A 121,896-nucleotide genomic window follows, 5' to 3' on the forward strand; every position below is an offset into this window, starting at 1 on the left:
TAACAAATATTCCATATTTAAATTAATGTGTTGTATATGTATATATGAAAAATGAAAATGAATTATAATATAAATTAAAATCAAGAAGAAAGAGGCATATTTTAAATAACTGGATAGACTTGTTTTCAATAACCTAACAGATTAGCAGTAAGCAAGAGTCAGAATTATACCTTACTTTGTTGTTCTTCATGTTCTGCTTCTGTAGTAAAGATCTATCCTAAAATTCTTCCCAGCTGCATCGGTTTCATCTGATCAAGTGATGTACACTTTATATAATGAGCTAGTTTTCCTTCTCCCATTTTTCAACTCAGATTACTAAAAACAGATTACTATAAACAACTCAGATCACTAAAAACTTATTGAGGCTAAACTATGTAATTTTATATATTTGGGCCCTCAAAGTAGAGTGGTTAAATGAATTGCTTAGGGGTGCCTGGGTGGCTCAGTCGGTTAGGCATCTGTCTTCTGCTCCGGTCATGATCCCAGGGTCCTGGGATCGAGTGCCATGTCAGGCTCCCTGCTTGGTGGGGAGTCTGTTTCTCCCTCTACCCCTCCCCCCTGCTTGTGCTTTCTCTCCCTTTCTCTCTCAAATAAATAAAGTCTTTTAAGGAAAAAAAAAATGAATTGCTTAGGTTTTTTGTTGTTGTTTTTCTTCCTCTTTTTTTTTTTTTACCTAGTGAATTAGTCATAAAATCATCAATAAAACCCAAATCTTCTGAATCACAGTTTATTATACACTGATGCCTTGCAACATAAATGGTGAATTTCCTGGCTTTTGAAAGGTATGCTTCATTAATGACAAAGATATCCTATATAGTATGCAAAAAAAAAGCTTGTAACATCATAAAAATGGCAAAACACAAATTTTGCTATATGAATAGTTTAGCTCAAGTATCAACTCTGCTTATCTACAAATCAAAGTTAAACACCATTTAAAATTAACACATACTTCAATAAATAAGTATACTATTGACTTGTTCTATTTTAGCTCTATATATGTTTTCCATATTGTTTCATGTTACATTATACATTGCTACTTTATATAATCAATTCATTGCAAAGACAGAATTCTATATTTTTCCAAAATCTGGATAATCATATTTTTTAAAAAAAATTGCATCATTATGGTATATTTAGCTTATTATATCCCTTTAAGTCATCTAACATTTGCTTCAGTGAAGCCATCTATGTTTTGTCTATATCCTCTATTTATTAAAGATAAAATTTCTGTTGCTGAAACTCTCTGAAAGATCTCTATGAATTTCTGTATTAAAATATAACTAAACTTTATTCTTGAATATTAATTTTTCTCAGGGTTAGAATTCCTTCTGCCTTCCATCAGGAAGCGATACAAATTACAAGAACATGATTTATACTTAAAATGTATTAATTAGTTTTTTATCATGTGAACTGTTCAGATGATAATACCAGTGACACCTTATAAGACAAATTATTAAATTGTAGGTCTGTAGAAGTCCAGTAAGGAATATGTCTTTATATGTGACCCCTAAGTTAACAATAATGTTTTATCCTAATGCATTTATTTGATACATTTTCATTTGCTCTTATCTAAACAAGTTGTTAAAATTTGTTATTTATGCTTTCAACAAAGCCTCATTTTGGAAAATATTGATTAAATATATTATATTTGTAATATAAATTTATGTTATAAATATAATAGGAATGATTAATTTAAGCCAGATTTTGTCTATGAATCATGCCACATTTGTGTATGAAGTAGGGAGATCAAAATGGGCCCTATCAAGAAGCAATTTGCTTCTTAATCATGAATAAACTTAATTTTAATAAAAATCATGAATAAACTTAATCATGAATCATGGTAAACTGAATTCAGACATTAGATGTGAATTTGAGATCAATGACTGGCAAGCATCTTAATCCAGAATGATATGGTTATTAAGATTCTGAAGGACAACTGTATAACTTACAATGTATTAGTAATGAATTACCTTCAGGAAAGTTAGAAATGAGAAACAAAGCCAGATTTATGATGCAGTTATTATGAGTAATTCCATCATTGTTTTTTCTAATATAAGAGGCATTTGTCAAAATTATTTAAGGTATTTTATTAGCTTAAGAATAGATTGCCAGTTAAAATAGGATGTTTGGAAATAATATGCATTCACAAGAAGGGAAAAATTTAAAAAATCTTAAAATGTTATCTCTAAATATTCCAAAGTTTGCCATCAGGCAACAAACAACTGAATCACTATTTGACACTCCCATTGTTACTTCTGGATAGATTGCTAGAATATTGAATTGAATTAGTTGTGCCTTTTTTCCTTTCCTTTTATTTAATTTTTTAAAGTAGGCTCCATGCCCAGTGTGGAGCCCAACACAGGGCTTCAGCTCACGACCCTGAGATCATAACCTGAGCTGAGATCAAAAGTTGGATGCTTAACTGACTGAGTTGCCAGCTGCCCTTGAATTGATTTAGTTCTTGTTATTAATAGTAGAATAAGAAAGAGGCCAAAATATGTACATTGAGGAGAGGCAAGGCCAAGTTATATAACTTTTGCCCATAATACTAAAGTTTAGAGACAAAAAATAGATCAAGTTTTCCTTTTAGGAATACACCAGCTCCAGCTTTTTCCTTGAAACTATTGCTGGATCACTGGAAAAAGAGCAGAACCTAAAGCTTAAGACATAAAATGATTCCCAAGTGTTCAAGTAAATGGTTTATAGTGCCCAGCACAGTTCTACCCACATCTGATAGAATTCTCCTTATCCAAGAATGAGTAAGAAAAAAAAATATTGAACTAATGGTGAAGTCAAGGAATATGCCATAGGATATGAACAAAAGAAAAAACAAAAAATATGAGCATCAAATACAAAAAGTAAATAGATATCTATGAATTTTGGAAAAGTATTACTGCATAAATCAAAGTAAATCTTGTCTTTGAGAATATTTGTGTCAGTGTTACTTTGAAAAATGGAAGCAATTGGGGTGCTTGGGTGGCTCAGTCGTTAAGCGTCTGCCTTTGGCTCAGGGTGTGATCCCAGCGTTCTGGGATCGAGCCCCACATCAGGCTCCTCCGCTGGGAGCCTGCTTCTTCCTCTCCCACTCCCCCTGCCTGTGTTCCCTCTCTCGCTGGCTGTCTCTCTCTCTGTCAAACAAATAAATAAAATCTTCAAAAAAATAAAAAATAAAAATGGAAGCAATTAAGATGCCCCCAAATACAGAAATATTAAATAAACTTAGATGTTCCTACAGTGAAATACAATAGAACATTTAAAATTGATGGGGGAAATGACCACAAGTGGTGTTTAAAAAGATAGCGTGTATAAAATATTCATTTAGTGTACATATAAACATATCTATTGAAAGATAAAACAAGATGATAACAGCTATTCTCCCTGGATGAGCATTTGTGAGTAATTTTTTACATACTTTTCATAGACTTTCTGTATTTTTTTTAAAGATTTATTTATTTATTTGAGAGAAAGCGAGTGAGCATGAGTGGGAGGGGCAGAGGGAGAGAGATTCTTAAGCAGAGTCCATGCTAAGCGCAGAACCTGACGCGGGACTCATTCTCATGGGCCTGAGATCACGACCTGAGCTGAAACAAAGAGTTGGAAGCTTAAGCAACTGTGCCACCCAGGTGCCCCTGACTTTCTGTATTTTTAAGCTTCCTTTACAATGACTAAATTTTGTAATAAAAAATAAATATTTTAAAAAATATTTTAATGGAAATAATGGAGCAAAAAAGCATAAAAAAGTAGCCCATGGTGGGAATAATAATTCACTATTAAAAGTTAACAATAAAGAAGTCTCCTTAACTCATTTCTACAAATAGGACAGAAGAAAATGAGTATTACGTTACTCAGCAAATTGAGAGAACAAGAGTCCTAGGGCACCATTATAAAACAATATAAAACAATCTTTGTTTTTTTTCTTAAGACTGCCCCTGAAAACTCACTACATGAGACCTTTTCATCTCTGTCCAGAATTAAATCTGGGCAGCCCCATTGCTAGTCACTCTTTGTTAACAAAACCACCCTGACTGTTTTAGTGCTGAAACAGCCTCAGTCTATAATTAATGTACACAAACAGGTGTAATAAAACTCTCAAATTCAAAGCTAAAAATCTTCCATATCCTAAGCAGACCAGCTTCTCCTACCCCATCTGACAACTCCAGGGTTGGAGAGATATGTGGGAGAAGATGTAAATGATAATGGGGTCTTTCTTAAATGAAATTCTCTAATCTATTAGTTCCACTGTAAAGGAAATTTAAGACCTACCTGTATACTTATGACTTCCCCTGTCAGCTTCTGGTCCAAATAAACTCTCTTAATTGGGCCCCTCTCGTTCTTATTTTCTCTCTTTCTCTAATAGTCCATGATAGACCCAGCCATTTGACCAGTCATTAGTGGGATTTCTTTTCCCAAATTACCCCAGACTGCTACTTTGCTGTCACAAACTCTTGTTTTTCCTAGGAAGGAAATAGGAGTTCATTTGTCCCCTAAACTTCTAAACTTCAGCAATCTATCAAATTCTCCAAGTAGTCTTATTTAAGTCTTTATTATGTCTGAGGTAAAGGGAAAGCATGATCTCCTCATAACAAATTTACAACTTTACCTTGAAAATCCTTTCAACTTTGCTTTTATAACCTCAAGTGGCCAAGGGACCAAGGGCTGCAAACACAATTTTTGAAACTCTTGCAAATCCTGATACGTAGACAAGTACTTCATTTTACTATTTCTGCCTGAACAAGGAGATGGAATGATTGATTGGTCCTTTGACTTCGGTAGAAATTCCCTCCCCCTCCTGCCAAAAACATATCTTGTATACGGACCTGGTTTATGCCTACTACAGAATAGCTCAGCACCACCTGCCTTTAGGGCTTCTTCTCATTGACCTATTTCCCAGCCAGTAGCCTCACATGGCAGTTCTCATAGTTCACACAGTCATAAAGATACAGTCTTATTAACACATAACATTGGCTCAGCCTGTGCTGGGGTGAGAAACAGTTTCCCAGGACCTCCGTTAAAAGCATCACTGAGCGAGTCCAGAAACTCCATCAAGGAAACAAAACCAATGGAGGCTTGTCTTCCTCCAGATGCTGTCAAGGAGATAGAAAGCACAACTCAGAAGTGTGGAGCACATAACACTAGAGGATGACTTTATCTCAGGGGAGACAGGAAATAGTGCTAGTCAGTGAACAGTGGTTTTAGAGTGCCTCTCTGGAGGTATTCTTCATGACTGAGCCAACATCTGAGTTTTCTTGGGAGTTGGAAATGCTTGTGCTTATTTTCCTCCTTCTCTACCTCATTTCCTTTTCTCCTAAATTTTCTTCATTTGAATAACATTCACCAATAAAACATTAGCATGAAAGTTTGCTCAGGCCCTGTTTTCTAGGTAGCTTAGGCTAATGTACCCTAAGAGAAAAGTAATTTACTGAAAAGAATTTAAGAACTTATTGTGAAAGGAACATGATTTGCAGATGGTCAAGAAATTACAAATGCCTATGACATCATGTAACAGCTATTTACATCCTCTAGAAGTACCATTTGAGAAACACTTCACTTAACTTTGGACCAATTTATTTCAAATCTAAAGACTTAGGATTCCTCACTTTTATAGTAGATCTATTACATCCAGAGATACCGTAAATCCACTCATTTGACTTTTGAAAATTCCAAGAGGTCATGATTCTGACTCTGAAGATATTAAGTGGCAATAAAATGAACAGCTCTTTGCATGAAGATATGTGTGCAGCAAGAATTGACCACGATGACTTCCATTTATTATGACCTCATATCATGAGAGCACTGAGCCAGTAACAGCTCAGTCAGAAAGAAGAGCTGACCCAGAGGAAGCAAGGCACTAACCCTGGCATCCAAATTGTTTTGTACCGAAACACCATCTCAGCTGTAGCTGGCACATTGACTCTACTTGCTGACACAAACCGAAAACTGCCACTTGGCATTATCTATCAAAGTCTAGAAGGATAAAGGTTCAACATAGAATGCAATATAATCAGGGTCAGCCTGTAGTTATGAAGACAATTTTCAGAATTCTCATTGGTGCTGAAATTACAGTCCCTATAGTCATGCAACAACCACACTCTGAGAACTTACAGTAAATATTAAAATAATTTCTCTGCATTAACATCAGTTTAATGAACTTAAAATTTGGGAGCAACATCTAACTACTAATTATCCTTCAATTGGTGTAAAAAGAAAGTCATAATTATAAATATGTCATAAGCACAATAATAATACCCCAAATGTAAGGGCATCTGGGTGGCTCAGTTGGTTAAGCACCTGACTCTCGATCTCAGCTCAGGTCATGATCTCAGGGTCCTGGGAACGAGCCAGTCAGACTCCCAGCTCAGTGGGGAGTCTGCTTGAAAATCTCTCCCCCTTGTTCTGCCCCTCTCCCACACTTGCGTACACATTCTCTCTCAAATAAATAAATAAATCTTATTAAAAAATAATACCCTAAAGGTAATGTTCTATTTTTGTCACTAAATAATCAAAATAATTTGTAGTCGCCGTAGGAAAAGGTAATGTTTGTTTAGTGCTTCTGCTGTGTCAGGCCCTATTCTGAGTGCTTTATGTATTAAATTTCCTTTATTCCCATGTGGTAGCAGCCTTCAAGATGGTCATCAGTGATGCCCATATCCCTGGTATTCATACCTTTGTTCAGTGCCCTCCCACATTGCACTGGGTTTGTTCTATTTCACCAATAGCATGCAGAGAAAATGATGGTATGCCATTTATATGATTAGATTATTAAAAGGCAAAGTTTCCATTCTGGGTGCTCTCTCTTTCTCTCTCTTACCACTCCCTATGAGTAAGCAAGTTTCAGTGTTGTGAGTGCTCCTATGGAAAGGCTTTATGGAAAAGAACTAAGACCTCCAGTCAAAGCCAGAGAGGCGGGGACCTGTCAACAATCATGTGAGTTATATTGGAAGTGGTCCTCCAGCCCTGCTCGATCCATGAGATCATTGTAACCCTGACTGTAGCTTTTGGAGTGACCCTGAGCTAGGGGACCCAGCTAAGCCTCTCCTGAACCCCTAACCCTTAGCAGCTGTGCAAGATAATATGTTTTTGTATAAAAGCTGCTGGATTTTAGAGTAATTTGTTAAGCAATAATAGATAATACATCCACAACAACTCTGAAAGGCAGGTGCTATTATATCTTCACATCACTTGTTGAAAGGAGTTTTCTTTTTTCCATTAAACTTTCTTAGCACCTTCATTGTTTATCCACTGATAATATACATATGTGTCTGTTTCTAGAGTCTCTATTCTCTTCCTTTCATTTATCCTTGCCAGTACCTAGCAGTCTTGATTACTGTAACTTTTAGTAAGTCTTATATGTTGTAGAGTAAGATCTCCAGCCTTGTTATTTTTCAAAGCTGTTTTGGCTATTCTAGGTTCTTCGCTTTTCCATAAAAATCTTAAAATTCGTTTATAAATCTGTATACAGAAGCCTGATGGAATTTTTCGTGGAATTGCATTGAGTCTATACATCAATTTGGGAAGAATTAAGATCTTAATAATATTGAGACTTCTTCTAATCCATGAACTCGAAGTATCTGTCCATTTACTTAGGTCTTTAAAATTTCTCTCAGCATCATTTTGTTGTTTCCAGTTGCACATCTTCTATTAGGTTTATTCTATGTAATTTTTGTTTTTGAGCATGTTCCTCACTAAGGTACTCAGTCTTCATTACTGTTCTTACATGCTATGTCTTCCACTGCCTCCCTATTTATCATATTGTTAACCATTATCTAAAAGTAACATTTTTTAAATGATTTATTTATTTATTTGAGAGAGAGAGAGCGTGTGCATGCAAGTGAGCAGGGGAGGGGCAGAGGGAGAGGGAGACAAGCTGAGTAGGGAGCCCAGCATGGGGCTGCCTCCCAGCCTCCTGAGATCATGACCTGAGCCAAAATTCAGAGTCAAATGTTTAACAGACTGAGCCACCCAGGAGCACTTTAAAAGCAACAGTTTTAAGAGAAATTTATAATGTTCATAGTCACCAAGTATCACTAATGAACTACATAGCTCCTCATATTTTAGTCAGTAGAACTAGAGAGCCATAAAACTAAACCATACCACACAATCTCTTAAAAACTGATGTCTTAATTTTCTCTAACATTTCTTTAGGCTGTTTCTAGGAATACTTTTGATTATGATGCATCTAAAAATATAATATATTCCATAATCCTACTTCTTTAAAAATATTGTGATATGTTATTTAAGAAGTATTTACTTACTCATCATGCATAAATTTAGAATGCTTTCCAGATCCAGATATTCCTGTTGGTCATTAATTAGGAGATGTAGAACTCATTAATTTGTGGAAAGATATTTTCAAATACATTCTTCTATCAGATGAATGCTAAAGGACACAAAAAGAATGACCATCAAGACGAAAAGTAGGAAATGGCAAAATGGCCAATGGTTACAGACCAATAGCCAACACACTGATGGACGGACAATTCAGACTAGTGCACAGCATTGCCACAGCCAGGATCGCTGCGCCAGCAGCAGCCGACAAGGAAATGAAACAGTTTCAGATATAAAGGCTCAATGATCAAAATCAATGTTTCTCTTTGATCTGTGAAAGTCCTAATAACTACCTTCTAAAGGACATGTGAAAAGAGTTTATCTTTTTTTCATTATGCTTATACTCAACAGCTCCCAGGTTCTTCTTTCAAAATCCATATGAATAGTCAACCCACAACACAGATAGGTCTTATGGACCCCAGGTATCTGCGTACTTTAACAAAGGCCTTCAAATTCCAGACACTAGCAAAAGGATATTACATTTGTTATTTCATTTTGTTTAACCCGCACAGAACCCTGTATTGGGACCTCCATTCTGAAAGAGGGAAAATGAGAGTCAGAAAAGTAATTAATAAGGAAACCCATCTAGCTATTGTGCTTATAACCACCATGCTCAACTGAGTCCTTTAGTCAATAGTGGTTTATGTAAAGTCAACTAATGATCTCCATCACTGTCATTTCCGAATCGGAAAAACAGTGCCATTGGGAGGCCTTGCAGCATGAATGACAGAATTCCCACAGGAAGCAGACTATCACGCCTCAATGGCAGAAGTCTCTCAGGAAGTGGGCCACTCACTATACCTATTCTAACATGTTCATGCTATGTTCATATCGCTTGCTCTTCCAAACCTGCCTTCCTGGAACCATGAGTGTTTAACTCCAATATAACTAAGCACAGAGGGACAGGTGCCCACTCTTCTCCCTCCCTGCCTTGGAGATTCTGTGGCAACTTTGTGAGAGTCTATTTTGCTTTAAAATGGGGAAACTATAGTTTACTTTATATTGTAAAACCTCTGCTCTGTATATTTGCTCCAGGAAGAGATGCAAAAATATCACAGTTGAGGGAGGCGGGGGGTGCCTGGGTGGCTCAGTCTGTTAAGTGTCTGTCTTTGGCTCAGGTCATGATCTCAGGGTCGTGGGATTGAGCCCCATGCCAGGCTCCCTGCTCAGCGGGGATCCTGCTTCTCCCTCTCCCTCTGCCTACCGCTCCCCCTGCTTGTGTGCTCTCTCTCTATGTCAAATAAATATATAAAATCTTAAAAAAATATATCACATTTGTACCATCAGGTTTTAAGGAGAGAGTCAAATACATCACCAGCAGTATGCAAAAGTGTGTATTGTTAGCAAACAGATGGCCTTAATTGGGTTTACTCTGATTTAAAAAGAAGTCCATTTCTGCCCATTTTACTCCTCAGTTTAACTTTTAATTTCACACTTTATTGCTTTTATTTTTGGTGTTCTTATCACTTGGACTGTTCCATTATCTTTGTTATGCTTGGTTAACAGCTATTTACTTTGGCAAGGCAGTCTTTGCTTCAAGCAGCTATCCTTTCTGATTTAGTCAACATAGTCTACTTCACTTAATATTCCAATAAAGAGTAATATGGGGACCTAGAAAGAAAAGAATCCATACATCAAAAATTGGCCCTTATAATAAATGATTATGATCTTGAACACAGAACAGTGTAGGCCTCCTCAAACATTTTTAATGGCAAAGTGAACTCTTCATTAGATAACAGAATATATCAATATATGATGGAATATTAGTCATTGATTAAGCAATAATCAATAAATACCTAAACTAAAAAAAGAAAAAAGAAAAATTGTGTAGCCAATTACTTCTTCAACTTGTTAAAGTTTTGCTTTTATTAAATTTCCATGTGTTGTAGTCCCCTGACCACATCATAAATTTTTTAGCAGGGGCTCCCAAATCACAAATATTACAATATAGAAATTTTAATTTTGTCTCAGCAATTTTTGTACAATATGGCATTCCCAGAGGTTGTCACTATAGAAATACATTATTCGATAGTATGTGTTTTCAACTGAACTTCAAAGACAATAATTTCACTGTTCGGACAAAAAAAGACTCTCTCCCTCAAACAATACATTTTTCTTTTTATTCTGGTGCATACAGTCAGAGTTGTGAGGCCATATTTCCGAGTATCCTGAAAACCTGTCCCTAGGTTACAAATTCAGGCTAGCTTTGGTCATTTTGGAGATTGTCTGCTGAGAATAACAACTCATATTCCTTGAGTTTGCCCAGCAATTCAAGGAAAAAGTAAATTAAATGGGAAATATAAAAATAACTTATCGTCTTCTTTGGTGTTTCTAAGAGCATCCAAAAGTTCTAGAGGTTGAAGAGGGATAAAATATTACCATATAAAAGTAATTAGAAAGTTATGTAATTGTTTATGATTTTTATATTTGTGGGGAATAATGACAAAACAACAAACTAAATGCTCACTGTGTGCCATACTGCGTGCTGGGTGATTATGTAAAATGCTGAGGAAGCAATTAGGAGAGAAAACAGTCTCTAGACTCCATGACATCACATCCTTACAAATCCCTAAAAGTAGTCTCATCAGATGAACTCAGGTATAAAAAGTCACAGAGCAACCAAATAATTCATCAACTTATCTACATAGTCTTAAAGTTCACTTTTTCCCGAGTAAGATGTGTTGTTAGCTGTTTCAAAACACCTGCTAATACTGAAAATCAAGATTTTTGCCATTTTAAAGTAAAGATAATTCCCAAAGAGACATGGAAGTAATTTCCTAAATTACACTTTTATGTGTTTGGAAAGAAAGAAAAAATGTCCTAAATTAGGAATACCCGACAAAGAAGAAGAAAAATGGAAGTAATAAACATTTGGTATTAACATAAGAGGTACTCTTGACTCTTTCATTCTGACAAATACTTCATTGACCGGTATTATTACCCTCCTAACAGTCATTATTCTTACTGATATGATACTGCATTTGTGTTTACCACAATTCAAAACCAGGAGATAATTCACCTAATCTGGGAATTTGCATCAAGAAGCTACAGAGTTCTGACTGATAAAAGAGTTCTTACTCTCAGATTAAATGCTGCGGATATTACATGAAACCTTTCAGCTTCTGACTGCTGTCGCTAATAACATTCAGAAACTTCAGCTCTCACTTTGGTATAACAATTACTCATAAAATACACCTAGTCGTTTTTTTAAATCCTTTTTTTGAGATATCGATAGCTTACTAGCTAGCAAGATATAAATATACCAGGTTTCTTTCAGACAGTTAAAGTATTAAATTGGTCGTCTGTCTGTGTAAATAGCCTTTGTTTTATTTAACCTTTTTTGTCACCCTAAAGTTGTCTGTACTATTAAAGAATTAAACCCTGAGTCATATAACTTGCAGGGACCATTTGGCCAGAATTTACTGACTAGATGAAAAAAAAAAATCTCTAACACAATTTATAATTTAGTCCTCTCAGTTCCTACCTGTGATTTCCAGAAAACAACTTAATCTTCTCTTTTATAATGTTCCATTCAGGCTATATTTAGCCTCTGAGAGTTACAAGATTTTCTTTATTTTCTTTCTACTACACCATTTATGTACTGAGAATGCTTAATTCTGACACAAGTTCCATAGAAGAAAGAGTTCTTCGAGGATCTGTGACAAACAGAGGTATAGAGTTCATCCATAAATCTAAGTGCTGTCGTCCATGCAGGACACCAGAGCAACTGGGGAGACCGGGAATATAATATAGACAAAAAGATGTGTCTTGAAGTAGTACATACTATGGCTCACAAATCCTTATCTAAGAAATTACTAAAAACAAAATATTATTTTCAAATTGCAAACACTGATTCTTTTTTGTTATAATGTTTTTAGAGAAATATTAATACAATATTGATCATCATATAGATATTGATATTAATACATCTATTTGATAGAGAAATCCATAGTGTTTCTTTAGGGAATTCATATTTTCATATCAGTTATGATCATGTCATGTTCAAAAATATACTAACATGGATAATCTGCAAATTGGATCCATTAATTTATTACACAAATCAAAATTAATTATATGCCCATTTAGGTACATGACTCATATACTCATATATTACAGAGAAAAGGCACAAATAAGGTGAACAAATATAAATATAACAAATTACAGCTTATTTTAGACAAATTTTAAAATAAAACCTTTTTAATGCTCTCTGATTTTGCACTTGATTTTCATCTTGCCTGTTGTGCCTCATACCCCAATACTGTTTCTAAAATGCCATTTACTGGAGAGTAATCTCTCGAGTCCCAGGAAATGTTTAAGGCTACACATGAGATAGATTTTATTCTTCCCCTTAAGAGCCATTGTTAAGAGATTACCACTTGCCTGTTAGATCTATTCCATCAGGCATATTGGCCATTGGTGTGACTACCAAAAGCAGTTTGCTTGGCAGTCCCTTCTGAGCATTCTTCAGGTCATTAAAAGCCAGTAGAACATGGTGTAGTGGAGCATTCTGGTTGTTGAACATGAACAAAAAAATAATAAATTTTCTCTGCTTCAGACTCTGCAGATAATTATTGCATAAATTCATATTGTGGAAGGCTAAAAAAAGGGTGAAAAGTGCTGTCTTTCCACAAGTCAATACTGTATGCTACCAAATAAAATACCCTTCATTAAAAGAAATTCTGTCTACATTTTTTATACAACGTGCTGTAAGCTAACTCACGAGTGGTTATAGGATGCCACACAGCTGAATGTTCCCTGCAGATCTGCTGAAGCATGCCTCCTTTAATCAAGAGTATTTGGATCTCCCTTTAGAAGCCTTGCTGTAATTTAAAGAATTTGGCCACAGCAATTACCAAGCTCACACATCATACAGTTTCATTAAAGTTCCTTTCACTGCTCATTAACAGCCTCCAGACATGACACAGGAATTCTCTATGATTGTTCAGAGGAATTTTAATTTTTATTCTAAATGTATCCAATGGATTATGCAATCTGTCAGAGTATTACATAGTTTGGGGATTGTGTACTATATTGACAATATGAGGACATAAAGGAACTTAGATATTCCTAAACACGGCGATGGTTAGGAATGATGTAATGAACTATGTGGCATCATAGAAGACAGCCTTCACTTCAGTATGAGATGGCTTTTCCCTTCTGGTTAGAAATTATTCTAGAGTCTCAGTTTTATAATTTTTTTTACTGTAACGGAAAGCCATGATATTTTTCATTCATCCAAGAAAGAGTATACTTTTTTGTTTGATTATTACTTTTTAAAGCAATAATATTTTAACAGAAATAGTTGTCATATGAGTCTCACTTTGCACTACCTTTACCACCATGGATAATTTAGGTTTACAGCTTGTCTTTTATAATTATTATTATTCACCCACATTGAAAGCTGTTATAAAGACTTGCTTTTTGATTGTCAAATATCCAATCAGTCCTGGGTTTGAAAATACAGCAAAGCTGCTCACTAGAAGCTAAAGAACAGGGTTTAGACTCAATCAGATACAGAGTCCTTCCCATGAGAAAGTTCCTTCTGCCTTCCTAGGTACTAACATGGATCCTAGAAGAGAACAAAACACATTGATCGACATTCCACTAAGACAGTCCAAAGTGAGAATGAAGTAACACCTGAAAAGGAAATTAGAGTCACCAAGGAAGGGGGAAATGACTGCTGAACAGCCACATTAGCAAAAAATGGACATTCCATAATTAAAGTAAATCAATGCTTCTGTCTGACATGGTTATACTTTTAGGTTCTCCATAAATATGAAGTGCCATTATACATTAGTATTTTAATAATATAATCCCTAGAGTCAGGCAGATGTGCCTCACATCCTAGCTCTACCATTTCAAGTTGTAAAACTTTGGCACATCTCATAATTTATTTGTGCCTTATTGCACTCTGTCACTAATTCCATAGAAGTCATCATGAAGATTAAAAAACTATATAATTCCAAATGTAGTCAACTAATTAGTCAGGACTAATTACTATTACTGTATTATCTACCATTGTTATAGGTTACACTTACAGAGTACTTGGCACCAAGCAAGCATTCAGTAAGTGCTAGTTAAATTTAATGACAGTAAAAATAACCATTATTATTTAATTAACAAAATATACACAAATGGATATTTTTGCAAATGATAATTAACTGGACTAGGAACTTCCTTTAGTTAAACAATTTAAGTATTATAAATTACACATGCAAATATTGTACAATCAAGGTGAATGAGATCACTTTGCCTTTTTAGAATAACAATGATAATGCTGCTAATATTATTATTAAACCTATGTCTACATGAACACCTATTTTGATCCAAACACAATCCATAATGCCATCTAATCCTGGGAAATGATGATGATTATGAAAAAAAATAATATCAAAACTTCCCAAGGAAGTGGGCAGAAGAGGATACAGATTTTCTGGGGCCAGAAGATTTCAATATGAGAGGTTACAAATAATATAAAATTATGAATATATAATTAGGTACAGGATTTTGGAAGGATTCTTTATTAGCCATTTGGTTAGTCTGTCTCTGGAAGGAGTTACTATTATTATAATAATTTTTCAGATAAGAAACATGAGCCACGAAATGTTGAGATAGTGCAACCAAAGTCACGCAGCTGGTGAATGTTAGAGATAGACATCAAAGCTGGTATTGTGCTTTCATTTCACAGATGAGAAATCTCAATCTCAATGAGTTTATGTAACTTGCCAGAGGTCCCAGAATTACTGAGTGGCAGAGGCAAGATTAAAACCCAGATCTGTCAAATTCTAAAGTTCATACTTTCTACGCTAAGCTTTTGATGCCAACTCATGAAGAATTCCAGCACAGGATATTGAATTTTTTTTTCAGATTTTCATTGCTTTTGATCAAAGAATCAAAAGAATAAGAGTTAGCCTAGACCCTGAAGGAAATAAGGCTAATTTCAAAGATGAATGGCTATCTTCTGAGGGCACATAAGCAGAGGTTACTTTGATATGTTTTATATTAGGTATCACTATATTTCTTATTTGCAACACAGTTTCACATATACCAGACATCTATTATGCCATAGAGCATTTGAAATTTCTAAACAAAAAAATTCCATATTTTTATCCTAAGGCTTTCCAAGTTCTAAATAAAAAATCCACCATAGGGTGCCTGGGTAGCGCAGTCGTTAAGCGTCTGCCTTTGGCTCAGGGCGTAACCCCGGCATTCCGGGATCAAGTCCCACAAAGGGCTCCTCCTCTGGGAGCCTGCTTCTTCCTCTCCCACTCCCCCTGCTGTGTTCCCTCTCTCGCTGGCTATCTCTCTGTCACATAAATAATAAAATTTTTAAAAAATCTTAAAAAAAATAAAAAATAAATAAAAAATCCACCATAATATAAATATTCTATTCTTCAGAGATATAGATAAGCTTTGTTCTAACTTTAAATTTAAGAAATTGCTTCATTACTGTAACTCTCCATAGAACCATCTTTCCCCTTGCATAGTATTACATATGTAAATTAAGTAAATTGATGGCTCTCTCCTTAAGAACGTAAATGAAAAAGTGAATTTTTGCCTGATGTATCTTGATATAATGTTGAGACCAGAATAAAGTTGGTGGGAAATATGAATATGTCCACTAAACTTATTTCTCATAGTGTGTACAGGCATTTAAAATTTTATGTAAATTGACAGGCTAGAGGAAGGCATGATAGCAGTCTGGTGTTGCTTTATATTCTTATACCATCAGGGTGTACATCAGATAAATGGAGATTTTAGAATTTATCAATTATCCAACAATTAGATTGATATGAAACAGTAGCTATAACACTTGAGATTCTTTAAGAGGTTTAGTAACCCTTTAAATCTTTTTTCTCTCACATCACTCAATACGAATATCAGCTATATGTACAGGCATAATGTTAATCAGTAACAGCCTTGAACTGTTAGTTCCCAAGAAGTCACTCTGATGAGAAAGGAAGTATAGCAATGAACTCATGCCCATGGAATTCACTGGTTTTACCTTATGCCATGCTGGAGTTGTGATGGGATGTTAGGACAACATAATGATCTTAAATACTGTTACAGATTAGTGGTTCTAATATCTCAGTCAGGTATTGGTCTGTGATTTTTAAAAATCATCACAGAAAAATAAGAAAACTAAGTTTTTCATTATTTCTTTCAAATAATCACCTTTTACTCCAATATTATGTTTTTCCTTCTTTTTAGATGTTAAAATATTCCTTCTTTCCTATGGGTAAAGTAAGTGGAAGAGTTATCTATCAGTTGCCTTAGAAAAATTAAAAATTAGTATTCTCTGTAAAGCACCTATTTTCTGAATAAAATGTTACTTGATGATAAAAATCTAAAAATACAAGAACCAGTATTACAAAGAAATTAGTATGACATATATTTTTGGTTAAAGGACTATGTATGTATCTTAAAACTCTTCTCAAAGTAACTAATGCCAGATATCTTCTGTTTTCTCTTTTTTGTATCTTCCTATGGATTGACACCTACGTGGGTATGGATTTGCCTTTGTGAACACCAGTGCTTCTGCAAGCCCCACCCCTTGGTTGATTTATAGAATTCTTTGTTGACGATTATGTTATGCTACACAAAATCTTCACAGACCAGGGGCATATTTTTTGACAAAGGAGGTGTAGCAATGAGCTCATACCCATAAAATTCACTGGGCTTGCCATATGTCACATATCCCAGGAGCAACATGCTTGATACAGAATGGTAAGCCGAAAACTCAATTAAAATGATTCCTGAGTGATTAAACCCTGTGTTGCCAGGATCTATCCTACAGATTGCTAAATATGCCATAACCAAGTGGCCAACTAATTGTGCCAAATTCTCCATTGGCAGTATGCACAGCTCTGTGATTCCAAAGCAATGACCTTCTCTGATACACTACTATAATTTATACATCTTCCATCGACAGGACCTCTGGTTCCATAGATTTAGAGGTACCATTTCCCAACGAAAGAGTATTTCCCTGGTCTTGGTCATGGTTCCTAAAAACAGAAATTGAGACTACCCCTGGCCATTTTGATCTTCTATGCCATTGAACCAATCAGAAGAGAAAAGGTCACTATACTGTGCATGCTGCTTGATGCTGATGACGAGGGGGAAACTGGGTTGCTCCTACTCAATGGGGCCAATGAGGACTATGTTTGTGAGATGCCCTTGGCTTACGTGCCTTTTAGTGTTTCCCTGCCCAGTAGTGTTCCTTCTTAGGAAACTCTAAGAACACAGTAGATATAAGACCAGTTAGGACTCAGTTTCAGCAGAAATGAAAGTTTGGCTTATCCACTGGTAAATGGTCTCATTTGGTAGAGGCAAGGGGTAAGAGAATCATTGAAGAGTGGCAGAAATCAGCTGTAACTGTCAACTTTAGCCTCATTGATGATGACAGAGAAAGGGACTATAGTAGCTATATTTTTATGTTACGTAATAAGTTATTTTCTACAACATCCCTTTTTTTTCTCTACCACTTTATGTGGAGAACACAAGAGTACTAGTTTTAGATTTTAGGTGAGAATAAGAACTCATTAATGGCACCCTTTGATGATAAGGTAGCTGATCAGACTTCATGCTTTCTAATGGAGAGAAAAACTTCAGAAAGAAAACAAGAGTGGACACTGAAGGGCAAAAAGAGTAGACTGGCATAAGTATATTTGCTCTTTCAGATTCAATTCACCTCCTTTCTCTACTATGCCCTGTTTCTTCAGGAGGCTGATCCCTATAGAACACATCAATAAGATCACCATTTACACTAGTTTGCGGTTCAAGTCAGTCTTTGGGGAGTCCTGGCGAGAAGTGAAAAGGAGACAGAGAGAGACAGAAATATAGAGAGAGACTAAGAGAGAGACAAGGAGAGAGAGGAGAGGAGAGACATATCAAAGTATGTATCCCCATGGTTCTCTCTTTGCGAAATTCCCTTGAACTGTCAATGTCCTTCACATAAAGGTCCCATCAACAAAGTGGCTCCTCTCAAGGTGGTCCGCTGTATCATGACTTTTTTTTCTTCTTCTGGATTCTAGTTTCCTCCCTCCTTTTGCCACTTTAGGCATAGGGGTACTGATAGTAAGTTGCTGTTAGGCCTAGATCCCACATTATTCTTGTGTTCCCCCCCCAAAATTTGTAATTAGTACTTTTGGGAATAAACTCTTTGAATTATCTAAATGTATGTGAGCTATTTGTTTCCTGTAGGAACTCTGACTATCTATTTTCATTTCACCCTAAGAGTAGAACATGCTGAAGATAGAGGAGATTCAGGTCACCAAAAAATCAGCAAGCAGAATGTAAATGCAGGAACAGGGAAACCAGGGCAGAGAGACAAACCCACAAAGTGCAGTACTTCACCAGTAGAAACACAATTTGTTTTACATATATTTATGTTATATATATATATATATATATATATATATATATATAGTATAACATATAATTTGTAGTAGACACTTTATACAATATATTGAAACAATAGACTAACCAACATTCTTTTTAAAAATAGAGAGATATCACATAAACTTATGGTAAGAACTTTCTGCTGAAAACAATGATTCATGTAAAAGAGGCATTGCAACTCAAATCAGCATGTGTAAAGAACAACATACGACAAAAAGGAACCAGCAACAACTTGAGTAATACCACAAACAAAGGACATCCCATCAGGACAGTACAAGACTACTCATGTTTATACCTGTCTGAGGGGATTTCAGTCTCTTAATGTGGACAAAACTGTAAATGAATAATATTATATTCTTTTGTATAACATGAATTTTCAATTAAACATTATTGACTGTATTGTGATTTACATCTGATTTACAGTGTAAATTACACTGTGATTTACAGCGTACACAATACACTGTATTGTGATTTACAAAACTTTTAAGTGTATTCATAAGGTTCTAAATATTTTTTAAAAACTTAGAAAAATACGAGATATTATGGCAGGTAGAGTAAGTAGATGCAAATAGTGTAAATAGGGTATAGGTCAATAGGTTTATCATCTGAGCTGTGTGTTCCTGACCATATTGTGTTTTACTCTTAAGATACTGCGTCTTAGAATTAATTTGGAGAGGGAAATGATAGCACCATTATGAAGAATATATTTTCTTAAGAATTGTTACAGATATCTATGTATGCTGCAAGTTATTCATAAATGAAAAACATTTATGGAAAAAACAAACAAGCTAACTTTACTCCATTAAATGATGAGAGTTTGCCTCTAATATTGAAAGCTTACACTTCTCTAAGAGTTCCTGGTCATATTAATTTCCCATTGCACTTCATTTTTTATCTGAAACAAGATTATATATGAAACAAGATTAAACAAGTTATATAATTTTACTTATTAGTGTGATGTTCTGTAGTTTTTAGACAAAGCATATTTACATTCCTTTTAATATACCCCCATGAAAATAGTGCTTGTGAATTTTTTATCTTGAACCAAATGTTTTCTCTCTATCATATCTCTGAAATAGTTACTGAGTCAGTTATATTATGTGACAGATTTATTTTTTAAAAACTGAACAAACTCTCTAAAAAATGGTTAAGCTGGGGCGCCTGGGTGGCACAGCGGTTAAGCGTCTGCCTTCGGCTCGGGGCGTGATCCCGGTGTTACGGGATCGAGCCCCACATCAGGCTCCTCTGCTATGAGCCTGCTTCTTCCTCTCCCACTCCCCCTGCTTGTGCTCCCTCTCTCGCTGACTGTCTCTATCTCTGTCGAATAAATAAAAAATAAAAAATAAAAATAAAAAATGGCTAAGCTGTACAATAGGTCCATCTATTATGCTATGTTCTGGGTGAACTTCATAATTTATAATAATAATTATGGCATTAAAAATGCCAAGTATGGTGTAAACTGAAGTTATTAGTGAAACTGGTGATAGAAAAATATATATGGACATGGACATAGATACAGATTTGATGGAGATAAAGATACAGGAAGAGAATTTTAATTTCAGTCACTACTTGATATAAAATAAAAGTACAACTTTATGCTATGCTTATGTTCTAAACTTCTAAAAATAAATAATGCTGACTTCTTCAAAAGTCAAACTAAAATAGACAATATCAATTTTATCCACAGGCTAATAAAAGAAATATCTCACTTTTTATCCAAAAAATTTTTAAAAGATTTATTTATTTATTTTAGAGAGAAAGAGAGAGCTGGGGGAGGGGTGGAGGAAGGGCACAGGGAGAGGGAGAGAAAAACCCTAAGCATACTCCACGCTGAGCACTCAGCCCCACCCAGGGCTTGAACCCATGACCCTGACATCACGGCCTAAGCAAAAACCAAGTCAGAGGCTTAACCAGCTGTGCCACCTAGACGCCCCTCAGTCAATAATTTTTACAGATGCATTGATAAATTATCATTATTAAGTAAAACATACAATTCAAGTTTCCAAGTCAAAATTATATTATAGTTTAAGATTTGAATTGAAATTACTTTGGGAGAATACTAGAGGGAGCAAACAATTGAGTTAGAGGCAGCAAACTTCAGAGGGCTCTCTCAGAAAGAGTCCGAGAGGGAGATAAGGCATTTATCTTGGGGGGTTTTGACTACTAGGAAACAGTGTGGTAGCCAATACCTAAAATTGCTTTCTAAAATCTCATCATCAATATTTTTAAATCTAAGTAATTTATTCATAACTACTGTGATTTGTTGCAGCTTATTAAGAACCTGGGGTGTTACAGATCTTGCCTGGTTTAGACAGTAGGAGGTTACATTATCAGCTTCATATGAATCATCTACATATGAAGAACAGAATTGTTTGTAATTTTTGATGCCTTATAACTTCACCCCTCTCTTAGAAAACTGGTGGTTTGCGTTGAAGTTTTCTCCCATTGAAAATAATTCTTTGTGACAATTACTATAACTAGAATCTATGTTTAAATTGCAAAGCATTGATTAAATATACAGCCTTGACAACTGACTTAACTCGTCCATGTCTGATTTCTGCATCAGCTTACTCAGCATACAGTTCAAACTGTCTAATGTCCTGTCTATCTAGGCAGGAAACTAAAAAGTTACATTTCCCAGATTCCTTGCAACTATGGCTCTGGTTGTGATTTAGATGTTTCTAAAGAGATGCATTTGTTTGAGACTTAAGAAGAAAATCACCAGAGAAGAGAGGCTAAGCCTAAGGTTTCTCTTTTCTTTAAATGGATCAAGGAGAAGCCAACCATTGCACAGCAGTTTTCTGATCCCTAGTCTCTAGCCAAGGCGGTGGGTTCCTAGAGCCATGAATTCTGCTGGTTGTTGCCTTGCTCCAAGACTGACAAGAGTAGTGTGATTCTAGAACCAGTGATCAGATTCCTCAGATTGTGTTTGTCATAGATAGAACCTTCAGTGGGCTGGTTCTGTGGTGTTCTGCTGGAAGTGATTCTTAGGAGTCCAGCTTATTGACCGATCCTCCAGCCTTTTCCATAATTGTGTAAGTACCATTCTCTATATTAAATCTCTCTTTGCTTAAATTAGATAGGAGGATCACCATTAACCTTACTTGAACCCATACTAAACATTAATGCAATGGGCTATTAAGCAGATAAAATGTGGGTGATGACTATAAAGCAATTCAGAGTTCAGTGCTTGGCTATCAGTAAATGTTAGAAAAATTCATAGAGACATCTCTTAGTGAATATATTTTACTTGTATAACCATATATCTTTTATTATGGAAGCAAAATCAAAGATTCTCTATATATTTTGCCAGAATTTTGAGTTAATTTTCCAGTGTCAATAAGTTATTTTTACTTTTGACTTGTGTGATTTTACTTCTCTTTATTATGCTCTTCGTTTCCACAAAAGCCTAATGCAAACATGGCCAAGCCAATTGAAATTTGAAGAATCAGTCTAGATGGGTCATTGCTGGTGGTGTCAGTAATTGATTTAGATTGTCAAAAGGTAAATTGAAAAGTGGTTTATTCTTGTAACTGATCAATGTTGTTACACTGTAATTCATTGATTTCACTGTGTTATACACATACTAATATTTATCTTTAAAATCTGGAATTGTTTCAAACACATATTTAAAGTAATTTTGTTTGGCTTTTCCTTGCATCCAATGAAGAATTATAGGCTATGAAAATACTTCCAATAAATGAAGGAAAATAGATGGCTTTTTATGTAGTCTTATTTGTCAGACATAAAGGCTCAAGAAAATGAAAAATAAAAGCCATTTGCTAAGTTATGCAGAAAGTAAATAAATGCATAACAAATTATTTTATATAATGTAATACTGAACAGTATAAACATGCACACACACATATATGAATGCCACCTGCATATACATATGTGCACTAGTATACATGAGTTATGATCATGTAAAAGGCAGAATTAACTGTATCCTCATCCAATGCAAAAATATTATCAGCTATACAAGGACTCTTCCTCAATTTTTAAAAAAGATTTTATTTATTTATGTAGAGAGAGCAGAGGGAAGGGGAGAGGGAGAGGGAGAGAGAGAGAATCCCAAGCAGACTCTGCCCAACACCAGCCTCTATCTCACGACCCTGAGATCATGATCTGAACTGAAATCAAGAGTCAGATGCTTAACTGACTGAGCCACCCAGGTGCCCCTCTTCTGCAATTTCCATTTCATGCTTTTTCCTTCACCATTGGTTTTTGTCCCCCTTGCTGTCCACTCTAATGTACATGCCATAGGTCTTTCATATGTATGTACCCTTATTGCTTTTAATGATGTTATCTGAAGTATGTGTTTTAATTTGGACAAATGATATTTACCTACAATATAATTTCTCCAATTTTTTTTCATTCAACATTATAGTTGAAGATCTTTGCTTTGTGTTCATCTAGTTCCAAATCCTCATTTCTACACAGTATTCCATTTCCAATCATTTTCAATTTTTCTGTTCATGGACACATAAGTGTCCCCAATTTCCTGCTACCCCAGTCATGCAATAATGGATAATGGCAGTGGCATTTGGGCAAACCCTCAGCAGTGGGACTGCAGTGTCAGAGGAAACACACAGTTACAATTCCACTAAGGCTTGGTAGTTAGCCTTCCATGGCCGCTCTTTCAGTTTACACGCTCGTCAGCAAGATAAACCTGCTCTCAATTTTCTGTATTCATTTCAACACTTGGTATTATCTGACTTGTTATTTATTTCATTCCCAATGCTTATAACCTGATAGCTAGTAAGAAAATATATAATTGTATCTATCTAAACCAAGAGCATTTTTAATAGTTAACTGCAAAGAAAAAAATTATGGTTACTATTATAGTTACTATGTAACTATTATAAAAATAGTTAAGATAACTGCAAAGTTAACTGCAAAGACATAAATCATGAACAGGTTATGCTAGGCAAGACAGGACACTCACCCTGCAACGCTGATGTTTTAAATATTTGTATTTAATTATTTGATTATTTGTAAAGTTGAACATCGTCTCATAGACACATTAGCCAGCAGATTAATTCTTCTAATAAATATCTGTCTCCTCTGTTTTTCTCCTAGTTTCCTTTTTCTTATTAGTTTCCTTTTTCTCATTACTCTATATTTGAGGTTCCGTTCCCTTGGTATCAGTTATCTTCTCCCACTCTGTAATTCACCTTCTTCCCTTCTCTATTGTTTCCTTCACTGGAGAAATGTTAAGTAAATCTATTTCCATTCTTTGGGGACTTCAACAATACTTCATTACATCATAGTAACAAAAAGTCTCTCTTATTTTTAGTATGAGCACTATATTTTACCTTTCACATTGAGGTTTTTGATCCACCTAATGCATACTTTTATGTTGATTTGATTTCCAGGTAAGCTTTATTTTTCTATAGGTGTGATAAGCCAGTTTCTCAGTCCCACCTCCTATACAATCTGTCCTTGCCCCACAAATTTGTTAAACCACAACAGCCATATAGGGAGTTCCCTTGTATTCATGGAACATTGGTTTCTGGACTGTTTTATTACATTGTTCTAGTGTTTGTTTTTTTTGTTTTGTCACATGCACATATATGAGGTTTTGGTTGTTATATCTTTACATGGTGTCTTAATATCTGATAAAGGAGATATCCTTGTGTTTAGAACTCTCTTTGCTATTTGTGGCCAATAACTCTTACATGAAAAATTTTAAATCAAGTAATCAAATTCAACAAACATTCTTCTGGAATGTTCATTTTAATTGTATTGAATTCATACATAAGTTTGAATGCCAGAAGCTTTATAGGGGGTATCTACAAATACCATCACCATGGTATTCAGAAGATAAGTTAATATCCTCACACATGATTCATGCTTATTTTTTTCCTTCTAAATCTGATGGTAGAACAACTGGAAGGTAGAATCTAGGTCATATCTAGCTTAGGAGAGTCGGAGAAATTGTGTTTATGTTTTATAGAAGATAAGCTGGGAAGCTGGTATCTATGCTGAGGGTCCCAGTTCAGAGCATCTGTCCCAAGGATAGTAAGCATTAAAAAAATTTACTCCTACCTATATCTCATGTTTCCCACCCACACACACTCTAATTTCCTCCTTACAGGGCAAATTTTAGGAAAAAATTCTGTCTTCCATGGTGTTTCTAGAGAAAAAAAAATAATATATATATATATATATTGGCGGGCACAAGCATTCTGGACTTCTTGTCAGTCAAAGCCTATTGCAAATTAATAAATTGGTATTCTATGTTAGTTTGTCACATGACTTTCTAGAAAAATGAACGTTTATCATTAGACATTATAAAAACATCAAGTTTCTAGATCTTAAAATAATGAGCTATAGAGCTTGTAAAGATAGCTGCCATAAATACTTCCGTCAATGTATGCATGCACCTTTAATGTGGTTTTACACTCTCCCATTCCCAGGTGATGTTTATTTCCCATTCCTTTGAATCAGGGCTGGCCTTCTAACTTGCAGTTTCCAGTATGATCTTAGAAACCTCAGGTAATTATTTGAAGAAGTGGGGGCCAGACTCCTGAAGGATGAGAGAGATGACAACATGGCTTACAATCAGCACCAAACTCAGAAGTGTGAATTGGACTGTCTTAGGCCATATAGCTCCGGCTGAGCTCTTAGCTGACCAAAGCCATGGTCCTGGTGAGACCAGAAAAAGACCATCTAGCAAAACCCATCCAAATTTCTGATCCACAGATTAGAGTAAATAAAATGGTAGTTGTTAAACCAGGCTTGGAAAACCACAACCTGCAGGCCAAATCCAGCTTTCGAGTTATTTGTGTATGGTACTTCAACCTAAGAATCATTTTGATATTTTTAAGAGACAATAATAATAACATGCAAAAGCAACTAACTGCATGCGGTCCACACAGTGTAAAATCTTTACTATCTCGCCTTTACACCTGTTTTAAGCCACTATGTTTAGGTTGTTTTTATGCAGAAATATATAAAATCCATGTCAAAACTTGAAACTTGCTTGTCAAATGAAGCAAAATGATTCTTTGTTAGAACTAAATTTAAAAGAAAATCTGCATACATCGAAGGGAATTTTACTCCTTCTCACTCAAACTGCATGCATAAATACTCATATATATCACTTATAATGAAATTATCAAGAGCATGTATGGATATAAAAGCATTTGATTAATGATAAGATACTAAAGTATAAGGTGTGATGATTGATTTTGAGAATAGAGAGGCAATGATGACTAGCTTCTGGATCATAGAGGACTGTACAGCAAAGGTAGTTTCCAAAGTAACCTAGCATTAGAAAGCATGAGAAAATTGGGGCACCTGGGTGGCTCAGTCGGTTAAGTATCTGCCTTTAGCTTGGGTCACGATCCCAGGGTCTTGGGATTGAGCCTCTCCTCGGGCTCCGTGCTCAGCGAGGAGTCTCCCTCTCTCTCTCTGCCTCCTTCTCCCCTACGTGTGTTCTCTCTCTCTCTATGTCAATTAAATAAATTAATTTTTTAAAAAACCCAAAACAAAACACAAGAAAATAAATCTGCCAAGAAAAACATAAGCTTCATTTCAAGACACATTTTAATGTTTTACAGATTTTCCATTGATTTCCTACTTTTAAATACATGGTCAAGAATTAATTAAAGCAATAATTGCTTATTTCAGCTACACAGACATACATGTTGAATCATATTAACTTTGTTTAATTTAGCGTAGCTAATGTAGGGTGAGTATGTAACTTTTCTATTAACAGCATTTTAGCCTTACGTGCTATTTTTAAAGATAGATAGATGATGATGGATAGATAGATAGATAAATTTAGTTGTTCTTTGGTTACCATCATTTTCATAACACTAATATACTCCTTAAGTTATTATTAACTGCTTGGATTCCCAGGCATAAGCTTTCTAATTATGTTCCCCGAGTTGTGACCTAAAGACCTTAATCACCATTTATCTGAAGAAATGCATATTATATAAATATTTCCAATATGATGAAGTGCACATTTTTACTATGCATTCTTTGCTATACAAATTCTGTTATGCACATTAATATGTGCTAGTGTCTTGGTTCCATAAAAATCAGGAATAGTAGGTATGAGATCATGTCATGGTATAAGGTTCCTTCCGACTTCTGCCATGCTTAGCTGATGCCCTTATTTACATGCTGTAAGGTGGTTCATCATCAGTGGCATTCCCAAAAGTAGCTTCAAGGGAGGTTAGAAAAAATGACCTTTATTTGAGAAGCCATAAGTTTACTTTTAAAAATGTTATTACTGGGGCACCTGGGTGGCTCAGTTATTAAGCGTCTGCCTTTGGCTCAGGGCGTGATCCCACAGTCCTGGGATCGAGCCCTGCATCAGGCTCCTTTGCTGGGAGCCTGCTTCTTCCTCTCCCACTCCCCCTGCTTGTGTTCCTTCTCTCGCTGGCTGTCTCTATCTCTGTCAAATAAATAAATAAAATCTTTAAACAAAAATAAAATAAATAAAAATGTTATTATTATAAGAGAAGTAGAGAATGGATCTTCAGTAGACTGAGCACGTACCCCAGTTTGCTATGTACGTTCAGGTAAAAATATACCTGTTCTTCTGGAATCCATTCAGATTTAAGCCCCTTCACTGTCAGAACACTTCCAAGTTGGAAAATAAACGTTATGGTTATCCTAATATTGGAGGGAAAGTAGCAATCTCCCCTACAGACAGTATTATATTTAAAAATGCTCTCCTTAGTACCAGTATCAATAAATCTTAGATTTATACCTACTTACCATGGTAAGTAGTTTCAATTGCCAATTGTCTTTCTTCATTACCTATATTTTTATATCCCTATTTCTCAGATAAAGTCAACTTCTTTTCTTTATCTACTATTATAATTCAAATTTGATCCTATTTGTTCCACACGACTATCAGATAATTTATACTGATGGAAATATTCTTTCCATTGATAATAAACTAATTATAGATAGTTGCAGGACAAAAACTCTCATTACCATTTCTCTTATTAACATCACTGAAATGTATTCATTCCCATTTCACCATGGCAAATGAGGTTCTGGTATGCAAAGCTTTAGAAATCAACGGAATACCATGGTGGATGGTTGCATGAGTCACTCTGTATCTATATTAAACACAACCTATCCCTTAAAAAAGCCATAGATTTTATTAGACTGTAAAAAAGATTTATATTTGCAGGTTTTACTGCAAAAAGAAATTTCATAACTGTTTTTGAATATGTATTACTTAAGTGTCTTCCTCTCCCACTCCCCCTGCTTGTGTTCCCTCTCTCGCTGGGTGTCTCTCTCTGTCAAAATAAAAATAAAAATAAAAATCTTTGAATATGTATTACTTAAGTGACCAACACTGTCATTCACATGATTTTTATTTTCTTTTTTTGTTCCTTCCAAAATATTTATTCTTTGAAGTGAACCCCAATTTTTCATACACCTTTATCATGTAAAGTTGATCACGTACTGTGAGTTTCAAGTATTTGCTAGCAAACAACTGTCTCAGCAAAACATCATGGGTCGTTAAGATTTCTGATTCATTGTGCATAAGTATACTACTTCATATGTTTTCCTGCCTGTGACTTAAGACTACCATTTTTGTCAGTCTATATTTTTGAAGATTTTTGTTCAAAATCATCTTCCAAGGACCAATAATGAATGCTACTGATGGATATTGCTTTGCATAGATAGGACAATGTCTCTTCTATCTATGTACTCTCTGTAGAACACTCAACAAACCAGGTTCATAGCTAGATAATTGCTTGTTATATAAAGTATCTTTTAAATTAGAAAGGATCATACATAAGAAAGCATTTGTGGTACATTAAGAGAATGTACTGAATCTTAGTTGTTTTATTTTGTCTGTCTGCTTTATTTGATTCTGTGCTCTTTTCATTATGTTACGTTTAGGTGTTTAGAAATCCTGTATCCTAATTCTGAGCTGGAAATCCCAGAATGTTTTTGTCCTGTTGCATTTCCATTTAATACAGAATTCTAAAGTTGTGTTCCAGTTCCAAAATGAAAATGCGAATACCTAGAACAATTTTGTTTCCCTTGGAAAGTTCCATGCAACCCCAGAATTACTTGTATTCTGAGAGTCTTGTAGTCTCCCCAGCAAGCTGTTTTTTTGTGCCTATAAAACCCATGACGCTGAGAAAAGCTAGCATGGAGAAAATGGGGGATTCATTGTTATATAAATCCAATCAGGTGCATAGCAAAATAACTTGCATAAACAATTAACAAGACTCAGAAATATTATGTTATGTGACTAATATAAACACACTGGAAGTGCCATCCATTTAAGACTTAGGGATAGATATTTAACAGAGTAATTAGTTATGTCCTTCAGTCCAGAGAATAATTAAGTAAATTATTTATCAATTATAATTTATTTTAGAGTTTTATCCCTATCTCTCCAAATGAATTTTTAATAATATTCCTTATGATTATAATGACTTTTCATATTAAACATTTTACAGTGTCAGTCATTGCCTAACCAAAGTTTCATCATTAAATACATTTTTATGAATAATTTTATATATGTTATTGGACATTAGCAATCAATAAAGCTGATACTGTGCTGCTTTCAGAAAGTTTATAGCCCCATAGAGCGATCTAAGATAATGTAAAATAAGAGGTTCTAACTGAGCATAGGAGTCCTTAAGGAAAGTATGCTTAAGGTGGAATAGTTTAGCCAGACAATGGGGTGGTGGGTGGGACGTGTTCAAAGCATGGAAGGACAGCTATAGAAACTGTTTCAGCATAAGGCACATTTGCAAGAGAAACTGATCTGTATAGGCAGTTTTAGCTGCTGGTTATAGTATCTGGTGATTATATGGAGGTTGGAATAAACTGCTTTCTTTCAAACATCTTTTTCCTAAGGGAAAAAAATTTAAAAGGAAAATTTGGGGTATATATATCAGATTGCAATGGAAAGGTGTCTATAGGATGAATTTATTCCATATTAAGCACATAGATTTTTAGTACTTGAGTATATATAAATATATATTTATATGCATATATGATTTAAAATGTTTTGTAAGTAATAGAATACTTTCAAATTTTTAAACGTTCTACTTATTAGCCATGTACCACACATAGACTAAATCCTCTATCTTGAAAAAAATTATTGTTCAAAAAACTTTTTTAGTTCTGTATAGTCTTCCTAATTATTTGTACTCTTTGAAATATGTCTGTAAGCTTAGGAAGAAACTTATATCTTACAAATTAAACAAATGTTTTCCTAATTATTGATATCCTATGTAGCTTGGACCTAAACCTAAACCTAATTGACAGTTTCTTAACAATGTGGATTTTCTTCTTTTAATAAAGTGCTTATTTATAAAATGTTCTAAATCATTGTCTTTATGAACAAAACAGTCATTTTGGTAAAGCAACAGTGACATCCAGTGACAACTGAGATTTATTCAAGGAATACTGTTTAGATTTGCCATACAAACAAAAGAAAAAGTGTTATTAAACTGCACACTTTTTTCTATTTGTTTTAAATGTCCAAAGAATGTATCCATATGCAGTACATATTAATAATCAATCAATCAATCATTTGGTGAAAATAAAAACCAGATGATCATTTAGAGAATGAAAAAACAAGCCATGTACTGAGAGAAAATATTTGCAAAGCATGGCTGATAAATGACTTGCACCCAAAATGTACAAAGAACTCTTAAAATGCAATGTCCTGTGTCACAAGGGAATTGCAAATTAAAACAATGTATCACTACACACCAATTAGAATGGCTAATATACAAGACATCTTATACCAGCTGCTGGTAAGTATACAGCGCAACAGGAATTCTCATCTTTGCTGGTGGGAATACAAAATGTCCAGCTACCTGCTGCCAAAGCTAAGCTAAAAACAGTCTTATCATTCGATCCAGCAATTATGCTCCTTGGTATTTACTAATATACACTGAAAACTTATGTCCACACAAAAACCTACACACAAATATTTATAGCAGCTCTATTCATAATCACCCCAAACTGGAAGCAACTAAAATATCTTTCGGTAGGTGAGTGGATAAACAGTTGTGGTACACCCACACAACAGAGTGTTATTTAACCATAAAAGGAAATGAGCTATCAAGCCACAAAAAGGCATGGAGCAAAGTTAAATGCATATTTCCAAGAAAAGGAAGCTAGTCTAAAAAGACTATGTACTGCATGATTCTAATTATATGACATTTTGAAAAAGATAAAACCATAGAGAGATTAAGATGTTTAGTGGTCATCAGAAGAGAGGGAAGAACGGATGAAGCACAGACGATTTTTTAGGGCAGTGAAACTGTTCTGTATGGCACTATAAAGGTTGAATACATGACATTATGCATTTATTAAAACCCATAGAGCTGTACAATACAGTTGTCAGCCTCAATATAAATTACAGACTTTAGTTAATAATAATGTATCGATATTGATTCTTCAATTGTAACAAATATACCACAATAATGCATGAAGTCAATAATGATGGAAACTGTTTGTGTGGGGTAATATGGAACTCTATACTTCTTTTCATTTTTAGTGTAAATCTAAACTCTCCTAAAAAGTAGTCTATTAATTAAAAACCAGTTAATCAAACAACAATCATTTACAATATTAATCTCTTTCACTGAATTAATGTCTTTCACTGAGTGGTCGATCATCACCAAGATGTTTTGTGGCATTATTCATAATTCTGATTGAATATATGGAGCAATGAATATTGAGTGAAACGGTGAATGTGTAGGTATATTGCAAAATTGCAAAAATTAAATCAGGTGTTGTGTGTATTTGGGATGTGAAGGACTTTGCAATCATGCTACTTTGTTCTGTCTGTGTCCTTGAGTAGCTCAATATTTTTGTTGTAATTTATCATTTCTAAAAAGCATCGTGGGAAAAGTTAATACAATGGGTTTTTTAAACAACTCACAATTTAATGCAATCATGATGGGATTAAAAAAATAGAATGTCCGTCCCACTATGAAACTAACAGGAGTACATACAAAATGTCACATCAATTGCAAAAATAATATTATAAGGGAAAAATAATTTGATAATAATTCACACTGAAAAGTAAATGTTAAGAGATTCTTAGCTAACCACAGGTTTAATACAGCCTATTCATACAAGGGTTTTTATTTAATCTGCCTTAATTTTTTTAATTTCTATTTTTCTTTTGTTTTGTGTGTGTGTGTGTGTTGTTTTGTTGTTTTTTGTTTTTGTGTTTTTTTTCCAAAAACAAAGGGAGGAAATAAGCCAACTGTGAACTCCAGCTGGTAAGACTGCACCTGGAGTACTGTGTTCAGCTCCTGCTGCCTCATTTTAAGAGAGCCATTGACAAGTTAAAGCATCTTGAGAAGAGGTAAGGTGTTGAAATTTGTAAATGAAAGCTGACAAAGCAGGTGTTTAAGCCAAGAAAGAAAAGCATAAATAATCAGTAATAGTTACCTTTAAATACTTGAAGTCTCCCTGTGAAATAACATTTTTTTTAGCCTTACAGGAGAACTATGAGCAATAGGTGAAAATTACAGGGAAACACATTTTATTTCAATGATTTTCACTTAAGATAACATAAGTTGTTCACACAGAATTGACTTTATTAACATAACATTAAGACACTTATTGATATATTTTTTCTTTTTTTTTTTTAAGATTTTATTTATTTATTTATTTGACAGAGATAGAGACAGCCAGCGAGAGAGGGGGGAGAGGAAGAAGCAGGCTCATAGCGGAGGAGCCTGATGTGGGGCCTGATCCCACAACGTCGGGATCACACCCTGAGCCGAAGGCAGACGCTTAACCGCTGTGCCACCCAGGCGCCCCTGATGTATTTTATTTTCAATGTAATTAGAACCCATCTATTTTTATGGAACATATGTAAAATAGAATGATAGCAATCTTGAGAGAAAAATATACAGTTTTTGCTGGTAATTACCTATTACGAAATTATAAACAAATTATATCAATGGCTCTCCACATGAAAGGCTCAGAAGTGCATAAAATTCTCTTGTAATATTTAAAAATGATTTCTTTCTTGTTTCACTATGAAATTAGTATGTACATATTGTATCAAGTGAAAAAGGCAAAGATGTAGAGAAAACTTTAATCATCTCCACTCATACATTTCCTTTCCCACATTGCTGACTTAATTTCAAGTCTTTTGTATATTCTTCCATACTTTCTCTATATTCATATGAACATATTAAATATGTGCAGATGTTCTTTACTAAAATAGTAAAAAGGTACACTTTAACTTTGAAAAAATTCTCTTGACAAACATACTAACCATTCCTCAGACCATAAGCCTTATTCAATCTTTCTTCTGTTGATGGATGGTCTCATCGCTCCAGTTTTTTAGTTTTATATTGAAATCATGCTACCTGCAACAAACATCTCTGTATGTGTATTTAATTACTATTTATTTTATTTTTACACGATGTTCTGCAGGAACATTTTTTAAAATGGAAATGTTAGATTTAAGACTATTTTTTGCTTGTTTAATAGATATTACAAATTACTTTTCAAAAAATTGCAACAAATCATGCAAGAAAATGAAAGAGATTCCATTTTCCCTATGGTGTCATAGCACTGGATACTATCAAGTTTGGTAAATCTGAAGACAAAAGTATTATTTAATTATTGGTTTAACTTGCATACTTGTGAGGTTGAAAATATTCCCAGAGATTTTGTTATTGTTTTATTTCTTCTATGACTTGCCTACTAAGTTAGGGTAATCTAGGATATGCTCTGGTAACATATTAACCCAGGAACTTTGATGGCTTAATGCAGGAGAATTTGATTTCTCAATCATGTTACATGCCCAAAGTGGATTAGCAGTAAACCTAGACCCACAGTCACTCAGGGACTCAGACTGAAAAAGGCTCTACGGTGTTGTATCTGAACCGCCTATAGTATTTGTTCCAAGAGAGTTTCCAAAAACTCAAAGAATTGCAGAGGAGACATTTCAGCTCTTTCCAGCCTTGATTTTCAAATAGTATCTATGACTTCTTACACTAACTAGTTTTATGGTACCAATCTGTTAGTAAGTCTCGGAAATACAAATGAGCTATATTTGGTGATTATTTGATGCTACTAATGATGTCTGCAACAACTGCCATTTTTCTAGCTTGATATTTGCCTTTTCTTAAATCAATTTATCAGACATATTTGTAGGAAATATTAATTTTGTATAATTTATATTACAAAGATATATTTGTTTAGCCATTATTATTATGATTTGTCATCAGCTATTCTGTGGTATATTTTGCTATACAATAAAAATGGGTACTTAAATATATCCCTTTTATACTTTTATTCCTTTTATATTTCCTGAATACCTCCTGTGTTCAGTTAGACTTATAGCACTTCATTTTTCTATTATTTTTGTAGAATATTTTTTCATTTTCTTTACATTTACATATTTACTTCACTGACATTGATTTTTAAACAATGAAGTAAGAATCTGGCTTTCCTTCCGCCAGATGATTAATCAACTCATGGCAACTTTTTAGATAGGCAATATCCCACTGAATTAAAATATTTCCTTTATAACACTATATTAGATTCCTTTATAGGCTTTTTAGATATTCCACTAGTTACTGTGCACCTTAATGAGACAATACACTTCCTTTTGCACACTATGTCTTCATACTCAATTTTAATATCTAGTAAGGCAAGAACAGAACCTCCTCTTTCAGTTCTTCATAATTTTACTAGATATAATCTTCTGAATTACAAAATCCTATTTAAAATCTAAGGTAAATTCAAATTACTGTGGAATTGCTTGAAATTATTCATTAATTTTGCAATCACTTCTATTTAGCTACATGGTTTCTTCATTTTGTGTAGGTCTTATTTAATGTCCATCAATAATACACCTTAAACAAATTATACAGATTTTCCATTTTTGCCACTAGATTTATTCATTGGTATTCTGTCATTTATTATTTATGTGTTTATTATTTACTACCATGACAGGGTATTTTTATTTCCATTTCTCAACGGTAACTGTTAATAAATGCTACACTGATTTTTTTTGTGTATTAACCTAAACAATCAACAAATCTCCTTATTGATGAACTTGCAGTTTCTTCAGTTTTCTAGGTATGCACTCCAGTTATCTACATCTATGAGTAAGTTTCTGTCTCTATTTTAATGCATATATAAATTGGTGTGGGTTTTTTTTTTCTCTTGTTGCATTATCTAGAAGAACATCACTCTCCAACAGAACTTTCTGTGCTAATGGAAATGTTTTAAATCTTCACTAACCAATAGGGTAGGTACTAGGCGTACATGGCTAGTGCAACTGTGGAATTGACTTTTAAGTTTCATTTCATTGTAAATCATTTAAATTAAATTTTCACATATGAACAATGGCTACTGTGTTGGACAGTGCAGATCTAAAGTACCAAAAAGAATATTGAAAAATATCATGATAATGGACATCCCTGTTTTTTTTTTTATTATTTTTAATTATCTCAGCATTTCACTATTTTTTTTAAAGATTTTATTTATTTGTTTGACAGAGAGAGACAGCCAGCGAGAGAGGGAACACAAGCAGGGGGAGTGGGAGAGGAAGAAGCAGGCTCCTAGCGGAGGAGCCTGATGTGGGACTCGATCCCAGAACGCTGGGATCACGCCCTGAGCCGAAGGCAGACGCTTAACGACTGCGCCACCCAGGCGCCCCAGCATTTCACTATTTTATGTGCTGTTTGCTGGTTTATCTGTGTATGTGTATGTGTATGAATATTCTTCGTTGTTTTTAAGTAGTTTCCATACATTCCTCCTTCCTTACTAATGTCTAGAAATTTAATTCAGATTGGGTGTAGAATTTAAGCAAGTATTTTTTGACATATGTTTTTTTCTTTTTTAATGTGTATGTGTAATTGCTTAAGATTGGTGCCCTAATTCTGAACAAAACTTATATTCTGTCTAAATCCTTTCTGTTTCTGGTGTTATTCTTTCCACACTACGGGAAATTACATTTCTAATCAATGTATTTAGAAAAATAATAGTGCTAAGTGAATTATCCTAGAGCTTCCTAATGTGTTACAATATTAAGGTTATGATAAATGTGTAAAATGACATAAGAAACATTCCATTTTTCTATGACCTAGAATATTTCATATACATAAAGCTTTAAGGCTTTCTTTCATAAAGCTTTAATGTTTAAACAGGGCTCAGTTAGTAAACAATAAGAGGTTTGCTTTTGCATGTGTGATTAAAAATTAAAACACTGAAATAGAGTATGAACTGGGAAGAATAATATTTTTTAGTGAGTGAAAATTTTATTCCATGCATTAAAGTTTTTTCTAAATTTAAGTAATGAGGGGCCTGGGTGGTGCAGTTAAAGGTCTGACTCTTGGTTTTGGCTCAGGTTGTGATCTCAGGGTTTGGGGATCCAGCACTGTGTCAGGCACCATGCTAAGTGCAGAGTCTGTTTGAGATTCTCTTTCCCTCTCCCTCTGCCCCTCCTGCTCATGCTCTCTCTCTCTCTAAAATAAATAAGTCCTAAAAAAAATAAAAATAAATTCAAATAATAACTTTAAAATGAAAATAGATTTCTCTTTTTGACTTTCAATTATTGGGAATTTAAAGAATCGATCAAGAAAATAAAACATTAAATCAGAGTTACAGTGTAGTAGTTACTTAAATTCTTTTGCAGACCTTCTAGTCATATTAAAACTCACTTATTGGACACCTGTTTACATAAAACTTATCTAATAAGACTGTCACAGTGTAAGAAAGGATGACAGAACAAACCAGTAAATATAAAAACTATTGTAAAAAGTATTGTTTTTTATTCTTCTATAGAAATCTGGAGAAACCTGTAATCATTTGCAATATTTTTGTGTGACAAGCAACTGGTTCATAATTACTCTAAATTTCAGAAAGAAAATTGAATGTGACACTCATACCAACATGAAAGAGTTAAAATGGGCTTTTACTTGAAATGTTTCATTTCTAAGCACTGTCTTAACAGAAAGAAGTGGGAAAGCTCTTCTTGTAGGTAAAATAAACATTAGAAAGTCAGTGAGCTGAAAGTTCCTTTTTTGTTGTTCTCTATAGATTAAGTTTAAGACTCTAAATCCTCCTTTTCTAGTTCTCTAATCCCTGGGAGAGGTTGAGTCCACTCTAGCCTCCTCACAGTTAATTCTGTCACTTCCCCACCAAGCCTCTATCCTCTCAGCAATCCAGTAGAGCTCAACAAGTAAACATTAAAACAAAAACAAAAAGCCCACACTGGGAAGCAATTGTGGCAATGTCTGAATCTGTTTTTGAATATCCAGTGTCTCTAATGCTATGTATAATTTAGCTTCATGGTCATTTAAAAAAATAATTTTGCCATATTTTGCTGTGAACCTAAACTGCTCTAGAAAAAATTAAGGTTATTAATGGAAAAAAATGTTTGTCCTACAGAAAGGGAGATGTTAAAAAATAATCTACTCCGGGTGTCACATACTAGGTAGACCATTGGAATGATTATTTTAGATTATGAAATCTTGCACTGTACTTAGAACATAGTAAGTGTTTAATAGACATTTGTAAAGTTACTGCACCAAATATTTACAGAGGGACTGACATGATCAGAGTTTTGTTTGTAAAGGATCACACTGATATCAATCTGGAAACTAACTTACTGGACTCTAACCCTGTAGTCACTGAGACTAACAGGGCAATAGTTGAGTAGGAATTGAGGAACCAAGGTGGTAGCTCTGGGGATGGAAGAGATGGAAAAGATCAAAATACTGCTTAGGAGCTACCATCCACAGGACCAAGAGAGGAGGAAGAGTTAAGAAAAACTCCTAGGGTATCAAGAAGGCTAGATTTAGGAAATCAATGATACAGTCCAGCTTTATACATGTTCCTCTTTCTCTGATCATCCACTGATTGCTGATTCTTCTCTAGTTTTTATACATGTCTTTCTTCTAATCTAAAGACTGCACCTCAGTTACCACTCTTACATCTTGCTAACAGATACACATGTATGTATGAATCCCAAATATTTTTGTTTCTAATACTGCTCATCTAAACATGAATGTTATATATACAATTACCTACTGGATATATTCCCTTGGGTATTCCAGGGACATTTCTCTAACAATTTGCCAGCAACAATAGTAAATTATGTTGTCCTAATAAAGTCAGTGCATTATGACAATTTTATGAAATAAAGTGCCTTTATAAAGTAAAAGCGTGACAGAAAGCTTTCAGGTAGGAGAATAACTGCCGTTCGGGAAACGTGGCAAATGCAATTGTACACCCTCTAAGAAGATACGTAACCCAAGACAGGATCCTCAGAAATAATCTCACTGTGAAGCCGAAAACATTTCCAAAATTATTAGCATCATGAGCAACCCCTAGCATACATAGCCAACAGCATGATTAGAGTTCCCCAAACTTAAAAAATAGAAAAAAAAATACAAAAGAAATAAAAAGGCCAGAAAACAAGTATGTGTAAAATCATTAAATAAAAAAACAAGAAACTGAAAGCATAAAACAAAAAACAGCAAATCATAAGAAAAGGCAGAGTTGAAAGAAAATCAAATAGAACTTTTTTTTTTTTTGAAGATTTTATTTATTTATTTGACAGAGAGAGAGACAGCCAGAGAGAGAGGGAACACAGGCAGGGGGAGTGGGAGAGGAAGAAGCAGGCTCCCAGCGGAGGAGCCTGATGTGGGGCTCGATCCCAGGACTCTGGGATCACGCCCTGAGCCAAAGGCAGACGCTTAACGACTGAGCCACCCAGGCACCCCTTAAATAGAACTTCTAAGATTAAAATATAAGCACTGCCATTAAAAATTTACTGAATCAGCCAAACAGCAGATTAGGCACAGAAAAGAATTAATGAATTGAATGTGAGATCTTAAGATATATTCAAGAATACAGCACAGGGAGATAAATAACCTTTACTTCCTCTTTAATTGAGAAAATAAAAGCCAACAGACAAGAACTTCCAAAGACACCCACCACCCTATCTGCCCATGTTTTGCCCCTGTACCCATATACTCTCCAGCATGAGCTACATAATTTGGGGGGCCCAGTGCAAAATGAAAACGTGGACCACTTGATCAAAACTTGAGGTGGTGATAACAGAGTATTAAGCTAAGCATAGGACCCTTCTCAGTGCGGTGCCCTGCAGGATTGCAACAGTCAGGTCCTTTTCACTTGGCCATTACTTCTATTTTTATGGATAAGCTACTTGTTTCTGGGCTAAGGTCAGTACATTCTCAGGTCACCAAATTCCAGCTCCTCTTTGTTATTCAAGCTTATTCGTCCCTAATTAATTTATTAATTGAATGCACTACCAGACAGTATTTATTTTTTTTTTAAGAGATTCGTACACCAATATTAAACTTCATACGGAAGATGGAAGGGGCAAAAATAGAGCTAAAAGAAATTTGGAATGTTTGAAACAGAAGATGACAATGAAGATTTCGAAGCTAAAGGTTTTAAAGTAAAATTTAGAAGAAAATGTAGAATAATATATTTTTCATGTTGTGGTAGGTAGAATTTTTTTTAAAACAAGATTTTAAAAGCATAAACCATTAAGGAAAAAATTGATCTCATTACCTGCTTCCATATAAATCCTTATATGACAAAAAGAAAAAACAAAACCAAAAAAGCAACCCACTCTAAACAAACTCAAAAGACAAGATACCTATTTGGAGAAGGTCTCTCTAACTCATAGAACCAAGAGAAAATTTTTCTCCAAATATGTAAGATACATCTATTACTTAAATAAGAACACGAGAGAACAGAAAGCCAAGTATTTTAAAGGGTCAAAGGATATGAACAGACGTTTTTCAGATGATTAAACCAATAAACACAAACACTCCCTTACAAGAAGTCTAAGAAAAATAAAATTAACAATAAGATAACATTTCTTAAATATTAGTATATCAGAAATTTAAAATTCTGACAACACTTTTTGCAAATATGTGGAGAAATAAGTAGTCTTATATAGCACTGTGATGAGATTATTATGATAGATCAATTTAGCAAGACCTTGCATAACTGAAAAACTGCTTATCCTACAATGTAGCAAGGCCACTCTTACATATCTATCCGGAACACACACTTAGATTTGTACAAGGTGTCATGTGTAAGAATGTTCACTGAAGCAAAACCAAGAGCAAGCAAGCTAATCAAACTACCCTTAAGTATAAGAAAGGAAAAAGTTAATTGCATTTTTAAATAAATAGACTACTATACCATTGCAAAGTGAAAGAAGTAGAGCCACACATGTAAATATGTATACATTTCAGAAATGTCACGATGTGTGAAAAAGGAAAGTTGCAAAAGAGTAAGTAGAGTGCAATACTATTTATGAATTTTTTCAAAAAAGAGTTGGCTGGGGGTAGGCGCTTGGCAGGCTCAGTCCAAAGAGCATGAGACTCTTGATCTTGGGGTCATGAGTTGGAACTTCATGTCGGATGTAGAGATTACTTAAAAATAAAATCTTAAATAAAATAAAATCAAATAAAAAACAACAGGATAAATTATTTGTGTAAAAATCATATATAGCATTGTACATCATAAATGGAGGGGCGCCTGGGTGGCTCAGTCAGTTAAGCATCTACCTTCCGCTCAGGTCATGAACCCAGGGTCTTGGGATCAAGCCCCACATCTGGCCCCCTGCTTGGCAGGAGTCTGCTTCTCCCTCTCCCTTTGCCCATGCCCTTGCTTGTGCTCTCTCTCTCTCATATAAATAAATAAAATCTTTTAAAAATAGATAGATAAATAAATAAATAAGAGAAATTCATCCTAACTTCAGGCTATTGACTACTTCTAAAGAGGAAGAGAGACAGTGGAATGGACTGGAGTTAAGGTTATTTCAGACAGTAAAATGAATTTGGGTCCTTATTGATTATGAATGATAAACACTGTCTACAAAGCATGAATAAAACAAGCATCAGGGGAAATGTTTCAAGATGGAAAACAGCCCCCTAATGCACACGGCATAAAGGAATGTTAAAACTCACTGAAGATTATTTCCATGCTTGGTGACATGTAGGTAATGAAGCCTGAAATACCACTCAAAGTAAATGCATATCAGCTGTCATCCATTTTCGTGAAAGGAAAGGTACACTCCCTGACTTTAAGATAAACATGAAAAATCTAGATTGCTCTTGTCATTTATGCATTTCATTACTTAAATTTTTGTGAAAGAAAGAAAACCACGTATTGTTATGTTTTCATTGTTTAGTCTGACTTTGGTTTTAATGAATGTCACCTGGATTCTGAATGACTTCCACATCAAAAGAGAGAAAAATGACTGTTGTCAAAAAAGTGGAAATACTCTTCTCAGTCCAGGTGAGTTTTTGGCAGGCAGCCCGCTTTCTAAGCTCTCTAATGAATCATTACTATATGGATCTGACACAATCCTAAGGAACTCGGAAAAAAAAATCATGCCATGAAAATACCCTCTTCTGAATTGGTTTTGCTGTTAAGGGAATTGAATTTGCAAGTACAGTACTTCTAGTTAGCCTTGCTCTTCTGTGTGTGCAAAATGGACAACACCTGTTTATCACTATGTTTCCATGGGGATATAAAAGATGTGGTTTTGTGATTGCTTATTACATGCTCAGGTACCAATTAATCAACCTTATTCTGCTTACTTTCGAGAATGCCTGTCTAGCCTGAAACAAAACTCAATTTAAATTTGTATTTTTCTGTTTCTTCTTTTAATTCTACTCATTAAATTTTGGGAATACTGTTGACCACATTGACATTTTCCTATTATTCTTCTCCTTCCTTTTGCCCCCTAAACATTTTCCCCAAGGGCAGACCTTTTCTTCAAGTCTTCTGATAAATCTCTCTGCAATTATGACTTCGTCCCACCAAAACCACATGTTAACTCAGCCAAAATTTGTCATGTCAATGAAGAAAATTGAGTTTGTGTGTGCTATCACATGGCCAAAAGATGTGTCATATGCCTGAATATGTGCCCTGAACCCTCTGATGAAAAATGTACTAAAATGTTAAGTTCCAAGAAAACAGGAATGTTTATCTGGTTTGTTTATTGCTATAGTCCCTATATTGCTATATAGGCATATAGTAGGTGGTCAATAAATCCTTGGTAAATGGATTATTCAGAAAACATCTCTGTTTGTATTTTGGTGAAGTGGAAGGGATTAATGATGACTGTGTGCTGTTAATCAAGTCAGTGAATTATTGCATAAAATATTTTCTATCTTCTTAGATAAATACACTTCATAAAGATGAAATTGTAAAATATGTTGTAAAGCTATAATTTTTATATGGCTGAACATAAAAATAACAAAATACCAAGAATCTCAATTGAACTTTTATTCTGCATATTTGCATATTTGGTTAATTGGCCAGTGATGCTTTGGATGAATAACAAACTAAATACACAAGTAATTCATAAGCATTTATATATTTATTCCATACCATTGATCTTTCTTGCCTTCATTTCAGCAAAATCAATAATTATGTTATAGTCAAGCTATTGATATAATTTTGTTCTACTTTAAGTGTATGTGGTTTGAAACATTTTGTCAAATGCAAATAATTAAATCTGAACATTTAAAAATTTCATGTTTTCAAGAAGTTATTCCTTCTAGAGCATTGAAAATTATATATTAAAATATATGGGCAAAGTGAAAAATTTTAATGAATATCAAAATTTAAAATAACGATATACGTAACAAATTTTGATATGATTTTTAAAAATATGAGAGTCTTACTAAATGTTTTAAGAAAAAACTGTCAGCGCTTCTGGTTCATCTAGTTGCCAATGAAAGTATTATTATTATGCTTCAAGTGTTACATATAGACCTACTTACTAACACATTTCAGACTTATCTAAATTATTCAATATACCAAACCATTCCTCACAGTGCATGTGCAACTGTGCCAATACCCCACTAATCTGCATGTCCCTCCAGAAATGGGAGCTGGAATCAAATGAGACACCAGGAAACCAATACTCAGTGCTGCTGTGAAAATAACACTTACATCCTGAGAGCTATTCCATTCCCTCTGTGTGAGAGAAAGGATTTGACAAAGTAATTATTTTGATTTTATATCTTAGCTGAGCACTTCTGCCACTCCAATCCTCTCTGTGCACAAAGCAGAAATATGGGGTAGCTTAGAATGGAGAGGTCTGCAGGCAATACCTCGATTAAATGATCAAAGTGACTATCCATCATCAGTAATGAGGCAAACCAAAATCACATGCCCCCTGATGAATCCAGAACAGAACAGCCTCACTTATGTAATAGTCCCAGAAGAAATGCACAACTTAAATTAATTAAGAGGAACTATCAGCAAACCTAATTAAGGACATTCTAAACTTGCCTGTAATTCTCAAAGTGTAGGCCACGGTATTAGAAAAATACCTTATCTCTTTATGTGATAATATGAAATTAGCTCTAAGATATAGGTTTTAAATTTTTTTAAAAAAAGTTGGAGAACAGTATTCAATTTTGAAAAAAAATTATATGCACATATAAATAATTTCCAGAATGACAAAGAAACAGTTAATAGTAACCACCTCTGAAAGTGGAATCAGGTGGAGAGTGAGAGAAAGATGTTTATTTTCTACTTCTCACTTTTCTGTACCGTACGATTTATTTTTCACCTGAACATTTTATTTTTAAAAGATTTTTAATAACTTTAAAAATTTCTTTGACTATGGTAAATTTTGTTTTTTAGTCTCAGAAAATGGAAAATATCATCAGGGAAAAAATATTGTTTTAAATTTAGTCAACACAAGACTGATCAAAATACTGATCATGATACCTGAGGTGTCTTTCTGTTCTTAATCATTAACCAGCTATGGCTGTTAGGCAAAACACTTCAATTCTTTTAGATTTAATTACTCATATTTGTAGATGAGATTTATAGGTGAAATTTCTTTTAATTCTGACCTTAAATACTCTTAAACATAAATTAAGACATTTAACATGTTGTCAACAGAGGGCAGTAATTAACCACGAATAGCCCCATGGTCTCCATGAGCCAGAAATAAATCATTTTCATAGAATCTGAAGGAAGATAGTATTCAGAGTATCACAGTTTTCCTCACTATTTTTGAAAATTTTGATTCTATTCCAATTTTCTCCCATTCAAATAAATACTCCAACCAAACACTGCTTTTTCCCCAAACTTTTTTGGTCTTTGCATTAGGAAGATGAGACATAAAAGAGGCAATAATGTAAAGTGAGTTTTTTAATGATGAGACAAAGCCTTCTTGATGGAAATCAGAATGTCATTTACTCTGCCTTCTAATCACTTGCATGGTGGATGTCAATACAGAAGTGCCCACTGGAAGGATCACAGATGAGGGATTACTACAGATTTGGTTTTTTAAACTTTACTTGGTTACTTATTGCCTGTAAGTGCTAAACTCTGGTCAGTTGAATTAAGCTTTCCAATGCTCATATTCCTTCAAATTTAAAATAGTAACAATGGCTACTTTAGAGGATTAAGGATTAAAATAATTATTTGTAAAAGGTATAGCAGAATACTAGGTGTATATATATAGGTGCTCAATAATTTTTATTAATACCATCATCGTCACTATTATTACTGTTGTTATTATATTAATCATACAAATTTCCTTGTTTTAGTACACCTTGGTATAATAATAGAGGAAATATTGCATTTTATCCTTAAACATGTATATGTATGTATATATAAATGTGTACATGTATGTATACACATGCACATAATGGGCATATATTCATTTAACAAATAATAACTAACATTTTGTTTTCTTGGGCCAAATTTTGGAAATTTGGAACATGTTTTAATAATTAAAAATAAACATCAGCTTACCTTTTACCTCAACTTTAAGCTTTTTAAAAGGGAAAATCTAGGATACTAAATGAGAACTCTTATAAATAAAAAAATATGCACAACAAAAATGTAAAAAATGAACAAAGAATATAAATAACACTTCACAAAAGAAAAAATGAAAATGTTTAATAAGAATGAACATTCAACTTCATTGTTACTCAATGGACTGCAAATTAAATTTTTGTATGTTTTGCCTGTAAAACTGAGGAAAAAACTTTTAAAAGTATCTTTGAGGGAGTTAGCACATGGGTATTATCATAAGCAGTAAAATTTAATTGGTTAAACACTGATATTAAAATATAATTTTAATCATAAAATTCCATTCTAAAAGTTTTAAGAAATTAATCAAGATGTGAAATGAATAAAAATTTGCTTTTACATTTCAGATATTGAAATTAGTGAAAACCTCCACAAGATAAACTAACAATTTGCATAAATTAAAGAAATAGAATTTTACATGAAGCTCTTGGAATAACTTTTTTCTGAGCAGCTTTAAAAGGAGATATTTTATAAGGTGAGACTTTCTTTTGCTCCGTATAATCATCATTGCATCATAGTAACATTCAGTTTATTGCTCTAAAATGAAGCTTTCAAGAAGACAAGGGTTTTACCTGTCTTGTTCTTTAGTGTTTCCTTAGATCCTAGAACAGAGTTTGTCATATGGTTAATACTCAGTAAATATGTCCATGTTGTGTATTTACATGCTGTTTTATTTTACACTTTGAAAGTTTCCTGAGAAACTTGTAAGTAGAGATCTTTTAATAAAAATATATAAACTTTAAGGAGGGCATGTGATGTGATGAGCACTGGGTATTATACGTAGCTAATGAATCACTGAACACTACATCAAAAACTAATGATGTACTATATGTTGGCTAATTGAATTTAAATAAAAAAAGATATATACACTTACGAGAAATAACTTTTTAAATTTCTCAAAGTTTATCTGTTAGCAATATTTTTATGATTCTTACAAAAAATCTAGTCAAATTCTGCCTGCCAACAATTTCTTGGCTTTTGTAGCTATGTCTTATATCATTAGACAAAGGGAGATACATAATCATAAATCCACATTAGTGAGCCATTTTTCTTCAGAATTCCAAATGACACTGAGCAGTATGGTATTTTTTGTTTCTTTTAGAAACGATTAGTGAAAACACAAATATATACTTAACAAAGAGATAAAAATAAAAATATTTTTATTTTAAATAAGATAAATATTTTGAATGAAAAATTATTACCCATATAGTTATTTCATATAAGATACTTAGCAATTTAAGTGATCAGGATAAAATAAAAATAACAAAGTATACTCAATTTCTTTTTAACCCATTACCTGGTACCACTTAAAACTTTCTGATGATACATTGTCATAAACATAATTTTTAGACTCTAATACAATACAGATACATTCTAATGCACCTGTGTACACATTACATATAGCAGTTAGACTAACTTTTATTCAGATGAACTTGGACTCTGGTCTGAGTCTTATTTTTAAATAGATTTACCAAACTTTTGTATATTTTCTTCTCTACCTAAAACTCAACAACCCTGTTCTGCCTTTGTAACTTTTTCTGATACTATAATAACTAGAAAAAATATTATCAGATAAGCATCTCCATAGTTTTAAATTCCATCCTGTCACATTCCAAGAGACGAATCTTAGTTCCTGATAGATAAATCTCCTAGTGTCATAGTACTACTGAAAGATGTAGCCATTTGCCTAATAAAATATAGAGGTCCATGGATCTGTGGCAACAACCTGGCTGACTTCATGGGGAAAACAGTCCTAATTCCTTTGACATAAAATACATAATTGATATCAATATGGTGTCAGGGACTACAGGCTTTCCACATTTCCTGTGGAATTCTGATCTTTTACATTCACTTAAAAGTTGAAGCTTTCTAACGACAGGATGTTGGTTTACTAAATAATGAAATATTTGTAATTAAGTGGCATGGAACTATTAAAATAATGTAGACTATATACCGTGAAAAAAGATGTTAAATGATTAAAAACAGACTACATATGGATAGACACAATGTAATCTCATTTTGAAAACAGAAACATATAATGTCCATGCATGTGTATAGAGCTATCTAAGACTGAGAATATATAGAATAATTTTTGTAATGCCTATAGTTGGGCAATATATATGAGTAATGTTTTATTTGAGTTTGGTCTTTTCTATATTTTTCCTACTTTTTATAATTAATAGATACTTTTATTTAATTGGTTATTTTATTTTACTGATAGTTTATTTGAAATGAAAATCAATTGAAAGAATACCTCTTTCTATATCTAAAGGAACTTTGCAGAGAAGCCATCTAGCAGGCCCAAACCTCAGAGAGTAGAATTTCAGAGGAAGAATGTGGGACATGCCATTAGTCAGTGTAGGACCAGGCAGCTAGGTAGAACACCAAAATGTGATTAGGAATTGGGGTCATGGTAGAACAATGGTTCTAATTTGAAGTAGATCTTGCCCTCTAGGGGATATTAGATATGTCTGGAGGGGCACCTGGGTGGCTCAGTGGGTTCAGCATCCAACTCGTGATTGCAGCTCAGGTCAGGAGATCAAGCCCTGTGTTGGGCTCTACATTGGGCATGCACACTACTTAAGATTCTCTGTCTCCCTCTCCCCCGCCCTCCTGCCTCACTGTCTTAAGAAAATGCCTGGAGATATTTTTAGTTGTCACCGTTAAGGGGGACTTTGCTACTGGCATCTGATATATAAAGGCCAGCGATGCTGCTACAATGCATAGGAAAGCCCTCTGCAACAAAGAATTATCTGTCCCCAAATGCAATTGTGGAAAGGTTGAGAAATCTGGGATAAATATACAATTTAACTGGCGAGAAGTCCAATAAATCGGAGAAAGTTGTAATAGGTTAAGTCAGCTATGCTATTATCTGCTTTGCAGAAACCCAAACCTTCTCAAAACGAAATTCTGTTCTTATCTGAAAGAAGGAGTGAAGAGTCTAAGTCTAAGGACCTGGGTCTTCCTCAAGTTACCTGATCTTTGTGTGGAGAGCTGAGGTTACAATCAAAGAATGAGGATGGTTGGCTATTCTCTTGTGCTCTGATATTCAGGGCAAGATCACATTATCTCATCAGCCAGGCTCTCTGAGGACAGGGTCTATCAAGAGATTATGTGCTTTTTCTTGTGCTGCATTATATTTGTTGCAAGATTTATACTTGATGTTGCAAGACTTAAAGTGGTATCAAGATTACATATCAAGAATGCTATTTCAGCTTTCAATTTATTAGTCACACAGTTCACATTCAACTAAGTTGATGCTTCTGTCTATAAAGAGTAAAGTAGCTGTACCCCAAAAGAACTTTATTCATTTTCCTCACGATAAAAGCAAAATGGAGGCAAAAAAGAAACCCCCTCTGAGAGTAAAATTCTAAAGGCATTTGTTGCCCTGTGTGCATGGGACAGACAGCCAAAGAGAGTGCTCTGCTCAAATTCACACATCCTGCCAAGGCTTGTCACCTCCTTTGTGAGAAAGGCTATTAAAAAGAAGAATCAGTACATTTAGAAGAGGAGTGCTTTTATTAGTTCTATGTAGTTATTACATTAGCACTTACCAGGTATCAATTCTATGAAACTGGTAGTGAAGTTAGCCAGGAAACATTTTTGCCTTTCATGTACATTGACTTTGAAAATTATAAAAGAGAACAGCCTCATTTTATAAAAACTAAAGGACTCCCTACTCTTTTAGTCACATTGTGATAAAAATGGCCAAATAGAAGAATGTTTCAAGAACTTATTCTTTTTTTAATGTTGCCTTGATGCCATACTTTTTGCTTTCATTTAGGCAGATTTTAGAATTTCAAAAATTAAACATTTTGAAGACAATGAATAGTGGAAATGTTCTCTCTCCAGTCTTCTGTTGTTAAATGTTCTAACTGATTTTTAACTTAAATATTCACAATCAAGGAAAACCACAAGAAATAAAATATCAAAAATCCAAATAAGGATCCTCTACAATTAATAAATGCTAACATTTTCATATTTTCTCTGTATTTTATATATAAGTATTTACATTTTGCTGCACAGTATGTTATATAAAATATGGCATTATGCAGTATTTTTATATAAAAGATATAAAATATTACAAAAACTGAAGGCTGCACTATTTTTTATAGCCTTTCCCAGTTGTATTTTTCTTCTTTCCTTTCCAGAACAACTGACTAACATAAATGCATGTCCTTTACTTAATATACAGTATTACTTTGTGTGTTTCCAAAGTTAGGTAAATGATGTTCTTGATTTTGCATTTTTTACGATTTTATTTTTAAGTAATCTCTACACCCAATGTGGAATTTGAACGTACAAGACCAAGACCAAGAGTCACATGCTCTACTGACTGAGCCAGCTGGGCACCCCACGTTTTTTACTTACTGATTTATTTTTGAGTTCTGGACATGTTCACAAATATTCATGAATACCTACTTTTACAACTAATATTCTATCAAATGATTACCACAATGTATTCATCTATGTTGATTGATTTTTTTAATTGTTTTTAATTTTACATTTTTATAAAAATATTGCATTTGGTATCATTGTAAATATCTACTGATGCACAAAGCATTGTGTATTTATTTTTTGCATAATAGAGGTAGAATTTCTCTATTTCCAGATTATATATAGTTTAGAAATTGCTAGATATGGCTTTAAGAAAATTTTTTTCTATTTTACTAAGAAGGACAATAAGTAGTTACTATTATGGCTATGGAAACATATAAGAAAGGTAACATAATGTCTAAAACAGAGAGGTAGTGTGACCTAACAGTTAAGACTGTATGCTCAGAATCCAAACTATCTGGATTCAAATCCCACTTTCATTTATTAGCTCTTTGAATTTGCACAAGTAAATGACCCATTTATCTTTATCTCCAAATGGGAAAATAATATTACCCATTTCATGATGGTTTCTTAAATATGACACATGGAGAATAATGTCTGGCACCAAGTAAGCCTTAAGTAAACACTAATTATTGCTGTTATGCTTGTTATTTATATTATTGTTTTTATATGTGTAGCTACATTGTCCTTACTATTAATCAGGGAGTAAGAAGGACAAGGGTTTTAATACTGGAGGCAACTCTCCAGGTCTTTTAGTCCCGTTCTCTCATCCGACGTCAGGATGTCTTTAGAACAGCTTCCACATATTACTTTCCCTCCTCTATTACTTCCAGGATTGGGCACACTCCTTATCACAGAATGGCTCATCCTATCTTTTTAAACTGCAACTAGCAGAAAAGTTATCCTAATTTTAAGCTAAAAATATGTGTCCTCAAGATCTTCATCCACCTAATTATTCTCTCTGGAACAATATAGATGAAATTTACTGTCATTTCTACACAATCATCTCCTTAATACTTTAAGATAATAGGTACTAAGACTCTCCACACTTTGAGTTTCTCCTCTGAAAAGTAAATATCCTAGGTTGCATCAATATTTTTTAGACATATGTATTTTTAAGATATATAAATGTGTATGCCTTAAAAACTAAGTTTTATCTCACTACTCTGAACACACTCTGCTTTGACAATTGCTCTCTAAAATTTCGTCCAGATATGAGAGCAAAATATGGCAAAGTAAAGTGGGCATGTTACTTTCCTTATGCTCGATGATACAGATAAATTATTGTGACCTAAGATTGTATGATACTTTTTAAACAGACGTGTCACTTCCATGGGACTTATTTCACAGAGGTAGATGTATAACAAATCCTATACTCATCAACGAAAAGCAAAAGAATTGACCTCTTTATTTATGATTTAGAGATTCCGGATTCTCACAGGAGTTAGACAAACTAAATAAGATTAGGGAAAAAACACATTAATGAAAGTGAAGGTTCTAAGTAATCTCACCATGCCATCTAATAGAATATCTGATTCTAGATATCTAGAAAGAAAAAGCTAGGAATTCAACTTGTTTTATTTTTCTTCTGAGACATTACATTTTAAAAATATCAATAAGTAGCAATAATTACAAAAAGCAATGCCTAAGCACAGATGACAGAAAAATGTAGCTTTCCCTATTTTCTTAGTCAATATATTTTGTCTGATAAGGAAAATCATTTGCTCAAGATGTCTGTCTGTTAATAATGCAAGCTATGACTAAGAGTCCTGTGAAGATCTTCCGGGAATGTCAAATAACCCTCAGCCGTGACCTGACCTTCAAGGTCCCACTGTTACCACTACTTCCCAATAATTATTCTCATAAAAAAAGAAAGAATTACACTATTAATAAAAGTAACAACTAGATGGGGCGCCTGGATGGCTCAGTCGGTTAAGTATCTGCCTTCAGCTCAGGTCATGATCTCAGGGTCCAGGGATCGAACCCCACATCGGGCTCCCTGTTCAGCAGGGAGTCTGCTTCTCCCTCTCCCTCTGCTTGCTGCTCTGTCTGCTTGTGCTCTCTCTCTCAAAAAAATAAATAAAATCTTAAAACAATATATGAACTAGATAAAACAAAAGTAACATAATGATTTCAGTTCTAAAGTTTGTATGTAAGTGCTCATTTTAATTTCCGTGTGAAAATTCAACCTAGTTAGAGAAGAACTTGTTTTTCTCTAACTGTAGTCAGTTTGTGACAATAAATTCCTAAAAATCCTTTTGTTATTACTATATTGCCAAACAAGAATTTACTTCAAGCTGTAACATATTTCAAATTGATTGGTATTTAATTTTGTTTATGCTGCTGCTTACCATCAGTAAATTTCCAGAAAGCATCCCCCCAAATTACTTCATATCCTGCAATGAAGTGCATAGGAAAAAAAGAAAAAAAGAATAGAGCTCCAGAGAGACAGAAGGAATGCAGTTCAAGGGTCCAAGTGTTATATAATGTAATAATATGGATGCAGTGAAGATAATATATCTTTGAGGGAAGAAGGTATATAAGTAGAGAGTGTATTATTTATTTCTGCCTAAGTTATGTTTGAGAGCAAACTACCCCCAAACTCTTCAGGGTTTTTATCAAGAAAGGGTTTATTTTCAGTCACCTTTGTGGGTCATCTCTGTTGGTGCTCCATTTCTTCTTTATTGTGAATCCACAATAAAGGGTTCAAAAGAATAACCCTCATGTGGGACATGAGAGTCATCTCTTAGAGAAAATGAAAAAAAAAAAGCATAGAACCATAAAATTCATAAACTTCCCATAAAGCTCATAAAAATCTGTTTAGCTGTTGCTTATTTGTTTTTTATCAGCTCATTCTATTAGCCGAAGCTAGCAATATAGCAAAACTTGATGTCAATGTGGAGGGAAAATAGACTCTTGTCCCTGGGTATCAAAGAGGGACCCCAAGGGAGGTGCAGCAAATATATTTGAACAAATAATATAATCTACCACAGAGAAAAGTAGAAAAAGAGGTTAAGGATTCCCTTTCTCCCTGGTGTATATCTAATTCCCTGCTTCCCTATGAGAAGAATTGCTTTTGGAGTTGCTTTTTTGGAAATCTCTTTTTGGAAATTAAGAAAATTGAGATATGTATGGTTAAAACAAAACAAATTTTTCACATTAGTAAAAATAGGGGATTCATAGCTAAATTTGTTTTGTTCAAAATGAAATAAATAGAGGCAATTTTGCACCATGCTGGTACATGTCATACCTATTACAGAGTTTCTATGAATACAATTTAATAAAATTTAGATACCATTCTTTTTTACATCTGAAATCTGAAAACGTACGTGGTTGCCATTTGTTGATCAGTTTTCAGAAATCCACTTTCAGGAAAGTGAACTACAAGCAGTACATATTTTAGATTCTGAATAAAAGATGAAGGCTGAGATGAAGAATGAAGCTCAAGCACTCATCCCTCAGCTAATTCAATCTGCGTAGTCACACTTTGTGTGATTAGTAATTGGATGAAATATAAAGCAATAGAATATCTAATCTTTCACATATGTTAGAATAGACAGGAATGCATGAAATGAGTGTTCTATGTGATAAAAATTTAATTTTAAGACGTTTGTAAAAACTTCTGTATAATTTGGTTTGTAATGTCCTGTCTATTTTTGTGGTTCTCTATGTTGCAACGATGTGTACTCTTTTCACAATTCCTTTAAGGAACTAACTTCTTTCCAGATTTGTCTCACTCATATAGAGTTACCTGAACTTGTTGAAACATTCAGCATATTTAAATGGACAAGATTCTTAATGAATAATATTAGGAAATGTTTCGTGACACATAGGACAAATAAAGAAAAAAAAAAGACTGTTTTATAGCTTGGATAAGAAATAAATGAACTCATAGTAAGAGCCTGGAATGTTATTTGAATTGTGGGAGAGTTAGAAGGAAAAAATTAACAGAGAATGGTAAGGAATGAAAAGGAAAGTACAAAGTGTTAGGTGGGTACTTGAAACTTCCAGATACTGATAGATACAAAGAGCTTTAAGATACAACAGCAAATAGTCGAGTTGTTGCTGAGAAAATTTTTTTTTTAACCAACTAATTTAGACTTAAACTTGTACACAGTGGAATGTATACTGGTGGTAAGCCTGCAAGAAGGAGCCCAGGCAAAGCTCAGGGAAGAGAAAAGCTAAGTCCACAGAGCCGGTGGTGACAGACTGTCTTATCTTAACAATAATTTTCCATCATGTCCCCAGGCTCTCTTCAGGACAAGAATATGCTAGTTTGTGTAAGCTATATGGAAACAAAATGGTGAAAAGTTTTCACTGATGCGCTAAGTGCAACATAAATATGAAATTGATGATCTCTGGGAAATTCAGGTCAGCTCAGCTGTCGCTCTTTCAAATAGAGTTCTTTACATAATAAAAACCAAATTTCTTAAGTGACTTTAGCGTGTCAAAGAACAAAAATTCAACCAACTACTTGGTTGGTTGATTATGAAGATCTAATGGGCTTTATTAAGCAATTCATGAATTTGGCAGCATCGCATCTAGAAATTAGAAGAGGGCTCCAAGGAATTGTACAAAATGGAAGGTTTTTCTAGGAAGGAGGATGGAACAAGAAAGTTGTTAGCAAATGAAAAGAAAGGATTATTCCAGGTAAGGTCACCTTTCCTTAGGGTTAAGGGCAGGAGGTTTTACTAGGTGAATAATCTGTCTTTGGGGAATGTGGAGGGCCCAGGTGACAGACCACCTCACCCGTGCTTATTAGGAAGTTCTTGACTAACCAGTTAAGATTTACATTTCTGGGGGAGATTGAAATTGCAATTAGTTAGGTAGTAAGCCCCAGTATAGTGACTTGGCCTAAGTGATGCCCTTTGGGGCCTGTGGTTTTCTTTTTAACAAGGGAATAAGGGACTGATACAAGGATATGTGTTTCTGAGTACTTAGAACTTGAACCAGACCTGGAAAGGACTTTGCTGTAGAGCTCAGGCATCCTCTCTCACCTCTCCTGCTCCCAGTCTTGCTCTTGCTTTCATTCTTTCCCTGTCTCCTGGAGGCTGCACATTCTTTTTCATTTATTCTTTTCACTATTCTCTCTCACGTGGCTTTCTCCACATAATCATCTTGCATACACCATTAGAGCTGCCAGCCCTTTCTCTAACTTGGCTTTTTAGTTAAGAGTTTGGCACTTCCTGCATACTTTTTCTATAGCTCTCAGTTCAAGTTCCAAAAAAGGAATCTGAATGGCTGAGTTTACCTCCACCTGAGCAGAGCCTGTAGATTAGCCAAAAATCAGTGTTCATTCCAATGAAAAAACAGGCAACTTTCCTCAACAATCAGAGCAAGAAAGGAACATTGAATGTGCTTGAGTGGCAGGATATGACGTAATAAGGGACAATAATTATGCAGCAACGTTTCATTGTTAAAACTGAGGTTTTAACACACAGCAAAGCTTTTTTTGGTGTGAAATACAGAATATGTGTGAGAAAAGAGCTCAAAAGAATATTAAACATCTATGCTTTGAAGTCAGACCACATGATTTGAATCAGAGCTCCACAAACCATACTCACCTTTCCTAAACCTGTGAAATGGCCATTGAAAGGGAGTGGAATTTGTCACCCCAAAAATATGCTTCTTCGGCATAAGGATTATTTTAGGCTTTTATTTTTCCCGTTTGTTTGTTTTGTTTTTTGAGTGTTTTTTTTTCCAAGTTAGAAAGATAGATCATATTTAATATTTCATTGGCTTGATTTAGAACTTTTATTTATTTATTTATTTATTTATTTATTTATTTATTTATTTATTTAAATTTCTTTAACTGACATGTAGCTATAATGCTATCTTAGTTTCAGGTGTATAATACAGTGATTGATCATTATGCTTACCACTGTGTGCTACATACCATTTGTCACCATACAACACCATTACAACATCATTAACTATATTCCCTATGCTGTACCTTTTGTCCCCCTGACTTATTTATTCCTGTATCTCCTAAATACAGCAGAAAGTGTGTATATCCTACTTAGGATGATTATTTTTTTAAAAATGACAGACACAGGAAAAGCTTTGAAAATGGAGAAATTACCCTTTCTTAAGGAACATTTATGTTTATAAGAGAAATATCCATCTATCCAGGTTTTTCCTTCTCTGTAGCAGGAAGAGGAGGATAACTAAATCTCTAGAAATTTACCAATGGAGAAAGCAAAGACTTAAATTTGCATAGCAACCCAATCTTTGTTTACGGTCTTTTCCCAATAGCCTCCCATAAGTGGCTTACCCACCCCCCAACATTATCTTTTGTCTTTAGAGATGTTTAAGGTGGTGGCTTGGGCCACTTAAAGGAGTTATTCAGGTTTCCTAGGTATCTCTTATGTATACAGAAGGTATACATGTGATTAAACTTCTGTTTGTTTTTTTCCTATTAATCTTTTCATTACAGAGTAGTCTCAGCCAAGAACCTAGAAGGGTAGAGGGAAAATTATTTTTTCTCTCCTACACCATTGTCAGGAAGGAAGAATTTTATTGGTCCTTTAAGGTCCTTCTAGCTGGAATAAGAATTAAATTGACGTGAGACAGATTAATGGGAGTAATTTAAATTAATTTTGTACATATGGGTAATCCACAGGCATGGAAATTCCAAAGACAGTCAGGCAAAATGAGGTATATGTGTTATTCTGAACTAAGGAGAAGGCAGTAGGGTTCTGGGACTACAAAAGAAAGGAATGTAATTCACTGGCAGATAAAAAAGAGCAAATGTTTGGTAAACAAGTGTTCACAGAACTATCAGAAACAATGAGACCTAGTAGACTTTGATCAAACAGGTCTTGCTAGGTTCTTCTCTGTCTACCATGACTATTCATGTCATAATGTAGTTATCTCTAACAATAGCTCTATTCCTGGAGCAGGTCTTCTGTGTAACTTCTTTTAGGAGATTGGGGGGGATGTAATGAATCTGCTGGGTTTTGATTGCTTTTAACTAAAAAGTAATCTTCATGTCAAAGTGGGCCATCTTGGGGTGGCCTGCTCTGGGCACCTACATCATAAAGAGAGGACCTTCTTCATAACCTAGTTGTGAGAATTAGATGAGGTAATTTATGTGCTAGACATTAATAGTCATTCAATAAATATTTAAAACACAGAAGAAAAGTTACCCCTTACCCAGAGATCAAAGAAATGAAGCAAAAAAAGTCAAAGGCACAAGAAACTGATGGCTTTTCTGATCAAATGACTTCAGCCTTCATGGCATAGTAGATTCTGACATCTTAGGAAAGCTCTAGTGATCTTAGTCTGATATGACCATAATTCCATTATGAAAATACTAAAGGTTAACCTCAATGACAGCAGCCGACAGCAGAGCAAATGGACATAATTTAAGTATTTACAAATCATGTAAAATGTTAATATCATCATCATCATCCAATAAGTAATAACAAACACAATAGTTAACGTTTCTTGAAGGCTTGCTATGTGTGGGAGCCTGTCTCAAGTGCTTTACATATATTATATGTATATATATATTTATATGTATTAATCCATTTATTACTAACTTATATCAAACCTAGAAACTTTGATTATCATTATTTTAGGGAAAAAGAAAGAGGCACAAGAGAGTTTAAATAATTGACCAAAGTTGCAAAACTAGCAACTAGCTGAGTTGCAGGGTTCACAGCCAGACATGCTGCAACAGAAAATGCAGCATATTGCCTCTCTAATCATAGGAAACTTCAGTAGCCCCCAGATTTTTTTCATAAGTATACTGATAATGTGGATAAAATAATTTGAAGAAAAAACAAACGGGAGAAAAAGTTAATTTTATTAAGTAATAATTAATAATAAATATATATTGCTTTAAAAATATATACTCTTGAGGGAAAAAGTGTTGTTGTTTTTTTTTAACTGATTACAAAAGGAATCCTAGAAAGTAAAAGAAAGAGTTATTCAAGAACAGTAATTGTGAATTCTTAGTGTAAGCTGTTTCCTTTGTTTCGTCCATAAAAGAAAAGCCTTTCAAAGAGTTTGGCAAAATTAGCCTAAATACTGTTGGAGTGACCTAAACAGGAAGCCTGGCTATTCCCAACTGCCAGTGATCTCTGAAACCAGCTCTGAGGCTCCCTCTGCTCCAATAGACAGGAGCGACTTTGGGCTGTATAACCGTCAAATTCTTACCTCGCCCTTTCATTGCTAGCAGGATCAGATTACATTTCTTTCACTATTCTCCACTCCCCAGTTTCTTGATCTGTTTAAAAGAAGAAGTAGAAAAGATAAATCCTCTCTTCAATGCCTGGAAGGGAAAACAACATAAACTCAACTCCACTTTGAAAAAATCTTTCCAAGAACTTTCTCCAGAGATTTTACTCGTGAGTATTTGGCAATATACTTTCTAGCCCATGAGAAATAATCTTTATTTCTTTTTTCTTGGGAGGAAAGCAGAGTACTGAGAGGCAAAGCCTGGTAGGGGAGGACCATTGTCGTTTAACCTACAATGAAAATTGACCCTTCTCTGTAAACGAAGTAAACTCGTATTGCAATGCACAATTAAGTTCTCAGCACTTTGTCTTCTCAAGCAAATACAGATGCAGTATATACTTATGCTTTTTTTGTCAGAAGTTGGTGAGACGTAGCCATCCTTACAATTTTCAGCTTGTAGTGGGAATTCTTTACTAATTGTGTCTGTTTAATTGGAATTTTCTGAAGCTTTGGTTTACTTCTAAATTTTATTTATTAACATATAAAGACTCTCTGGCATGTTTAAAGAAATTTTTTTCATTGCTTTTAATTGTTGATAGTTAAAATGAAGTATAAACATCAGAATTCTTGTAATCTAAATTAAATATTTTATGCCTACAGTACCTAATCTCTCTAAGGAAATGCTTTACAAGTCTTTAAAGACCAAAGCTCATATTCTAAGATACTTAAATAAGAATATACAAGAATAAGAATAGAACTACAGATAGTGCAATTATGTTAATTAAAGCAATAGATCACATTCCTACATGATGTACTGTTGTGTTCATGTTGGTTATGAAATGACATTAAAATTTGCTCTGGTAGCAAATAAAAGCACATAATATAGAAGTACACAACCACAGAAGTATAATGAGCCAAAGTTATTTAATTATGGAGAAAGCTCATTGGTGTAAGTATTACCAAGAAATGAAGGCCAACAGCAGTGCCATGTAGGAAAAAAAGAAAAGATAAGCAACAGCCACACTGAGTCACAGTGCTCTGGAAATTAGTCACAAAATGACTTTGTAAATTGTGTGATAAACACAAAGGGCAGAACCCAAGCAGGAAACATACAGCCCAGAGAGTCATATTTTATGTGTAAAGGCATAATATTTACGTCAGAAGGGAAATGTGTCAATTTTGAGCTATTGCAAAGTTTTTAAACCTACCAAAATCCTTTCCTAAACATTTTTAGATTTTTTATAATTCATCATTCTAGTGATGATTATTTCAAGACATTTTATCTGTATCTCATCTAATCTTTAAACTGAAAACTGAATAATGTCTTTGAAAATGTGTTGGAGTATGCAATTTAATTCAGAGACTCTGGGTTAATAAAATGATATAAAATATTCATAGGGATCAACAGAGATTAAAAACATTAATGTAAATACAGATAATTAATGTTATAGACATAAAACCAAAACTTTAAAATACTTTTAACAATTTGAATAGTTGTACTGGGAAACAAATTTGTCTTTAGGTGACTGACCACAGAATCTTGTTGAACTTTAATGACATACCCATTACTATTTGGTTCCTCTTTCTATTAGGTGTGCTGAATGGCACAAATTTTGTTTTGTTTTTGTTTTTTTAAAGGTATAGTCTGATATCTTTAAGAATTTGTTTTACCTCCAATGACTAGATCAAAATCCCTGTGGGAAATGTGGCTCCTGTCCAAATGAATTATGCCCTCAGTCAGTGCTTGCTAGTCTGATTGATTGTCTCTAACTCTAGGCTTCACTTGCATGTTGGTCATACAACTATTTTGACTAGAATCTTCTATTATAAACATTTTTGCTAAATTAAGAGATAAAATAATCTATGAAGTGGAAAATTGTTTTTTGTATTATAGTTTTCATAACATTAATTTACTCTTTTCTTCAGAATTAATTTCCTGATCTTTGTTATCTGTATTATTCAAATTCAAAAGATAATTGAACAAGATGACTAACTACTGGAAGAAAAGACCAAGTTCAAAGGCTTTACTTATTCCCAGAACACATAGCAACTAATCAAATAGTAAATGTGCTACATATTCTTTAGAAATGGTTGGTTTAAATTCAATGTCACAAACTTTTAAGACAGATTTCACCACATATCACTACCTAATTAGCAGGAAAAAAATGCAAAGTGAAATAGTAAAGGGCAGGAAAGACAATATGCAAAGGGAAGGGAAGTACTTAGAATAGGTTTTCAAAAATATTTATTAGTATACATTAGATAATTTGAATGATAATATTGGTTAAAATAAGTTAATGTATTACCAATTTATTTTTGCTTTGTAGACAAAATCGAGGACCTGTACTATAATCTAATTCACCTATTTCAATAAAGGCTGTCTGAAGCCCCCTCCTTTTTCTGTTTTCCATCTAAAATATTTAACTTGGGAAATTAATTTACAGAGTTGCCTTTTTTAAAACAAAAATACTCTTAAATGCATTTTACTTTTTATAAAAATATGCCAATATTATAATTCCTTCTGATTGTTTTGTGCTTTGGAGAAATCTGGATTCAAGAAATTGAGTGAATTAATGAAGTCCTTGTTTCTGAATATTAAATCTCACCAAAATGAAGAAAGGGTACGAGTTATTCCAGAAAGTTCTTTCATGCTAGACCACCTCTATTGGGTCTCTGAGATCCTCAGTGACTGGTTTCTTGGTGTGATATATCATTTTCAGGAGTCCAGTCTTCCTATTACTCTTCTTTCCTTGTTTTCACCTCTTCTCCAAGTGACAGGTATCATGTAGAACCAGAGCTTAAGATTCAACTACCAACAGGCACCTGGGTGACTCCGTCGAAGTGGCTGCCTTTGGCTCAGGTCATGATCTTAGGGTCCTGGAATCAAGCCTCACGTTGGGCTCTCCGCTCAGTCAGCAGCTAGTCTGTTTCTCCCTCTCCCTGTTATCTCTCTCGCTTTCACTTTCTCAAATAAATAGATAAAATCTATGGGGAAAAAAATTCAGCTACCAAAAGGTTGAGGGTGACCTAGTCTTTTCCACATTGCTTCTTCCCAGAACCAATAACAAAAAGCACTGGACCCATGTCAAATCTGCTCTATTCATGTCTCTTCAGGCCTTCCTTTGGGATTCTATGTTCTCTCTCAGTTGGAACAAACACATTTTAAAAACGAAAGAGTAAAAGGACACCATGGTCCATAGTAGAAGTCCCAGTGATGGAATATTTCTATCCCAATTGTTCTATCTGGGGGGCCAGTTTCCTGAGGTGACATGGACTTATTGTGAGGAATTCCTAAATCAAAATGTAATGGTAGCATTCTCTCCAGACTGAATAAATATTATATGTTGCTGATTAGGGTATTTCAACATCAGAAATGTGAAAGTATCAATCAATATGGCACTAATAAAATGTAGTGTTTTTATTACCAAACATAACGTGCCACGGACACCCTTCAACTGTACCACACCCTCAGACCACCACCACTCTGCTGCCATCTTGAGGCATCACCTCATTCCTCATTCCTCCTTCCTCCACAAGGCTTAGAAATTGAGTAAATCTTAGTAAAGCATTGAGTCTTCAGAATAATAGTGTTTGTTGCAAAACTTTGATAATATTTTTAAGGTTCATATAGAAAACTTTGAAGTATCTTGGAAAATGAATCAAAACAATTATATCAAAATATCATATGCCTACTTTTGCTCTTTTTTGTGCCAACTATTTTCAAATATACATGAAAACAAAATGAATGAATGAACCCTGAAAACATTATGCTAAGTGAAATAAACCAGACACAGAAGAACATATAGTGTATATTTCCATGTGTATATCCAGAATAGACAAGTTCATAGAGCCAGAGAGTATATTAGAGGTTACCAGCATCTAGAGGAAGGGATGAATGGCGAATTATTGCTTAATGCATACAGAGTTTCTGTTTGAGGTGATGAGAAATTTCAGAAATAGATAGTGCTGATGATTGTACAGCATTGTGGATGGAATTAATGCCACTGCATTGTACGCTTAAAAATGGTTAAAATAGCATATTTCATGGTGTATCTACTATAATAGAAAATAGTAAAAGAAAACTATTAATAAGAATTCAGTTTGAAGAATTCTAGATTCCTAATAATATTCCCTTTACATTTTCTTAATTAATAGAATAAAAGTACACATATTATAATGTTGGATACCTGAATTTTTAAAAATCGAAACAGATTCTTCCTGTTTTGTTTCCTGGTGAAAATAGGAACACATTTTTACCTAATATTGCTGTGCTGGAGGCTAATGTTTTTTAGTCATATTGTCTTTTTTGGTTTTGGTACCGGGGTAACTTGGGCCTCACAGATTGAGTTGGCAAGTATTCCCTCCTTCTGTCAAATTTTCTGGAGTAGTTAACGTAAAATTCATATTATTTCTTCTTTAAGTATTTGGTGGAATTCACCAGTGAAACCACCTGGGACTGAACTTTTCTTTGTAGAAAGGTTTGTGATTACAAAATTCAATTTAAAAAAAATAATTATAGGGCTATTCAGGTTATCTATTTCTTCTTGAGTGAGCTTTGGTAGTTTGTGTCTTTCAAGAAATTGGTCCTTTTATCTAAGTTGTCGAATTTATACGCATAAAGTTGTTTATAATATTAACTTATACTAGAATCTATATGATACAAAAACTCTACTTCTTGACATGAGTAATTTGTCCCTTCTCTATTCTTTTATCAGTCTATATCAAGGTCTTTGAACTTTTAACTTGTGTGTTCATATATAAAATGGCCTTTTAGGCAACATATAGTTTGGTCTTGATGTTTTTTTCAATCAGGCAATATTTGCTTTTATTTATTTTTTTAAAAAGATTTTATTTATTTGAGAGAGTGTGCATGTGCTCCAGTGGGGAGAGAGGCAGATGGAAAGAGAGAGAGAGAAGCAGACTTCCCTGAGCATAGAGCCCAAGACAGGGGCTTGATTCCATGACCCTGAGATCATGACCCCAGCAGAAATCAAGAGTGGGACACTTAACTGACTGAGCCACCCAGGCACCCCAGACAATATTTGCCTTTAAATTAGAACATTTACATTTGATATGATAATTGATATGTTTGAATTTAAGTCTCTCACTAAGCTATTGTTCTATTGGTCCTATCTATTTTTGTTTTCTTTTTTACTTATTTGGTGTCTTCTTTTGAATTTAGTATTATATATGATAATATTTTATCTCCTTTGTTGGTTTATTTTCTATCATTCTTTTTATTTTAGTGGTTGTTTTGGGTCTTAGAACATACAGCTTTGATATATCCCAGGCTACTTTCAAGAGATACTAAGCCATTTCTCTTACAGTATAAGAAACTTCAAACAGTATACTTCTACTCTTCCTTCCCTGGCCTTTGTGCTATTGTTGTCATACATTTTGTTTCCGTACGTTATTAGTAACACACTACAATGTCATTACTCTGGTTTCAGTGAGTTATCTTTTTTAAAATAAACTTTTTAATTAAATACACTTAGATTTAAAGAAAATTTATGAAGCTAGAAAGACTAGCCATATGCTCCAAACTCCTTTTACTAACATATTAGCATGATACATTTGTCAAAATTGGTGAGCTAATTATCTTTCAAACAGATTTAAATGTTAAAAAAAATCTTTTATATTTGCATATGTAGTTACATGCTCTGGCATCTTCATTCTTTTGTATAAACCCACCTTTCCATTGGTGTCATTTTCTTTCTTAGCAACAGTTCTCTCTTTCCATGACTCTAATTACATGTATATTAATTAGGATGTTTAAAGTTACCTCACAGCTCAATTATTTATACCAGTTGAAGCAAACATAATCCCAAATGATAAATATTGTAGACAAAATTTATATTTAGCATTAGAATTTGATTTTATAATCATGCATGAGAACATGCACATTATTTGAGTTTCTACACATCGTGTTTGAGTTCTTTGGTTTTAATCTCATTTAGCATAGTTGTTCAGTCTATTAGGAAAGGAAATAGGTACACAATGAGAAATCATTATACATCCGCATTCTGATGTTAATGTGGTGTATCAAAAAATTGTGAGATAGGCAGTTTTTCCTAGAAATGCCTAGGCCCTTCTTTTGGTGCCAGTAATTTTATTCCATCCAGTTCCAGACTTCCCAGGATTAACCTCTTTTTGTATGTTTTGTATGTTTTCTCTTAAGGAAATCCTGATGAATGTATCAACTGAGGAAAGATGTTTAATCAAGGAGAATTTAGATTAGCCTCAATTCACATGGCAAGAGAGATTTTTCTTTCCTATTTGTGGTCAGCTCCTTTAAAGCCATTTTCAGTTTGCATTCATTAATTAAAGTCCTTTAAAAAGTTAAAGGTCCCTGAAACGATTGTTTGGCATTTCATTGTTATATCAACATTACTCTTCCCACTACCACTTACTGCATTCCATATTACCATCTCCATATTCAGGAGCCAGAGAGATACAAGTGACCATCTATCCTTGTAATAGGTACTGGATGCCTCACTTAAAAAGACATAAATGAGTGGGCATCCATGGATGGTCTTTAGAAATGTATGTGAAAAAAATATTTGTGCACATGTGTATTTGCATTTTAGAGAGGAGTCTGTAGTTCCCTCAGGAGCTTACATATCACCACGAAGGATATAGCTGAGATGCGATTAAATAGCTAAAGAAAACAGTACATAGAATTAAGATCAAAAAGAGTATCAAGTAGTAATATGTCCTGGAGAAGGCAAAATAAAGAAGTTATCTTTATAAAGCTTTTTTTTTTTAAAGATTTTTATTTTTAAGCAATCCCTATATCCAACATGGGGCTCAAACTCAACCCTGATATCAAGAGTGGCATTGACTACCAACTGAGAGAGCCAGGTGCCCCTCTTTATAAAGTTTTTGGTGTGAGATAAGCCATCAAGTTATCCCATCAAAAAGAAATCTTTGAGAAAAGGTCTTTTTGAGAAGCCAAAGTAGAGATTAAATCATTTTAAGATTTTTTCAATTCTATTATTTCACTTGAATAAGCGATTCAATTTTTAATATCTTTAAAGCTGAGCATTAACTATATGCTTTTTATTTTATTTTATTTTTAGATTTTATTTATTTATTTGTCAGAGAGAGAAAGAGAGAGAGTGCACAAGCAGGGGAGGCAGCAGGCAGGAGAGAAGCAGGCCCTGCGCTGGGAGCCCAACTGGGGGCTCGATCTCAGGACCCCGGGATCATGACCTGAGCCAAAGGCAGACGTTTAACTGACTGAGCCATGCAGGTGTCCCGCCATATGCTTTTTATATATTAGCTCCTTTGCATGATACAAAAAGTATGCAGTGTCATATATTTTAATAATGTATGAATGAATTTAATTATTAAAATTTAAGGTAGCTTACCAAAAAATCAAAACTCTGTTCTTCATTCCAGAATATTAAAATCAAAGGAACTAAGTAGGGTATTTACAAGAAGATGTTATCTGATTCCTGATTATATGAGTATGTATTAGATTGAATTTGGATAGGAAAAAAAGGAATGACAATTTGGACAAACTAACTCATCTTCATAAAAATGTAAAATAATGAGCATTCATTGTAAAGAACCAAGAAAAAAAAATAACTATTTGTTGGATAGTCTGAATAAAAAAGGAAGTGGCACCATTGCCTTTCATTCTCTGGCCCACAGTTCTCATTCTTTTATGGGTCTGACATTTTATAGTCTTGAATGGAAGTAGCTGAAGATCACGCTAATGGTTTCTGGAAGTCCATGACTCAGCTCCCTGGGGACTCCCTGTTCCTTTACAGCAATGATTCAGGGAAGTTGAACTCAGGATGTCATCTAAACATATGGGTACAGCCACCAACAGCTGCAATCTTTTTTTGTTTTTTTATTTAAAAAATATTTTATTTATTTATTTGAGAGAGAGAGCATGAATGGTGGGGAGGGGCAAAAGGAGAGGGAGAAGTAGACTCCCCACTGAGCAGGGAGCCCAATGTGGGGCTCAATCCCAGGACCCTGGGATCATGACCTGAGCAGAAGCAGATGCTTAACTGACTAAGCCACCCACGTGCCCCTGCAGTTTCAATCTTGAACTAAGCTCAGACTCCTCCAGACACTTTCCATTAGAGCACAATCATAAATTCCAGGATTTTTTCACATTAGGACTTATTTCACCAGCAATTAATCCCACTGAGAGTGAGAAAATTGATCATTATTGGTTCATCATGTTTATTATACCTAAGGATAAAAACTTTACATATTTGGAACTATAACACCTTTCCAGTCAGAACAAAAGTCACCTGCTTCCTGTCTCTTAGAAAGGCCCTTCTAACTGGACTTAGAATCAAATTGACATGAGACAGATTAACAGGAGATATTAAATTTAATATCATACATATGGGGAATCCACACAGACACGGAAATTCCAAAGACAGTCCTGCAAAATGAGGTATATATGTCATCCCAAACTAAGAAGAAGGGGGTAGAGGTCTCGGACTTCAGAGGAAAGGAATGTAATTCACAGAGCAGTAAGAAGAAGATGAGATGTTTGGTAATTAGTTATTAGTCCTGCATACAGATAGATCACTCAAGATAAAATTTATCTCTGCTAATAACCTTTATTCTGGGAAAGACCCTCAATTTAGATTTTTCTATGTAGTTAAGGGAGGGACAAAATTTTTTCTTGAGGTTTTAGGGTGTTGATTGCCTTCAACTCAGAATCACACCAGAGTGGCCCATCTTGGGGCTGTTTGCGCTGGGGCCCTACATCATTCATGCACTAACATTTTGCTCTCCTTTTCTCATATAAAATTGAGATAATCAGAAGCAGAAAATTGAGAAGACTCTAATATATTTATCTAAACAGAGACAAAATCTGGGACCACAACAGACTTTGAGGGGAAATAAGAAAATTGACCTGACTTTGATTCTTGAAATAAGAAAAGGTAGTATCAACCTGAATTCCATTAGCTACGAATCACAGTTCTAATTTGAATGGTCTCAACTGTCTTTCTATGTCTTTCCAAAGTTCATATACCCCTGCCCATAGATGTCGCATTCAATATGAGTTAATAGAATAATTAGAATTAATAAATAATTGGGGTGCCTGTTTGGCTCAGTTGATTAAGTGTCTGATTCTTGATTTTGGCTCAGGTAGTGATCTCAGGGTCGTGAGGTGGAGTCCCAAGTCAGGCTCTGCACTCAGTGCAGAGTCTGCTTGAGATTCTCTCTCCCTTTCCCTCTGCCCCTCCCCACTCATGCTCTCTCTGTCTCTCTAAATACATAAAATCTTTTAAAAAAGAATTAATTAATTATTTGTATAACCAAAAGATGATAGATTCATTAGAATTAATAAATTATTTATATAACAAAAAGATGATTGATAGATAGATAGATAGATAGATAGATAGATAGACAGACATAGAGAAGCAAGGTCTGCAATGCCATTTTCCTATCTTACTCTACAATGAGTACCTAGAAAGCAAATACAAAAAGTAGGAAAGATAGAAGCAACCATAGATTTTTCTATATTGTTCTCTTTTTTTAATATGGATATTAATAATAATAGAGAAAGCCACAGTTAATATATTTAATTCTTTTTTTTCTCCTCACACCTAAATTTACCGTATTCATTTGTGTGTTTTCTGTTTACTTCTGTTTGGAGCTATTAGCATTAGAAGTTGAACAGAAGTGAATTCTCAGAAACCTTGACTTTGGTTTAGATATAGAATACTAACTTTGTTTTTTCCCTTTAAAGAAAAGAAATGAAAGCAGTATGCTATGACAAGCTTTGCTTTTAACTAAACTGGGTTAGTATGGGAATCAGAGTCACTGTGATGAGGAAAGATGAACTCAGAGAAATGAATGCCACCTTCTTTTGAAAAAAAAGTCTTACAAATTTAACTATAAAACCTGGAGAAATCATTCCATGCATATTTTTCTAAAAGACTTTTGGTTATTATGGGTAAATATATCACTAAGAATCTTTGGTATTTGGCATTATTTCCTTTATTATGTGTTTCTATTTGGTTGCCCTTTGACCACTCTAGTTTTAGTATTAAAAGATTTATATCACATTCTCTTCAGACTTTAAAGATTTTTAGAAATATTTTTACATATTTATATTTTCCCTATTCATAACTTTTAATTATCTCTTTATTCTCCTTCTTCCTCCCATTGCTTTTCAATTTTCCTTCTCTACTTTTTCCGATTCTCTATTCCCTCTTATCTAGCAATAAGAAGTAATATTTCTTATTATTGTTTAGAGGGAGATTGTTTTTCCCTTTTAAAAATATACACACAGAATATAAAAAGATTTTTTAAAGATTTTATTTGGTTTTTTGTTGGGGGGGGAGGGAGAGCGCACAAGCAGGGGGAGCAGGAGGCAGAGGGAGAAGCAGGCTCCCCGCTGAGCAAGAAGCCCATTGCCAGACTCCATCCCAGGGTCCTGGAATCATGACATGAGCTAAAGGCAGATCCTTAACAGACTGGGCTACCCAGGTGCCCCTAAAATTGTTTTTTATTGTTTTAATTGATGAGTTTCTTCTTGACTTATTTTACTTATAGAACTTAGGCTCAGAACAGAGAATAAAAATCCCCTAGTTACAATCTGATGAATGTTAAGTTTCTAGAGATTGTAAATAATCTGAAAATCACTTTAGGGGAAAAAAGGAAGATATTTGCAAGAGTGGGTCTTTCTTGTGAGAATAAAAAGTGCGGTTGCCTTTTCCTTGAATGGTCACAATTCCTATGTTTGAATTGAAGTTCTGCCAATTTGCAAAAGTAAGACTTTGGGGGGAAAAACTGTTTCTGGGATTCAATGTTCTCATCAAAAAATGCTTATCCTTACGGTTTCTTTTATCTCTAACTGTATATAGTTGTATCGCCCTACTCTCCACTTCAGTTTTTATTTATTTTTTTTAAATAAATAGTTTATACATGTATGCTATTTGTTTGTAACATGAAGATATTCACTCTTTCTCCCTGGTGTCACCATTTCCTTTCTACGGGATTTACTTTACTTTTATTTTTTACATTATAAAGGACAAGAAGTTAGGCCTATAGGGTGAACAGCTTTAAATATATTATTCTTAGAAGAAACTTTATAAAATCATATCTGACAACTGCTCCTGGATGTAAAAGCAAGAGTAACAACGCTTTTTATCAATGAGATTGTCACAATCTAAAATAGAGAGAAGTCTTATGATTTGACCCATTAACTAACTTTAGGGAATTTCACATTACACAATTCTCCGGAAATATGACTTCCTGTAATAAAGAGCCAGACCTAAGAGATGTTTTCCTGGAGGATTGGCCAATCTTTAGGTAAACATGAGTGGAGTCAATAGTCTGCAATTATTTCAGGAGATTTTTTTTTGTTGTTTTGGTTTTGTCAACTCTGTGTTTCTAATATTAATTTACTTACCAAGTCAGAATGTTTTGCTTCATTGTTTCCCATATTTTATCATTACTCTGCATATACTTCTAAAACATAATCTAAAAATTTGACTTTTAGGGATTCTGGCTGGCTCAGTCGGTAGACTGAGGAGACCATGCAACTCTTGATCTCAGAGTGGTGAGTTTGAGTCCCACGTTCGGTGGAGAGATTATTAAAAAAAAAAACAACACCAAAAACTAAAAGACAAATAAAACTGTTTTAAAAAAACTTTAAAAATTTGACTCTTTTATAGCAAAACATCAGGCATTATTTTAATGTCAAAACAGTTTTAATGATAAGAAAAGGGATTCTTTATAGACTGATATTATTTTCTCATCTCCTAAGCATCCTCCAAGCAAAAGCAGTTGAAACAAATTGATTAATAACCAGGTTGTGAAAGTAAAAAACAGAAAAATAACTGCCAGTTGGGTTACATTTGACTGGTGGTAGGACAAAACCACAGCACCACTAGCTTAACTAATGAGGCTACTTATCTCATTACGTTGTCTTACTATACGAAGCACAGAGGTGACATGCTTTAAAACTGATTAGCAAATCCAGATTCTTCTGTCATTTTATTTCCATCACTTATAGCAGGTAGTTTTTTCTTAAGATTTTATTTATTTGAGAGAGAGAGAGAGAGAGAGAGAGCACAAGCGGGGGGCGGGGCAGAGGGAGAGGGAGAAGCAGGCTCCCCGCTGAGCAGGGAGCCTGACCTGGCTCTTGATCCCAGAACCCCAGGTTATGACCTGAGCTGAAGGCAGACACCTAACCAACTGAGCCACCTAGTGCCCCTAGCAGGTAGTTTTTATTTCAGGGAATTCTCAATATTACTAGATGGTTGCTTCAGCATAGGTATTACATAAAGACAAGTGACCACAGACATCATGTGGCCTTTCCCATGTGGCTCCATTTAGAGCAAGGATCTTTTTCAAAAATACCCCATCTCCAGCCCTGGAAAATAGCATACTTTCTTTTTCTTATCATTGGCCAGAGAGCTATCATATACAAATAATTAAACCAATCACTGTGAGGGAAGTGGAATCACCAGTTAATGTGGATTAATGAAGAGTTTATTATTTATAAATTTATGCCTGGGGTAGATGTAGGCTATCTTTCCCTGAGAACTAGATTTATGAACATATTCAGGGCGCTAATATCAACCAAAAGTGGTAAAGAATGGTTGTTCAATATACAAACAAACAAGATAACTAAAACAACAGTTTAAAAAGTTCAAAAATATGAGGCATCTGGGTGGCTCAGTTGGTTGAGCATCCCACTCTTGATTTCAACTCAGGTTATGATCTCAGGGTTGTGAGATCCAGCGGAGTTGAGTTGGGCACCTCGCTCAGCAGGGAGTCTGCTTCTCTCCCTTTCTCACTGACCTTTCTCCCACTCACACACGTGCACTCTGTCTCTCTCTCTCTAAAATAAATAAATAAATCTGGAAAAAAAGTTCAAAAATAGATCCATAATCTCACTGGCCTAATGTATATTCCCTTATTAAGACATATTTTTCTGCATGAACAATTTTTACTTAGTTTATCTTGAAATAGACATATATTTTTGTATTTAGCTTTTATTTTACTTTTTTTAAGATTTTATTTATTTATTTGACAGAGAGAGACAGCCAGCGAGAGAGGGAACACAAGCAGGGGGAGTGGGAGAGGAAGAAGCAGGCTCCCAGCAGAGGATCCTGACGTGGGGCTCCATCCCAGAAAGCCAGGATCACGCCCTGAGCCAAATGCAGACGCTTAACGACTGTGCCACCCAGGCGCCCCTGTATTTAGCTTTTAAAATTCATATTACCATGATTATTCCCCACTATATCTTCTACTTATTATCATTACTAATTGAACTTTGTGTAATATTACATCTGGTAGATGGATGTGCTGCCATATCTAATAATTGCCATAATGTTGCATATCTATATTTAAAATATAACATTTTTATGCTAAAATAAACATGAGCTTGCATTCAGCCATTTTCATATATTTAAATTTCCAAGTGTGTGATATTGCTAGCTTAATATATCATCTACCTTTTTGAACAAAGAATGTACACATGCAGGAAAAATTATTTGATGATTAAATAATAAACCACTTATATATTTCCTCTTGCCAACACTCCTCAAAGTCTTGCCCTTTTTTGTCTTTTATGTCTGTCCAACTGATAAATTCCAACTCTGAATCCTTCAAAAGTTTAATTTTTATATCTGGCGAGAAGGAGCACTGATTTTCGAAGGCAGAAATTATTATGAATTTATAATTTTGGATTCCAGAAACCCATAAATCCTTTAATAGGAAATTTTCAGTATCTCCTTTTATTTCATCTCGAGAAAAAAATCAAACCCTCACATTTTTAAAAGTCCACTGTTTCTTGACATTTTGAACAATGTCAACCTCTTATTCACCCAGAAAATTGAATCACAGCAAGAAAATCTACTTTCTACTGGCTCTTCAACTTTCTCACAAAACACACACATGTACATGCACGTACCTGAAAATGTATCATATCCCTCTATCCCCTGACCCCCAGAAAAAAGAAAACCTCTTGTTTTAATGGGATATACTCTTTTCTTCAGGCCAAAGTTAGATCCTCTTTACCTGTTGCCCAGGATCTCTACTCATTTTACAGGATCCTCTATTCATTTTATTTTTATTTTTTTCAAAGATTTATTTATTTATTTTAGAGAGAGAGCATGTGTGGGAGTGGGGGGAGGGGCAGAGGAAGAGGGAGAGAGAGAATCCCAAGCAGACTCCCCACTGAATGTGGAGACTGATGTGGGGCTCAATCCCACGACTCTGAGATCATCACCTGAGCTGAAATCAAGAGTTGGGCGTTCAACCAACTGAGCCACCCAGGTGCCCCTCTATTCATTTTATTTTTGTTTTAGCTTCTTTCTCCCTCTTTCTAATGGCAGAAACATATAAAACTATACCCTCCACAAAGTTTCCCTTAAAATGCTCTCTCTTATTTATCAGGCTACACTTACAAAATGATATCCTAACTTGCTGTTTTCACAGCCTCTGTTCCAGTTCCTTCGATAGCTCACCTGCTGCTGCCCACACCACTGTACCAAATCTTTTGTAATTTTGCAAGGGTGCTGATAATGTCATTGTCACTAAACCCCCTGCATGTTTTTTAGCTCTTGCATTACTTTGAACCCTTTGTGCTTTAGACATTGTCAACTTGCAACAATTTCTTGAAGTCCCTCTTCCCTTAACATTCATGCCACTATAGCTTGCCAGATTTCCTTCTGCTTCCCTGGCTATTTCTTAGTCATCTTCTCAGATCTCTTTTCCTTATCCTCATTCTTTGGACTTTAGTTCTAGGGTATTCCTTTCCAATCTTCACACTCACCTCAAAGAGTCACAGATTACATAAAGTTTGTAAAAACACTTAGGAAGAATGCCTGCTGCATAGCAAATGCTATACAAGTACTTGTTAAATCACTTTCATCCACTCCATAGAAGTAACTATCACTTATACTTTGATTCTCACATTTCTATCTCTAGCAGAGATGTCTGCCCTGAGCTCCACATCTACATATTGGGCTTCTTATTTCATGGCTCCAATGAATGTCTTACAAATACTTCAAACTCAAACTGCCTTACATTGAATTCATCACCTTCCTAAAGCAACATGTTCCTTTTCTTAGGCTTCTCAACTCTGCCTGGAACCATCCATCAACCCTTTTGTTAAATCAGGTAGTGTAGCTGTCCTTGATTCTTCTCTCTTCCTTCCATGTAGTTTTAATCATCAAATTATCTTGATTTACTTTTTAATTTCCTCACAAATCAGGCCACTTCTCCCCACCTCCACTTCCAACAATATCATATATCATATGCACTTCTCTCTCTCTTTTTAAAAAAGATTTTATTTATTTATTTGAGAGAGAGAGAGGAGGGGCAGAGGGACAGAGGAGAGGGACAAGTAGATTCCTTGCTGAGTGGTAGAGCCTGACATGGGGCTTGATCCCAGGACCTTGAATTCATGACCTGAACCAAAACCAAGAGTCAGATGCTCAACTGACTGAACCACCCACATGTTCCTTCAACTTTGGTCTTTAGTCAAGATTTTTTTTTTTTTTTTTTTTTTACTGTTTGTAGATGTGGCTTCTATTTCCTCTAAAGTTTGGGGAAAAAAGAAAATATGATACTTTATAGATTTTCAGTATCTTTTTTATATGTTCCTTTGTGTAGATTTGTTCTAATCTATTCATTCAGTCTTTGACTGCTGGCTGAACTTCTGTGTCCTCTTCTCAAGTGTAAGGGGCAGCCCCTCCCCCCCCCCCCCGGTTTTTTAAGGCTTTGACCTATGCCCTTCTTGAATGTGGTTAGCTAAGGCTTGGGTCAAAAACCATCTTCCCATATATATTGATAGAGTGATGTATTTACATGGATTTACATACACATTTACATAGTAATAAATATAATCACTGATGAAGTATAGAATTTAAACTAGAAATAGAAAACATTTAGACAACTCACTAAATCAAAAATTATAATAATGACCACAGTAAAAACTTATTTTGGTTAATGAATTATACTTATAGGATTAGCAAACCAGAGAAACTGAGTTTTATCCTGTAGTTCCTTTGGTGAGATTGCCTACTCATAGTCTTCAATTCACAATAAAGGTAGTATTTCAAAGACAAATACAGACAGACAGATATAAGTAATTAATATATTGAATTATATTTTCCTGAATTGGATTTAGTCTCTATCATATCAGTTTTGCTTATTTTAAGGAAGCTTTGGGAAAGTCCAGAATCGAGTCCTGACTCTCACTTACTAACCATCTAGGCATATGATGTTGGAAAATAAATCATGTATCTCTAACATAAATCCAGTATACCTGTCCCATTGGCTTTACAGCATTATTGTCAAGATACAGTAACCTAATAGATAAGAAACCACTTCAAAAATGATGTTTTATAATGATATATCTTTGTACTTCTAATATCACTTCTTAAAATAAATATATTCCATATAGTCAGAACCTCAGGACACTTTATCTTTTTTTAAAAATCTTATTTCATAGGTAAATAATCCTGATGCCAAAATAATGCTTATAATGATGACTCCGTGTCCCAAGAATGTGGGACCTGGGGGGAAGTTAGTAAAGAGATAAAAAAGGTTCTGAACTGACTTGTTAGAATTTGGTATGTGGCAAATGTGCAGTTACACAGCCTTAGACCTCTCTTGGGAAACTGCCCAAACATTTGCATTCCCACAATGTATTTATTCAAAAAATACTCTTTTCCTGAGAAAAGTCTTGCTCTCAAACCTCTCACTGAGATGATGCAAGTTTAGAAACTCTGCACTCAGGAACAAGAGTTGGAAGCCTATTAAGAATAGTTTTTAACAAAAATCCATTTCCGGACCCTAGTCATTATGAATATCTGGAAATTTTCCACTGAAAATACTATTTATACAAAATGAACTTTAAAACATAAAGAGAAAAGAGAAAATTATTAGAATCTCTATAGGGTTTTTATCTTTCCCCTTTCCCACCATAAGTTTTATCTTAATTTTTTCTTTCTTCATTCATTATCCTTGATGTTAGTATGTAGCAAATTCACCCAAAATGAGAAACAGTCAAAGAAGCACATAGGTTAAAGATAAAAACAGGCTCCAGATTTTAGTGGGCAGAGGGTAGCTCCCCTACGGATCAGCCAAATTGAGTGGATGGCAGTAATAAACACCAAGAAGATAACAACATTAGCCACTACTGAGCAGAAAATTGGAATTATTCTTCAAGCTATTTTTTTTTTTTCTTTTCTAGTTGTCAGGTTTTGTCTCTCCTGTCTTTCACTGGTACACCACAAAGAAGCAGCCAAAATGAAATTTCTTTCTTTTGGATAGGCAAAGTATGCATTGGTATCAGAAATTAATAGTAAAACTTCAAAAAAGAAGTTCAACAATATGTGAGAAAGAAAATTTGAACTAGGAAGTTTAAATTACATAAGCACCATGCTGATAACATATAAGGAAACACAATATGTAATTTTTCCAGATTAATTTAACGATAATAAAATAAGGGGCTCCTGGGTGGCTCAAGTCAGTTACATGTCTGACTTTGGCTCAGGTCATGATCCTGGGGTCCTGGGATCGAGGCCCACATTGGGCTCCCTGCTCTGTGGGGAGTCTGCTTCTCCCTCCGTTTCTCCCTCTGTGTACTCTCTCTCTCTCTCTCAAATAAATAAATATTTTTAAAAGATGATAAAATAACGGGAGTTATTAATGATAGATCAGTGACTGCCCACATGTTGTTTTATGCCTTTCCCCAAATAATGTATTAGAAATCTAATGCTGTAATTCCAACCTACTATTGGTCTCTTCCATTCTCTGTGAGCCTTTTGCTTTTTGAATCCTGCTGTAAGTTCCCATCCTTATCAATATCGTTTGCCATTTCCTCTGAGTTCTCTTTCAGTCACCAAAGCCAAATCGCCAACATGTTTCCAGCTCCAATTGACTGTGATCCTTAGAATATTCGCTTTACCTTAAGATCTGTACTGCTCACCTTATAACTTGTAGCCCAGCACTTCTTGGCTTCCATACTTACCCAAATTAGAACAAAAATGTCTCTCAGTTTGTCCCTAAACTCTTCACAAATCAGTGCTATAATTTCAGTTATTTTTTAGACCTTCAAAGGAGTCTGAGATAACATTCTCAAGAAAGAATTAACTCCATGAATACTGAGCTGCCATTTTTACAGTATAACATCTTGTCAAGAATTACTTACATAAATTGTGATAGCTACAATTTACTGAACTAGACACCATTCTAATTCCTTTACAATCTAATCTAATCTAATCTAATCTAATCTCTTTTTAATCCTCACAGCCAATGAGATAGGTTCTAGTAAAATACCCATTTTATAGATGAGTAAACAGAGGCAAAGAAGGAATAAATGTACTATCAAATTCCAATAATTGATAAGTTACTGAAATAGTATTTGAAGTTTTACAGTCTGTACCAGTTTTCCAGGGCTGCCATAACAATGTGTCACTGACTGGGTAGCTTAAACAATAAAAATTTATTTCCTCACAGCTCTGAAACCTAGAAGTTGGAGATCAAGGTGTCAACAAAGACTGATTTCTTTTGCGGTCTCTCTTCTGGACTTTTAGGTAGGAAGTCTTTACTCTGCATGTATCCATATCCTAATTTTTCCTCTTTTTAAAAATAAGGACACAAGTCATATGGATTAGGGTCCACCTCAAACTTGTTTGTCCTCAATTAGCTCTTTAAAGCCCTCATCTCCAAATATGGCACAGCCTGAAGTATTGGGGGTTAAGACTTCAACATACGAATTTGTAGGGGGACACACGACTGAGTCCATAACACAGTCTCACTCCAGACTCCTTCTGTTAATCACTAAACAAACCTAAAAAAGAGAAAAGAAGTAAGGGGGCAGCAGTGGAGGGTAGAGGGAACAAGGAAGGAACGAAGGAAGGAAAAAACAGAAGAGAAAGAGAAAAAAAGGAGGAAGGGAAGAAGGAAAGATATTACTTGGGATTACAGCATGGAACATTTACTTGGATTGATTTGCTGGTTCTTGGTTTCCATAAGGAACCAGAGTAACCTTGTAGGCAGAGTGCTTTGTAGACATTGCTGAAGACAGATTAACCAGTTTTGGGGAAGGCAGCTTAGTATGGTGATATGACCATGAGCTCTGGAGTTACAGAGATATGGGTGCAACCTTAGCTCTGTCTCATTCTATTTAGAAAATTTATACCCTTTTCCTGAGCCTCAGTTTTCTTAAGATGAGTATAGTATTTCATATAGTATAAGATTTTTAAGAGGATTATAGTTGATATGAAGTTTATAGACAAGCTTACATCGTCAATAAGTGAAAATCTCAAGGTTCTTCCCTTTCACTTTCCATTTTTGGCTCCTCGCTTCCTAGATTCATACAGATCACTTCCCTTTCTTTCACATACTCTCTCAAGAATATTAATATAAAAAAGAATGTTAGTATCATACTTAAATAGTGAAATAACAAATAATACATTTCTTTCACTTAATTACCTCTTTTCTAAGTATACCTTTTGGCATCTCTCCTATATACTACCATTTCTTTTGATTGGATTTTGGCAATCCCTCTTGTTCCTCTTTTGATTTAGAAAATACCTACCACTTAAGCAAAATTTTATAAGCACAAAATCTACTCTATTCACCTTTTCTTTTAAAAATTTCTTTTTAAACAAATTTTTCAATTGAAATATTTCATACTTCCAATACTTCCAGAAAAGTGGAATAAGCAATGTAAAAACACTGTTAGAAAAAGAAATATTGATGGATGACCACTCCATCACGTTTGCTTCTAATCTCTTTATTTTTTGGTGGGACTGGTAGAAATAAATAAAACTGCATGGATATATCCAAAGATCCATATTGTAACCTAATTTTAGCCCACAAAGTATATCCTAATTAATTCATTTATTCACCAAGTATTACTTAGTCATCATTTCAGGTACTAAACATAGAATTGTGAATGTTTATATAAAGTGTCTATGCTAAGAATGGAAAATGCTTTAGTGATAGAGACAGCGAACATGTACAAAAATAAATATGTAAGTGATGCTAAGTGCTATTCAGAAAACAAAGCAAAACATTACTAGTAGGAATGTGAAATGGTACAGCTGCTCTGAAAAACAATCCAGCAGTTCTTTAAAATATTAAGCAGAGTTACTATATGTTACAATAATTCCACTCTTAGTTACATACCCAAGAGAAATGAAAACCTGTGTCTGCACAAAAACTTGTGCACAAATGTTCATAACACTATTCATAATACCCCCAAAGTGGAAAAAGCACAAATTTTCATCAACTAATAAATGGATAAATTATTGTGTCTCTATACAATCGAATATTTTCAGCAATAAAAAGAAATGACATACTGATATGTGCTATAGCATGGATGAACCTTGAAAACACTATGCTAAATGAAAGAAGCTAGACACAAAAGGCCATATAGTAGATTATATGAAATGTCTAGAATTAAGTGATACAGTGACAGAAAGGAGATTAATGGTTACCTAGGGATGTGGAATGGGGAAATTGGGAAGCAAGGAGGTGATGGCTAAAGGGTGGGAAGTTTCCTTTTAGGATAATGAAAATATTCTAAAAGTGACTGGGGCAATGTTTGTACAACTTGTAGATATACTAATAGCCTCTGAACTATTGAATTATTTTTAAAAATCAAATTTACTAAAAATAAAAACTTGTGCTTAAGACACTTACATGAGGGCCGCCTGGGTGGCGCAGTCATTAAGCGTCTGCCTTTGGCTCAGGGCGTGATCCCAGCGTTCTGGGATCGAGCCCCACATCAGGCTCCTCCGCTGGGAGCCTGCTTCTTCCTCTCCCACTCCCCCTGCTTGTGTTCCCTCTCTCTCTGGCTGTCTCTGTCAAATAAATAAAATAAAATCTTAAAAAAAAAAAAGACACTTATATGAAAAAGAAGAGATAAGCCATAAACCAAGATAAAATATTTGTAATGTATATATTTGACAAGGAATCTATATCCATAATAGATAAAGAACTTCTACAGTTCAGTAATGAAAAGGCAAAGAACCTTAAAAAAGAAAAACCAGGTTATTGGGATATAAAATGATGAGGAACCGGTAGTGGTAACTTTTTAAATATGGTGCTCCAAGAAAATCTTTTGGAAGAGAGAATATCTGGAAAGGGTCCTAACTAAAAGAAGGAGTCTGCTATTCCAGCATCTTGTAGAAGAGTATTCTCATCATAAGAAATAGTGGTTTCAAAGTACTACACCTAGAATGAGTATGGTTTATTCAAGAATTAGCAGTTTCATTGAAGCCAAGGGATTAGTAGCCCAGTGTTCATGAAGCCAAATAATTACAGGAAAGACAGATAGGAAATAAAGTTGAAGGGGAAGCTAGAAATGACTTATTGGCACCTTTTCCCTTGATGAAATGACCCTGCCTCACGATGATGATGATTTTATCAAACATTTCCCAGCTCCTGTCTTACATCTTTAACTGCATTAAACAGGTCCACTTAGAAAACATAGCCTCAAATACAATCTGTCCAGACTGAATTCATCCCTAATATGCACACCAATCAATACTTATATTAATTTACCTATTTGTATGACTAGCACAATAATTCACTCAGGATATACTTGAAATCTCTGTCCTTCATATCCTGTATTTACTCAATTACTCAGTTTTATCAATACTTAACTCAAAAAGTCTCTCAGACCTGCCCTTTTCTCTGTAGTTCCACTGATAGTTCCCCGTTCATAACTTCGGTCTGATCCTCTGCAACATTCTAGCTGCCAATTCCACTTAAATTTGCCCTCTCGACATTTGCCATACATCCTGGATTTTATTAAAGCATAGATCACATCATGCTTTTTAATACTTTTCTAGTTTAGAAAATCTACTGACTTCTCCCCAAATGTAACATTATTTGTTAAGGTATTTTCCAAAAATATTTTATGGGAAAATAGCCCCTTGTCATATAAGTTTGGAAATGCATTTACTATATTCTCCCATAGAATATACAATTGCACATACCATAATAAGGATCCTATAAACATCCTACAGTTGAGAAACCTATATAAGCTTTTTAATTCAGACATAAATATGTATTAATGTATGAATACTATTTTTATGTAACAGCTAATAACATCTTGCTGAACTTATATTCTGAGAACACGTCTTGACCTAAAAGGATAAAATTGACACTGCAGATTAGCATTAAAGTGCATGGAAAAGTAAGTGATACAACATAACTATAAATTATTCTGTGGATTGTATAAAATATGTTAATTAAAAGGCATAAATTTTTAGAACTGGAATGGAATTTAAGGACAATGTAGTCAAAGTCATCTATTTTATAAATCGGGTTCAAAAATATGGGACACCTGGTTGGCTCAGTCGTTAAGTGTCTGCCTTCAGCTCAGGTCATGATCTCAGGGTCCTGGGATCAAGCCCCTCATTGGGCTCCCTGCTCAGTGGGGAGCCTGCTTCTCCTTCCCCTCTGCTGCTCCCCCACCTTGTGCTCTCTCACTCTCTCTGTCAAATAAATACATAAAATCTTTAAAAAATATATATATATATAAATTTATTTCCAAAGGTTATTTAACAGGTTGCTGGCAGAACTAAGTTTAGGATTTTTAGTTTGTTACCCCAAAATATAAATACTATTTTTATTCAAGTTAAACAATTTAACATGTGTGTATTTCCACTACTATGTGCCTGGCATATACAAAGATACTCTGACAATTTATCTAGGCATTTAACATTGTGTTTTTATTTAACTCAGTCGGTTATATGTAAATTCCTAAGGTCAAGGCTTCCTCTAGATTTCTTAATCTCTCTTAGTGTCTAACATATTATTACATACAACTAGTCACTAACACAACACATTTATATAATATATTCTTGCTTAAATAACTTCTGATGTTGAATTAGAAATTCAAAGGGATTAGCAAGAGTGAGGGCCTTCTTCCTGGTTCACAGTTCACACCTCCTCGCATGTGTCCTTACATAGTGAAAGAGATGAGGGATCTCTGTGGGGTCTCTTTTATTAGAACCTGAATCTTATTCCCTAAGACTTAATCATTTTTGAAAGACCCTACCTCCTAATACCATCACATTTGGGAGTTAGGATTCTATATAGGAATTTGAGGAACACAAATAATTCAGATGACAGCATAATCCCACCAACAATGGTGAAGGTTCGAGTCATCAACACTTCATAGTATCAGTTTTTACTAATTGTTGTTATATTATCTCACAATAGTGTTAATTTTAATTTTTATGATGACTAATTATGTTGAGTATCTTTTAATATGCTTATTTGCCATTTGCCTATAATCTTCTGAGAAGTGTTCAATCTTTAACCATTTTAGTTGGAAATTCATTTGTAATTCCTCATACATTTTCAATGTATAATCTTCAGATACATGAGTTTCAAATATTTTCTTTTCAGCGTCTTAATGGTGCTTAACTTGGTGAGTTGATTTTAATGAAATCCATTTAACAGTATTTTACTTTATAATTGGTGGTGTCTGTATCCTGATTCAGAAACCTTTGCCAACTTCATCATGAACATATTCTCCTATGTTTCTTTTATAAGATTTAATGTTTTATCTTTCACATTCAGATCTTTGAATTCCTTTGAATCAAGTTTTCTCTATGATATCAGGTAGGTAGTAGGTATTTTTAATGGGTTCAGCTATTCAAAAAAATGGAGTCCAGAAGGGCATAGTCAGTTACCCAATGCATAGCTTCAGTTTGGGTTTGCTGTCTTGTTTGCCATTTTGCAATGTAACTTAGTGATGCATTTGGAAATCTTAAAAAGGAAATTAATTACAATGATCTGTAATTAAGTCAGTTCACTCTAATTGATCTCTACGGGTTACAGTTTTATCAGGTCATAAGAAGTTGTGCTGTCTTTTCAGTGGTGTGCTGAAATCAATCTTTTTTTTTTTTTTTAAGATTTTATTTATTTATTTGACAGAGAGAGACAGCCAGCGAGAGAGGGAACACAAGCAGGGGGAGTGGGAGAGGAAGAAGTAGGCTCCCAGCGGAGAAACCTGATCCCATAATGCCGGGATCACACCCTGAGCCGAATGCAGACGCTTAACGAATGAGCCACCCAGGTGCCCCTGAAATCAATCTTTTGCTCTGGGAGGTTGGGCTAACTTGAATTCAAGCTCTGGATCAGCCATTGCTTAGCTCTCGCTTGCTACAATGCATACTCAACCTTTTATCTGTCCGACACCCTTCCTTTTTCTGGAAGCAACAATCCAGTCCTCCTGAGAGCCACACTTGTCCACTCCATCATAAAACCGTATACTTATGTTGAGATTTGCAATGTTACCACATTATCCTATTCCCCAACCCTAAGCAAGTCTGTTTCAGCTCCTCCAGATCGATTCTCTTAACAGCTTTTCACCTCAAATGCATTGATCCAAAAGTGAAATGCACTTCCTCCAAATTGAAACCATCTGTTTTATTCTCAAGCTGTTTGACACTAGTCCATAAAGACAAGCAGTCACACTGTTTTGATGGAAGAATCTTTTAAGGTTTAAAACCCTGGAAATATCAGTGCTATGCATCCTCCTATGTAGAGAAAACTGGATTGCACTGAGGGAGACTAAAACTTGTCTAAGGAGTGCAGTAGCTGTGAGAGACTTCAAGCGGCATTCAGTTCCCCGACTCTCAGATCCAACCACAAACCTTCTTTTCTAATCCTAGATTGTTCCACCTTCTCTAGAATGAATAAGCTGATGGCCTTTTGACCCAAACTGTCTGAGCTGGCTTCTAATCCTTGCAACCAAGGAAAGTCTAAAACTACTAAAATTAGGAAACTCTGTAGGCCAATAGTTTTAAAGAAAGTAACTTCGTGGGTTTAGAGCCCAAGTTCTCATCAAGATCTTTGGGCACCCAACTTTAGCCTGCTCCCTAAATGATGGGATAGAAAAATAGGCTATATTTTGCACTCAAAATATAACAGGGTTGTATATCTCAAAGAAACTAATGGAAATAGAAGAGTCCTTGAAAAATATTTTCTTTTTTTTTTTTAAGATTTTATTTGTTTATTTGAAAGAGAGAGAGCATGAGCAGAGAGGGGCAGAGGGAGAGGGAGAGAAGCAGATCCCCGCTGAGCAGAAAGCCCAATGCAGGGGTCCATCCCAGGACCCTGGAATCATGCCCTGAGCCAAAAGTGGATGCTTAATCCACTGAGCCACCTAGGAGCCTCAAAAACTACATTTTCAAAAATAATATACAGACTAGAAGTTTAGCTGATTGACTCTTCAAAAATATATATATATATATGCATACATATATATACCTATATATTTGTGAATTCAAATAGTTCATGGTATGACATAGAAAGTGTATAACATGGTTACTGACAGAAAATCAAATACATGTTAACATTTACAAAGTGTTGTGAAAAAATAGGCTGTACATTTCACTAGTGATTTTAATGAAGCTTAAAGCAAAATGGCATTACTTTATTTTTTTTATAAAGCTACATACACCTTAATGGTGTATATTGCAGCTATGATTCACTATAGGAGTAAACAGAGAATTCTCTAAATTATTTTAGATGGAATATCTGTTCTTGCATTTGTGAATGCTTACTGATAAGATTTCTCTTTCCTTCCTGACTTTGATAACATCAGTGGCTGAACATGTGCATGTGTTCCCTCTTTCTCTCTTCCTATGCTATACGAACACATTTCCTTTCACCTTTGAATCCAAAGTAGAAAGAGCCTTAAAAAAATTTCAGTGTGGTTTTCCATTATTTTTTACTGTGGATCTCTAAATCATTTTGAAAGAGGAAGTCTCACTCTCCTGTTGAAATCTGTTTCCCTTAGAGTGTAAATGTGTTGGTTTATCACTTAAAGTCACTCTTCTGTGAAACTCTTTTGAATCAGGTAACTCCCTAAATTGAGGGTGGAAGACTGGGGTAAAGGACTTGCTAGAATGCTAAAGATTTATTTTTTTCAGAAGTTCTGTCTGCTATTGCATAGAAAATCTGGTTAAGAAATTGGTTATAAGGGGCGCCTGGGTGGTGCAGTCGTTAAGCGTCTGCCTTCGGCTCAGGGCATGATCCCAGCGTTCTGGGATCGAGCCCCACATCAGGCTCCTTGGGTGGGAGCCTGCTTCTTCCTCTCCCACTCCCCCTGCTTGTGTTCCCTCTCTCGCTGGCTGTCTCTCTCTGCCAAATAAATAAATAAAATCTTAAAAAAAAAAAAGAAATTGGTTATAAAAACAAATATCTTTTAAAGGAAACAAAGACAAAATTTGGAAAATGTATTTCTTTTTGAAGAGAAGGACTGAAGCCAAGGGAAGGAGAAATCAGGAATTGAAAGTTGCATTAATGAAATAATAGAAAAATGCCAGAAATATTAAAATATAATTAATTCTGACTGAGAAAGAAGAATAGCTGTGAGAAAGATGTGGGAAATAGAATTGTATATGAAAATGGATCTTAATACATACTTAGGCATGTTGATCAATTGTTGCCATTTTAATTTATATTTTCAAGGTTGAAATATGAGCTCCATACTTGAATATTAGACATATGCACTGAACATATGTGTGTCTACAATATTAAATACTACATACACATGTTTTAAATATGACTCATGGAATTTGTGGACAGTACACATTAAGTGTCATAGAAATTTACATTTGAGGTACGCTTAAGATTCCTACTAGTCTATAGATAATTCGACATTAACTCTTAATTAAATATATCTGGGTTCTGTATTTCAGGGATGATTTATACAATGAAGAAAGAACAGATTTTTTGGGTGTCTGTGTATCTGCTGCTTAATTGTGCCTCTGCCCCCCTTAGTGCTGTTCTTGAAGCTGAAGAATATACAGATATTACAGGTAAAATATTAGAAGCATTCATATTTTTCAGCTAGTTAAAGCTCAATTTTAATCCCAAAATGTAATATATCTTTCTCCATGGTATGGGAAAATTAGCTTTTAGTTGAGTGACATTCTTCTTCAGAAATGTCTTACATGAAATTTGTCAAAAAAACCCAAAAAACAAAAAACAAAACTTAGACCAAAAAAAAAAGTTACTTTAGTAAGGAAGACTACTTTTTCAGGCTGTAAGATTAAACACTGAAGTATTTCTGGACAATTGCTAGGAGCAACGTGCTGTAGAAACAGCCGTGAACCTTGATGCCATCCTTTGGCTGGGAAAAGTATGAGAAAGGAAAGGAAACTACAGACATTCTCTCCTTTTTGCCTTATTCTCAAGATAAGAACTTCCTAGATGAGTCCAGTGTGAGAATTTAGTAAGGACATTAGGAGATTTGGCCTCATACAAGTTAGTTCTAATCTCATAAAGCTCTGTATCTAAAAATAAAATATTAACAATCAGCAATAGAACAAGGAGAAGATTACGTGATTGTTATTATATATTTCTTTCTTAAAAGTAATGTTTTGTGGCAAATTAGTAAATTATTGATAGAAATCTCAAGTCATTGGTAATAGTGAGACAATATGAACAAAGTGATAGCGTCTATTGGTATGTATGTTGATGATATATCGAAGACTTCCATAAATACATTCTTAATTCATATATCTAACCACCCTTGAAAGGGATTTTGTTCAATGTACCTCCCTTTGATAAAGATTGAATAAATAAGGTGCTTGAAATTGGTAGGTACTAGGGAAGCAGCGATGACTCAGACCAAGTTCTTAAGAATCTGAGTTTCACGGGGGAGACTATTAAATTGTCACTGGAAAAAAATACTGTTATAAAAACTTCCTAAAGATGAAACACTATTTAATAAACACTACAATGTGCCTTATAAAATGAGAATTTGGGCATTATGAAATAAGCTCTAATTCTTCATTTGTCTCATTTGTCAAAAGAGATGGTTTCTAATATTCTGGAAGCTGAGAAGAGAAGGAATGTAAAGAATAAAGTCCCAACATGGAAAAAGCATGCAACCCATCTTGGAAATTGGGAGAAAAAAGGATCCCCAATATTCACCAAATCTAATGTCCCTCAGTTAGGCTGAGAAAATGCATGCCAGGTCATCCGAAGTTTCTTAACATTGTTGCTGCTGATACAGTCAGCCAAGAAACCAGAATTAACCCATCAATGATTAAGCTGGAGTTTAAAATCTCTTGATAAATTCAGAACAAGCCAAGCTGGCTAAGAAAACATTTTTGTCTAAAAGCTAGACTTGAAGATCACTAACCTGACTGGCTGCATAGTCTTAACCAGTTTTGGGGTTTTTTGGTTTTGTTTTGTTTTTAATCTTGAAATAGCATGATCCCACATCAGAATCAATTCAATTTTGAAGACAGCATTTATCACACTGTGCCAAGGTCATGCCATCTTTTTATAGAAGTGTACCATTTCATTGAATATGTACTATCATCTTAGAGAAAAACATACAAGATTTTGTCATTTCTCTCACAAGGCAATAGTAGGCTTTTTCTTAATCAGTCTAACCAGCTGAGAGGATGAAATACAATAAACTTTTTGATAATAAAAAAACAGTAGTGATGAGCTCTTTTTTTTTTTTTTTAATTCCTTTAGAGTGAGAGAGAGAAGATTCGCAGGGAGCATTTAGAGAAAGGCTGGTGTCTTTCATAAGATTTAGAATCAGGCAGACCTAAGTTTGCATGTGGGTTTTGCCACACAGTAGCTTTGCAAAACTAGATGAGTCATGTAAACCCTCTGACTCCTAGTGTCTTAATCAATAATCTGGCATGGAGAAGGCAGAGAGTGTGTGGCTGTATTCTTTCCTGCCAGAGAAATCGAATCTTTTCACAAGAGAATCAAACAGCATGTAGACCCTTAAATAGTAAGTTATTTTAAAGCTCTTGGCTCCCAAACAAGTTCCAGGAGAATGAGGACTCTAAGAGTCAGGGACATGACATGTCTCCAGATATTATCATGAGCCTACTACATCCAACATCCCAGGACAGGGGAGGGGTGAGTGAGATTGTAATCCTCAGACTGTGAGACATAAAATGCAAGAAATCAACTCTAAAAATGATACAATAAAAACCATAATCCTGTTCATCTGGCTGCATCAGATTAAATCCTATTACACTGTCCTGTATATGTTTCCTGGTTACATGGGGTTAAGCAGATCCTTGTCACTAACACTTTCTGTAAGTCTCAGTTTCAAGTGTCAGGAAAACTAGCCCTGACCCTCCAGACAAGCTTAGCTATCTTATTATGCACAAACACAGCACCTTGAACTTCTTGAATGTTTGTAAGTCTTCAGTGTCTGCAGGCTACATGAAAGTGGGAGGGGGGCTACTGACACCCAATCTACTATCATATCTGCCATGACCACACAGTGCCTGACCCATGACCCACACAAGATTAACTTTCAAAAAGATTTATCCAAGGTAAGAAATGAAAACCAAGAGAGACTTCCATCCCCTTTGGGTTGAGGGGCATGGCACTCCATCCAAGAGACCACACTTCATCACTGCCCCACTGCAGGGATGCTCTGCCAAGGGGGGGGGCCATAAGCTGACTGCACGAAAGAATATTCTAATATGTGATTTATCTAAGAAATACATTAAAATGTGGATGGCAAAGATTAATAATAAAAATAATAAAATATTGATAAATATATTATTAATAATTAATGTTTTATTAATGATATTAATAAAATTAATAAATTAACAAAATTAATTCTAGTGTTTCACTTGGGAACTTGCTATAAAATCACCTACCTTTCATAGCTGAAACATTTTCAGTTTTTATAAGGTGAATTTGAGAAAAAATATATTGAGTGTAAATTCTAGAATTAAATCTATGTGCTTGGCCTAAATGTCAATCTAGGAATTTCGGTCATACAGATCTGTGACAATATCACTCAATTATTAAGAATGTGTGAGATAAACCTGGTATAAAACTAGGTGGGGGTCAGTTTTAAAGCCAGTACTTATGGTGTGAACTGAGCAATTCATTTCTACAGCGCTGTATTGTAATTTGTAAATGGAGAGAATACCTTTCAGAAGATTGCTGTGATTACTAAATAATATAGTTACAAAACGTCTGGAACACAGTAATTACTATAGTAAACAACATTAGCTAGTATTACTACTACGAGGACCACTATGGGAAACCAGCTTTCATTTCTGTGGCGGACGGCCACCACCTGGTGGTGTAATTCCTAAATAGCAAGTTGAACTCGGGGTGGTAGTTGCTTAATAGAGAAAATGTAAAATAAGTTTGGCATGATGAAAAGGATTACCAAATATACCAAAAGTCGAAGTCAGAGGAATCATCAATGAGAAAGAATCTTACACAAATTTTTATAAGAACTAGTTCTCCTAAATATCTGTAGCAACTCAGGTATTAGGTAAAGCTCCCTGGGTCCTACAGGTAGAGAATTATACTGCAGGCACCTGTCTAAAGTAGTGTGTCTATAAAGATCTGAAGTCACATTAATGTGGGAATCAGGAACCATCATATTATCTAAGGAGTGCTATTGGAACTTCTGAAGTAACGGTATTTAGCTATAAGATTCAGGATATCAGAATAATATTATTCTTAGCTCATTTCTCAAAATTGTGTATGTGACTTCTGAGATTCTGAGATCTGATTCTACAATCAGATATTTATAGAAATGACAGGTCACATTTTTATCAGTCGCATAAAAATGTGTCTAGAGTGTACAAACGCATTGTGCTAATGCAATGATACTTGTCGTGGGCCTGCTCTCGGTAAAATGCACTGCTTAGGGTCTTAGATGCAAAGTCTTCTAGCTTCTCACAACTTTTAACAAGTCAGAATGTCAGGGACAGTATTCTAAATCTTTAAGAAGAGACTGTAAGTAGCATTTACAATTATTCACAAGTGTACTACTATTCAGAAAAGGCTGTGAGTTATTTCTTACTTCAAACTGACAATTGTAATTTCAGTGATGAATGGAAAACATCTTTTCATAAATCACTTTTCTGTTTATAGTCACATATTTATGGAAAATATTTTTACCAACTCTCTAAAATGCTATTTCATATATAATGTATATATAATATATATAGGTGCTATTATATATATAATATAAACGAATTTCTATAGAGAAAAGTACTTGTGTATATAATTTAAGAAAATTAATAATTTCAGGGAAGTCCAAGAACATTTAAGGAAAATTATAATTCTAAAGTACCCATCTTATTAGGTGCCAGAAACTTTTGATATGCCTTGGGAGACAATTTAAAGCCAATCATATTTAAATAATTTCTTCAGCATAAAATATTAGGTACATAATTAAAAAGAAAAGAAATGAGAAAAAAATTTATATATGTCAATGAATAGTTATTTACTCATTTTGGTAAACTATTTACATATATATTATAGAGATTGATTGGCTTTAGGGACACTATATAATTGGTGTAAAAATTATTTTTAAAAATCATATAAACACCCAAATTATATTTTTTTGATTGCACATAACCCCACAGGAAGCTGAACACAGACAAGTGCACAGGTGCATAAGAGTCAACATTAGTTAACGGTTTGACCAGTAGTAATTAGCTAACTTGCTAATTAGCCAATTCATGAAAGTTGTGTTTGGTGCTAAAAATATCTATGTCTTTTGTAGATGTCATAATAAATAAATCTCTGTTTTATGTTATTCTACCCTATCAAATTTGGGTCTGAACATTTACTGTTATAACATTTCTGTCAGCTCAATTTATTTCAATTGAGAAAAATTGTCAATTCAGTTATCAAAGAAATCAAAATGGTGATATGGCATTTTATAGATTAAACTTCCATTTTAAGTTTAAAAGTTGGATAAGTGGTTGAGATAAAATTCACATGCTCATAAATAATTACTGTCGAATGAAACAGCATAATAGTTTATGTATAGAAAGCTATATTTTAACCCTTCTAAGGTTTCAGGGCTTACTTACCATTTTAGACCCATGTAGAAAATAAAAAACAATATTCCAATTATTTTATCATAAAGAGTTTTAACACTACAGAAATGTGGCTAATATTTGACATTAATTCGATACAGATAATTAAGGTAACAAAAGCTGAAGGGTAGAAGAGATTTGATAAAATTATCTAATCCAACTTTTATGATACGTGTATCTTCTCTTTCAAAAAATTCACAGAAGTTTCGAAACTATAGGACATTCTAAATTGATTTCCTTCTAGATGGTTATATATTCACAAACTTGTTCTTTTATTTAATGCTTTTAAAATGTTTTATATATTTTTAAATGATGACATCCATTCATATTTTTTCAAAGTAAATTATTTTATAGTGCATTAAAACCCTTTTTTGGAAGATACCTGGACTTAATCAGTTTCACTTTAGCAGCATACTGCTGCCCTCTAAAGGGCAAACTGGCTTAGGTCATTTTAAGGCTTCAATGTTCTCAGAAGTGATCATAGTGAATACTGAAAGTCTTAGAAAATACGTTATAGACAATACTCAAGGAGTATTAATGACCTTATTTGTTCTTTATTATGTTGACAGTACCAACCACAATATTCAGTATCTATCTTACTGATAGATTCTATAAGCAAATGCAACTTACTTAAAATTAGGCCCCTATTAATATTATTAGACTCTATAAAATTTAAAATTTCTAATTGAGTTTTCTGTATATACAAGTCCATTCCCAAGATATGAAATTCCTCTGTGACTAAAATAAGTGATTGGATATTGAGGGGAAAAAATTCTAACTCAAGATCAAAAGAATTGCCTCAATTCTGTTTTAAAATACAGACAGCATTAAGTTTTTTCAACATTGTTAAAAACCAACCATCGTAAATAAGAATGGACCATGATATATACGTATTTGTAATACCAAACATGGCTTAATACAGTGATATATATATATATATATATCATATATCACGATTATATCACATATAATCATATATATATAATACAGTGATATATATATTTATATGAGTATGTATATACTGCTGCTTTTAAAGAGTCATTTATGTGTAAAAAATGACACAACTGTGGCTGAGGGAGAGCAAATCAAAGAGTTGTCCATTAATGTCTGTCCTTAAAAACAGCTGAATTTAAAAAGATCTCTCTACTTGTAATGTCAACACATTGGTTACCGTACAACTACTATGCATTTCCATACTGGTCAAGTGGAGTATGTTTAAGCCAAACCCCTAACACGAATCTAGAAAATTATTCTACTCTTAAAGTTTAATTGTTGATAAAATCTGTTTCATTTGGTGTGTTTGTAAACTTTATTTACCTTTTTGAAAATTTTTAATAATTTGTCATGGTTTCTTCAGCCTGTGCTATTTCTGTCATGCTTTTTAAGAAACATTAGGACCTAATGAAAAGGAAATAAATAACATTATTACTGTGCGGATGGAAGGTTATATATCTTTTATTTTTGCCTTGTAGATGTTGAGTTGCCACCACTGAAACTTTTACATTCATTTTGTGCTTTGAAAGCGGATAATGGACCATGCAGAGCAATGATTACGCAATTTTTTTTCAACATTCACACTCAACAGTGTGAAGAATTTATGTATGGGGGATGTGAAGGAAATCAGAATCGATTTGGAAGTATGGAAGAGTGTGAAGAAAAATGTATAAAAGGTAGGTTTCTGGAGACATTTATCACTCAGGAGCTTTTAGGCTCCTTTAACTTTTTAAAAGCTTATGGTTATTAGATCTAATTATGGATTTGATAATTTTAGAAAAAGAAGTTAGAACTATAGCATTCCAAGGAATATTTTTTTCCTTCACATTTTCGGCATTCATGTTCAACTACTGTTTTTCATTTTTTACATCAGTTATCACAAGTTATATGAAGCCCCATTTGTTATCCTATATTTTTCTCCATAATAAAGAAGAAAAACCTTTAAGTTCACTGATTTTATATCTGCGGTAAAGTGGGTATAATTCAGCCTCCTGGGCAGCTATGAGTTGGCAGGAAAGAAAGCGTTAGTCATACTGACTTAGTCGTCCCTTAATCAGTACAGTGATCTTATAGCTATCTCCTGTCAAAATAATGAATCTGAGAATCCACTTTGAGGCTCTCAGTAGCTACTAATTAGAAAATTCTAAACTGCATCAGAGAGCAGAAATATATATATGAAAATTAAGTCATTCTCTTTAGGGCCTTGGAATATTGTAGAAAAGAAAATATGAACCTTACTGACCCAAATAGACTTTACCGCGCCCAACTTCTCATATTTTTACTAATTTATAATGTTTAAAAGTGTATCGTATTATATTGTTGGTAAGTTTTATGGAACACTTCTATTTTGCTTTAATCCTATTAAAACAACATTTCCCCCTGAATTTTACAAACTATAATGTGGTTTTATCTCATCTCACTGAAATAAATTCCAGATAATCGTTGGTCAAAATTTTGAATGCTTTTATGTCTGTTTAATTCTTCTGAATTGTGAACTACTTAAGGGATAGAAGTATCTGAATTGTCTTTGTCTCCCCAGCATCTAGCCCCAAATTTCCCCATAGCATGTTATTAGAGCTAGTTGAATTAAATGGTAGCACTATAGAGATGGTATCTTTAATTAGCAACACTAGGTATCTTGCTTTTTGCGAAACAGAGGGCTCTGCATTCTCACTTTGGTAATGCTTTCCCAAACAGCTTTTACAAAATAGCCTTGGCATCATGGTGCTCTTGGCCTGTGGGACAATCTCAATGTTGTGAAAAGAGAAAATTTCTCCACTGTGTGACTCTGTGAGGTGCTTTTTTTGTATATTCCAGAGCTGACAGAAAAGGATTGATATGAATATATTTCTTTGACCTTGAACACTTATTTCCTTCTTTTTTCTCCATACAAGTGCTGGGAATGTTACTAGCACATATTTGGCAGCTCAGTGGTCCTCTGTGGGGCCTCTGGTTTTGGTGACTGCCTGGTCATTTTCCATTTGTTATACTCGTTCTCATCTATACTGGGCCAAGTACTCTTTTGTGTTGAGTTGAATAGCACTCAGGTTCAGCACCTTGGCTAGAGGCCTAGTTGCCTCATTCTTTGTAAATTCTCGCTTTTTCACATTTTCATCAACTGGCCTCTTTCCCGAAATATATACCTGTTTCTCTTATTTCACCATCGTATAAAAGTTACCCTTTTCTTTAGAAATTAATCAAATATAATTATTTGGTTCTTCAGTGACCGCCTTGCTTGTAGTATCTTCTAAAACATCATTTCAACCTAGCATATAAATAGGAGTCTCTGGCTTCCACCTCCTTATTACACCTTCAAAAGCCACTTATTGTTTGACTCATTGTTTTGTAGAGTAAACTACTGTTAAGGATATAACTAGCATATAGAAAAAGGATTGCTAGGCTTTTAAAAAATCACCTAAAGAGAAAATTCCATCTTCAGCTATGATGGAGTAGCTGAAACTGAATTTTCTCTCATAATATAAATGACTAGAAAATTGGACAAAATATGTGAAGCAACTGTTGGCAAACATGGGTCAAAAGGCAGTGCAGGATTGTGATCTCTGAGAGAAGGGAAACGTGAGGGGAGTCCAGGCTCCCCAGCTTTCTGCATGAAGGCACTTCTGAACCACAGCCAAAAGAGGGGAGCCCAAGCACAGGACGGTAGTCGCCCTTGTAGAGAATACGGAGATTGGAGATTAGGAGACTGAGGTCAATGGGTTTTGGGGCATAATATATGGGAGAGAATGGACATATGTAGAGATAAAGCTAAAAAGTCGGAACAAGAGTCCCTTTGAGTTTGTCACGGAACAACAAAACTTCATGCGTTTGGTGAAATTTCATAAGTTTGAGAAAATAATTATACGGATTTGTAAATGGAACATCTCCCAGAGCACCCACATGACTGAGAGAAAACCCGATTATACATATGAAAAATTTGGGGAACTTGCAGATGATTTTAGAAATCTCATTGGATAAAAGGACAGTGTAAATACACACATACTGGCAATGAATAAAAAAAATAGGCAAAAGTTTTAAAAAAACAATTTCATTTAAAATAATAGAACATGAAATTCTTAGTGATGGATTTAAATAAAAAAATGCATCACATTTACAATGAAATCTATAAAACATCATTAAAAAGTCATTGGCAAATAAAGAAGACTTTACTGAACAGAGATATAAAACAATAGATTGAAAGACTCACTTTAGTTGAGATGTAAATTCTCCCCCAAATGGATCTGGAAATTTAATCCTATACCAATCAAATTCGAGCACATTTTTGTTTGTATATTAATTAGTCAACTCTAAAATTAATATGCAATACAAAGGACCTAGGATGGCTAAAACAATTCTGAATAAAAGCAAATTTGGAGGACTTTATCTGATTTCCTTTTTAAAAAAAAGATTTTGTTTATTTTAGAAAGAGAGAGCACACGCACACATGTGAGTGAGGTGGGAGAGGGACAGAGAGGGAGGAAGAGTGAGGAGAGATAGAACCTTGAGCAGACTGCGCTGAGCTCAGAGCCACTGTGGGCCTCAGTCTCACACCTCTGAGATCATGACCTGAGCCAAAACCAACAGTCAGATGCTAACAGCCTGAGCCACTCAGGCGCCCCAGATTTTATCCAATTTCAAGAGTTATAGCACAGCTGCCGAAATTGAGCAGAATGATGTGAGAATAAGGATAGACAGAAATCAATGGAATAGAATAGCCCAGAAATAGACTACACCATCAGAGTTAACTGATTTTCTATGAAGATGGACACATTATGTTATGAATAGAATAACAGTTTAATAAAAAGTAATAAATGGGATAAAAGCTTGCTGTGTTTCAATCCTGAATGTTGTTACTCTCTGAAGCTGTTTCTTCCTGTGCACATTGAGGATGTGATGATCACGCAGACCAAAATCACTAATGTTATGTATACTAGTATTTATATTACTTGTTCAAGGGAAAGATCCTTTCAAATAATAATGCGACTGTAGGCTTGAAAGCACTTAGAAACATTGGAAAATAATGACATCAACATGTTGTCGTTTTATCCTTCCATGCCTGTTAATGTCTCTATCTGCTAAATTATATATTTTTTTCATTATGCTCATAGTAGTTTAAATTTTTATGCATGTGTGTGTAAAACATGCTGCTTAGTTATTATGATAAGGTATGAATATTATGGAAGCAGCCAGTGAAATCTCTCAAAAGTGGCCCTCTTTATACTGAGAACCTAATTATTTTATAGCTAACCAAGATCAATGTATTATTTTGAGGAATTCTTGGTTGTTTTTGTTTAATATGTGTTAATTACTTACCATTCTGTTGAGAGAATGTTATTGTTTCATTATTCATATCTTTCTCTCTTTTTTTTTTTTTTTTTTAGAGAAAGAGTATGTGACTGAGGGGGGAGAGGAAGGGCAGAGAGAGAGGGAGAGAGAATCTAAAGCAGGCACCACGCCCAGCAGGGGCCTGACAAGGGGCTCCATCTCAGGACCCTGAGATCATGACCCTAGCCGAATTCAAGAGTTGGATGTTTAACTGACTGAGCCACCCAGGCGCCCCCAAAATTGATATCACTTTTTAAGTGCTTTTCCTAGGTAAAGGGAAGATGGTATAAGTATAGGAGACATAAAATCAAAATACGATTTATGTCTTATTTATTAAGGCTTGAAAGCTGAAGTTTTGTATTATTTGGGAAGACCAGTGAGAATTCTCTCTTGTAAACTACCATGCTTGAGAATAAAAGCAAACCAAATATTTCAGAAAATAGGAACTATGAATGTAAGCACAGCTCTCCATTTGCATGTAAAGTTGTTTTATTAATTTTTTCCAAATATATATAATTTTTTGGTGTATTTACCTATGTAATAATAGAGACATGGAAATAAGGTTAATAATTTTTTTTTAAATAAAAGTTAAGTTTGTAAAATGGCTTCAAATACATGGCTTTCAAAATGTTTGCCTTCTGGGTTAGCTGCTTTTTTCCTATAGCCTAAACAACATTATCTTTGATTGTTATTTTTTGGAAAATAGGTGTAATGTAGTGTGGGAAATTAAAGAATTAGATGAAAGAGATCAAATTATCAAATTCTCATTCAGCTTTCTAGCCAGTCAGCCTCTATAGCATGGTTAAAAGTAGTACATTTAATTTCATAGAGTTTCATCAATTCCTGAAACAGGTATAAAGGCTCTAGAAAATATGCTGTTTATATTAATTGCTATTTTATTGGTTCGGCTAGTTGTGACTTGTGGCTTTTCATGGGGATTTAGATGGGAATTTTCCCCACAGAGAATTAAAGAGCATGTTAATACTTTTTCCATTCTCTTTATTTTTAACTTTGTCATTTCATGTTTTATTTATTTGGAACCGTGAAGACCTATGTAGTTATGAGAATCTTCTGCCCATACAGTCATTTTCCCACCTGCTTAAAATATTTTCTAGACCGACTTCAACAATATAGTCTTCAAAAGTTAGTCTTAAGCTCCTACCCACTGCTCCCCAATATAAGAGAAAAAGATGAAGAAAGAATGGGGGTAAAATTACAATTACTAAAATGTGTCATATAAGTATGAATTAATTTGTTGGATATTAATTATATTATAATATTCATAATATAATATTTAAAATGTGAATTCAAATATGTTGGGGTTCAAGGAATTACTAAAATGGGAATTCGTAAAACATACTCTCATTACTCCTGAAGACATCATTAATAAATGTTATGTTCTAAATAAATCTAGGAAAAGATAATTTGGATAATAATTTATCTGTTTTTTCAGACTATAATTGGTTGGCATAAATACCAATTAAATAGGGTGCCCATGTTATTTTCAGAATCCTCAAAGATAATCATTGGTATTACAAATACATTTAAATTCCAGTGTGTCAAAACACATATCTGCTTTAGTTCACATGCATGCCAAGTAAATTAATCCAACTTGGAATGGAATCAGAGAACAAACAAGCTATCTTTTTTAATATTGCATGAACATTGAAATCAAGCATTTCTATGTTCCCATCCAATGGCTACTGTCAGCAGGCAAAACAGTAAAAACGATTATTTAGCACTCTAGTCTGATGTACTATTTATCTGAATATATTCCTTCTTTGCCCTCCTAATTAAAACTAAAACAAATTAATTACATTAAAATATTTCAATATAAGCTTATTATGACAATCTACTATCTAATTGAAACACATTGACGGTTACTTACAATGAGAAAGACTCCTGAGGTTCCTTATTTCCATGTTTCTATTATTACATAGGTAAATACACCAAAAAATTATACATATTTGGAAAAAATTAATAAAACAACTTTACATGCAAAAGGAGAGCTATGCCTACATAGAAAACTAAACACATTTATATTTCCTATTCTCTGAAATATTTGGCCTGCCTTTTTTCTCAAAATACAATTAGATATATATGTATATATATCTTTTTAAAAAGACTATTTAATAAAACTTAGAAAAATTTTAAAAAGAGGCCTCATTACTTTCTTTTTCAAAGACGTTTTATTCTCCAAAGAATAACATAACTGCTGATTTTTGGCTGAAAGGGGCATATAAGCCAACTCACTCCCCCAACCCCCTATTCTCCGGCCATACAACTAATTATAAACTGCCTTCACCAAAGCTTTTTTCTGCAAAACAAGTGATTATACAACAAACATCACTCAGCCTTCCTAATGTTTACATGAGCAAATTAAAACTTCACATATTATATTGATTTGAATTCTATTACCTATCATTTAAATGAATCTATACTTGAATATAGTGAGTCAAAGACAAGTAGCATTCTAGTTTTTGAGTGGAGTAATTCCACTGATTCTTTGAGGTTAAATCAAAAAATATGTCACAGACACATTTGCTTCATTTCTCTTCTGTACTTGGAAATAATAATAAAACTTGTGATTGGGTTGAAAAATGCAGCGGGGAAGGAATCAGGAAAGGAGATAATTCTGATTTCTTCCATCCCAAATACCAATTCCCTATAGAAATTATCTGTTTTGATATGCAAAGTATGCTGCTTGAATTACTTTTATATTTCACATTATCTTAACGATTTTCAGTCCTAGGTGTTTTGAATAGTAAATGTAGTTCACCATGAATTCTTACTTTTGTCAATGTGTTAGAAAATTTCAACACCAATTTTGAGACATTATTATGTTAAAATGTAGATGGACTCATATTTATAAAAATTAAAATGATTTAATCTTTAGAGAAAATAAGAAATTTAAGCTATTTATTGACATTATGTATAAGAATAATTTTAATGATAATAAATACATCATCCTAGTTTGTTAAATTGAAATTTATATATAATTTATTTATATAAATTGTGGTAATTGATGCACATACTGTTTTTTCTTGCAGTTTATCCAAAGACTAGGACAGAGACAACATTAGAAAAAGGTAAACATTCATTTATATGCTAATTAGAATTTATGTAAGACACTTAGAAATTCAATTCTTAGTTTTCTTTGATATGGAGTTCATCATAAATCCATATGATCTTTGAAATGGTGCTATTCACTGGACATAAGGAAAAATTTAAAATAACATATATGATATTTGGTAAGGAAGTCTTCAAACACTATTATTTACTCTCATTCTAATGCAGCATGATATTTAGTATTAGATCAGTCTAATTCCACAGCCAAGCACATTCTATTTTAACATCTCCTGAACGGTAATTTAGATGTCGCTAATCTTACTTTAGTTCTCAGATCTCTACTCTGTTGATAATTTCAGCATTGTGTATCTTTAGCAAGTTATATCCAGTATTTCCCTGAATTGATATATATCTTTGAGTTGTCAAAGTCTATATGCAGAAGTAAATGGATATATTTAACAATAAGTGATTGCTCTTGTCAACATTTAGTGTTTGCATACTTTTTATTTTGTGATTTAAATTATTTATTGGATTTAACTAAAAATAATTTTCTGATTAATGTGTTATATTGGCACATGAAAATATATATCAGTAGATCAAGAAAGACACTCCTTTTAGTGAAGGTCTATAAACTGACTTGGTCCAATTACCACTTATGTCATTTACATTTGAATGAGAAAATACTGAACAAAGAGATCAAACTATTTAACTTGGGAAATGAAAGAGTTACAAAATTCAAAGTGTATTTTAATTTTTCTGACTTAATTTTGTGAGAAAGAGTTGAAAGCTTTGTGACTGATAAACTTAAGGTTTACTAGACTTTGAATCAAAATTTGTAAAATAAATTCAATGGCAAAGTTTGTACAAACACTATCAATGGATGTATTTATTTACAAATTTTAAAATAGATTTCTATAAATATTGAATTAATCTTTAAAGAAATGTTCAATGTTTCAATTAAATGAAATTCATTATCTGTAGTATCAAAGAATGCGGGATATTTACAAATAGAGGGTTTTATCCACCAATTAAAAGATGATATTTTCATGAAAGGAAATACCAACATTTAAATGTTAGGGTATTTTTTCAAAAATGTGAAATTAGGAAAAAAATTTATGCAGATAAAATTTACTATAAAGTTATGCTATTTAATGTATATTTAATGATTTGGAATTTGATCATTCTTTTTCTTCTACTAATTCATATTAATTGATATTTTTCCAAAAGTGCAGTATTTTATTTTTACCAAAGTTAATTGGCTCCAAACAGTCAAAAATTGACAGCGTATGGAAAACAATCTTATAAATGATAAAGCACAGTATAAATTACTAGGTGTGAGGCAAAAGAATAAGGTATGCACTATTTCCTTGACTGTAAAATGAGCACATTAAAGGAAACAGAGCTCTTTTACCTTTAACAAGTTCTAAATCTACATTTTTTTTAATGAGTTTTGTCAGATTGGCATTAACTTGATTAAGAAAAAAATATAACATTTCCTTAGATACAAGATAAAAATGTTCTCCATTCTGAGTAGGTTTATGGATTTCTTAGTCATCCTAGAATAGTGGTAGTATTCAAGAGCAAAATAAGGTCTCCTCAATTTTGATTATAACCTACTCAGTTAATTACATTGCTTTGCTCAGTGAGATCACCAAGTCTCCAGAATCCCCAGTCTGTAGAGTTCAACTTCAGCATTAATAGGAGATATGACAGTAAGTAGGAGACCAAGGATGAGAGATTTGCTGTGTCAAAGGAAGAGCAAAGATCAAGAGGCAACTTGAATGAATACATTTGTCAAGAGTCAGGGAGGTAGGTTGGAAAGTCGCTTGGCTTAGCAGGTGGTCAGAGGGCAGTAAGGTAGATATGTACTTAATTTCCTAGTTAGGAGTTCCTCTTCTCTTCATTCTTAACTGATATTATATATGGAAATTAGAAAATAAAGCTGATCTATCAATACTATTCACAAGTGTTAAAAAATGTTCAGATGCCAAAACCCATTCATAATAAAGACCTCTAAACATAACCACTTCAAGCTAACTTTGTGATATGCTTCTTAGTATCAACATTGGAACAGTTACAAAGACAACCTCTTTGAAATAGTTTGGGTTAAGACAATTGTCAAGTATGCAGCCTCAAACAAAAGTTAATAGTAAATCTTAATGTGGCTTGTGGAAGTTTGTCTGTAGCTGAAAATCTGTATTCTGTGTTTTAACTGAGCATTAGTCTAGAGCAAGGATTGTATATCCAGATTTAGTATGAAGGTTACTTTATCTGAGGACTACGGGGCATGAATTTCTTGATTTGTAACCTTATTTTAAACTGTAGGCCCAAGTGGAATTATTTTACAAGTGTGCAATTTCAACTTCGTCCTAAAATAGATTTATGTCCTAGAATGGGGCCTCATAAATAATAGCAACTTCTAGTTGCATAATTTCTTAATTATACTTCTCAGCATAATTTCTTATTGTTTTCTATTCCTTACATGCAATAAATTTTACCTACTCCTTTTTGTTAAACATAGAATTCTTATATTCTCTGGTAAGATGATTTAAAATGTCATAAGAAGTACATATTAAGGCCAAAACAAATCAAAATGATAGTAATTGAATGTATTTTTTCCTCATTCTCTTTTTAAAAAGTATTATAAAAATTTAAAGAATTGGTTTTTTTCCTTGTCCCATAAATTACACTTAACCACAAATTGTTACTATGGGGATAATAGTAACATTCACGTTGAGAAACATGAGGCAATAAACAATAAAAAAATAACTTTCAAATTGGTACTTTGAGACGTTATAGAAGATAGATATTTTACACTACATTAAAATAGGATGTTTTATTTAATAAAACAATGCTCTCATAGAAGATCAGTCTTTCTGAAGATTTGCAGTTGTTGCAGAAATCATTAACATTATTAAATATCTGCTCTTTTTATAGTAAAACACTGCTAAGTGTTGCTTCCCTGAGATAGAACGAGTTGCTTTAAAATGTAAAAGGATACTACAGCTCATTTTTGTCACTCTGATAATATAGTTGCAGGGGGAAAAAATGGGGAAATTGTAGCTTTGCCTAATTCCAGCCCCATGTATCTTGTAATCACAATTTGAAAATAAGTTTAATTTTCTTCTTTACAGAGTATGCATGTAGACAAGGCTTGTAATGTAGATCACAGTGGCACAACTTGTGTGACAGCTGTGTTTGATCTGGTTTGGAGCACTATCAAAGAATGGGCATTAGATTTTTTTCAAAAGCCTCTCCAATCCCTGAACATGTATTTCCTTTCTGCCTTTGCACTGTTGGAGTCACTCCAATGCCGGGAAGAAGAAAAACAAGAGACGCAGTGGTGGAGGATGTCATGCCTAACCTAATACAGATTCCAGCATAAGAATTCAGGAACTTCTAAGAATAGCCATGAAAGCTTCCATACGCCTCAAAGCTTCTACTCCAATATTTTTTAAATTGAAACCATTGTAATGAAGCAACACATTATACTTCTTTCCCTAACGAGAGCCTACACCTGAAAAATATGAAATATTTCTAGATCATTCCTAAATGTCAATGCATTTAAGCCTAAAAAAAGAAAAAAATAACTGAACCAAAATTTTGCCACAGTATTTTGTAATATTATGAATTTTTGAATATTTCTTCCAAACCAAGGGTAAAATAACAATATCTTTTACTCTTTCAATTCATGAAATAGTTGATAGTTAGTGCCCTATAAATTTACTATGAGAAATTTAGAACTTGAAATTCCAGTAGTAACAATGTGTGACAATAGAAACATCTTCCTTATTCTTAATGTCACAATAGATATAGAGGACAATTTTAATATTGTCCGGTTGTGGATAAAGTTCTGTTTTTACCTTGTATCTTTAACTTTTCATGTTTACTCCTTAAATAACTTCAACTTAGTTATTTTATGTATTTAATCAGCATAATTAAATTATTCACAAAAAAGAATATTGCTTTCTGACATTTTTATAATTTCCAGAAAAGCCAGATTACTGCTTTTTGGATGAAGACAGTGGACTCTGTCGAGGTTATATGACTAGGTATTTTTATAACAATCAGTCAAAGAAATGTGAAGGTTTCAAGTACGGTGGGTGTCTTGGCAATCAAAACAACTTTGAATCACTGGAACAATGCAAGAAAACCTGTGAGGATTCAGGTAAGTTTATTTCCCATCTCATTTCACTTCATTTACAGGCATTCTTTAAAAAATAAGGCATCTTAAAGGATGTTCAAGTTTACCTAGATTTTGTTTCAGCCAGACAGATGAAGATACATTAGCATCCACTAAATTTGATAAAAATTAGTCACTGTGTTAACTTAAAAAAAAAAAAAGGAACAGAAAATTAAGAAATGTATAAGGGAGCTTATTTCCATAGATTTATTTTAAGTTACATCATTTTTCTTTCCTGAGAATATTTTAGTACAATGTAAGCATAAGAATAGGGCTGCTGACCAGTGATGGGTATTAAGGAGGGCACGTACTGCATGGAGCACTGGGTGTTATAGGCAAACAATGAATCATGGAACACTACATCAAAAACCAAGGTACTGTATGGTGACTAACATAACATTAAAAAAAAAATAGGGCTGCTGAAATCCGTTAGGTTTATAACATTTGAGGACAAATAGTTCTTTGGAATCTACCACCTAAAATCAATCAGTTTTACCTGACCATAAAATTTATTAAAGGATTGCCTTGAACTTTAACTGTTACCTTTTTTTGACCAAGAACTACAAGTTACTCACATTGAAATATGATCTTATTAACGATATGTATAGAGATTTACTGCTCATTAATTTAACATAACAATGTGAATAAAATTTCTAGAAGTCTACTCTTTTTTAAGATTTATTTGAGAGAGAGTGTGTGTGCGCGGGCACACCCGCGCATGGGCTGGGGGAGGGGCAGAGGGAGAGAATCTTGAAGCTGACTCCCCGCTGAGCACCAAGCCCAATGGGGGTCTCAATCTCAAGACCCATGAGATCGTGACCTGAACTGACGTCAAGAGTCTCAATGGACTGAGCCACCCAGGTGTCCATAGATGACTACTCTTCTTAACACAACTGCTGTGCTTTACTTTGTGTGTATAATTATGAACTTATGACAATGTTGTATTTTAATTGGCTGTATTTGTTTTCCAGAGAGTGATCTTCGGATGGAAGAAACTGTGACTAATACAGTACTGCCTGAGTCTACGGATAGTATGGTACCACTTAGTTCTGTGCATAGTATGACACCACTTGATTTTACGAATAGTGTATCCTCACTTGATTCTGTGAATAATGACTCCGTCACTCCCCAGCCTACCAAGGTTCCCAGCTTTTTGGGTAAGGATCTCTTTTTTTTTAAATTGCTCCCAGAAAAATATTATAGTAACAATAGAAGTGGAATGTATATTAGAACTTTGCTTTTTAAAAGAAATATAGATCTTGTTACCTGATAATAGGTGTGTTGAAATACTGAGATTCAAAATGTTTGTCTTTCAATCCCATAAGGATGATAATTTTCCTCTATTTTAAAGTATGCTTTGAAGAAGGCTTTTAATTATATATCACATGAAAACTTTCCTATGATATTTAACTCTATGCCAAATTTATCTTATAAAATAATGCTCAGAATTATCAGCATCAATGTCTGATGGTAAATTATTATAATGGCAGCATTGTGTCAAAGGCAGTAAAGTGCTCTTTAATTGAGCATGGCATTGGGCAAGGTCTCAGGTGTTTAGTCACAGGACAGATTAGGAATTTGTTGAATAACCATCACCAAAGATTGTGTCACTCTGAAGGGAATTGTCTTTTGGATTTCTGCAAAATTCTTTCCTGGGCTATACCCTGTCAATGTATTTATCAAATTTAAACAAACATACAGGAAACATGCCCACAAAAAAATGCAGAGCTGGAAAAATAGTAAAAATATTGGAAAACAGAACCAGAAACCACAAATATCTGGGCAGTTAAAAACAACCGAGAGAGGTAAAAGTTAACAGGATAAATATAAGCTCCTACCTAAATTTAAAAAATGGAGTGTGCTCATTCATGAATTGGATATTTCACTTAGAAGCAGTCCATGTGAAAGTTTCAAATGTAAAGTTGAAAAAAGTTAGAAAGAGTTCTGTAGCTTTAAATTGTAGCCCTAGGGTAAAAAGAGACAGTGTGTGGAGCAGGGGTTCTCCACAGCAGCCATGTGTCAGAATCAGGTGGCAATCAGAATCAGAAAGTCTTTGAGCATCTCTCTTCACAACAAACAAATAAGCAAGCAAGCAAACAGCAGACAGAAGTTCTGCCCAGATGTATTTAAAGCACTGCAAATGTTGACTCTTCCCTATCTGGAATGAAGGATGTAAATATCAAGTTCAGTGCCACACTGACCTGAGCATGTCTGTGGACTTTGCCTTCAGCCCTGAATGCCATACCTCAGAAGTCACAAAGAGAACTGGAAACATTTTACAGAAGGACTGGAAAGTATAAGGAGATGTGAAATCCAAAGAGGGAACATTATATATGTTCTCAGTACTTGTAGCACTATCATGTGAAAGAAAAATTAAGTCTGTACATCCCTCACCCTCAGTCCTCTCTATTTCAGTCCCCTCCTCCCCACATCCCTACCCTTCCTGTTTCCCTCAACCCAGCCTAAAGATCAGGATTAATTTGTGAAATCTAAAGTAAAGGTTTCTTTCTGTAAAGTGTTTATTTTTTAATGTGAAGTCTTAAAAAATCAGTGGTTGCCATAGGAATTAAATTTCCTAAGTTGCAGGCATTCGAGCAGTGTTCCAATAGCTCTTGAGGTGTCATAAATGGCATGTGAAATTTCAGAGGGAGTTTGAAAACAGTATATTCAAATGCCTTCAGGTCCTTAGATTAGATTAGATTAGATTAGATTAGATTAGATTAGATTATTAGAGCAGTGAATTCAATGCCAGATGAATTTGAGTCTAGTTTTTAAACACTACTTTGTTTGTAATAATGATAATAATAAATATCTTTGTAGTTCTGATTTATTATCTGTGAAATTAAGTAATTTCATTGCATTGTTTCTTTGTGTCCTTCCAGCCCTGTGTCTTTCAGTGACATTTTGTTTTATCCAGTTAAGTATCACATGTTGAAAAGCATGCTAAATCTTATTGTGTGAAAGATGTGAACATTTAGAATAACAAACTTAATGGGTTTAAAGAGACATGTGATACAATATACCTACTAATAAAATTAATGCATGAAATCAGTTTCCAATATGTTTCAATATTTTTTGTTTGGATTGCTTCACTAATTCAAATAGAGATCTATATTCATTTATCATTATAATGAACGGAGTAAGTTAGGAGAAAGTTTTTATCAAGTATAAAAATCATGATTTTGGCATGCACACTGCCAAAATAGAAAGGAGGAGACAAAATAAATGTGAGAAAGTAAACGAGTTTTAAATACTGTCTGATTAATGTCCTAAGTTTTTATGTAGCTGTGCATGAAAAGTATAAAAAACAAATTAATGGTTATAACAGTAAATTATTAACTAAGGAAACATTAAAAATTGACAACATGAATTTAAAAGAAAACAAGATTAAGAGGATTTTTATTTAAAACAATAGACATTTAATGCTTTCATAGTAACTACATTTAAAATTAAGGAAAATCTTCCTCTTTTCTTTGTCTAGAAAATTATTTTCTTATTGTATATATTTGCCTCAAAACCTAAATTCCTCTAGCCAATTTGACCCCTTTTCTTCTTTTCCTAGGAATATTCATTTCTCATTCTTTTGTTTTGTAACATTCCTAAGTTAAAACATGAAATAATGTTGCAATAGCTGCTATAGAAGTTTGATACGAAGAGTGGCTAACAAGAAAAGGGGGACAATGAAGCTGGGCCCTCACTCTTTTTAAGATCTACTCGATCCCTTGTCCACCCCATCCAAGATGCAGAAGGTGGAAATGCAGCTGTCCCTCTTCACTAAGACCTAGATGATCCCTTCTCTACCTCATCCAAGTAGCATAATGTTGGAAGGCAATTGTGCCCCTACTTTTCTTATACCCAGACTATCCCTTTCTTACTCCACCAAAGGCTTTTGCTGAGGTCAATGAAGACACTGCTGATATTCCAGCTCAAAAATAATTACATCTGCCAGTCTTGCAATTATATTAATCTATTTTATTATAATTTAAGAAAATAATGGTTCTAAGTTTATATAAAACCTTGTTCAAGGTTTTAGCAAATGCATAAGGTTCTCTGGATTAGTTTCTTTTGAAAAGACGTAAATTGTTTTAATTATGATTCAGTGCATAGGAATAACAACATGCCCTACAATAAAAATTGTGTATAAGCTTGAGAATTTTTTTCCAGTGAGCCCTTTGACTGAAGATATTTGAATGCTTACTAAGCACAACTAAGGTTTGATTTTCTCCTTTTATTTCTACTTTTATTTCCAGATTTCATTATTAGCAGGCTATATAGGTGACCTCAAAGTTTGAGCCTTGCTCTTCCTTAAAGAGATTTTTATAAAATCTTTTGTAAGCACATCCATATGTACAAGTGAGAACAAATTATTTGTGTTTGGATTGGCTGAATTAATGAGTATATCCATGTAGGTAAAAATAAATGTTTGTTCTCACTACATGTGTGAGAGGAATCATTCTAAAACAATCCCTCTAAGGATGTGTAGTTCTGTGCATTATCTTCAGAATGAAAAACGACCACAATTAGTTTTTCTTGACTTTCCCCTTGTGATTAGGACTATAATATAGTAGTTAAAGACTGAGTCTGAAGAGTTCGGGTCAAATCCCAGTTCTTCCACTTATTAGCTGTGCAACCTTGAGATATTTTTTAACCTCTCTGAACCTTATTCTCCCATTGTAAAATGAGGATGGTAATAATATAGTACTCACCTTATAGGTTTTGTTGTGAGGTAAAATCAGTTAATATACATGGCTAACTTAGCACAGTGCCTGATACCTATTCCATGCTATATAAATATTACTCATTATTATTACCTCTGGGATTCAGAGCAATACCCTTAACTTCCTAGGCCTTAATTTCTCACCTGCAAAACAATTATTTGTAAGTTCCTCTTTGCAGAAGTTGATATTTCAGACACTCATAAGATCTCTACTTATTCAGATAAATGCATCAGTTCACATCCAGTCACAAAACTACAATTAACCTTTAAAAGAGAACTCACAATAGACCTAAATTAATGCATATATGGAAACACACACAGTTCAAATGTGTTTTGTAGAAACAAGTTGAGAATATTGTCATGTAGAAGGATCACAGGGCTTTGAAGCCAAAAGAACTTTAACTTTCCTTTGTCTTTTTAAAACTTCCAGCTTTCCAAACTTTCAGAGTTCTGCCACCATTTTCCAGGTATTTCAGCTTGAGCATTTGGTATTCTCCTCTGATTACCCCCTCCTTCTAGTCAGTCCTTCTATTGCTTTTTTCTAATAAAATGTTCATTCCTGTCTACTCTGTTTTCAGTCTACCTGTTTTGTTCAGACTATCAGTCCTGTGTGTTTTGATTATCTCCACAATCTTATGTCATCTGAACAGGGACACTAACGAAAATGAAAGGGGGATGCTAAAAAAAATGATGTATTTTAAATATACATATATTGACAGAAAACTGGGTCTGTCATTTTGGTGGATAGATAAAATAAATTATTTTAAAAGTTTTTCAATTTTCAAAAAATCACATATTGTTGGGACATGATCTACGAAAAAAATGAGCTTGGATTAATACTGGCTCAGGCAAACCAGGTGTCATAGACATGGGATAGATATCAAGGACATCAGATATACTATATATATATATTATATATATATATATAATATATATATTCCTATATCAGACGTGTTAAATAATACATTTGCTGTATGTACGGATATAGACATGCATATATATGTGTGTGTATATGTGCATATGTGTGTATATGAAGAGACAGAAAAGACAGAGACAGAATAAGGGGGGCATATATGACATGTATGAGATATAACATTTTTGACATTACTGTCCTACTTTCATACATCCATTACATTAGGGTCAGAGGATCTTCAATCAAGCAAGTTTACATATTTCTCTTGCTTTACAGAAAAATAAAAAACAGATACATTCTTTGTGTTAATTTAGCCTCATCCACTTGTCTTAGATTTGTCTGCATTATCTGTTAGCCCTCTAACTATTCCAGATTTTTGTCTCACAAAATACAAGATTTTTCTGTCCCTTCCAAATAGACATTGCCATTAAGTAGAACTTACCTACTCTGTTATTAGTAAACACAAATTACCCATTCTTATGGCTCCTGATGTTTGGTTTCTCCTTCCTAAAATTCACTGGCCCTCCTCATGTAAGCTGCCTTTTCACTCCAACAAGGAAGTCTTCTTCCTCTCCCTTTCTCCTGGCTTCCTATTTTGATTCCCTTAATGCTTATATTACTTGATGCTGTTTTAGCTCTGCCTCACTGACTAGATTACAAGTTTTTTGAGGAAAGAGACCAATGTTTTATATGTTTTGCAGATCTTCTCTCCTTAGTATTCAGATCAGTGTTACACATAGGACAGGTGGCTCACATTTTTTATTGATTTTGTGATCCACAGTTATAAAAGAACAAATGATAGTTGAAAGAATGTTGACCATATTTACCAAGTCCTTCTGACCACCTTCTGCATTCATGCATCCATGTCCATTTAAGGGTAAGGTAGCATTTTATGCACATGTTAATATTTCTGCTTTATATCATATATGTGATGCCTTTGATAGCATACAATTAATAAAGTTTTAATATTTATGTGCATATAATTAATACAGTCCTCTCAATAGAGCTCACTGGTAAATATCTATCAAGAAAAATTAATGTTCTCAAGTGTTCATACTGATTCTGGGCTTTTTTTTAAAGGAATTGTTTATTTGTTTTTCTGTAATTTTTTATTTAAATATAATTCAGTTAATATATAGCGTATTATTAATTTCAGGGGTTAATTTTGTGATTCATCAGTTGCATATGATTCTGGGCTTTTTGAATGGACCTGACCCATTGATTAAAAAAGTGATTTGGAGTGCCTGGGTGGCTCAGTCCGTTAAGCAACCAACTCCTGCTTTCGGCTTAGGTCATGATCTCAGGGTCGTGAGACTGAGCCCTGCATCAAGTTCTGCGCTCAGCGGGGACTCTGCTTGAGATTCTCTCTCTCCCTTTCCATCTGCTCCTCCCCCCCCCATATGCTCTCTCTCTAAAATAAATAAATCTTTTTAAAAAGTGATTTATTTTCTTGGTTCTCATAGCATCTTTACTTCTCTATGTCAACTCTTAATAGCTTCCTTGGGACTACATCAGCTATATGCTATTTTGGAAAAACAAAATCTTGAGATAGACTTCAAAAGCCTACCAGCAACTCATTCTCGCACTTGGTCTCTAACACAGAAAAAAAGAACACCTGTATATTTGACCTAGTCCTTATTGCTTCCTGGCAGCCACTAAGTCAAGGGAAAATGATTGGGTATCATTCTGCAAACCATTTAGGTACTTGAGGCCCTGTCTCTCCTCACTGTATTCAATGTATAACCTACTGGCCAGATTCCATACACGTGTGAAAAAATGGAGAGAAAAGAAAAACATAAAACATAAACATATATACATAAACACATACATATACATATCTTTTAAAAAAATTTTGGTTATCATTGGCCTTTTACAAGAGATGTTATATAAATGGCCTGAATGAAAGTCAGACACCACCACTGATACAGTTAATTTATAGATTTGCAAGAAAACATTGTTACCTATTTGGCCTCTTGTTGAAGATTTGCTTACACTTCACAACCACGGAAAGTTTCTGCAAAGAAAATATCCCGCATAATCTAAAGAGTTCCACAGTTAATCACTAGCGCTGCCAACAATTCTGAAAAACCCCACTTCATCAAAAATCCACTTAAATAGTCCCCCAAAAGCATCCTGTTTTTCATAATGTGTCCTCAGACCCAGAAGTATAGAAACTTCCCTCTTAATTTAAATATGCCTGCATGGTGAATCTGGTGCCTTATATGCTGATTTTCTGACAAGCTGGCTCTCTAAAAATAGGTAACTTGTGGAGAGGATCCATAAGACCTTCTACTTCCTGGCAGCAGGGCTGGTGAGAAACAAAAATGTAGCACTTCCCCTCTGCCAAGACTGCTGCCAGCCAGATACAGTCACCCTAGGTGACCACTGACTGACTACTTTTGCTAATCCTTTTCTTCCTGGACCATCTCTGCTTTTAATAAGGATACATTTTTCACCCTAGTCATGCGATTCCTCCAGAGAAGTGTTTCTGAAATTTAAATATACAGATACCTTTAAAAGAAAAAAAACCACAGACTTCAACTTTGTAAATCAAAATATTTTGTATGACCTTAATTATATATCAAGTAAAATACTGTATCTCATTATGTATCTGACCATTATACAACCATCAATCAAAATTTATTCACAAATACAACTACAAACTAATGAATTAACAATACTAATTTGATTATACTTTTAACTGAAGTATAGTTGACCTACAATATTATATTAGCTTCAGGGGTCCATTTATAGTGATTTGACATATTTATTATAAAATGATCACCATAAATCTAGTTACCATCAGTCACCATACAAAGTCATTACAATATTGATTATACTCCCTATGTTGTACTTTACACCCCCATGACTTATTTTATTTTATTTTTTTAATGATTTTTTATTATATTACGTTAGTCACCATACAGTACATCCCCGGTTTCCGATGTAAAGTTCGATGATTCATTAGTTGCGTATAACACCCAGTGCACCATGCAATACATGCCCTCCTTACTACCCATCACCGGTCTATCCCATTCCCCCACCCCTCTCCCCTCTGAGGTCCTCAGTTTGTTTCTCATAGTTCATAGTCTCTCATGTTTCATTCCCCCTTCTGATTACCCCCCTTTCTTTATCCCTTTCTTCCCCTACTGATCATGCTAGTTCTTATATTCCATAGATGAGAGAAATCATATGATAATTGTCTTTCTCTGCTTGACTTATTTCACTTAGCATTATCTCCTCCAGTGCAGTCCATGTTGCAGCAAATGTTGAGAATTCGTTTTTTCTGATAGCTGAGTAATATTCCATTGTATATATGGACCACAACTTCTTCTTTTTTTTTAAAGATTTTATTTATTTATTTGACAGAGATAGAGACAGCCAGCGAGAGAGGGAACACAAGGAGCGGGAGTGGGAGAGGAAGAAGCAGGCTCCCAGTGGAGGAGCCTGATGTGGGGCTCGATCCCAGAAAGCTGGGATCACGCCCTGAGCCAAAGGCAAGACGCTTGACGACTGAGCCACCCAGGCGCCCCTGGACCACAACTTCTTAATCCATTCATCTGTTGAAGGGCATCTCGGCTCCTTCCACGATTTAGCTATTGTGGACAATGCTGCTATGAACATTGGGGTGCATATGGCCCTCCTCTTCACTACATCTGTACCTTTGGGGTAAACACCCAGTAGTGCAATGGCTGGGTCATAGGGTAGCTCAATTTTTAACTTTTTAAGGGACCTCCACACTGTTTTCCAAAGTAGCTGTACCAACTTGCATTCCCACGAACAATGTAGGAGGGATCCCCTTTCTCCACGTCCTCTCCAGCAATTGTTGTTTCTTGTCTTGTCTATTTTTGCCATTCTAATTGGCGTAAGGTGGTATCTTAGTGTGGTTTTGATTTGAATTTCCCTGATGGCTAATGATTTTGAACATTTTTTCATGTGTCTGTTAGCCATTTGTATGCCCATGACTTATTTTATAAATGGAACTTTGTACCGCTTGATCACCCCTACATACTTTGCGTATTCCTCCATCCCCTTGCCCTCCTACAACCACAAGTTTGTTCTCTGTATTTATAGGTTTTTTGTTTTTTTAGATTCCAATATAAGTGAAATCATATGGAATTTGTCTTTTTTGGACTTATTTCATTTGGCATAATACCCTCTAGGTTCAACCATGGTCTCACAAATGGCAAGATCTCATTCTTTTTTATGGCTGAATGATATTTCATTGCCTGTGTGTTTGTGTGTGTGTGTGTGTGTGTGTGTGTGTGTGTGTACACATATACCACATCTTTATCCATTCATCTAATGATGGACTTTGGGCTGCTTCCATATCTTGGCTATTGTAAGTAACACCGCAGTGAACATAGGGGTGCATATATCTTTTCAATTAGTGTGTTTGCTTTCTTTGGATACTCACTAGTGGAATTATTGGATCATACGGTATTTCTATTTTTAATTTTTTGAGGAACCTCCATATTGTTTTCCAAAGTGGCTGCATTAATATACAATCATCAATAGTACATGAGGGTTCCTTTTCCTCCACATTCTTGCCAACACTTGTCTTTTTGATACTAGCTATTGACAAGTATAAGGTGATAGACAGCTCATTGTGGTTTTGATTTGCATTTCCTTGAGGATTAGTAATGTTGAGGCTCTTTTCATGTATTTGTTAGCCATCTGTTGGTCTTCTTTTGAAAAATGTCTATTCGGGTCGTCTGCTCATTTTTTAATTGAATTGTTATTTTGGTGTTGAATTGTATAAGTTCTTTATATATTTAGAATATTAACCACTTTTTAGATGCATCATTTGCAAATAGCATCTCCCATTCAGTAGGTTGCCTTTCAGCTTCACTGTGCAGAAGCTTTTTAGTTTGATGTAGTCCCACTTGTTTATTTTTGCTTTTGTTGGTTTTGCTTGAGGAGACAGACTCCTACAATACTGGTAAGACCAATGTCCAAGAGTTTACGGCCTATGTTTTCTTTCAGGAGCTAATGGTTTCAGGTCTTACATTTAGGTCTTTAATCCATTTTGAGTTTATTTTTATATATGGTAAAGAAAGTGGTCCAGTTTTATTCTTTTGCATGAGCTGACCAGTTGTCCCAAAACCATTTATTGAAAAGACAGTCTTTTCCCCATTGTATATTCTTCCCTCCTTTGTCATAGATAAATTGACCATATAAGTTTCAGGTTATTTCTGGGCTCTTTTATTCCATTGATCTGTGTGTCTGATTTTAGGTGGCACATCCCTATTATTATATGAATTTGGTATTAACTGCTATAGAGCAGATTAGGAATGAGGAATAGGTTAGAAAATCTTGTGCTACATTATGTTGTAATTCTCTGACTACCCTACTTCTGTTTGAATAATGACCAGTTTTTGCAGGAATAAGTTTGAAAAGCATTTTTGTAAAATATATTATTAGGAAAATCCCACTTCTGTCTTTTCTAGGGACACAGTGGAATGTGGTTTCTGGTCTTCTATCACATCTTATTGCTATTATATGGATATCTTACTGGCCAATGCAAATATGATCACAGAGTACACAAACACCTAGAAATAGAAATAGAACTTTGGTCTATTTCTAGAATCAGTCCACATTGAATATGCAAACACAATTATTCTTGCCTTTAAATATTTGAGCTTTTTCAATACTGTTTGGTTCAGCGCTCTTACTCCCAAGACTTGTTTCCAGTTTCTTCATTTGATGACCTATTTTGATTAGATATCTTTTTCCTGTTCAAACTTGATAAATTCCAACTTCACGCATGTAACTTAGGGTAAGAAATATATAAGACATTCTGAACCTGAGCTCCAAAGAAGAGAATTTGAAAATTGGATATAAAAGGGAAGTTGTGACAGCTTTCTCTTTATCTGATAATTATTAAATTATCTTTGCTTAGTTATTTTTACTTTCTAATTAGTTTTCAGAGGACATATCATAGTGGTTAAGAGCATTGGCTTATGGACAGAAAGATGTGGGTTTAATTCCAGTCCTGCAATTTGCCAACTCTTTTTGTGGCCTTGAAAGAATCACACAACTCTTGGCCTCATGTTCCTCATTTGTTATATGTGGAGAGTACCAGCTCATAAAATTTTTGATGATTATGATGACATGTATAAAATTCTTATCCCCATGTTTAATATACAATAAGGGCTCAAAAGTATTAATATTTGAAGTTTTGATGATGATTACCCAGTGTCAATGGAAATTTATAGTAGGAAAAAATACTCAGGAGTATTATTTGTATACATTTTATTAGTGATAATTTTTTAATATAACTAAAGCCTGTAACCTTGATCTGAAGTATCTTCATTCAATATACTTAATGCTATGATTATCTGAAATGATACAAAGCCCTTCTAAAATTCAAACATAATTATAAAACACCAATACATATTTTGTGTCTTTGGATCATATTCTCTAATCAGAGGACATGTAAACCTGTGTTTCCAATTTTATCTTATGATCTGAGGCACAAATCAATTATACTTTTTAATGTCAGTCCAGTTCAACAATACTGAGTGGCTCCTATATAATGGGAATTGTCATAGGGACTAGGAGTCTGAATAATAAATAAGATGGTTTTGTTCTTTACAGACATGCCTGTGAAATGGGGTGAGGGGATAGATACAAAGATGACTTCAATGCCTACACTATATTGCTAAGACAGAAAGCTGCACAAGTGCTGTGGGGGGACAGAGTCATGATATTGTACTTTCATTGAAGGGTGTCAAAATTAAAATTTTGTTCTTTTCTAAACCTGGGATCTATCTTTTATCTAACATCTTGGATATATTTGTTTAGATGCTGGCTAATGCATGGGCATAGTTCACAATTCTGTCTTTATTCAGGGATTTTTCTAAGTAAAGCTACACTGAAAGAAAGCCAAGAGTCTTTAGAAATATCTGCACCAGTGTGCAAGGATGCTCATGAGCCATTAATGTGGAATTGAAAAAAAAAATCTACATCCATATGAGTAATGGGTTGATTAAATATACTGTAGTCAATTCAAGAAATGAACACTGTACATATTAAAAAGAATGAAATATATATGAACAAATATGGAAACATTCACAGAATATTATCAGGTATAAAAAGACACAGAGTAGTACGCTAATATATTTTTGCCCATGCAAACAATTTGGAGGAAAATATACACCAAAACATTGATAATGGTTAAGGGACAGGGGTCAAATTATTGAGAACTTTTGTTTTATATTTGTCATACTTTTGTATTAATTCAGTGTCTTACAGTGATAAATTATAATTAGAAAGTTAAAATCTTTATATTTTTCTTTACTAGAAAATTATGGGAAAAAAGAAGGTATTATTCAAAGGAAAGATTTATTCAATTCCCTAAAACACTCTGAGAAGACAAAAAATTTTTCAGCCATTCATGCGGTAATTCATAAATCCTAAATTCGTTGGTAAAATAAAAGTCTAAATATTAGGTATGTAAAATGGGAACAGAAAGACACCATGGTAAGGATTCAAAGTGACTATAAAATTTAAAGTTTATAATACAAATTTCAGAGAAAATTTACATAAACTACTTTAAATATAAAACTGATTTTGGAGTGCCACCTTACAGTTTAGCAGTCATACTAGATCATGGCCGTTCCTGGCAGAATATAAGTGGATCCTGAATTCTGAAACCTATCATAGACCCTCTAAATGGAAGCTATCCAACTTGTTATTAATGGCGAGATCAAGACAGAATGCATTTGGTTATTAAATTCCCTTTGGAAAATGAACAGAAGTCAGGTTAGTGTCTTTTTATTCTATCTTAAATACCTGTGAATAATTATAATCTAGACCAAAAAAACTACATGTACAACTACTTCAAAACCTTTATATTTTCTTTCATTGTAGATATCATTGTCTGGATTTTGAATAGGTGAGTGCCTATGTTTATCTAGAATAAATACATTAATTGAAAACAGTCAAGTCTATCTCCTCATGAGGTACAAGAAATTCAATTTCTTCATCTTTGGGGATTGAACTAGACTATAATCAAGGACTCAAAAAAATATTAGAGCTAACATGTCCTTGAGAAACTATCTGCTTCATTATATTAATCATATTGTTGTTGTCTATGCTAAAGTAATCTAATGATAGTCTTTTTTTTTTTTTTTGAGAGGGAGAGAGAGCGGGAAGGGGAGGGGCAGAGGGAGAGAGAGAATCCCAAGCAGGCTCCATGCCCAATGCAGAGCCCAATGTGGGGCTTGTTCTTACAATCCCAAGATCATGACCTAAGCCAAAATCCAGAGTCAGATGCTTAACCAACTGAGCCACCCAGGTGCCCCGATCCAATGATAGTCTTAACTACTTAGAGTTCAAATGATTTTAGGAGAAATAATTAGTTTACATAGCAAGTATAATTCATGTTCTGAAGAATAATGGCCTTATAAAAACTCCCCATCTGATAATTATTGTATTAAAAAATGTTTAAAGTTAACTATGATACAACATTCTTAGTAATTAATTTCAAACTTTAACCCACTATCAAAATACTTGTATTCTTAGTGTTAGGAACCACAATATTTACTGGGTAAAAGGTGAGTTGTATTTGATAATCTGTGTAGGTAGTGATTAAAATCAGGGCAAACAAAGTGAGATGGATGAACAACTGTCATCAGGTCAGTCATGGACAGATGCTTTTTGAGTAGAAGCCAGTATCGGGTAAGAGGGACAATTCAAGTCTATAAACCAATACCCAGGATGTCAGAAGCAACACACCAGACATCCTCTGGTTGAGAGGTCAAACAGTGTCAGGTAGAGGCAATCTGATGCTTGGGACAAATTAACTGGTAGTGAAACTCTCTAATGGCATCTGTGCTGGTCAACTATCTGTTTGCTTTCAAACTAATCCCCTGCCTTCTTCTTGCTCTGTCCCATACATATGTTGTACCCTTTCCCTTGGCTTTTAAGTAGATTTGGTGAATGGCAGACATTGTTGGAAGACTCGGTGACCAAAGGAAGACAGAAGCTAGGGTACCTCTCCCCACCAAACCTATAGTATATCCTCCATGGTTTCAGAGCCTCCTCCATTGTTACCTTCAGTCTGGATATTGTAGCCCCACATGTAACAATCTAGCTTGTTCTCTTTTGAAATAGCCTTGATTTTGTTATGGGGCTAAGTTTACTACAGGGTAAAGGAAAAGAAGGATGAATTTACTTCATGTCATCAGAAAATTCTCTCTGTCCTGGAATAAGGAACTTCAGGTAGAACATTGCTCTTAAGACATAATTATTAACATTTGTAAAGAAGAAGTGTACAACTTACAGGTACATATATATATATATATATATATATATTATCTTCAACTTACTGTGGGCTAATAAATCTTGTATACAAAATGCAGAAGTGAAATTGAGGTATAAGTCATATCATCATACTCCTATATCAGCTATGAAGTATCTGTGGGTGCTTGCTGAGAAATAAAAAAATAGCAATTTTCTCAGTTTCTCAAATTAGGCTAATTGTTTGAGGAGTATTTCTTTTGTTTCTAAATACACATGATGACTTTGGAAACTCCTGGAGATAGAAGTGGTAGCAACTGATAGCCATCTCATATTCTAGGTTCTGGATTAATGAGAATCCAGAGCATATATATTGGAAGAGTTTGCACAATAGTAGGGCTCTATCACAGTATATCTCTATTATACTGTTAGAAAATTCCTCTTAACATAAACCATTATTGGAAGCAGGAGACTTCAATAGTTTCTAGAAAGTTGAGCATACATTCTCACCAAAGAACATATTGATTTTGACTTATGATGGCAATAATCATGCACTATAACTCCCAAATAGAATGATGATGATGTAAAAGATAAATTAGGCTACGTGATTTTGAATGTTTTAGTCTTACAGATCCGAAGGTTTTCTTTTAAAAATTAGTGTTTGTAGACCTAATCAAAGACCTAAATAATACAGTATTCTTTAGCTGATTACAGTTCTTGAATTCTGACACAGAATTTTCATCTCTCTAAAATGTCTTATATGTTCTTTCTATAGTATTCCCACTCCTGTTTTCCAGAATTTCTCTATTATATGAGCCATTATATCAAGACACTCTAATCTTCATTTAAATTATCAAGAAGGCAGGAGATAAATGCAGATTCCTATTTTTTCATGTCTAATTAGGATTATTGTTCATTAATTCGGATTAGATAAAATAATTTCTGCATTTTCCCCTCAAATCATTTCATTTTATTTCTTTTCTAGTCTTTTCATCTGGGGTTCACTTGCCATCAAACCATTTACAGCTTTCTGCCCAACCTATTGGCCTTCATTGGCTGGATTCCTCCTGCCAATTTTGTATATATAGCATACCCTCTTTGTCTGCATTTGCTGTGCCCCATCTCACTATTTGGCAAAGCCACTAAAGTTTTCTTATATTGATTTCTCACCATCTACCAACTTGCCTGCAATATTGGTTTACTAATATCAAGTGGTTTAAGTCTGTTGCTAGAGTACCAGCTTCCCCTCACTGACAGGAATTGCCAAAAGAGCTAAAAACTACCATTGTACTGAAACTATTTCTCTGCTTTGCCTTAAGAAAATGAGTGATCCTTTTATTACCCTGGTTGCATTTTCTTTCTTCTGTTCCTAAAGTGGTTGGTCCCATGGTCATCTGGTTTAAACCTGTAAATGTTCTATCTTACTGGCTTTAGCAATATTCCTCCTTTTGCAAAAACATCTAACTCATTGAGAACTGATACTTCAATTCACAAGAAAACTATTACTAAATCAAGTAATCTCTTCAGGGATCCTTCTCTGAAGATTAAAGTTAGAATTTGCTACACCTGAATTCCTATGCTTAAAATTGTGAATACATTACATCATTTAGAACTTTAATAAAAAAATAAATAAAATAAAAATAAAAAAACAAAAAAACAACTCTTCCTCAGCTTCAGTGCGCATGTCATTATATGACATATGTATAAGGATTGCTCATCAGGACTTTTAACCCTGAAGTTGAACATTCATGAACAAAAAGAATGTGTAAACATTGATAATTTGTTAAATTTGTTAACGTGAGTATGGTTAACAAATTTTTATAAAATTTTTTATTAAAGATTTTATTTATTTATTTGACACAGAGAGAGACAGCCAGCGAGAGAGGGAACACAGGCAGGGGGAGTGGTAGAGGAAGAAGCAGGCTCCCAGCGGAGGAGCCTGATGTGGGGCTCCATCCCAGGACCCTGGGATCACGCCCTGAGCTGAAGGCAGACGCTTAATGACTGAGCCACCCAGGCGCCCCAAAAGTTTTCTAAATTTTTTAATAGTGGTTTCTTTTATGTACAACTAGTTTTTTTTTTTTTTCATTATAAAGAGTTACCATAGCATCTCCCTTTAACAAATAGATCTACTTTTTTATTTATTAGAGATAGGTCTTACTGTAGTGGACAGTTGGAGATTAATAAAGCATTTTTCTGGAGTTGAAATACATGAATTTCACTGGGTACTACTTTTATTCATTCAGATTGCTGTTTTACATAAATATACTATAAGAGCATAATCAAAAACAATAAATAATATGAAAGTTTCAGATTAACTATCATATGATTTACCATATTTTCTTGATGTTCTTAGAATTTTACGGTCCTTCCTGGTGTCTGACTCCAGCAGACAGAGGATTGTGTCAAGCGAATGAGAACCGATTCTACTACAATTCAGTCATTGGGAAATGCCGCCCATTTAAGTACAGTGGATGTGGAGGGAATGAAAATAACTTTACTTCTAAAAAAGCATGTCTTAGGACTTGTAAGAAAGGTATAAAGGACATTTTTCCTATTAATTCACTAGTGTTTAAGATAACAATTGCATTGAAATTATGAACAAATTTTAATATGAGAAAAATACACAATTCTATTTATAATAAGAAACAAAATACTATAAATTTAGGTAATACATGTCCCCTTTTCAACTACATTTACTTGATATTGCTGGAGATGTTAACTACAATTCCTCATAATATGTCTTTCACAGAAAAATAATCTATTTGAAACAAAACAATTTATTCTTTTAATATTTACATACTAAGTTTTCATTTTAAATGATTATACCAAAATATTTTTAAACTATCTTATAATACAACATTTTAATGTAGTTACTAGTTTTCTTCTGAATATAAAAATGATGCATGTTTATAGAGTATTAATATATAAATAAAAATCACATATAATTCCACCAACCATATTTAGCCACATGTTTGCTTTAAAAAAATGAGCATGTATTTCTAACTGAAGATGAGTAATAAAAATCAGAAACATGCTTATTCATTTTTGCTAATTCTTATATATGTGAAATGACTTCCTTAGAAATAGCTTGTTTTGCATAAAGACAAATTAAAGCCTTAAGAATTTTTTTTTGGTTTTATATATTAAAAGATGATTTGAGAAAATTTTAGACAAATGTTTTATTGTATTACTTTATTATGCAAAATAAATTTGTTTCTCTTCCTTCTGTAGGTTTCATCCAAAGGATATCAAAAGGAGGATTAATTAAAACCAAAAGAAAAAGAAAGAAGACAGTGAAAATAGTATATGAAAAAATTTTTGTTAAAAAAATATAAATTTGTTACATTATTACATCAGTTCTAAATATTTTGGATGAAACTTTTCACTATAATTTTTTTTTCTTTCCTGAAATCCTTTTAATGAATATTTCCATGAATTTTCTATGTATGTATTAACCACTATTAATACATTTGTATCAGAATTAATTTCTCTATCTAATCAAAGTGCATATTCAAGGGGTGACTACTATGAATTTACTTATTCTCAATCCCTTTCTATTTCCCATTGACTACAAATTATAATGCTGGCCATATCAAATCAGTCCATTTTTTCATTTGGTGATCATTTGAGAATGTGTTGTCATTTATTTGTTTTGATCATGTAGACGATGATCTCCTTTATAGCCTATGCACAGATTAAAACATACAGCTATTAAAGATGAAGCAGTTTTTGGATTTCACATCTAAAATGGTGACAAGCACTTTCTTCTGTAAGGTTCACTCAATTATGCATTTAACTAGAGCTGGTAATAATACAATTCCATCACGTGCTTCCCTTCCTGGACATACTTTTTCCTCCTTTTTTATAAACCAGTACCTCAGATCAATCTTGAGCAAAACCATTATCTGAACAAAGAGAGTCAACTCTATCATGTGCCTGATTTTGATTGATTTAACCACTTTTTGTTTGCTTATGACCCATTATATTAGTAAAAATGGTTGAATAGTTGTGTGTTAATTACAGATCATGGTAAGAAGCAGCTTGGTGGAAAGGGAAGTTTTTAGTGGCGATCAAAAGGAAATCATTTATGTACTTTCCAATTTTATTGTTTAACAAAATTTTCCTCTTACCCAAAATACTAAGAATATTTAAACCTACTGAAAACTATTCATTTATCATTACGCTTGCACATAATACAACCCAGTAAGTCATCTTTAAGGCAGAGGGGAAAAAAGTCTATTTCTGTAGAAGAGGAAGATTCTACTAGAAAATCTATGTGCTATTCACTCTCAGTGACCTAACCTTTCCTTGGAGTTAATTCACTTTCTCCAGATCTATACCTTTCCTTCTCCGATCAGCTATTGCAGTCTGGCATCTCAACAGCTTCCTGGACATTTCCATTTCTATAGTGTTCATCTCTAACTTTGCATTTAAATTTGAACTTGTCATCTAGAAATAACTAACCACTTCATCCACTTAGTTTAGCTTCATGACTTTTCTCTAGCAATAGTACTAGAATTCTGCCTGTTCCTCAGCCTTGAAAGTTTGAACCCAACTTTGACTTATTTTTCTTCATATACATATCTAATCAGTCTCTAAACACTATTGCTTCCTTTTTCATAAACTTAAGCTCCAGGCTTTTTGCCTCTACTGCATTCTTCACATCAGTATTGATTTAATTCCTAAGAATTAATTCCATATATTTCTGTACCACTCAAAAATCCATCAAGGACTCACTAGTTGGTACTTAACCCCACCCCATTCCCCACATTTTTATTTTGTTATATATATTTTTGGACTTAACTAGTGCTCTCTTTCTTGACTATTTCAATTTAGTTAAAAGGGTATACACTGTTCACTGAATGCATCTTTAATTACTCAGCTTATTCATGCTGATTTCCTACCTAAAAATATGATCTCTTCCTGACTATCCACATGAATTCAGGTCCAGCTGATGTGAGCTATAAAATCACTATGTTTTGAGGCTGAATATGAAGTCCTAAGATACAATTAAAAATCATTTTCATCCTATGGCACAAAATTGTATCATTATAAAATAGTGTCAATTTGCTCACTTAAAAATTTTATATCTTGATTTCAAATATAATACTTATACATAATATATACATAAGTAATTGCCTTAAACTGGATCTTTGCTGTGGAATTTGGGACTTTTGGAAATCAAAATCCCTGTGAAATATGCTTTGTTGTCATTTATACATGGATAGCAACACCTTTAAATAAAGGGCAATGTCTCCTTAGGTCAAGTGACTAGTTGCCACCAATGACATATAAATAACACATTAGTGAGTTGAATGTTCTCTCCAAAAACCATTCGTGGATTCATTATTTAATCAAGAGAGACTCACACTGAGATAGTTTGCAATGTTTAATTCATGAGAATATTATTTTTACTGTGTTTTTAGATAAGAAGCTCTCTGGTGGTACTGTCTTGCTTTGTTTTACATAATCAAATACATCTAACTGTGAATTTTATAGAGAATTACATTATACAGCATTTATATATATTTAC

The 121,896-nt window shown here is 34.1% G+C and overlaps 1 protein-coding gene across 8 annotated transcripts; it reads left to right on the forward strand.

The window, feature by feature from the left end:
- The first annotated feature begins 56,995 nt into the window (after positions 1-56,995).
- On the forward strand, positions 56,996-120,793 carry TFPI (tissue factor pathway inhibitor). 8 transcript variants are annotated; one of them, XM_040643048.1, is made up of 11 exons: positions 56,996-57,254; positions 75,550-75,626; positions 79,149-79,243; positions 80,638-80,679; positions 83,769-83,888; positions 90,389-90,586; positions 97,283-97,321; positions 101,293-101,469; positions 102,456-102,641; positions 118,717-118,896; positions 119,595-120,793. In XM_040643048.1, the coding sequence occupies exons 4-11, from the start codon at positions 80,670-80,672 to the stop codon at positions 119,696-119,698; spliced, it is 1,014 nt and encodes a 337-aa protein (XP_040498982.1). In that variant the 5' UTR covers positions 56,996-57,254; positions 75,550-75,626; positions 79,149-79,243; positions 80,638-80,669; the 3' UTR covers positions 119,699-120,793. The 8 variants fall into 8 exon arrangements, 7 of the variants coding, with proteins under 7 accessions (XP_040498982.1, XP_040498988.1, XP_040498991.1 ...); XM_040643054.1 differs by lacking the exon at positions 75,550-75,626; XM_040643057.1 differs by lacking the exon at positions 80,638-80,679 and having other exon boundaries at positions 56,997-57,254.
- The last annotated feature ends 1,103 nt before the right edge of the window (positions 120,794-121,896 follow it).

Source organism: Ursus maritimus, unplaced genomic scaffold (genome assembly GCF_017311325.1).
Source record: "Ursus maritimus isolate PB19 unplaced genomic scaffold, ASM1731132v1 scaffold_1, whole genome shotgun sequence".
NCBI lineage: Eukaryota > Metazoa > Chordata > Mammalia > Carnivora > Ursidae > Ursus > Ursus maritimus.

Excerpts from the sequence above, each read along its gene's own strand:
- TFPI (XM_008687240.2), top strand. Across the intron at positions 83,889-90,388 it reads AGAATATACAGATATTACAG|ATGTTGAGTTGCCACCACTG; the intron begins GTAAAATATTAG and ends TTTGCCTTGTAG. Across the intron at positions 102,642-118,716 it reads CAAGGTTCCCAGCTTTTTGG|AATTTTACGGTCCTTCCTGG; the intron begins GTAAGGATCTCT and ends TGATGTTCTTAG.